At 45.7% G+C, this 144,179-nt stretch overlaps 1 protein-coding gene across 1 annotated transcript; it reads left to right on the plus strand.

The window, feature by feature from the left end:
- Positions 1-24,293: 24,293 nt before the first annotated feature.
- Positions 24,294-113,244, plus strand: Nol10 (nucleolar protein 10). The gene is made up of 21 exons (XM_057789265.1): positions 24,294-24,424; positions 26,450-26,495; positions 28,077-28,175; positions 31,673-31,750; positions 33,357-33,394; positions 34,110-34,246; positions 35,300-35,365; positions 36,963-37,023; positions 39,013-39,098; positions 44,270-44,348; positions 45,508-45,657; positions 52,909-52,975; positions 57,105-57,157; positions 84,376-84,502; positions 87,706-87,785; positions 87,969-88,067; positions 89,544-89,633; positions 97,428-97,604; positions 98,140-98,387; positions 108,468-108,570; positions 112,521-113,244. The coding sequence occupies exons 1-21, from the start codon at positions 24,359-24,361 to the stop codon at positions 112,638-112,640; spliced, it is 2,070 nt and encodes a 689-aa protein (XP_057645248.1). The 5' UTR covers positions 24,294-24,358; the 3' UTR covers positions 112,641-113,244.
- The last annotated feature ends 30,935 nt before the right edge of the window (positions 113,245-144,179 follow it).

Genomic DNA, 144,179 nt, shown 5'->3' on the forward strand with positions numbered 1-144,179 from the left:
TATATGTATGGAAGTTTATTCGCAGGCGTGTCTGCACCACCCGCATGCAGTGTCCTTGGGCTTAGGGACTACAGATGGTAGTTAACCACCATGAGGTGCTGGGAATTGAACCTGAGTCTTCTGGAAGAGTAACCAGTGCTCTACATCACAAAAGCTCCACACTGCGGGCCCATCTCTCCAGCCCTATTGTCAATTTTTATTTATTTATTTATTTATTTATTTAGGTTTTTCGAGACAGGGTTTCTCTGTGGCTTTGGAGCCTGTCCTGGAACTAGCTCTGTAGACCAGGCTGGTCTCGAACTCACAGAGATCTGCCTGCCTCTGCCTCCCAAGTGCTGGGATTAAAGGCGTGCGCCACCATCGCCCGGCTTCAGCCCTATTGTCAATTTCTTGTTCAACATCTACATTTACGATGGAGATAACTGCTGCTTTCCAAGGCAACTTGACTTTTTCTATGTAACCTTTCTTCTGCTTACAAAGACACTTTGGGGCTTATTATAAAGAATTTGGAAGTTGGACAAGGTAGTACCTGTCTATAATAGCATTAATAGCAAGGTTTACGCAACAGGGTAGCAAATTCCAGGTCCACCTGGGCTATGTAACCTGACCCTGTCTCCAAAAATGTTTAAAAAAAATAAAGAAGTTAAAAATACTCTATAGTCCTGTGTCTAAAAATCACCACTGCTGACATGTAGATTGTTAGTTTTAATACATATTCATATATACAAATGTAGAGTTTGTATGATTAAGTTTATATGTTGTGCATAAAGTCTAGCATCTTGCTATTGATTGTTCTCTCTCTCTCTCTGTGTGTGTGTGTGTGTGTGTGTGTGTGTAGAACAGGTGTTCACATGTATATGCAGGTATTCACAGAGGCCAGAGATCAACCTTTGATGTCATCTTCGGGTGCCACCCGTTCGGTTTCTGAGCATACTCATCCCTGATTCAGCTAGGCTGCCGGGTCAGGGAGCCCTCAGGATCCTTCCATCTCCAACTGCCCAGTGCTGAGGTTACAAAAGTGTGATACTGCAATAGACTTTTCTTTTTAAAATGTATGTTCTGGGAATTAAGCTCAGGTCCTCAGGCTTGCAAGACCGGCAGTTCACAGACTGAGCTATTGCATGAGCCTTGTTGATAGATTTTTTTAAAGACTTAAAAAATTACCATATGTATCTTCTCATGAAGGACAATCAGTGTCAGCAGCACTTATCATCAGAACTTGAGTCAGATTTCAAAGCAAATAAGGAAGACTTGTCAGAGAACTATATATATATATATATATATGGGTGTGTTTGTTTCAGGAGGTGAGTCTTGAGGCTTTGAGTTGTCAGAGAACTTATATATATGGGTGTGTTTGTTTCAGGGGATGAGTCTTGAGGCTTTGAGTTGTCAGAGAACTTATATATCTATCGGTGTATGTGGTGGGGAGGGTGCGAGTTTTGCCCAAGAGGCTCGACTTGGGATTTTCAAGGGCAAACACACCTATATCCATTAGTTTCCTTATCACTTTAACAGAGAAATAAGAAGCCAGCTAAGAGCCCTGGGTCTTGCTTCCTTGTTACACAAAGAGGTTAAAAGCATAGGCTTTCCGTTTTACAAGCAAAGTGCTTCTCTTCTGTGCCTGCCATGGCCCCTTTCCTCTCCCCTTCCCCATACATCCCCAGAGTGTCTGATCTCTACTACTAAAGCACTGAGAGTTCATGGCCCCGCTTTAACAACTTGCCCAGGATGCATGGGGATTCGTGGACACCGTGGCTTCCTACCTATTCCCAAGTCATTTCAATGTGTTCACAGAGTCGCCCACCTTGATCATCTCCAGGCTGCTATGAATTTGGATTTGGTGAGCTATTCCTGAAATGTTGGCAAGGATCATGCATTGAGCCAGCTAAAGTCTGTGCAAGATCAAACAGTCCCTTCAGGTTTGGGAACCAGAAGGACAAGGCTGGCCTATTTAGTCTGTTGTTCTCTGGCCACTCCCAGATGGCAGGCCTGGGGACTTCTTTATTTCCTCCTACAGACATGCATCTGAGATCTGAGGATGTACTTTACAAACACACAGAGACAGAACTGCGTCTTGGTGGGCTTGTGGGCTTTTCTGGGTTTTACTGAGAACCTAAGAGAGATTTTTCTTGTCCACTCTTTGGTGGGAGAAATGGGAATGGGACTGGCCCATAAGAGTGAATCTGGTTAAAAAAAAAAACAAAAAACAAAAAACAAAAAAAACCACTTAGGCGTCGGAACCAGACAATCGGATAAACTGCTCACCCACACTGCGGTTCAGATTTCCCACTTGAAAAAGGAGTTTGGCGACGCCCACATTTTCTGCCTCTCATGGGAACTGTAAGAGAGATGCACGTTTCTGACAAGAACACCTGAGTCACAGTCCCCTCACTGCCCACTCTTCTTATAAACCCAGCAGGGCCCCACGCTTCGTGTGACACACGGGTTGTGCCTGAAAAAGCACAAGGACTCAACTTCGGCCTAGAGCCGAAACCTCTTTCTGTTTTAGGAGAGGCATCGTATATCGGGGCCATTGTTGCTGTTATTTCATTTGTAGCTCCAGCTGGCTTTGAACTCACTACATTCACCAGGCTGCCTCCTGCCTCTGCCTCTCAGGTGCTACAATTAAAGGCATGGGCCACCATGCCTGGTGTCACTTCATCCTTTCCTCCAGGACTGGGGACTGAACTTGGGAACTCATTTTTGTTGGATATGGCTCTACCACTGAGCCATATCCCCAGGTTCAACATCACTTTTTGTTGGAGAGTCTTGTGACTTCTTTTCCCAATTGCCAATGGGCTCCCCCTGCTCGGATCCTCATCTAACACATTTCCCTCCCTCATGTTTGAGACATGCAAAAATAATTCAGCGTTTATAACTACAACAGAGCAGCGAAGGCGTGGTGACAGAATCATGAGCAACCCCAGCTCTCTAAGGTATGAACGCGGAACACTAGGTAGGAAGTGCTACCTGCATAAAAATGAAGTATAAATAATCAAGAAATGCCGTGATCCTCATTTCACAGATGAGGAAGCAGGCTCAAGGAGATTAAGGGCTCTCTCCGACCTGAGCACAGATGGCGGTTCACCTGGGACCTGACATTCATCTTTCAACCTCCAAGTTCCTGTTGTTCTACAAAAGCTAAAATATTCAGGGCGGTGGTGGCACACACCTTTAATCTCAGCACTTGGGAGACAGAGGCGGGTGGATCTCTGTGAGTTCAAGGCCAGCCTGGTCTACAAACTGAGTTCCAGGACAGCCAGGACTAAACAGAGAAACCGTCTTGAAAAACCACCTCTCTCTCTCTCTCTCTCTCTCTCTCTCTCTCTCTCTCTCTCTCTCTCTCTCTCTCTCTCTCTCTCTCTCTCTCTCTCTCTCTGAGGCCCTGTCCGAAGAACTACTTACTTGTTCCATCTGCAGTTATGTGCAGTTTTTACACACACTCGCTAATTCTCTTGACTTTATTAGACTTTGTTTGTTTGGTTTTTTGAGACAGGTTTCTCTATGTAACAGTCCTAGCTGGCCTGAAACTCACTTTTGTAGACTAGGCTGGCCTTGAACTCACTGAGATCCACCTGCCTCTGCCTCCCAAGTACAGAATTAAAGGCGTGCGCCACCAGCACCCGGGGACTTTAGTGGACTTTTGAAGTGGGTTCTCAAATGTGGATGATAATAAGCATCTATTATCAGTACTTTTGGTTTTGTTTTTCAAGATAGGGTTTTTCTGTGAACAGTCCTGACTGTCTTGGAACTCACAGAGACCCGCCTGACTCTGCCTCACGAGTACTGGGATTAAAGGCGTGTGCCACCATTGTCTGGCTAGTATTTGTATTTTTTAATTATTATTTTATGTTCATTGGTGTTTTGGCTGCATGTATGTCTGTGTAAGGGTGTCAGATCCCCTGGAACTGGAGTTACAGACAGGTTGAGCCACCATGTAGGTGCTAGGAATTGAACCTGGGTCCTATGAAAGAGCAGCCAGTGCTCTCAACTGCTGATCCCTCTCTCCAGCGCCTAGTACTTTTTAAAAAAGACTTTACTTATGTGTATATGTACATGTCTGGGTATGGGTATATATACATTAATGGAGATACCTGTGGAGGCCAAAAGAGGGCATCAGATCCCCTGAAGCTGCAATATCACGTGGTTGTAAAAAAACCAACATGGGTGCTGGAAACAACTCAGGGCATCTGCAAGAGCAGTGCATGCTTTGTTTGTCTGCTTTGAGACAGGGTCTCTCCATAGAGCCCCAGCTGTACTGGAAGTCAATATGTAGACCAGGCCGACCTCAAACTCAGAGATCTGCCTGCTTCTTGTTTCCCAAGCGCTGGGATCAAAGACATGTGTGTTACCACACCCCCACCTTTCCACCTTGGATCAGAATGCTATCTTAAGCATTGGGCCATCTCTCCAGACCCTGATCTTTATTCTAACAATCAGCTTGATTGGATTTGGATGCCTAGGACACTAGTAAATCGCACTACTAGGTGCTAAATATTCTTCCTGGCCAACAAATCTCCCCGCCAATGCAAATAATACCAATCAGACCAAATTAGAAGATGCCCAGGTTTAATGGCAACATTCCTGGGTGTCCCCCCCCACTGCCCCCCCCCGGAAAACACAGAAAGGGGACCAGAAAACCAAAAGATCACAGAAAACTGGGAGACCACATGTTCATTCTCTGGGATGGGAGGCAGTTTAAATAGCCTGTGGGAGTGGTCTTGACTTTCCCTGGGGAGGGGGTCACCATTTGGTGGGCTCTCTTGGAGGTGGAGTTTGGACTGAGGTAACTCCCAGGGGAGGGAGCTTAGAATGGAGTTTTCCACCCAATATTTCAAAAATGAATGCCAGGGGGCTGGGGTGAAGCCCCCAACTAAACATTCCAGACTCTTTGTATAAAGGGGTGTTAGGGAGCTGAGGTAATGCTTTTAATCAAACACTAGGTATCTATGGTGAAATGTCTAAAGACAAGTAGACCTAATGAATGGATTAATTTTGCATGGATTCACAATTCAATGGCATTGTTGGGATAAAAGTAGGAAGTGGTGCCTCGTTAGAGGATGTAGGCCCCTGCTTGGTGCTCCCTTGGGGGATATAATCCTGCTCAGGCCCCTTCCTGTCTCTCCCCTTTCTCTTAGCTGGCTGCCATGATGTGAGCAGTTCTGTTGCCACGCCTTCCCCATCATGATGAACTGAAGCCTCTGAAACTGTCGACCAAAGGAAAAAACAAAAACACAGAAAGAGACCCCTCCTCCCTCCACATTGTTCCCGGTACTCCAGTGACAGCCATGCAAACATAAGAAAATCAGTAGCCAGAGTCGGATGGTCGCTGTGACTAAACCTACCCATATGGTTCTTGAGCCTTTGGAACTGTTTGAAGTGGGGACTTGGAAATGGAGAAGTCCTGAAATACTGTAAGCATCTAAATGGCTGGTATCTCAGAAGACAGAAGCACAGATATAAAGGGAGCTCATGAAGGTTCATATGGAAATGATTGCTGCATCAGGAGCAGCTCAGAGCCCACTCCTGTTACATTCTAACAGAGATTTTAGCATCTGTGTCTAGAGGCTTTGTGGGGCTGAATTTTAAAGTACAGCCGCTGGGAATGTATCTCCGCCTAGCACATTGGAAACTTGGAGTTCAGTGTCTAGCGCTGTATAAAATAAGGGTGTGGTGTGGTGCAAGGCTATAACCTCAGCACGCAGAAGGCAGTCATTAGTTGAAGGTCATCTTTGCCTATAGAGTGAGTTTGAGACTTCTGGAAGCCAGAAGAGGGCTGGCTGTTACAGGCAGCTGTGAGCTACTGGACATGGGTGGGTGCTTACTAAAATCTCTCTCCAGTCCAAGAACAGAAAGGTCTTTAAAACTGCAGTATGAGGCTGGCAGGATAAAAGGCGCTCGCTGCCAAGCCTAAAAACTTGAGCAATTCTCAGGACCCACATGATGGAAGGAGAGAACTTATTGTCACATGATGTCCTCTGAGTTCCACACATGTACAGTGAGACATTCTCACCAATACACACACACACACGCACACGCGCGCGCGCACACACACACTCAAACTAAACAAATAAGTGTTTTTAAAAACTAGCAGTTTGACTAAAAAAAGGATGAAGTTATAGACAAGGGGGCATTGTTGTGAAAGAAACTAGGGCCTTTAAAAAAGAAATCAGTGAAGTTGCATTGAGACAAAAGGAAAAACACTTTGAGGGTACCTTTAGACCCCACCTACTGCAGGTTCATGGGTATGAAATAGAAGATTCTGAGCTGGGAGATTTGGGGGTGCTGCTCACACTGAGCTGCCTTTGGGAGCTTTTCCCAATGGTTAGCCATTCAGGGCTCAGAGGAAACTCTAGTGAGGTCCACTGGAATTCTGGCAGACAATTCTATCATCCGTATAATGCTTGTTTTGTAAACATGCAAAATTCATGAGTTATAAGGTCACAAAGACTTCTACCTCTATTTCAAAGGAAGGCCTGAAGGTCAGGCAGCATGTGACATTCAGGATCCTAAGAGCAGTTCCCAAGAGGACATGTGGATGTGAAGCCTAAGCTGAAATGGAGACTTGGAAATGCTGGGAATGCCAAGGACACAGGACAACCAGCCTATAAAACCACAGGAAATGAGTTGGTCCTGCTTGAAGGGAAGGTCATATGCACTGCAAGTGGCAAGACCACATGGCTGGAATCAGAAGTCACATCATGACAGCATGTGGCCTAGTAGGGCGAGACGTGGAGCTATACGAGTTAGCATTTGTTTTTCAAGTTTTGGTCTTTCTTTAATCAAAGCACTCTTCCTTTGTCCCCATTCTTCTTGTTTGGGATGGGAACATTTACATTGCCCTATTGTATGTTGGGAGTATGTAAATTTTGGGTTTTGTTTTGTTTCAGTTTGTTTGTTTTACAGGAGTTTATAGTCAATGTTGCCTTGAGTCTCAGAAGAGACATTGGACTTCATTTAGTTGGTTTTGTTGCTGCTTGTTTATCTATTTTATTTATGTGTTTGTAGGAATGTGGGCATTAGTGTACCATGTACGTGGAGGTGAGAGGACATCAAACTCTGGTTGTCAGGCTGGGTGGTGAGTGTATCGTGTATGGAGGTCAGAGACTCTCCTCCGTACCACGTGGGTTCTGGGGAACCAAACTCTGGTTGTCAGGCTGCGTGGCAAGTGCCTTTCTTGGCTGAGGCAGCCCCAGACTTGGGCTTTTGAGTAATGAAGGGAACTGTAAAGATTATGGGAATTCTTGGAGATGAACTGAAAATAGAGTTTGCCTTACGAGGCAGATATACAGCCTTGGGAGTGATCACAGTGGAGTGCTATAAAAAGTCACGCTTGGATGGCAGGCTGGCCAAAGGACGGTGATGGTTGATCTTATTGCCAACCTGAGAACCTTGAAGGGCACCCAGGAAATCAGTGAAACTGTCATGCTGTAGGTTTCTCTGCTCCATCTCTGAAACCATGAATCCAAACAAGTCCTCCCTGATTAAGTTGTCTCTGTTGGTTACTTCAGTCACAGAATGCAGAGGTAACCAGTAAGCTGTGCCCCGACATTTGACCAGGAACTAAAGGAAATGAAGTGAGCATTTCACACTCATTGATGAATGAAGGTGAACAGTTCACACTCGGCGATGAATGAAGGTGAGCTCTTAGCACACGCTACCTTGAGGAGCTCCATCCCTCACAGCTCCTTTGTCTCCTCTTTTTCTCATTTGTGTCTTTCTTTCTTTCCTCTCTTTCTTTCCTGGGTCGGCCCTGGTGTACACATAATGCATGCCTGTCATTCACCAATCAGGCCACTCACTCAGAAGGTTAACTAGACCCTGGAGGACCATAGTGAAGACAAGAGGTCCCTGGCTTCAAGGTTCTGAGGGAGAGGAAGCCATACTCTATCTCAAAGGCATCAATCAGAAAAAAAAAATTAAAAAAGAAAGAAAACCAAAGTGAGTGAAGTTAAGGACCATTTTTGTGGGCAATGATAAGTCAGGTCAGAGCTGCTGGAGCATTCCTGTTAAAGCTAAATATCACCTCTCTATTCTCAGCAAGTAGAGCTAAGAAATTACCTATTTTCTTATCGAGGTTTATGCTGGGGTTAAGTCCACTAAACCTCTCAGTGTTCAGAAGGATTGCTATAGTAGGCGAAACTGGCTAAGGATTTCTGAGGGTAAATAAATTAGCTCACGTAAGTCTTTTTATTACATTTCATTTATTCTTCCTATACTCTCTCCAGTGTTTTCTTGACGTTTCCCCTTCGCTGTTGCTCGCTATGCTCCCCATCCCACACGGCTCCAGTTTATATACCCACAAACAGCTAACAAGCATGCATTTCACAGAATCACAGAAACCGGGTGGACCTGGCAAGGAGGCATGCTGCTTCTGAGAGGGGGTGTGGCTGTGAAGCTCCCCAGCAGATACCAGGAGGATTAATTAAGAATCAATACAAAATTCTAATTTGTGCACTGATGACATTTTTAAAGTGTAACTAGTTGAGCTAGAAGTTTGTGATTAATAATTGTAGGAAAAAGCAGGAGTGCTGTTGCACTTTGTGAACACTTCCTATCCCTTTCCCGGTAGTTGGGAACCCAGCCTTGGTAACCATTATAACCCGGTTGGGGAAGAAGGCAAGGTGATTGATTTGCATTAGCGTCTAGTTGGCTGAATTAAAAGGAATCTCTTTGGAGACTTTGCTTCCAGCTCTAGCAGGGTGTCTGCCAGCACCCAGTTGAGAAGGAATTTCTTTCTCTGGGGCTGGTTTAGTGACTCAAGCCTTTTTCCTGTATCTCTAGGGGTAAAGGCATAAACAATTTCCTGGGCTATGTTCTATATTAAGTGAAACCAAGGTTAAAGGTAAATTCAGAATATTAATAGCTTGTTAGGTTAGAGCAAAAAGGGCAGGTAGATTACACCTTCCTGAGTCTGCTGCTAGAGAATTCAGGGCCAGCCAGACATACTGCCTCTCTGCTCAGTGCCTCCTGCTTGGGGCTCCTTTCTTGTCAATGAGTCCTGTCAATAAAGATAGTTGCAGAAGACTAGCTTTATGTAGATTTGAGTATGAGAACAAAGGTTTGGGTAAGTGAATGCTTTCACACCAGAGCTCCACGGTGTGCAAAAGGTATGCAGTTGACATCCAGGAAATGTCAGGTTTACAGAATGATTTATACACTGCTGGGGTATTCTGGGACGAATCCCACTACCGAAGGGAGAAATGCCACGATTTCACAAGATTTCCACAGAACTGACAGTGTTCCCGAAGCTCTGCAAGTCGGGTTCTCCATATGGAGTGTACATTCCCGTGGATTTGTCTCCTAGATCGTCAGCTGTACATTTAGTGTACAGTACTTGTTGGCTCGCACCATTTCTATCCTGTTCCCCACTCTCCAACCCACAGCTTTGTCTTTCTTTTCTCTTCTCTGTGTGCTGTGTGTGCATGATGCATGTATGTAGTACCTGTGAGTGTTACATATTCATGCAGAAAGCGGAACAGGACATTGGCCGTCTTTCTCTGCCATTCTCCAGATTATGGCCTTGATATGGTCTCTCACTGAACCAAAAGGTCACTGTGTCAGTGAGACTGGCTGGCCAGGGAGTTTTTGAGATCTGCCTATCTCCATTCCCCCAGGGTTGCCAGTATACATAGCCTTGCTTGGTTTCCCGCAAGGGTGCTGGGGATTCAAGTTCAAGTACTCATGTGTGCAGAGTAAGCACCCTTACCCACTGTTGGCCTCCCTCTCCACCTTGAGGCCACCACAGGATCACTAACCATCCCAGACCAAGTAGGACCCAAGTTCACCCTTCCTTTGTAGGTCTTCCCAAGCATGTTACCCTAATTTGCTTTGTTTCATGGCTTGGCAAACAGGCAGTCTTGGGGAAATACGCCCATCTGCTTGTCTCATACTGCTATCAGGCAAGCTGCCTGTGGCTAGGGGACCATAACTCTGTATTCACTCATCTTCTTTAAGCTTTTGATTTGGAATTATGTCCAGTCTTTGAAATAGTTCATAAATAAGTTACACAGAATTTCTCCTATCCATTCTATCCTCACCCTCCCATACCACTCTTCATGTATACTATGCCTCCATCTCCACCTGTTTGGTGGAAGCGTCACCCCAGCCCCTGACATTCATTTTGGAATGTCTGAGTGGAAAGTTCCATTTCAAGCCCCCTCCCCTGGGAGCTGCTTTAGTCTAAACTCCACCTCAGAGAAAGCCCACCAAACGGTAACCCCTCCCTAGAGAGGGTCAAGACCACTCCCACAGGCTATTTAAACTGCCCCCCAGAAAACAAACATGTGGTCTCTCTGGTTCTCCTTCCCCTCTGTGTTTTCCCAGAGGTTTTCCCAGGAGTGCTGGCATCCTTTAAACTTGGGCTTTTTCTAATTCGGTTTGATTTGGTCTGATGGATTACTGCATCGATGGAGAGGCTTATAGAGCCAAAAAAAACTTCGTATCTGGAGGTTGCACCAAGATGGTCTGTTTTTCCCACTGGCCCAGCGCTACATGTTGGAAACCGCTCTTCTGGCCCATGCTCTCCACCAGGCTAAGATTTGTCTTTGTCTGGGTGAGTTCTCCTTTTTCAAGTACATGCCCCTAGGGCCCTGGGCCCATTCATTTGTCAGGCAGTCTGTCTGTTGAAGCCCTGTCTGTGCCAGATTCCCAACCTGCTGGCAGTCCTCGCCACCGTCATGGGGTTCAGGTGGAAAGAGATGTCCTTCCACAAAATTCTCACACCCTTCTGTGTTTTGACTCAAGAGTCTTATCACAGTGGACACACTGTGGTAGGCTCTGAGACCTGAGACTTGACATAGACTTGCAAAAATGGGCACTTGCAATCAAGGCCTGACCTCCAAATGCCTTTGGGTTGCCTTTTATAAAAATCCTTTTAAATTGGGACTATCTAATACCTTAACATAAAACAAACAAGGCCCCATATGCCCATGGTTTCTGGATGCTGTGCTCCCACTCCCACTCCCCTTCCATGCTCCCCCTCCCCACTCTAGCTGTTTATTGTTTGTCTCCATTTCTGGCATTAATCTGGTCATGCTGGGACGCTCTACAACAAATCCATTTTGGACCTACCAAGGAGACATTCCACCTCCAAAATTCTTTAACTTACTAAAATATTCCTTTTAATCTTCTTACATTTATTAGCATTGGTAAACTATAACTAATTGGGTAAAATACATGTCTAAATTTAACATATATGTCAAATTTAAATATAACTAACGGGTAATGGTACCCAATTTTCAAGTGCCTTTACAGATCTGAGAGTGTGGCATTTAACCAAAGAGCTTCTAACACAGAGACATGCCAGCTCCTGCAGCATCCTATAGCTCCTCCAAGAAGATTCATGGCTATAAAAGACCTTCCACTTGGAGGCCTGTCTTTGGGTATGGTAAAGTCATTCACATAGCAAAAAGTGGCCTTCTACCTCATCAGCTTCCTGGACACTACACTGGGGGGTCAATCATCTCATCCTACCAAGACAGGTAGACTAAATCCTTCCCCCCACAGGAAAATCTTTGGATTTCTTGGACTCAGCAGCTAATGGCAAGTACTGCTTGTAAGGCTGGTGTTCTCCAAAGACTATAGAAAACTTAAGATTGCCTGTGTAGGCCGGGCGGTGGTGGCACACGCCTTTAATCCCAGCACTCGGGAGGCAGAGGCAGGCGGATCTCTGTGAGTTCGAGGCCAGCCTGGTCTACAAGAGCTAGTTCCAGGACAGGCTCCAAGAAACCACAGAGAAACCCTGTCTCGAAAAAAACCAAAAAAAAAAAAAAAAAAAAAAAAAAGATCCAGAGTTCCCAATTCCCTTTAACTGTCTTCTAAAATATTCCTGTTCCAGTTGTCTTACAGATAGATACCTGAAGGTTCCCGAAAAAGTTATATTGCTTTATCAAGACATCTGGTCTGGTAAAAACTAAGTCTCCAGAATCTATTTTAACCCCACCCATTTTCAAGCACATTTTACTGGTCACTCCTGCTGTCTAGGCCAAGACCAACTTAAAAAGGGCCCTCCAGACAATGCCAACACCTGCACCAACTCCCGGGACTTCACCATTGGTACCAACTCTCCTGGCTCAAAAGGACACCAACCAACTAAAATCTGGTTTTAAAGAGCATATCTGCTCTCATGTCTCACTTATTCACCCGTGCCTCACCTGTAGAACCAGGGCATTTCTCTGTCCCATTCTTTCTGACTAACCCCATTCATAGGGCCAACAATAACAATTATTTTTTTCTCCTACCAACCTTCTTTCTCATCTCCCTCAAGGAACAGATGCCTGAGGTCTCCAGGATGGCAGTAAACCAGTTGCCTCTCCAGCCACACCTCTCGCTGAGTGTGAGCCCACCAACTCCCAACTCTCCTCTCCCATGTCACCCCATGCCCGCAGGAAGTAGCCAGACTTGAACCTGCACCCCCTTTATTCAAGGAGTCTGGAGTGTTTGGTTGGAAGCATTACCTCAGTCCCTAACATCCTTTTCCAAAAAAGTCTGGAATGTTTGGTTGGAAGTGTCATCCCAGCCCCTGACATTCATTTTGGAATGTTTGAGTGGAAAGTTCCATTTTAAGCCCCCTGTCCCTGGGAGTTGCTTCAGTCCAAACTCCACCTCAGAGAAAGCCCACCAAATGGTGACCCCTCCCCAGAAAGGGTCAAGACCACTCCCACAGGCTATTTAAACTGCCCCCAGAGAATGAACATGTGGTCTCTCTGGTTCTCCTTCTCCCTCTCTGTGTTTTCCCGGAGGTCCTCCTGGGAGTGCTGGCATCCATTAAACCTGGGCTTCTTTTAATTCGATTTGATTTGGTCTGATTTGAATTATTGTGTTGGCGGAAAGGCTAATCAAGCTGAAAAAACTTTACACCACCCTCATTAGAGAACTTTGTTGATCAAATCTTTGAGAAAAACTAAGTCACAGTAGACCTTCCCCAGCCTCTTTCACTGTGATCACAAACTGAATTGTTAGAGTATAATAATAAAACTCTTACAGTAGGTATATAAATACAAATAAATATCTATGACTCTGAATTAAGACATGGTTTCAATATAACCACAAAATTCACAAAAGGAAAGAAAAAGAACTTCATCCAGAAGCCTTGAGAACTTGAGCTCCAATCTCCAGTACCCATTAGAAACCCAGGTGTGGCTGCATATCTGTAACCCCAGTGCTGGGGTGCACAGGAGAACTGTTCAGGGCTTGCTAATAGCTCCAGCTTCAGTGAGAGACCCCACCTCAAGGAAACAAGGTAGTCAGGGAGTGTAATGGGAACCATGGGGCCACTGATCTCTGTCTTATCTAGTTAGGTCACTACTATCCATGACACAAACCTGGTAACTGGTATGTGCTTGTTTAATGGATAAATTCTTGTCCCTATTTTGCTGAACTTTGTAATATTTAATAATTTAATAAATATATAATAAATCACTTAACAAATAAGTATTACTCATTGCCCTAATGATATATCCTTGATTTACTAATGGCTGATTGTGCTGACTGGTTTTATGTCAACTTGACACAAGCTAGAATTATCTGAAAGGAGGGAGCCTCAGTTGAGAAAATGCCTCTGTAAGATCTGGCTATAGGGCATTTTTCTCAATTAGTGATCAATGGGAAAGGACCCAGCCCATTGTGGGTGGTGCCATCCCTGGGCTGGTGGTTCTGGATTCTGTAAGAAAGCAGGGTGAGCAAGACATGGGGAGCAAGTCAGTAAGCAGCACCCCTCCATGGCCTCTGCATCAGCTCCTGCCTCCAGGTTCCTGCCCTGCTTGAGTTCTCATCCTTACCTCCTTCAATGATGAACAGAGAGGTGGAAGTTAAGCCAAATAAACCCTTTCCTCCCCAACTTGATTTTGGTCATGGCGTTTCATCACAGCAACAGAAACCCTGAGACATTGACAAACATTGCTAAAAGAAAGATTCTGGAAACACATTTCGATTAATAACCACAGAGGTCAAGAATGTCAGATTCTCCAAATACTTAACCCTGTTGGTCACAACACTGTGTGGCTAACATTTCTAGAGAGCAGCTGGACATCATGAAGGTGGCTGAAATAGAGCGAAGCCCAGGCAGTTTCCAGTTCCCTCCCTGCAGTCAGCTCTGATGGCCACAGCTCCTCCCAGTCCTGTTTCTGAATTGTACCTGTGCCCTGGTGTGTTGGCACAGTATCCCACATAGGACAGGCTCTCCAGAAAGTCACAAAACTGTGGGTTGCTCCACCTGGCCTGATAGGAGACATCCACTTGGCCAAGGTCCAATGGGAGGGAATCTATGGACAGAGGCCAAGAACCTTGGGTGGGGAGGAGGTGGCAGGTCCTGTCATCCTTGTCCTTCTATTCCACTGATGGGGAAGCCACACCTCCTTACCCCAGCACCTTGGGAGAACAACTTAGGCAGCTCTTTAAGGTGCTGAATACGGCTCTTCTTGCAAATGTCTATGTTCCTATGTGGCATCCGTGTGTGGACCATTTGTGTGGAGAGCAGAGGTCAATGTCAGGTGCCCTCCTCGATTACCCTTGAGGTAGTCTCTTGAAATCTGGAGCTGGCCAAGGCAGCTAGACTGACTGACTGGCTCTGAGGCCCCCCAGTGTTGGGATTACAGCCATGGGCTGCAGAGCGCAGCTTTTAAGATGCAGAGCAAGCACTTTATGGGCAGAGTCGTCTCCCCAGCTCTCTCACTATTTCCTTAGAAAAATTTCTAAGACCCCTTTCAGAATGGCTGGAATCACCTGCAATCATCTTCTCTCTGTTAATTCATTTAGCAGAGTGGCACCCTGGTGCATGGATGGGGTGCAGTGCAATGGACCACAACATCTCTGCCTTTAGCACACCATCATTTTTCAGGAGTAGCCTTCTGCAAGAAGGGAACTGTGATAATAGGGAATTTTGGATGGAGATATTAGAAACAAACCCACATAGGAGGCTGAGGTAGGAGAATTGTGTAGAGTTCACGACCAGCCAGAGGTACAAAGGAATATCTTGTTTCAAAAACAAACAAAAATCCCACAAAACAAAACAAAGAAAACAAATACCTTGAGTTTTTTTGTGAGATATAGAGAGTTAGAGATATAGCTCAGAGGCAGAATGCTCTTACCTAGCACGCGCGTGAAGTTCTAGGTTTGATTACAAGTTCAAGGGAATGGATGGAGGGAGAGAGGGAGGGAGGGAGGGAGGGAGAGAGGGAGGGAGGGCCACAGAACAGCAACAGCTGTCTTCTTCTCTGCTGGGTGTGGGTAGCTGGCTGTCGGGAGTACACCAACAGACAAAACAGACTTCTGTGACCTCAATGAGACAGAGCAAATTCTCCTGAGGAATAAAAGGTGTTTGCGATCAGGCTGGGCCTGACCTGTGTCTTTATCTACAAAGATATGCAGGGCATTTGGGGATGTTTTGTTCACTAGGCCTGTCTGGTTGCCTGTTTTCCAGTTATCCCTGTCTTTCCCCCACTCTGCTTCCTCACCCTCCTTCTTCCTAGGGTGCAGTACCAAGACCAGGGCTCCATGGACAACCTCCAGAGTAGGTCAGCTCCACTCTGTCTTTCACCTGCCTCTGCTTCCTGGTGAGGCCCTTGCCTGAGGCCCAGTAGGGAATGGTAGAGACAGCACATTCTGGCCCCTTCTCACCTCTTAACCAGACTACCAATGATCAATGATTTCATCCATGCCTGAACAGAAGCCCCTACTCCCCTCCCGCACCCCGTTCCCCCTAGGAAGGGATGAGAGAAAGCCACAACGTGTGTCTAAGAAGACAGGTGCTCAGGGAACTTACACAGAATAGTCACATGGCTGCCTGGTTCACTGGGGGCTGAAGTTAATAAACAATACTTTTTTTTTTTTTTTTTTTTTTGGATTTTTGAGACAGGGCTTCTCCGTAGCTTTTAGTTCCTGTCCTGGAACTAGCTCTTGTAGACCAGGCTGGCCTCGAACTCGCAGAGATCCGCCTGCCTCTGCCTCCCGAGTGCTGGGATTACAGGCATGTGCCACCACCGCCCGGCTTCAATACATGTTTTTTGAAAAAGATTGGTTAATGAATGAAATGTTTTCATCCAGTCACTCGCCCTGCTCAGTATAGACTCAACTATCTGACACTGATCAGTTGTTTTTCTCTGACCTAAGAAGGGGAGGCGGAGTGCTCCAAAGGACAACACCTGGCCCCCTGCATCTGAGCTGCCTTCTCCAAGGACCTTTTCCTCCTGTCCTTTCAGCTGCCCACTCCTGTGGTCACACCCTGTGCCTCGTCATCAGCTGAAACTGCCCCACCTCTGAAATCTGGAATTCCAGTATCCCACTCTCTCGTCACAACCTGCTGCTCCTCCCCTCACCTCTGACTTGCCTGCCTCTGCGCCTCCCCTTACTCTGCACACACACCTCTGCATTCTGTCACCTCCTGCTTGTCCCTTACAGCCAGGCCTGAGCCCTAGCTCACTCGACCACCCTGAGTACATGGATTCCAGGCACCCTTCAGCCACTGTCTCTTCAGCACAGATCCCATGCATCCACTCCTCTGCCAGTAACCCCACCTTGGTCCAGCAAGGGCCTCTTATTTAGTGCTCTCCTCCTGCATCACAGGCAAGCCAGAAATAGCCACATTGCTGGGCCAACAGGCTCCACTCTTGGCACAGGACCTTTCCCTAGCTGTCCCTTTCCTTCGGCTACTTGGCTATTCATGCAGTCAGCAAATACACAGTGCACACTTGCTTTGGGTCAGCACTGAGACTGTGGGAACAGTTATTGGCAACACAGGCCCTGGTCTTGGGACTACCTCTTGAAGGGAGAGTCGGTGAACAGATGCATGATCACCATCAAAGAGCAAAATTAAGGGATACAGTTCATTGGTTATCAGACACATAAGAAAAATTTAAAAGGAAAGAAGGCTCACAATTTTAGAGAGGTTTAGTTTATTTAGTGCAGAAGGCAGGGTGGCATGCCTGGGTGGTAGTGGTAGTCTGGGGTGAGGAGGTCTTAATTTTTTTTTTTACAATTATTTTTATTTATTCTTTCATGAGTCTGGGGTTTTGCCTGCATTGATGTCCGTGAAGCACGTGCATGTGCAGTACCTGAGAAGACCAGAAGACGGTGAAGGGTCCCCTGGAACTGGAGTCACAGATGGTTGTGGGCCATCATGTGGATGCTGGGAACCAAAAGTTGGGTCCTTTGCAAAATCAACAAGTGCTCTTAACCACGGAGTCATCTCTCCAGCCCCCAAGGTTTCTTAGTTGTTGAGGACCAGGAACTTAAAAGAGCTGATGAGAACCAGGAGAAGGTCCCACTCAGAGGCAAGTGCAACTCTTGAACCCCAGGCTGTAGTGGCCTACACCCGCCAGTCAATCCATACCCCTTAAAGGCTTCAACCAATGTCACAAGCTAGGGACTACATTCAAACCATGAGCCTGTCAGGGGAGAACATTTCTGATTTGAACATAACTATTTCTGGAACTCCTGACTTTTTAGCCTCTCTTCTGCTAAGTACTGGGATTACAAGTATGAAACATCATGCCAGGCTGAGACCCCAGATTTGATTTTATCATGGCAACCGCAGACCTCCTGCCATTGTGTGTTGTTTTGTTAATTGGCTTTTTTTTTTATGTGTATGAGTGTTCTGCCTACATGCATACATGCAAACTGCATGCCTGGTGCCCAAGGAGGCCAAAAGAAGATTCTGGAAACCCTGGAACTGGATTTAAGAACAATTGGAAGCCTCTATGTGGGTGCTGGGAACCTAATCTGGGTCCTCTGCAAGAGCAGCAAGTGCTCTTAACCATTAAACCCTTCTCTCTGGCCCTGTTTTGTTTGAAAGAGGTTCTCAGGTAAGCTGGGCTGGCCTTTAAAATGTTTTATGACATGATTTTGAATTCTTAATCTTCTTGACAGTTTCCTAAATGCTGATAATACAGACATGAATTATTATGTCAGGCCAAAGCCCTGGACTTGAACCCTAGCAATGCAATAAGCAAACAACAGAACAATGACTTCCTGTATTTAAAAATATTTAATTTAATATAATGATTACTGAATGTAAGTATATGTGATGTGTGCATGTACTATGTGCATGTAAGGTGGGGCATGCATGCCACTGTATGTACAAGTTAGAGACACATTTTGGACTCAGTTCTCTTTCTGCTTTTATGTCAGTTCTAGGGATTGAACCCAGGTTGTCAGTCTTGACAGCAAGTACCTTTACTCACTGAGCCCTCTCACTGACCCATTTTTTTTTTTATTTTAGCCAATCAGATATTTACGTACAAGTTATTGTGGGTTTACTTCTTACTTTTCCAATGATTACTCATGTAGAAGACATTTGCCTGTTTTTATTGGCCATAAATATATTGATGTTACTTTATTAGGTTATTTTATCTTTATTGAGTACCAGGAGTTCTGTTTGTTTTGATTTTATAAGTTCTATTTTTTTCTTTACAATCCTAGAGACTGAGCCCAAGATCTTATATACTAGACAAGTATTCTGCCACCAATAACAGCTATTTAATTTTTTTTTTTTAATATTGAGGCAGTATCTCCCAAGGTTACCTAGAATGGCCTTGAACTTGAGATATATATCAGATTGGCCTCAAACTTGCAATTCTCCTGTTCCAGTCTCCTAAGTAGTTAGGGTTACAGGTCTGTGTCATCAAAGCCTGCTTTTCTTTATTTTTTCATTTAAATTTTATTTATTTATTTACAATCCCCAACAGGGTTTCTCTCTGTATACTTGACTATCCTGGAACTCACTTGGTAGACTAGGCTGGCCTTGAACTCAGAGATCTGTCTGCCTCTGCCTCCTAAGTGCTGAGATTAAATCATCACCATGTCCAGCTTAATTTTATTTTTAATTTTTGTACACGTGTGTCTGTGTGGGAGAAATGTGTGCCTGAGATCAGTTGCCCTTGGAGGCCAGAAGAGGATGTCAGACCCTGGAGCTGGGGTTTCAGTTGTGAACTGTCATCTGCAGTTGCTGGGAGCAGAACGACAGCAAGAGCAAGCACTCCTTACCACTGAATCATCTCTCCAGCCTTCTTCCCTGGTGACCTACGTTAGCCATGGACTCGGTATCTTCCTGCCTCAGCCTTTCCAGGGCTAGGATCACAGGAGTATACCACAATGCCCAGCTAGGCATTTGGGCTTCACAAGGCCCAAATACTAGTCTTTTGTTAGACATGCATTTTGTAAATATTTTCTTCCAGTCGTGATACATCTTTTTTTTTCACTTTTTATTTATTATATGTATGGATCTGTGTGAATGTATGTGCATGTGCTTGTACAGGTGGACAGGCCTTTGAGAACACAGAGATCAGAAGACATTGGCTCCCCTGGAGTCAGATCACAGGTGCTTGCCAGATGCCTGGTTTGGTGTGCGGGCTAGGCTTCATGAGTGTGCCGCCAGTGCTCTTAACTGCGGTGTCATCTCTCCAGTCCCCATTCTTGAGATACCTTTATTCATTTTCTTAAACCTGCCTTTTAATGATCACTGCTATCATTGCTCTCTACAGCAGCAGTGATGGGAGAAGTGGTAACCCACGTGTAGACCCCCGTTACCATCTCTGCCTGACCAGATCATCCAGGAAATGAACCGTGTTACGTGTCTTTTGTCATAACCTGTTCACTAGGATTAGGCTTGTTAAGTTAAACATTCACAGCACCATGGTCCATTCACTCAGATCTGACCACCAGCGTTAAATAGTGACGGCGCACCAGGGCTATTCACATTACTGATAAACTGCCAACCTATGTTTACACTTGTTGAATGTTGACTCTGGGAGCAACGAGGCCCTTCCTTGTCTCCACCAAAACTCCCTGTTCTGGGTCAGGCTGGCCGCCTGACTCTGTAAGAGGGCATAAAAGAAAAACATAAACACCTAAGAGAATTAAAAATATTGCATCAGGTTGGAGAGGGCTCTGTGATTAAGGGCAAAAATTGCTCTTGCAGAGGCCCTGGGAATGATTCCTACCACCCATGTCAGGCAGCTTACAACTGCATGTAGCTCCAGTCCTGCAAGACTCAACACCTCGAGCCTTCATGGGCATTCACATGCACATAGCTACACAGTCGCAACCACAGCGAAAAAGAAATATTTAAAAAATATTTAAAAATAAAACTTTTAAAGAATTTGTATGGCTGAGAACAGCTAGAAGGTAAAGTATTTCCAACAGCTGTTCCTGCTGTTTATCTCATCTGCAGTGGGAAAAAGGTCCAGAGCACACCCACAGTGAGTTCAGTGGGAAACTCTAGCTGACTGTCTCAGCCTCCCTTGATTTCTGCTGGGTGTTTGCCAATGCAATGTGGGGGCTCCCCTGATAATGTGAGCTTGTTCTCCCAACTGGGCTGCTCCAGTCATCTCTGCCAGATGTTCTCAGTGCCCAGGTTGATGATGTTTTCTTGTTTATCTGCTGCTTCTGTCTGTTACTTGCTATTTGTTCTTTTACTTTTGCTTGCTTTATATGTGTTAAATTCATTCATTCAAACCCAAAGTATGGTTAATTACAGGCCATTTTCTGGACTGTGCAGAACAGTCCTGATCCTCTGTGGTTAGGCTCTGCAAGTTTTGAGAGTATGAACTCAATTCCATCATAAAGATGGGGGTTGGGAAAAGCACCATGTACAGCAATGCGGTAGTCAGACTATAGTCCACAAATGTAACTAACTGGCTTGTACTTGTTTTCAGTGAATATCTAACCACCTTTAGTCAAAGGATTGTTTTCAAACACATGACAAGTCGGGTGGTGGTGGCACACGCCTTTAATCCCAGCACTTGAGAGACAGACAGATCTCTGTGAGCTCAAGGCTAGCCTGGTCTACAGAGCTAGTTCCAGGGCAGGCTCCAAAGCTACAGAGAAACCCTGTCTCAAAAAACCAACCAAACAAAAAACAAAAAAATTTTCAGAAAAAGTGGGGAGACAGATTCGTGGGGGATCAGAGAACGATTTGCTTGAGTCAGGTTGCTCCTTCCACCTGGGGATCAAACTTTGGTTGTTAGGTTTAGCAGCGAGCACCTTTATCCTCTGAGCTATTTCCCTGGCTCTTAGTCAGAGGATTCTACAACTGAAAAGCTCAAGACTGGGTGGTGGCACATGCTTTTAATCCCAGTATTCAGGAGGCAGAAAGTGGTGGACATCTGTAAGTTCAAGGCCAGCCTGGTCTGAAAGACAGACACTCTGGAATTGGCGATTCATCATAGCATACATATTAATTTTCACAACAGGAGCTGCGGCACTGTTACAAGCCTTATTTTTTTCAAAGGAGGAACCAAAGGCAGGGGGTTAACTCTCGTTATTCAGCAGCACGTGGTAGAGCCAGCGGTGAAGTGCAAGCATTCTAGCTCAGAAGTCTGTGCTCTTAGCCTCAGAAGGAGACATGTAACACAGGCTCCTGTCTGAGTTCACTACCTGGGGACCGAGCGCCTTGGTAGACAAGATGCCGCAAGCACTGGCACAGTCATGCTCTGAATGCAGCTACTGCCTCAGCAGAAGGCCAAGGAGTGAAGTAGGGCAGACTAGGTGAGTGTGCAGAGACTTTGCCCACACTCAAGCAAAGCTGTGTTCTCCTGTGTATAGCTGCTGACTCTCGGATGTGCTGTTCTTGTTGGAGAGACAGTGGATGTGTCTGAAGTAGGAAATCATCTTCATGGAGCTGTGTGGTATTAACAACAAAGGCTTGACGTGTATACGACATTGAAGGACTCTGGGTTAGGATGACTTTTTTCTCTTCTTTTTATGTACGTGTGCTAGAGGGATCACACCCATATTCTTGAGCTTGCAGGCAAGCACTCTACCACTGACCTAAATACCCAGCAAGGAGTGCTATGTCCTGTTGTCTCTTCCCTCAAGTTCTTGTGCTGAAATCAGGCCTCTCAAGATGGTGGCATTAGGGGTAGGGTCCTGGGGTGTTTCCAGCAGGCTTTCTGCAGTGCGGCAAAACTCCTAGGAAAGCGTCTTGGAAAGGGCACAGGCTTACACTGGTTCATCTCTCCAGTGTGTCAGTCCACAGCTGGCAGCTCCATGGGCTTCAGGACAGTGCTGAGGCTAACCACCATGATAGCAGGAATATGTAGCCAGGGAGGATGTGTGCCTCAAGATGTCAGGAAGAGACAGAAAGAGAAAAAGAAAGTAGAGAAAGATGAAGAGGAGGAAGCGAGAGCCTCCAAAAGTATGCCCCCAGTGACCAATTTCTCCCAAGTAGGGAGAATTAAAAAAATAATCTTATAAAAATCTCTGAATTTATTTTGTGTGGGTGAACGTTGTGTCTGGAGGTCAGAGAAAACTTGCAGGAATCATCTCCCTCCTTCACCACACGGGTCCTGGGGGTCAATCTTAGGTTCACCTGGCTTGGTGCAAGGGCCTCAACTCTTAAGAGCCTATCCAGCCATCTATTGATCAAGGTGGAACAGTGATGACTCAGTCACCTCTCAATATCGCCATCAGCTGGGGATAAGAGGATTCAAAACATGAACAATTTAGGGAGTGTGATAATTCATTTCAAACATAGTGGGGGCTGACAGAGTTGAAGGTGTCTTTTTTTTTTTTTTTTTTTTTTTTTTTTTTTTTTTTTTTGGTTTTTGAGACAGGGTTTCTCTGTAGCTTTTTGGTTCCTGTCCTGGAACTAGCTCTTGTAGACCAGGCTGGCGCCTGCCTCTGCCTCCCAAGTGCTGGGATTAAAGGCGTGCGCCACCACCGCCCGGCTGAAGGTGTTCTTATAAAGTAGCTTTGTGGAAGCTCCCTGTCCTGTCTACCATGTGCCTTACTTAGGAGGTGAAGGAAGTCAGCTCCCTCCAGAGCCCGAGGGTATCTAGGTCTTGGACTTACTTCCCTTCCAAATCGTGAGAAATTTCTGTTGTTTATAAGCTACCCAGCCTGAGGTGTTTTGTTACAGCAGCCGGAGTGACCAACTGTTTCATTTGGTCACCAAGTATTTACTGAAAGGGTCCTGTAACCAACACTGGCTCAAGCAAGGGCCATAGAGAGTAGATGAGGGAGATGGCCAGAGAACTACAATCCTTGATGCTAATTACCAGAGGTTTGCTTCCAAATATCCAATAATTTAAGAATGGTAAGGTCCCTAGTGAACTGTCGAAACTGGGTGATATTGAGAGGGCCGGAGACATTAGTTAATATTTATATATTACTTTGCAGCGGTCTAAAGTAACAAACAGGTGGGAGAAAGGAAACACATTGTTAAATACATTAAAGGAGAGCCATTCCCAGGATAAATCAAGATTTTTAGGTTATTTTAAAATGACAGTTTTTGGAGTTGGAGAAATGGCTCAGAAGTTAAGAGCATCTACTGCTCTCCCAGAGGACCCAAGTTTTGGTTCCCAGCACCCTCACAACCACCTGTAACTTCAGCTCCATGGGACCCAATGCCTTTGGGTAGGCACCTGCACAATTTAAAATAAATGTGTTTCATTAACTTCAAAGGGACCACCGTCTCACAGAAACTACGGGGTCTAAAGAAAACAGCCAAGTTTAAAAAGAAAACAGCATTACTTTTGGTCTCAATATTCTCGACATTGGGGTGGGGTGTTTTAAATAACTGTGCATTTTGCTCGTAAAAATGGGCCGTCAGGGGGAAAAAAAAACACCCAAAATCTGTTGTTAACAGTATTTATATACAACATAGGAAAGTCCTGCGGCAGATCCGCTTTACCCAGAAAGAAAAAGCAGACGAGACTGTATAAACCCTCTCAAAGCCAATAGGTAATAGTGAGCCACGGCCTAAAGACAAAGATGAAAGCAACCCACCCTTCGCCGATGTGGACCTGAGGGACCTTGGAGAGCAGCAAAGGTTCTCAGGGAGAGCCAGGAGGATTTGGTGTCGTTTCACAGGGCTTTGGAGAAAGCATTACTTAACCTTTCTCTTTCCCAGATTCCACTTTTCATAACGTAAACGTTTAGAGGGAAGACAACACGGAGGAAGCCTGGAGAGGGTTCTCGCCAGCAGTCAGCCTCTTCGGAATTAAAGCCGTTCCAAGTCCTCAGATCTGGACCACAGAGGCAGCCCGTACTGAAGGAGCAACCTACGAACAACCTACAAACTCTCTATAAACGGTAAGCGCTGTTATTACTGCCACGTATTTGTCTCATACGCTACCAGGTTCAAGCTTACTTCCTCACCTCACGCTTTCTCATACAATTCCCTTTTCATTTTACTTTTTTCAGCTCTCAGAGCCACTGTAAATTTCTGCAGGCCTCTTCCGTTCTCCTTCCGCACCTCAGCCCTCTGCCGGAGTCCGAATGGGCGCGCACTTCCTGCGCCCGGAAGTGCGTCATCACCCTGCACCAGTACCCCCACGCTGCACCGGTGCGCCTGGGATTCGGATGCTGGAGTACCCGCGTTCTGTGACTGCTTGCCGGGTCCCTGGTGCTCCGCGCCACCATGCAGGTCTCGAGCCTTAACGAGGTGAAGATTTATAGCCTCAGCTGCGGCAAGTCCCTCCCTGAGGTGAGTCTTCATCTCCTCGTCACCGTCGCTGCCCCTCTCATTGCCCTAGTGATATATCTTTAATTTATCGACGACTGACTGTGCTGGCTGGTTTTACGTCGGCTTGACACAAGAGTTATCTGAAAGGAGGGAACCTCAGTTGAGAAAATGCCTCCATGAGATCCAGCTGTAGAGTATTTTTTTTTTTTAATTAATGAGTAACGGGAGAGGTCCCAGCTCACTGTGAATGGTGTCATCCCTGGGCTGGTAGTTCCGGATTCTATAAGGAGGCTGAGCAAGCCATGGGAAGCAAGCCAGTAAGCAGTACCCTTTTATAGCCTCTGCATCAGTTCCTACCTCTAGGTTTCTGCCTGTTTGAGTTTCTGTCCTGACTTCCGTGATGCACCGTGATGTGAACTGTAGCTGAAGGCCATGGTATTTTATCATACACAGGGACCATAAGACAGCACTTTTGTTCTTCTTGTGTTAGGTTCCTGTGAGAGCATGCTGACTGTTTAGAAACCATTCTCACATCCTTTAATAGAAACATCATTGCCTGAAATACAGTCAGAGTAATACCGTCAGAGAGTAGCAACTCTCTTACTGCAGAGAGAAGAAAACCTCTGGCCCATCCCCAGACATTTGAAAGTGTCATTCTGATGTACACAATGTCTCTTTTGAATACTTAAGGTCTTGAGAGGGGAGTCTGCATGAGTAGAGAGATTATTCTGCCCTGCCTAGTAAGAATAGTACATTGAACTGGGCTGTGGTGGTGCACACCTTTAATCCCAACACTTGGGAGGCAGAGGCAGGTGGATCTGTGAGTCTGAGGTCAGCCTGGTCCACAGACTGGTTCCAGGACAGCTAGGGTTGTTGCTCAGAGACACTCTGTCTTGGAAAACAAAAAGCAAAAACAGCAACAACAAAAAAAGAATAGTACATTGGTTTTGCCCTTTTAGAAATGATGGATATTTATTTTTTTCATTTCTTTGGGGCTTTTAACTTTGAATTTATTGACATTTTGAGCTGGACAGTTACTTGTTGCTAGTGTTGTCTTATAGGCTGTTTGCCAGCTTCCCTAGCCCATACCCACTAGATACCAGGATTACACCTACCAGGTGTGATGCCAGACAGAATCTTTAAGAATTACCATAAGCCCTCTAGGGAACAAAATTGCCCCAGTCGAGACCCATCCGCTCAGTGTCACTGTAATTGACAAGTGTTTCATCACTGCTGTTCATTCAACTTCTGCCTGCAGAGCAGAATCTGTGTTCAGTGAATGTGGAATGTGTCAGTTAAAAAATACCACTTCTTATCCAGAGTTGGCTATTAGGCCAGTTGTATATCTGTTCTTATTCTTTGTAAGAAATAGATTTTAGTTAGCAAAGGGACACATTTATAATCCTAGTATGTGGGAGGCTGAGACAGGAAGAGTGAGGGTTTGTGGGGTTTAATCTAGGGTAAAGAGGTACATAGTGTGACTATATGTCAACACAGAAGCGTATACACACACACAAAGGATGGCACTCCTCATTGAAACTGAAACCCATCATTGAGAACTTCTGCGTTCTCTTAGCTTAGATGGATTAATTTTATTCTTATTTTTTTTTTTTGCTTTGTAAAACAGCTATCCAAAAAATTTTGTTTAGAATATGTAAATGTATTTTTAAAAATCCAGAAGATATACTATCATGCAGTTAAGATTATAGAATAGCCCCACTTTCCATTTTATTGTTTCCTGTAAGTTTGCAGTTTTTTTTTTTTTTAACATTTTTACATTTTTATTTTTTATTTATTTATTTTTTTTTTTGGTTTTTCGAGACAGGGTTTCTCTGTGGTTTTGGAGCCTGTCCTGGAACTAGCTCTTGTAGACCAGGCTGGTCTCGAACTCACAGAGATCCGCCTGCCTCTGCCTCCCAAGTGCTGGGATTAAAGGCGTGCGCCACCACCGCCCGGCCAAGTTTGCAGTTTTTAAAATGAACTTTTGTTTTGCGAGCAGAAGACAATCCAGGTGTGTTTTAAAGCGCAGTGTCTGTTTTCTCCTAGTGGCTTTCTGACAGGAAGAAGAGAGCGCTGCAGAAGAAAGATGTGGGTGAGTATCCATGGTGCTCCTGCTGCCAGTGTCCCATGTGACAGTATCCATAGCTCTGGCTTTTCAGTGTGGGGTGTGGGAAGTGAGCTTTTGTCCTGCTGATGGTGTGGATCTTAATTTTACCTCCTTTTCAAGCTAACAAGTTAGCCTCTTTTGGCTTCATGGGTGGCATCAAGGCTCCAGGGTCAGAGACAGACTCATGGCATGGCACAGATGGCACACCCTCTGCATGCTTGTCCCAGCTGCCCTTCGAGTCCCTTGGGAGGGCTTCAGCATGGCTTGGATGAGGCGTGCACACTGCAGGTTTGTGTTTCAGGGAGGAGTCCTGAGGTCTGAGGTGCGAAGTCCACCATGGCTTTGCTAACAGGCAGTAAACAGGCCTGCCCTTCAGTGACCTCATCTGTCAAAATTCTCAGCTGCCAGGAACCCGGAAACATGGCTCAGGTACAAGTGGCCAGACGCTTGCAGGACTGCCGCACTAAGCAAGATGCGCAGGAACACACGAGCCTCAGGAGGACTGTCTTTCCCGACAGTTCCATAATTGCTTTGTTCCTAGTGGGCCAAAATCCTTTTTTTTTTTTTTAATTTAATTAGTATGCACTGTGTTTTGCCAGTGTATATTCTGTATGACAATGTCAGATTTCCTGGAACTGGAGTTACAGGCGGTTGTGAGCTGCCATGTGTGTGCTGAGAATTGAACCCAGGTTCTCTGAAAGAACAGCCAGTGCTCTTAACTGCTGAGCCATCTCTCCAGCCCCAGAAACTTTATCTGTTAGTTGAATCTCTCAGTTTTGCAATACAGAGACAGTAAACTTTTTTTTTAATGAACAAAAGGACTTCACATATAAAATGTCTGAATGTAAACAATGAGATTGAATTGTAACTTAACTGACTTTGATAAATTTATTTTCATTAAAGTTTTCCAGTTCAGGTGCCGTAGATGAGAGGAAACTTATCTTCCTTTTAACTGAGTCTTCTAAAAATTGAGCATGAGGAGCTTTCTGACTGTGAGATTGAGATCTTTTGGCAAGCTTCTTGGGAAAATAGCATTTATATAAAGTACCAAAGTCAGGTGGAAAATGAGATTTTTAACTCAGAAGAAATGCTGTTCGGAGCTCACAGATTCGGGTTTTATCTGATCCCCTTCCAGTGTGCTCATGTGTAACAAAATGGCTTCAGGGTATTTATGGGAAGAAACTGTTTTCGGGCCTGCTGTCCATGTGCCACTGGTTCCTGGGCCTGTGGTGAGGCAGCATATTGTGGTAGGAGCTCATGGTGCAAGGGATGGCTCACTAAACAGGAAGCAAGAGGAGACAGAATAAATGGGTGGCCTATAGTCTCACAGGGCTCCATGGCTCATAAGTTTTACCATCTCCCAATTAAGCCATGAGCCTAGGAACCAGACCCTGGTACCCTTGGGCATTTTGGGGGCATTTCAGATCCAAACTGTTAAAGAGGAAGGAGCTAAGAAGAAGCTGGGTGAGCTGTGATGGGGTTGTTCTCAGCCCTGGGAACCTTCGAGTTGTATACTCTCTTCTCCCCTGATGCCCGTGCTGAACTAGTTTCTTTCCCTCTCTGTAGATGTTCGTAGGAGAATTGAACTTATTCAGGATTTTGAAATGCCCACTGTGTGTACCACTATCAAGGTGTCAAAAGATGGACAGTACATCTTAGCGACGGGTAAGCATCTTTGTGGTTATGATTTGCATGTGCTCCATAGCAGGAAGTGCTCTAGTAGGAAGGTCACCCTCCATGTTTACCCATAATCACTTCAGACACACAGAAATGCTCAGGAGAGTTAAACGAGCACCTATTTACCTGAGCACTAGATTCTTCCGTGAACAGTTTGCTGTGTTTCTCTATCAATACGTATAGTTTTTTTTAATGACTTTTCAGAATAAGTCACAAATAGCAGCTTTTTAATTTTTATTTTAGTTTCTATTTTTTGGTTTTCGGGCTTGCTTTGTATCCTAGTCTGGCCTCAGACTCATAATCTCCCCTGATCACCTCCACTTTCAGTTGCTGAAATACAGGCATGTGCCTCCACCCCAGATTTTGCTCCACTCCACTTGAACAGCTTCATACATACCAAGCCAGTCCCTTTGTGCTGTATTAATGGCTGTCTCAGCACCCATGCTATCCACATCGCTAAGCTTCTGTTGTTTTCCATTTATTATTTCTATTTTTGGTGTGAGTGTTTTGCCTGTATGTGATTAAGTGTATTATACGCATGCCTTGTGCCCTGAAAGCCAGAAGAGGGCTTTGGAACCCAGGAACTGGAGTTACACACAGTTGTGAGCCATTATGTGGGTGCTGGAAACCAAACCCTGGTTCTTTGGAAGAGTAGCCCGTCTCTTAACTGTGAGCTATCTCTCCAGCCCTTTAGCCTCTGCTTTTATTTCGAGAAACTGGTAAGGAGGGTTAGGAAGATGTGAACTATTTGGGCACAGTTACTGAGGACTAGAAGGGGCTTAAACCTTGAATTCAGGTCTTGATCTTCAGATCCAGAGACACTAAATGGTGGTGTCCAGTGCTCAAGGGTGTAGATTAAGTGAAAGAGGGGTTTTTGTTTTGTTTTCTGTTTTGACAGGTTCTCACTCTGTACCCCTGGTGTCCTAGAACTGGCTGTGGAGATCCTCTAGTTTGTGCCTCCTAAGAGCTGGGATTAAAGGTGTGCACCACCACACCTGGCAGGGAGGTTTAATGCTAAATTATATTTCCTTTTATGAAATCATTCTCTACTCTGACAAGATTAATTGCTTTTTTACTTAGAATCTTTGGGTTTAGCTGGGCAGTGGTGGTGCACACCTTTAATCCTAACACTTGGGAGGCAGAGGCAGGCGGATCTCAGTGAGTTCGAGGCCAGCCTGATCTACAAAGTGAGTTCCAGGACAGCTAGGACTGTTACACAGAGAAACCCTGTCTTTTTTTTTTTTTTTTTAATTATTTATTATGTATACAGTATTCTGCCTGCATATATCCCTGCAGGCCAGAAGAGGGCACCAAATCTCACTGCAGATGGTTGTGAGCCACCATGTGGTTGCTGGGAATTGACCTCAGGACCTCTGGAAGAGCAGGCAAAGCTCTTAACCACTGAGCCATCTCTCCAGCCCCAACCCTGTCTTTAAAAAACAAACAAAAACAACAACAAAAAGAATCCTTGGATTTTACTTTTTATCTTCAAAAACACCATTTTCATCAAGAATTTGTGAACATTGATAGTGATCTCAGAACCGAAGTTTTGATTTTAATTGCTTTTATTTTAAATAACTATGCACACAGCTAGTGGCTGTCATGGCACAGCGTGGTTGGGTGCAGAGTCCTTAGCACCTCCTCCTTTGGCCCTTTAGACTCAGGGCACCACTTGCTGTCTGCTCTCTTCAATAGAGCTAGCACTTTCATCTTTGATTCTGCCACTGTCTCCATCTCTGTCACTGTCCTAGGACTTGTGACTAAAACAAGTTGGATAAAATTTGTCCTTGGAGATGTTTTAGTCTAGTTGGGGAAATCAACTTCCCCAGGAAGCCAGTCCAGGGGACATGTGAACTGTGGACCTGTCGCAGAACTAAGCCTCTTGGTTTCTTTTGGAAACATTCAGTTTAGAATCAGGCCAGATCCAAATTTGCTCCTCTCCTTGCCAGTGCTGGGAATCAAACCCAGTGCACTAGTGACTGAGCAATGTCCAGCTGCAGAGCTATCCTTAGTGTCGTCGTGAGACTTTCCTGAGACACAGGGATGAAAACGGTCGCAGAAGTGCTGATTTTATGCAACTTTGTGCTTTTTGCCACATTTTCTTTCTCCTGAGAGTCAAGATGATACAAGTAAACCTTGTAGACAATGCAGAAATATAAAGGGAAAACAAAGCCAAGCACAGTAGGAGCAAAGGCCCTGCATATATTAATAGTTTTTCCTAAGGCCCATCACACAAAAATCATTGTCCAACAGTGGACTCAAAAAAATTCTGCATGCTTTTCTGCTCTGGGAGGACTTGTTGTTGCTTTGGGAGGCAGATGTCTTCTCTGGCCTAGAGCTTATGTGCCTTTTGCCTCAGCTTCCTAACTTCTGGGATAATAGGCATGCATCACCATGCTCTGTATATTTCAGTGTTTTCTTTTTTTAATGAAATCTTAGGTTTTGATGCATGCTAGAAAAATGATTTCCTCTCTCCCCCACCCCGTAATATCATGTTTTGCTTTTAAAAATTGATCCTTGTTTTTCCTTATTGCAAATATGGGGTATTTGTCTGAAATACAAAGAGTATAGAAGGCTGTGACATAAGATGTGAGCATCCCCAAATTGTGCTTTAGAGGTAGTTGCTGTGTCTGTGCTTCCTCATCATTCCTGTGCTGCAGCCTTTAGCTGTGCAGAGTTGGGATCATATGCACTGTGTTGTAGCAGTCACCTCCGGGCCTGAGTGCACTTCTTTCTGTAACACATTTTAGGAGCCGCTTAGGCGGCTCAGCAAGTAAAGGTGCTTGCTGCCGAGTGTGACAACCTGAGTTTGACCCTGGAACCATGTGGTAGAAGGAGAGAACCAGCTCTCCAGCAGTCTTTGGGAACCTGCTCATCTTTACATGCTTCCTGTTTTCTGGTGTGGGTTGACCATTGTTTATTGATCTATCCACTGATGGATCAATGAGTTCTTTTGCTTTAAGACTCTGGCCATGTGTGACAGAAGTTGGGAGTGGACATTTTTCCCATTCCTGGTGTGCTCGTGGCTGGGTTTCTGTAGTTCTTGATTTGTGTAAGCTGACATATAGTTTTAGAGTGGTTCTCCATCACACACACAGACCTTCCAGGTATTGGAGATTATCAGGGAAGTTGTATCAGTTTGTTTATGGCTAATTTTAACTGTTTCACTGATACAAGCATTAAGATATTAAGCATCTTTTTCATCTGTTCTCATGGCAGCTGTTTGATTGTTACTGTTATTTTACTTTTGATTGTTTCTGTTACTCTTACTGGATTGTGAGTCTTCTTAGGCATTATACGTCACTCTCTGTGACTTGCTTGCTTTCCCTTTGTCATTCACTTTGGGATGCTTGTATGGTGCTGCTGTTAAAACCCTCCCTTTCTTTGATTTGATGATAACTGTCTTACCTCAGGACAGAAAAGACATGCAGCAGTTTCGTAGGGTGTGTTCTTAGGATTTCTATCAATTTAAATTTTTTTTATAGGAACTTATAAACCTCGGGTTCGGTGTTATGACACCTATCAGTTATCCTTGAAGTTTGAAAGGTGCTTGGATTCGGAAGGTAAGAGGCTAACTTTGAACTCATGGATAGCTTTTTGTATTTGTCAGTCACGCTGCTTTTTAGAATGGGAATGGGTTGTGTAGTGGGTTTTGGTTGCTGTGGATTAAATAGTTAAATATGTTGCTGCACTTACAGGCTGTAACCCACACTGGCTGGGCCCTTGGCTCTGAATAGGGCTACCCTCAGTAGGTCGGCCAGGTGGGCTGTTGAAGGCTCATCAAGAGTCTGCTTCACCAGGTGGTAGTAGCACACACCTTTACTCCTAGCACTTGGGAGGCAGAGGCAGGTGGATCTCTGTGAGTTCAAGGCCAGCCTGGTCTACAAGAGCTAGTTCCATGACAGGCTCCAAAGCTACAGAGAAATCCTGACTCGAAAAACCAAACCAACCAAACAAAAAAGTCTACTTCCAGACTCAGCTTATTGTGGCCGTGGGACTGGGTGGTGGGGTCTCCCTTCTCGCTGGATCTCAGCTGGGCTCCATTTCGTTTATAGAGGCTGCCAGCACTCTGCCCCAGCTGGAGACCTCTTTCACATCTTTCTTTTTAGTCTTCATTATTTTATCTCACGTGAATGGGTGTTTTACCTGCATAGGTATCTGTGCACCATGCATGTGCCTGATACCACAGGAAGCCGGAAGAGGGCATCTGATCCTCTTTGACTGGAGTTATAGATGGCTGTGAGCTGCATGTGGGTGCTGGGCCTTGGACCTGGCTTCTCTGGGAGAGCAAGTGCTCTTAACCACAAAGCCCTATCCCTGGCCCTGAGAGACCTCTTCTGTTAAGAGATTCATCTGATTAAACAAAACTTTCCCATTGTCATACCATATAACATGACCCCTGGGAGCAGTGTCTCAGTAACTGCAAGGCTCCATACCTACTCTCACCAGGGGGACACAGAAAGCACACTAAAATGACACAGTTAACTTTTATCAGTTAATCTAGTGTTAGGATCAAGGGGAAAGAAGTTAGTGGGATGCAGTGTTGTGTAGAAGGGCCAGCATAGTGTTCTAGTCGTCCCCCCCCCCTGCTTCTGAAGAACGGCAGGAACTTTGTGTGCCATTCATAGCTGTTTACTATTTTCGTCTGGAGGGTCAACTTTGTTTAGGCAAAAGCTACTTTTTCCTTCTTTTTATTTTGAAACAGGGTTTGCCTCTTTTTCCTTCTTTTTATTTTGAAACAGGGTTTCTTCCTGCAGCCATAGCTGGTTGGAAACTCCTTATGTAGAACAAACTGGCTTCAAACTCACAGAGATCTTCCTCCTCCCGAGGCACAAGCTAGCACATGACTCCCCAGCCTGGTGCCCTTTGTAAAGCAGCGCTCTAAAGGACCCTCTTCAGTTTCTGTTTGAAAGTCTTAAAAACTATTTAGGACGTCTCAGTAAGGCAGTGGTTAAAATTTTAAGGAGTCATAATTTGTAAATTCTCTTTAGTTCTATAAAAAAAAATCTAGTGGGACTTTTCTTGTTTTATGTAGAGGTAGGACATGCACAGTATTTGTGTACAGTTATTCACCAGGCAAAACCAATTAGAATCCTCACAAGAAGCCTGTGCTTTTGCTAGGACACTGGTCGATAATTGTGCTTTCTTTTTTCTATTGCTGCTTTTCAGTTGTCACCTTTGAGATTTTATCTGATGACTATTCGAAGGTATTTACTTTTTATTTTTATTTATATGTGTATGTGTGTTTGTGTGGATGTCCACCACATGTGTACAGTTGTGCTTGGATACCAGAAGAGGGCATCAGATCACCAGATGGTTGTGAGCTGCCGTGTGGGTGCTGGGATCTGAACTCGGGTCCTCTGCAAGAGCAGCAAGTGCTCATCACTGCTGAGCTGTCTCTCCAGACCTGGAACTCATTTTTCTAATAAATATTTCTTCTATCTTCCCAGTATTAAGTTAAAAATCACTGTGTAGTAATAGATAATTTATTATTCTATTGATTTTTGGCCAGGTGCATGCATGACATGTACTATCTTTTAAAACAGCATTGGGGGAGAGAGCCTTTGATTGACTAGTATCATTGGTTCTCAGCATTATAGGACCTCTCCTGTTTTCTAAGAAACTTGTAACAGTTGCCTTTTACCAGGTGTCTAATGGTCTCCATCTGTGGTTCTGATCATTGATACTGGCCTAGGCTTGTTTGCCAGGTTGCCGTCATCTTTAGTATTGATTGATTTACATTTAAACACCATGCAAACTTTATACACACTTCTGTAGTCTGCTAAATGAAAGTGTGTGTACATAGGTCTGTGTATTTGCATACAGAGTGTAAGCAGAGGGAGAGATGAAAGTTTTTCTTGTTTGGTAGTTTCAGTGATGTTGAAAGTTAAGCAGACTAGACTTTGATTGTTTTCTTTCCAGATCGTCTTCTTGCATAACGACAGATATATCGAGTTTCACTCACAGTCAGGTTTTTATTACAAAACCAGAATTCCCAAGTTCGGCAGAGACTTCTCTTACCACTACCCGTCCTGTGACTTGTACTTCGTTGGTGCAAGGTATCGATCAGTGTATTTTTCCCTTTTCACCTCTCACACAGCTAGCTTCACTAGATGATCTGTAGACAAATGTCCTTAATAGAGAAAGTGATGTGTCGTTAGCGTGGAAGGGACTCAATCTTAGAAAAAGGGATTAACAACAACAACAACAACAAAAATCTAGTAGTTTACCTAGTTGATACATAGTTTTTAGTGGGTGGTATTACTGTAATGTTTTATTTTATTTTATTATTTTAATTTATTTACTTATGTATACAGTGTTCTGTCTGCATGCATGCCTGCAGGCCAGAAGAAGGCACCAGATCTCATTACAGATGGTTGTGAGCCTCCATGTGGTTGCTGGGAATTGAACTCAGGACCTCTGGAAGAGCAACCAGTGCTTGTAGCTGTTGAGATCTCTCCAGCCCCACTATAATGTTTTAGTACCTGATATTTGCTTACTAAGATCTTTTTGAAAGACATGACTTTAAAATATGCATGTGTCGAGTGTTTAAGCTAGAACCCACACAAGTCTCACAGAGTAGCCCTGTTGCTGAGTTTACAAGACGCTGTTGTTTAGTTTTGGTTTTGTTCCTCAAGTTTTTCTTTACCCCCTGAGCTTCTAGTTCCTGCTTTAAGCTTGTTCAGTATTTTGTCATTAATGTCATATGTATTTAGGGAGCTGGGGACACGACTCAGTGAGTAAAGTTCTTTCTGTGCAAGCGTGGGGACCTGAGTTCAGATCCCCAGTGTAATATAAAAACCAGGCATGGCAGTGCTGCAGGCCAGTGACCCCAGTGCTGAGCTATGAGGGAGATCCCCGGGAGTGACAGATGGTTGTGAACGGTCTGAGGGGGTGCTAGGAACTAAACTTGGGTTCCTGCAAGAGTTTCAGTTCCTCACCTCCAAGACTTGGCAAATTCTTGAACAAAGTGAACATATTTAGAATAAGTTTTTTATCAGCTTTTCAGAGTGACGTGATGGCTTACGGGTGATAGATTCGCATGTGCTTCTGAAGCTTATGTTTACTCACAGAAATGCTTGTCGCTTACCGGGTCTCTTTGTTACTTGCAGCTCTGAAGTGTATAGATTAAATTTAGAACAAGGGCGTTACCTGAATCCTCTCCAGACAGATGCCGCGTGAGTACCTCAGCCCTACTGCTCTATTTATTTTGCCCAGGAGATGGAGCCAGAGGCTCTTGTTGTCATCAAGTGACCTAGTTGTGGTCCACCAGCATCCTGGGCCATCATTTAGTAGGATATCATTAACTATGCTCTTAATTGGAACTGAAGGTGTTGTTTGGTTTCTTTTTTCCCCTAACACCATCAGTCCATCTTCTGGACTTAGTATACACAAGGCCCTTGGTTCACCGCTAAGCAGATAAATAAATGAAGGACTCGGTTTTTTTGTTTTTTGTTATTGTGGTTGTTAACAAAAAGATTTGCTGAGAATATCAAATGATTCCTTAAAAGTTTTAAGTTCTCATACAAAAAGACTTAGAAATTAATCCCAGCACTCAGGAAGCAGAATTGGATGGATCTCTGAGTTCAGGGCCAGCCTGGTGTACATAGCAAGTTTCAGGCCAACCAGGGCTATATAGAGAGACCTTGTCTTAATATAAAAACAACAAAGCTTCTGACTGACTTTTAAAAACGCAGGGTATTATTTTTACCTGTAATATTAAGTTTTCTTAAATATAAAAGTTTTTGGTACTTTTCTTTTTTGAAATCAGCTTTCAATGACATCTGGTTCTGGCAGGGCCAGTTCTGTGTTCATGCACTGGGGTATGTGGCCTGCCCAGGGTCTGCAGCTGCCCTGGGATATGTGGCCTGCCCAGGGTCTGCAGCTGCCCTGGGATAGGTGGCCTGCCCAGGGTCTGCAGCTGCCCTGGGATAGGTAGCCTGCCCAGGGTCCTACAGCTGCCCTGGGATGGGTGGCCTGCCCAGGGTCCTGCAGCTGCCCTGGGATAGGTGGCCTGCCCAGGGTCCTGCAGCTGCCCTGGGATAGGTGGCCTGCCCAGGGTCCTGCAGCTAGGTAGGCATGGGAGCTGGACTCCTGCCCATCTGTACTTCCAGAACTCGAACTTTGCCTTGTCTCTGTGAGGTATCTGAGATGAGAACACAGAGTGGTAAAACTTCCAAGCTGGCAAGATGGTTTTGTTCTGCCCAGGCTTAAAATACTTTTAATTTAAAAAAATTGTAACTTCATAATACATTATTGCATAATAAAAAAGTTACCTGCTCTTCAGCTGCTTGCCTTCTTGTTCATAACCTCTGTTATTTATTACGTATCCTTTATACGCTGGGCACTGTTGAACATTTTGTTCTTTAATTTAATCCTCACAATAACCCATTGAGGTAGGTCAAAATTCACTTCAGTGAGTAAGAAAATGAGGCTTTGTTTGTACTCCCAGGTCTGGAGATTGCCATAGTGATGGCCTGTGTTCCTAAGAATGCAGCATTGCCTGGGAAGAAATAGAAGGGCCTTTCTTCTCATGGTGGAATAGTATTTCAGAGGGAGAACTTCCCCTGACTGGCATCCGGCAGGTAGTGTCACCCTGGGTATCAGGGCCTCAGGTGGCTTTGAGCCAAGCCCTTAATTGACCCATGCCTCTATGCATTTCATGTAGCTGAGAGCCTTGATCATGTCTGTCTGCAGCATTTGGTGAGCTACAGACGTCTTCCCTAACTAGATGCCCCCTAACACTTCTTTCCTGTGTTTGCTTTACTGTTTTAGGGAGAACAATGTTTGTGACATAAATGCAGTGCATGGCTTGTTCGCCACAGGAACAATAGAGGTTAGCACCTGTTGACTTCGTTTTTGTAAATGTGTTTTCACTTGTTTACAGTTCCATTTTTTTTCTTTAAAATGTTTAACATTTATTTGTGTGTGTGTGTGTGTGTGTGTGTATTTTGTGTGAACATGTGCATGCTTGCCGCAGTGCTTATGTAGAGATAGGAGGGCAACTTACTGGAGTTGATTTTCTTCTTCCATATGAGTCCTGGGGATTGAACTCGGGTTGTCAGGCTTGTCTGAGCCATTTTGTAAGGCCTACATTTCTGTTTTTATTCAAAAACCATTTTCTGTGACCTGGATCGATAGTTCAGTAGTTACAAGTGTGTATGACTCTTATAGAGGACCCGAATTTGGTTTCCACTTCCCAGGTAAGTCAATTCACAGCTGCCGTGTGACCCAAGCTCTTGGGGGAGTCTGACACCATCTTCTGGCCGCTTTTGGCACATGCATCCACAGACTCATGCCTGTACACAGATATACATATACATGCAATTAAAAATAGACACCCGCCTAGCATTGTGAGGCCTGGGTTTGGTCCTTAACAGTGCCTAAATCAGTGAGCCAATCAATTAATCAAGCCTCAGCATTTAATTTCTTAAAAAAAATTATACTTTTGGAAATGTTGAAAATAGCCAGGCAGTAGTGGCTTTTGCCTTTGTCACAGCGTTCAGTAGCAGAGGAAGGCGATCTCTCTGAGTTTGAGGCTGGCCTAGTATACATACTGAGTTCTAGGACAGCCAGGGCTAAAGAAATGTCAAGGGTTAAGAGCACTGATTGTTCTTCCAGAGGACCCGAGTTCAATTCCTACCACCCATATGGCAGCTCATACCTATCTGTGGCTTCAGTTTCAGGGGACCCGACACCCATAGCAAAAAATAAATAAACTAAAAAAAAAGAAAAGAAATGTTGAAAACATAGTTCAGGGTTTGCATTCTATATCCCCACTTTCTTATAAAAATGTTATATTTAAAAAATGTTTCCTGAGCCATTTGAAAATAAGTCATGGATATTATGACATTTCATGGCAAAATATTTAGAGTACAATTCGCTTTCCCTCCCGCCCCAAGATAGGGTTTCTCTGTAGCTTTGGAGCCTGTCCTGGAACTAGCTCTTGTAGACCAGGCTGGCCTCGAACTCACAAAGATCTACCTGCCTCTTCCTCCCGAGTGCTGGGAATAAAGGCGTGTACCACTACTGCCCAGCTTAAAGTATAATTCTTAAAAATAAGGAGGTTCCAGCACACTCATGTACATATAGGGAAAGCACCAATGCACATGGGGTTGGAGAGATGGCTCGGCGGTTAAGAACATTGCCTGTTCTTCCAAAGGTCCTGAGTTCAATTCCCAGCAACCACATTGTGGCTCACACTATCTGTAATGAGATCTGGCACCCTCTTCTGGTCTGCTGGCATACACACAGACAGAACATTATATACATAATAAATAAATATTAAAAAAAACCCAATGCACATAAAGTTAAATAAATTATTAAGTCCTCATCTCAAAATATCAAAAAATAAAATGTATAAAATAATATAGACTAAAGCAAAGACCTATCCTGTAGCCTTAGCTACTCAGGAGGCCGACACAGGAAGATCACTTGAGCCCAGGAAATGGAGGCTAACCTGGATAACAGTAAGGTCCTTATTCAAACAAAACCATGAAGACCTTTTTCATAAAACCACAATATCTTTATTATCACTAAGAAGTTTAACATTACTGTGACGATTGATATAAAATACAAATGTCTTTATTGCTCCTTTCCGTGGGAGCCAATCCAAGGCTCAAGTGTGTAGTTGGGACTTTTCATTGCTTGTTTCCTTAGTAATGAAGCAAATCCCCTCGTGGTGAAGTATGACAGTGCCAAGATTATAGACTAAAGAAGCTTTGGTTCTCCGTGAAATTAGTGGTAATAAACCTTTATTTTTGGTAAATGTTTGAAATTTTTCTAGTAGCAGCTTTTACTTAAAGTTGGTTTTTCCTTTGTTCAGGGTCGAGTGGAATGCTGGGATCCAAGAGTAAGAAAAAGAGTGGGCGTGTTAGACTGCGCATTAAGTAGCGTCACGGCGGACTCAGAGTGAGTAGTGGAGAACTGCAGTCTGTCAATCAGACTTCTGCTCTAAGTCAGCCTATCGGCATGTTATTAACTGCCAGAGGATGGAGCTCTTTGGGACTTGCCTCTGTAATTGGTATCTGTGAGTGCTGGGGCAAGCCGGGGAGATTGCCTCTTTCCAGCACCGCACAGAGCGGCACATTTAGTTGCTGCGGGATTTGTCAAGTCTGTTGTAAGAACTGACATTTCAGTTCTGCAGGCCCTGTGGTTTGGGTGGTACTGGCCCTTCAGTTAGCAGGCTGGAAAGTGTGCTTTGAATGCTCTCTGGTGCAGGGAAACGAGTGTGACGATGTTTTCCTTGTTCTCTTTGGTCTAATTCCTATACTTAAAACTTTAGAGAGTGGTACATACTTGGAGAGAGAAGCCTGCAGCCTAAGTAGTGGGTTGTATTAAATAGAGGAAGCATCTTTGGGGGTCCCCCACTTACCAGTGTGGCCGATTTCACAGGCGGCACCGCTGTCCCGGTGTTTGATGTGGATGTATGGCGGATTACCCTCAGGCAGATCCTTGCCCTGGGCTTATCTGCTGCAGTCAGTTCAGAAATGCTTTTCCATGAGCTCATGGTATTCACCATCCTCTGCTTCCCCAGTACATCCTCATGTACTTCAGAGAGAATTGGCACACCCTCTGCTGATACTCATGTGGGAGGGTGAAGTGTCTGATGGTCACAGTGTGGTGACACTAAGCACCCTTTAAATTACTGCAAAGTTTTCCCACCTTTAGGGAGGGAACTCGTCATTCCTTTGAAAAATTTGTTGGTATGGAACATCTTTGGTCTAAAAAAAATTATGAATGATTCAGTTAGCTGATGCAGCTCAGTGGGAGTGTGCAAGGATGTGGAGTGTGCAAGGCATCCATGGAGTGTGCAGTAAGGCTGCAGGTTCAGTTCTCAGTACTGCAGCAACAAACAATCCAGTGGAAAACAAACCAGGAAGGACAGAACTAGAAAGATATGTCTATAAGTCTACTCTGTGTTAATAAATAAATTTATTTGTGTATTTGTTTTAAACTATTACATTTAAAGTGACAGTGGAAGCAGTTAAAGTGGTTATCAGCGTCATTAATCATGATGTGGTGTGGGGAATACTGAGCAGTTTTAAGCCAGGAAGTTCATTCCCACATAGCCTAGACTAATGCAGAACTGCATGTTAAGGTTTGTTGTTGTTGAGGAGCAGGTGTGCATGCACTAGTGCAGGTTCCTGAGGAGGCCAGAGGAGGACTCTGCACCCCTAGAGCTTAAGTTGTAGGCATTGTGAGCTACCCAGTGTGTGTGATGGGAACTGAATTCCAGTCCTTCACAGAGCAGTTTGTATCCCCCCCACCCCCAGCCAGCTCTTCAGTTCCCTTATTATTTTAACCCATCAGCATAAACAAAAGAACTAGAAAAATTAGTATATTAGAAAGTAAGAAAGTCAGTTATGTTAAAGATATTTCCTCATTCTGAAGGAAGTAGAGAGGTTAATTTTCTCTCACCCATAGGCATTGGCTTGTCTTTGAATTACTGTTGAGTTGTGTGCTGTGTTCACCCTGTCGTAAGCATCACGTTCTGGGTTTGTTTTTTCTTCTTTTGTTTATCCATTTGTTTTGTTTTTATGAGACATAATCTTATTCTAGCCCTGCCTGGCCAAGAACCCTGTAGACCAGGCTGGTGTCAAATCACAGAGCTCACCTGCCTCTGCCTGCCCAGTGCTGGGATCACAGGTGTGTGTCTGATGACCTGAGTTCAGTCCTGGAACCCATGTAGGTGGAAGAGAACGCCACAGGGTTGTCCTATGACCTCCAGGTACACTCCTGAGTGTATTCACACAACTTTTTTTTTTTTTAATGTAAACAGATCTATAGGGATCACTGATAATATATCTTAAAGCTATTTATTTCAAATAGAAACGCAGTAACTCTAGGAGATGTGACCCTAGACAGTAAGGAAAATCATTTAACTTTGCTCTTAAGAAATAGGGGAGTATTTGTTTTTTGGGGTTTGTTTGTTTGTTTTTTGGTTTTTCAAGACAAGTTTTCTCTGTAGTCCAGGCTATCCTAGAATTCACTCTGTAGACTTGGCTGGCCTTGAACTAGGAGATTTGCCTGTCTCTGCCTCCCCAAGTGCTGGGATTAAAGGCATGGGCCACCATATCTGGCTGAAATATGGAAATACCTTTTAAAAATAAAATTGACCCCAGAGTAGTCAGGGCTGTTACACAGAGAAGCCTTTTCTCGGGAAAAAATAAAAATAAATAAAATTGGCTCACATTTTGTACTGAATTCTCTTGTCTTTTAAAGTTAAGGCGTTTTCAGCGGTTGTAGTTGAGTATATTTGCTTAAAGCAGTTATTTTGAAAATAATTACATTTAGCATAGCAAACAAAAGATGCTAAGCCATCTCCGAAACTGAAAGAATAGCAGTGGCCCGCCTGCCGTGCGGTAGAGTTCAGCCAACCAGTGCCTCCGGGAACGTTGAGGGTGTTTAGAGCTGGGTGATTATTCCCAGAACATCCAGAACTCGGATTTCTGGGTTAGCGCATACATATTCCCAAGGACTTTCTTACAGAAAATCTAGTGTACATGTGAGCATCTACCAGCCTGTGGATGGGATACTGTCTCCCTGGACTCAGTTTATGCTCCGCCCTAGCAGGTGCTCAGTGCTCTTCTTCCTTCCCCATTTTATTGTATTTATTTATTGATCTGCTTTTCATGGGTGGGGTACACCCATGCTGCTTCATGTATGTGGAGGTCAGAGGACAACTTTCTTAAGTCTTCTCTCTCTTCACCCGTGGGTCCAGTTGCCAGGCTTGGAAGCAAGTATCCATGGTTGACCCCACTGACCCATCCCTCTAGCTCACTTGTCCATAAGGGCTGTCCTCCCGGGTTTAAGGAAGTCTTCTGGCTAAGTTTCTAGTACACAGTAGACATACAACACCATACCCAGTTTATTTTTAGAGCTACCTAATTGCTACCTTGTTGCTTAGTAGATAGTGGTTTTATTTGTTTGGTTACTTTATATTTGCCAGAGACTTTGCTGAGTTCTTTCCATACAGAAAGGGATGTTTTTTGTTGGGTACTTTTATCTGATGTGTTTTGTAGAAGGCTCTCCATCGGTGGCATGTGCAGTGTTCAACTTTTGAGCATTGTGTCTCAGAGGCATGTTCACTTAGGGAAGGGCACATAAAACACCTGCAGATACTCCTTCCTACAGTTGTCAGGGAGGTTTGTTACGTCTTTGTGACCTTTTTGTAGAAAGGACAATGATCTTGTGTGTGTACAGTCATGGGAAAACATCCAGATAACGGTATACCAAAATGTTAAAAATGTTTTTTTTTTTTCCTGCTGATTAAGTTTCAAATGATCTTATTGTATTTTATCATTTTTATAAAGATTTATTCTTAATTATGTGTGTGTGTGTGTGTGTGTGTGTGTGTGTGTGTGTGTACCTGCATATGAAGACCAGAAGAGGGTGTTGGATCCTCTGAAACTGGAGTTATAGAACCTATTGTCTGGGTTCTGGGAAACTGAACCTTGGTCCTCTAGAAGAACAGCCAATGTTCTTAACCACTGAGCCGTCTCTCTAACCCCTGTGTTTTATTTTTTATGTTTTTTTTTTTTGGTTTTTCGAGACAGAGTTTCTCTGTACCTTTGGAGCCTGTCCTGGAACTAGCTTGTGTAGACCAGGCTGGCCTCGAACTCACAGAGATCCGCCTGCCTCTGCCTCTGCTGGGATTAAAGGCGAGCGCCACCACCGCCCAGCTTATTTTTTATGATTAGCTTTATGTTTATCCTACAAGCCTTGTAGCCTGTCTCTTCTGTTATTTAATAAACTCTAGAAGGTGAAGAAGCTTTAAAACACTGGACAGAGGGGTGGCTATCAGTCTTTTCCATGAGTGATTGATATCTCTCTGTCTGAGGAAGACAGACTCACCTGAAAACCAGGAAGAGCTAATATGACAGTTCCATAAGTTGGTTAGGAAGTAAATGTCCATAAGCCATTGATTTTGTTATTTATTAGCAATGCCCCAGTAGAAGGAGGCAGTAGACCAAGTTCTCATAACATTAACTGTGCAGCTACTCAAGGATTCACTCACTTGAAGAAAGTGATAAAATTGCACTATAAAATGAAGCTTGGTGAAATAGGAAAATACTTCCGTATGAAAAATTATTCTAAAGTTCATTTTGAATGATGGAATCTTTGTGGACCAGAGGCTTCCTTCTTTACCGCTGCTCAGGGCAACTTCAGGCTGGGGCTTTAGGTGGCAGGAGAGGATTGATGATGCTGTGGGTATCAGCCTGGGCTGGAATCGTGGCCAGCAACATGTGGCCCATGAGGACTGAAAGCAGAGCTGATGTGATTTCACTGTGTAGCCCTACATGAGTCCTGGGGTCACAGGCGTGTGTCACCACAGCAAGCTGGTATCTACATCTGACCTATTGTCTCTCGTTTTTCCCACCTCGATCTTTTGGTGCTAGTTTTCATTGCTGCTGTGTGAGAGTCATGGTCTATAATTGTAGCCATAACCTTTGTTCTAGCTTCAGTACTTTGGAGATCCTAGGATCTCCATTTAGGTATTAGTCTTTTATTTTAGATGAATAAAATTGATCTATTTCATGTTTTAAATATTCTTTAATTATGTGTATATGTGTATGTGCCCATGAGTGTGGGTGCCTGCAAAGAGCAAAGGTATCAGATCTGCTGGATCTAAAGTTATATAGGTGGTTGTGACATGGGTGCGGGGACTTGTACTTGGGCCCTCTGTAAAAGCAGTACATGTTCTAAACCACTAAGCCATCGCTTGCCTCAGTGAAAGTTGTTTTTACATGAGAAGTAAGCATACCCATGCCCCACGATAAGTTGTTTCCCTGAGTAAATACGGAATGTTTGGGGGCTGTGGGTTTGGCTCATTCAATAAAGTGCTTGTTTGCTGTACAAGATATGACTTAGTTCAGATCCCAGCATCCTTAAAAACCAGTCACAGCAGACTGTAGAGCAGGCTGGCCTCGAACTCACAGAGATCCACTTGTCTCTGCTGGAATTAAAGGCATACCCCCCCCCCACTGCTTGTCATATTTGAGGTGAAGATAAATGATGAGCCTGTTATTTAGTAAAAGGTTTGGTCACATAGGCACAGAGAACAAATATTTGTCTTTCAGGATAAACAGCTTGCCTACCATCTCTGCTTTGAAGTTTAATGGCGCCTTGACCATGGCAGTTGGAACCTCCACAGGACAGGTAAATATGTCCAAGGTGGAAATTTCACATGTAAGATAGTATTTTGGATATGTATTGGGAGACACATACTTGGGACAAGAAGTAAGGTTGTTCTCTTTGGCCAGAGTGGAGAGAGTGTTCCAGAATGCCAGAGCCTTCTAGTACCTGGGGATTGGTCTAGGTTCTTTGGAACTGGAGTTGAAGTGGAGTAGTCCTCAGGTGTGTGTGTGATTTTTCCAAGCTGTTTCTCTGTGTAACAGCCCTGATTGTCCTGGAACCTGCTTTGTAGACCCGTGCTGATATTAAAGGCGTGCATCACCCTGCAAACTCAAGGTATCTTTTCCCCACATAGTACTTAAACATCATCCTACAGTGTCCACAGGACTTGCCTTTGTCTTTCTAGTCTGTTTTACGCCTTTCCTTCGTAATAAACCCTTGTAAGTTGTCTGACCACAAAGAGATGGAGAGAAACTCTAATAAATTTACTGCCTCTCTTCCAGGGCGATGGGAGACCTGTCACCTGAGATTGTGAAACCCAGCTTTCTGGGCTCCCCTGCCTCTAACGATAGAAGTCAGGAGAGATTCTCCTGTCTCGGACCTGCCAGGCCCTTTCTTACTGAGGAATGCACTGGCTCCATTCTCTGTCACGTCACTGTGGCAGCAGCACCTGCTGTGGCATAGGCCATCAGACAGATTTGCTAATTAACAAGTGATACACTTAGTGTAGATCCATAATTATTACCTCAGCGTGCCTAAAAACTCCTGGGATTGAAGTCATAAAAATGTATTCTACAGGCTGACTTTCCTGTTAGGCTTTGAGTAATGTGTTTGTTGTGTTCATAGGTTATGAAATACATGACAGTCATTATTTCAAGTTTTATTTGTTTATTTTTGAGACCGTCTCCTGCAGCCCAGGTTGGCTTCAAACTCCATATGAAGCCAAGAATGACCTTGAGTCCCTGATTCTCTTTCCTCTCTCTCCCTGTCCTAGGTGCTGAGGTTACCAGCACGTGCTACCATGCCTGGTTTTTGCCATGCTGGGGAATGAACTGCAGGCTTCGTGCTTGTTAGGTCAGCGCTCTCTTAGCTGAGCCACCTCCCCAGCTCCCAGGGTTCCTACTTTTAAATGTATTGTTTTGGACATTGCTCCTTTGACTAAAATAACTGTTTTCTCTTTTAGGTATTGCTATATGATCTTCGCTCGGACAAGCCATTGCTAGTCAAGGATCACCAGTATGGACTGCCCATTAAGTCAGTTCATTTCCAGGATTCATTAGATTTGGTCTTGTCTGCGGACTCCAGAATTGTCAAGATGTGGAATAAGAACTCCGTACGTACTTTTTGTTGAAATTGTCCTCTGTTTTCCTTGCCTCTTCCCAGTGCTTCTTTTGTTTCCTTTGTGTTTGGAGGCTTGTGTGAGTCCTTGAGAAAGGGGTGCTGAGTGGTCATCTGGGAACCAGCAGGTCTGTCACTGTAGGACAGGGCACACTGTGTTTGAGTAAAGCTGGCATGAGCTTGTCCCCAGTTAAGGAACAACCTGATTGGCCAGCCCTGGCTAGTGTGATTTTCATTTATTTAAGTACATTTGTGCTGCCGTGTGCGTAAGCCAGCCACAGGACAGCTTGAGGGACTGAACTCAGGTCATCAGGCTTGGCCGCAAGGGTCTCCAGCCCCTCAGCTGTCCTGATGCCCCCAGCATACATTTTTGAGGGATGTTAGAGGGAGAAAATTCACTGTGAAGGAGACTCCACCCTGAAGATCCCTGTCTTTATTTAACTGTCGCCTGTGAGGGTGTGTGTGCTGCAGTGCATGTGGGGATCACAGGACAGCTGGGTGACAGCAAACATGTGATCTGCCGAGCCATCTCGCCAGCTCACTCACCACCCCAGCAGAATCCTCAGGGCTGACATTGCGTTTCCACGCCAGTGTCACTGCATGACCCAGGTTCACACCACCTCAGACAAGTAGAGTTAGAGATGGAACCTGTACAGTAGTTTCATGTCAGTCAGTCTGTCTTTGGTGGTGGTACTGGGATTGAGCCCAGGCCTTGTGTATGCTTGGCAAACGCTGTACCACTGAGTTACATCCTCACTGTTCTTTTAACTTTTTATTTCAAGAGAGGGTTTTGGTGAGTGAATAGTGTTTCCTTAATATTTGGATACTGGATGGTGGTGGTGCCACACCTTTAATCCCAGCATTAGGGAGGCAGAGGCAGGTGGATCTCTGAGTTGAGGCCAGCCTGGTCTACAGAGTGAGTTCCAGGGCAGTCAGGGCTACACAGAGAAACTCTGTCTCAAAAAAAAAAAAAGGAAAAGAAAGAAAAAAAATTGATGTTTCCCTTCAACTCCAAGTGTTAAAAAGTAACTGTTGTAGGAGCTGCAGGCTGTGTTCCTGCCGCCCCTGCTCCTGGTCGCCTAGCTAGCTTATGCCCCAAAATAACAACACACAAACTGTATTCTTTTAAACACTGCTTGGCCCATTATATCTAGCCTCTTCTCGGCTAACTCTCGCACCTGGACTAGCCCATTTCTAATTTTCCAAGGTGCGCTTACCGGGAAGATTCTAGCCTACGTCCATCCTGGGTCGGAGCTTCACCGCATCTGCCCCAGAGAGGAGAGCTATCGAGTCTGAGCTCACTTTCTCTTCCTCCCAGCATTCTGTTCTGTTTACTCCACCCATCTATGTTCTAACCTATGAGAGCCAAGCAGTTTCTTTATTTTTTAACCAATGACCTTTCTCCATCATTTCCCCTTTTTCTGTTTAAACAAAAAAAAAAAAAGGAAGGCTTTAACTTTAACATAGCAAAATTACATATAACAAAACAGTTATCAAGTAAAAATTACAATATTTACATCTATTTTATCTTTATCATAACTAAGGAAAACTATAACTATCTATATATTCTTTAACTCCATCAAAGACTCCAGAAGGATATAATATTACCTAAGCAAACAAGAAATAAGCAACTTTCAAACTCTAGAAATGACAGAGACACCTCGCTGCCTGGACAGTCACCCAAAGTTCCTCTGTAATGTTGGGGCATCCATCTTCGGCTTACAGGTCCATAGTATCCAGAGACATTTCCATGAAGCAGGAAATTTCAAAATCAGTTCAGTCACTATCTGCTGTGTCCTGCAGAATGTCTCGCAGACTCCTTCATGAATCAGGAACCCCGAAAGATCATCTCACCTTTAGGCAAGTTCAGTAGTCCTCTCTCTCTGCAGATTCTCTGTGTCCAGTTTATACAATAGTCCAGGCAAGAGCAGTTTCTTGCCCAAATGGCTATCAAACTCCATAAGGATCCTCTTCGATGCCCATCTTCTTCTTGAAGTAGATTGGTGCTGCCAGGAGCAGACATGTCTCATTGTCATGAAAAACCCTAAGTTATTAAAACATTAAATAGTATATTCCGTAGTCTTTGAAAGATATGAAGAATGCCGATCTAACTGAAATATATCTCTATATATCTAGAAAATTTAACGGACATGACTACAAACTCGACTGTTATTAATGATTATCCATTAACAACCTATATACATTACATTTTTAAATGAACTACACAATCACAATACCTTAATCAAGATCAGAAACACATATACATATAACAAAATTGACTTTAAATTTAAATCACTAAAGCAAAATCCATATCAATGCAAATTATTCATACCTATATCATATCCCCCTTTAAATGTAAAAGAACATTTATAAACAATATTTGGGAATATGGGCGCAGTTATTTCTCTCCAAACTGCTTCTTGCTGAATGGGGGCGCTGTTATTCAGGTCTTTTATGGGATAACCTGTCTGCTAGGTTCATCTCAGGCGGCAGTTGAGCAAAGTAATTTTTTGAAGGTGTTCACAGCAACCTTTCAGGAGGGCGTGGTCTATCATACCATATTGGGATAGAAACAATACAAGGGTCTCATCGTCTGTGAAAACAAAAGAAGAAACTCTTTTCCAAAGTATCATATCCTTAGATCCAAATTCTGAAGTCGAGGTATTTTCAAAATATCTATGTTGGATTAGTTCAGTAGCATTTATAAACAAATATCTTTTAGCATCTGTTGCTCCTTCCTCAGCATTCAAACAATTCAAACAGAGCATAATAGCATATAGTAAGATTCTCTGTGTATTTTCCAACTTCGTGCGCTTTATTTTAACCTCTATTTTATTTATTTTTACTTTTATTTTATATTCTCTGTATATATTTGTCCTGGAATAACTCTGTAGATCAGACTGTTCTTGAAATCTCAGAGATCCTTCTGTCTCTGCCTTCCAGGCATTGGGATTAAAGGCGTGTGCTACCACACCTTGAAGTCACAGAGGTCAATCTCCCTCTGCCTCCCAAGTGTTGGGATTAAAGGTGTGTACTACCACACCCAACTACTTTCTTCCTTTTTTTTTTTTTTTTACTTTTAAAAACTTTAACTTTTAGCCTGCATATATTTTTAACACACTGTAAATCATTTAGAAGTTTTCTTTGTTTTTGATGCTCCACTCTCTTTACTGTATCTCTCTCTGTTTTTCTGACCACGAGTCTTTAATTTACCAAGCAATATAGGTAGGATTAAAGCTGTGGCTTTGGCGGCTGGATCCAGCCCATTCCCTAGCTTTCTGCCATTCCAGCCTTGTGGCTGAAGTACCGGCCAGAGGCCTGTTCATCACCACAGCTCTACAATGTTTCAAGGTCCTTGCCAGCAAGCAAGCTGCAACAGTATTAAGCAACACTCAAAAGCTCCTTAGTCAGGACTGCCTGCTTAAAAGTCAGGGTTTGCCCTGGCCGGATGGCCCACAAAGCCGATGGCCCACAAAGCCGGCATTTTAAAACAGCACAACTTTTTTCCTGCTACGGCTGAAAACAAACAAGCATGCAGTCAGCTTTTATCAATACCATTTAAGTGTTTCGTGGCAGGACCTCTTAAGAGAGCTACAAGTTTTTGCAGCTAAAGCTGAGTCAGGAAGCCTCTCTTAGATGAGAGCGCTTGCTTGCCTCAAGCAAGCAGAGCAGACCCAAGAAATTGCTGCTACCAAGAAAACATGCTTTACTCTATTCTTTCCCAAGCTTTCTCAGGCTTTCTGTGGACTCAGTTGTTCACACGTTGGGGGCCATTCTGTTGTAGGAGCTGCGGGCTGTGTTCCTGCCGCCCCAGCTCCTGGTCACCTGGCTAGCTTATGCCCCAAAATAACAACACACAAACTGTATTCTTTTAAACACTGCTTGGCCCATTATATCTAGCCTCTTCTCGGCTAACTCTCGCACCTGGACTAGCCCATTTCTAATTTTCCAAGGTGCGCTTACCGGGAAGATTCTAGCCTACGTCCATCCTGGGTCGGAGCTTCACCGCATCTGCCCCAGAGAGGAGAGCTATCGAGTCTGAGCTCACTTTCTCTTCCTCCCAGCATTCTGTTCTGTTTACTCCACCCATCTATGTTCTAACCTATGAGAGCCAAGCAGTTTCTTTATTTTTTAACCAATGACCTTTCTTCATCAATTAACAACAGTTTGCATTGCTGATTTTAATCTACCTTCTTTTTTTAAACTACTTATTTAAAAGTTTTTTGTTGTTTTAAGGGCAGGGTCTTATTAGCTCAAGATAGCATCAAATTTGCTGTGGGTGACCTTTAACTATTGATCCGCTGCTGAGCCTCCAGAGTACATGATTGTAGGAGCCTCCCACCGTACTAGGCTTGTTATTTTGTTTTTTAAAACTTAAGTGTTAGCTGAGTGTGATGGCTCATGCCTGTCATCTCGATGCTTAGGAGGTAAGGTAGGAAAATCAAAGCCAGTCTGGGCTAGAGTGAGACTTTGTCTTAAAACCTGAGAGGACTGAAGGTAATTCCATTCCATCAATAAAACAAATCAGATACAGCAATTGTTCCCCTGTTATAGTCTCTCTCTCTCTCTCTCTCTCTTGGTTTTTTGAGACAGGGTTTCTCTGTAGCTTTGGAGCCTGTCTTAGAACTCGCTCTGTAGACCAGACTGGCCTCAAACTCACAGAGATTCGCCTGCCTCTGCCTCCTGAGTGCTGGGATTAAATGCATGTGGCACCGCTGCCCGGCTCTTTCTAAAAATTAAAACAATATATTAAAGTTTTATACATGTGTCTGCATGTATATCTGTGTTTCTGTCATGTTCAGGTGCCCCCTTGGAGCAAGAAATAGAGGTGTTTGTTAGCTGCCTAACCAGGGTTGTGGACAGAACTCAGGGCCTTTGGAAGAGCAGAAAGTACTCAACCGCTGAACTCTCTCCAGCCCTTGATTTTTTTTTTTTTTTTTTTTTTTTTTAGTATATACACTAATTCTATAGGCTTAAAAGTGTTCATTTAAAAACACTCCTGAGATGGCACTGGGCAGGAGGCCCATGCCCTCCGCACTTACTGCTTAGAGCAGCTACTGGGTCCAATGGGCACCTGCTGTGCTTGGGCAGAGGGCTACAGGCAGCTCAGTCACAGTCCCGTCACCTGTCACTCTGGCTTTTGTAGCCATTACTTTACTTTTTGTTTGTTTGTTTGTTTGTTTGTTTTTTAAATTTTGCATTTTGTAGCTAGAGAAATGACTAAGCCGTTAAAAGCACCAGCTGCTCTCCCGGAGGACCCAGGTTCAATTCCCAGCACCTACAAGTCAGCTCCCAGCTGTTTATGACTCCAGTCCCAGAGGCTCCAGTGGCCTCTTCTGGACTTCCCAGGCACTGCATACACAGGCCACACAGTCCTACATTCAGGCCAACACACATAAAATGAAACTAAGTTCTCAAGATCTTATTTTAAGTTTTGCAGATTTGTCTCCAGAAATGTGGTGACCTTACTTTCTGTATTCTTCTGTCTCTGTCTTGGTGTTCACAGCCGTTCTTGAGATAATCCGTTCCTGTGACTGTAACTTAAGAGAGGAGAACCACCTTACGGCGTTTCTGAATTATTGGAAATATTATCCTGACGCTTGCAGGGGCATTGACTATGTTTTCTGCTTTGTAGACTTTGAGTTTGGAGGGTTCGAGGGGTCTTGGGGGATTTGGTATATCTTAGACAAATAATTTTTCTGACAATCCTAACTAATGAAAAACTTTAACTAGGTGGGTGTGCTCGCATATAATCTCAACACTTAAGAGGCTGACAGAGTCCGGAGGACCAAGAATTTGAGACTGAGTTGGAGTATGCAGTGAGACCCTGGACCAAATAATAATATTAATAATAATAATAACAATAATAACAATAATAATATTTAAACTCTTGCTGGTTACATTTAATTGTATAAGTGCATATATTTTTATTTAGATATATTCTCACTATGTAGATAAGGCTTGCCTGGGACTCACTGTGTAGCTCAGACCAGCCTCAAACTCACTGTCCTACCTCCACTTTCCGAATGCAGAGATTATACTGCTGCCGCTTTTGTCTGAAAACTCCCAAGATACTGTAAAGAAGGCATTCCCTTGACCTGGCTCCCATCCCGCCTAAGCTAGTGACCTGTTCAGTTTGAATATGTCCTTCCAGACCCCTTCCTGCTACATTCCTGTGCTCCAGGGTCCTGTGACCCATGGATCTCTTTGTCTCTGGTTCTGTGTGCCCCATGTGTCTGCTGCGCAACACCATCAAGTTCTGTTCTCTTCCTCCTTTCCTTGCCCTCTCCTTCCTGCTTCAGTGCGAGATAGCTGGGTGAGCACTTGGCTACTGTTTTTCATGAACCATGAAATCACCATCCTGCCTGGGCTTCAGCTCCACCTACTTCTGCCCTGGCAGTACCACATCCTGCTGTCGGTCTTCTGGTTATGACTTATGGTTGCAAGAGCTGGCAGAACTTGTCAGCATCCCCACTTGAAGACCTCACATTGTAATTATGGCAATCGATTTTTTTTTTTCTTAAGACTAAACACTTCCTCTTGACTAACATTACCCTGCTCTGCATGACCTGCTTTCCTTGTTTATCCTTCTTGTCTTTCTCCATGCCTACCTCTTTCTGGGCCTTTTTTCTTCTATCAATTTTTAATAGTATAGCAGACTGCTCCCCACCTTTAAAGTAGGATGTGTTAGCCTTCACAGTGTAGTGACTGATACTTTGTATTCACAAGGCTCCCTGTGGTTTTTCATTGCCTTTTGGGCTTTGGTGATGCTATCGCACAGTTCAGTTTTAACTCTGTCTTCTGCTGTGCACCCGCATCTCCAATACTGGGAGTTTTCTGTTTTGTTTGAACAGATCAACTTTCTGCCACAATTTCATTTCTAAGAGGAGAATATTTGATATGTTGATAAGACAAGTAAGATTTGGGCGGGGGAAGAGGGTTTGAGCAGGGTTTCTCTGTGTAACAGCCCAACAGCCCTAGCTGTCCTGGAACTAGCTCTTGAAGACCAGGCTGACCTTGAATTCACAGAGATCCACCTGCCTCTGCCTTCTGAGTTCTGGGATTAAAGGCTTGCACCACCAGTGCCCGGCTGACAAATACGATTTTAAAGTATAAATTCTTTCAATTAAGTTATTTCTTTTATTGTAGCACTAGGAGGATTGTGGTCTCCATTTTTTTTTTTATGTGCCTTTCTAAAAAGCTGTCTTTGATGATCTTAGTAATCCAGATTTGCTTACTGTTTTAGGGAAAAATATTTACTTCACTGGAGCCAGAACATGACCTTAATGACGTTTGCCTCTATCCCAACTCAGGTAGGTGCTCACATTCCTGTGCTGGAGTTTCAAACTGCATTTACTTCATAAAATAACATTTGGCCTGGTCAGGACAGTGCCTGGGTTTTTCAGGCACTTGGAAGAAGGCAGAGCAGGAAGCAGTGTGGGTGACTCAGGAAAGGGCACTCTCATGACTCAGTGCTCAGCCCGCCCGGCTATTAGTAGAAACTAGCAACAGACTGCATGCAGGCGGCAGGTGAAGTGCTATTTTGGTGTATTCTTTATGGGATTAGTAATAGCATGTGGAAATTGAGGTTAGGGATATAGAGGAGGCTGCAGTCACCAGGTAGTACAGATGGTTAAAGAGTTTTTGAGATATACTGCATCATGTACTGTTCAGCAAATTATATGATAGGTTTCAAAATTCAGCAACACATTCGAGTCAGATCCTGACGGGGATCTGAGAGAATGAGAACCCTCCCCATCTCAAGCCATGTCCCCTAAGGACAGGCACATGCAATTCTGCTGACGAGACAGACAACCTAGCCTGAAGTGCCTCGTCATGCACATGGAGATAGTCCCGTGCCAGTGTGTTAGAAGGAGTCATGAGCCAGAGCCGCCGAAGGTGGTCAGAGAAGGCTTGCAGGACGTGTGTAGAGGGCAGTCATTGAGTGGGATTAAAGCGGCTCTGTTGTTGAGGTGATTGACTGAGAAGACAACGTCAGAGCAGTAACAGGGAGGCTGAAGTGAACAGACAGCAGGCCGCAGGTGGTGGCGGCCCAGGAGTGACCTGAGCACCTGGGCTTTGTCTGTCACCAGATGGCCCACACAGATGAAGGTGGGCTAGCTTGGAACTGCAGTACCTAGGAAAGTAGTGTTCTGCGTTGAAGTAGTGAGCATATGTGTGCTTCTGACGTCTAAGTACTAAGCAGTGACATGAGAGGCATAGTGTCTGTTTGTACAGGCCAGCACCCCGAGCCTCCTGTGCACCATAGTGTAACTGATGCAGCAGGCCCTGCACTGACCACAAGTCAGCACCCAAGACATCTGTGTATAATAGCATGTATGATCTCCAGGTAGGCAGGTGTGCTGAGAGAATGTTTGTAGGTAAATTCAGGTTGATGATTGAAGAAGTGGAAGTAAACTTGGCCTCCAGACGTAGTTCTAGGATAGCATGGCTACAGAGAATCCCGTCTTCTGAAAAACCAAAGCAGGTTCTGCGCATCAGCCCTCATTCCAGCAGGTCATCCATATGGGGTGATAGCGTTGGTTCGGTGTGTTCAGGAATCTCCTTTGCCATTTGTGGTTTGGATGAAGAACGGCTTTTTCTGTCAGATGACTTACAAGAGGCAGTTAGGTATACAACAGCCAGGCCAGTAATTGTTTCACAAGACCACGGTACAGTCATGTGCTGGCCTTGGCCCACTGGCATGGGCTCCTCACTATGCTCAGAGACTCTGTTCTGCACTGGCTTTACCATACTTGCTCTCCCTTCCCTTCTGAGCTGTGGTCGTCATCACTAGGTACTTACTCATAGTTTAGACAAGCTAAACCCCTTTTAGTATGTTCACATCCTCACTCTTGGCTAACCATGGCACTTGTTTAGTAATGTTTTTCTATTCTGTGCAAGGCAGCTTGGAATATTGAGAAATGACTTTGCCTCCCTGGCTCATTTCCTGGCCCGTATCTGACTACTCAGGCAGCCCTTTGCACAGCTCCCATGCATTGACCAGCCCTTCTGCACAGGTCAGGGCACTGTCAGACAGCACAACTCTGGGACCCAGTGTGTATAGCTTGCTGACGAAGAAAGCATGTAAACATGATGCACGTCTGAGACCCACCCCAGCCTGTAAACGCATGATTAGAGGTTCAGAGCCATTGGTAGAAAGAGATAGTGGGCTTTGGACTTGAGAAAGACCTGCCTCAGACTTTGCTATGCCATCACGCCCCTCAGCTTTCTCACCTGCCATACAAAGCTCCAGGAGACCTCCTGGACTATGGAAAATGCCAGGTTGCTCTGCATCTCCCTCATCATCCTCCAACAGAGCATGACATGGCAAACAGCCATGGGGCGTTTGCACATGAAGTCTCACAGTGAACTTACTGCTCCCTGTGTCAGTGAGAAGCTGATGGGGCAGATGTGTTCCTGCTGCTCTTCTTCCCAGATTGTCTGCCCTGAACCATTCAGAGTGGGACTAAAGCTATGTGTTTCAGTGCAGAGCTTTTCAAATGTGGTTGACCAGCTGGCTAGTCAGCCTGCCTGCCTGCCTGCCTGCCTGCCTGCCTGCCTGCCTGCCTGCCTGCCTGCCTGCCTGCCTGCCTTCCCGCCCTTCCTTTTTTCTGTGCTTTTAACCTTCAGACCACTTGCAGATTGGTACTTTTGTACAGTACAATACAAATAATTACTAGCAAAATGGTCACACACGGGGATAACACTGCCGCAGTTTTGTTTTGTCCTTTTTCCACACTGCCGTGTTAAGCTGCCTCCAGGCTTTTAGGTTCCTTTCATTTTCTGTACTTTTATCTCCAGCCTGGTAGCAGGTTGCAGATGGCCCAGGGAACTTACCTTGAATAGCACTGCTGTAGAGCACTGTCTCTAGATTTATGTCTTGGACCTTGCTGAGCCTTTTCCCTGAAGTACATCCAGATGAGTTCTGACTTGTGCATGTGCTCAGGGTGGGGGGTGGGGGTGTGCACACGCACACTGTATCAGATCTCTGAGAGTGTCTTAGACTGCAGATGCTGTTATCTTTTCTCTCTCTGAACAGTTTCATTTCTTTTGGAAATGATAAACAGCAGCATTTTGAGAAATTAAGTGGAAACATTGTCCCTAATTCCAGTATCCTCAGAACTGTTACTGCTCCTTAGCGAAAGTGGCTGCATTAGTCCTATGTCCTGTTTGAAGAGGTCCTCCTTCTGCACTTGGAGTCACTGCTGCTGTCTAGTTTGACATTGTGTTAGAAACAGAAAGCGGGCTGAGGAAAGCGAGTCGGTAGCTACATGTGTATGCCAGGATTTTCATATTCTTGATGGTATTTAGACTATTTAATGGTTTATTTGATAATGTAAGAAGTCTTTTCATTTTGTCTGTTTTGAGTGGAGTTTTCATGTTCCACTTTACATGGGCTGATGATGTTTATTTTAAAGAGTACCATGCTCACTGAGATCATATGTGAGCTTATCCAGAAACATACATGATTATCTTGTAGAGGTTTGGGTAGATGCTGTCTGAATTCATGTGTAGACATGAGAGGTGTGGCAGTAGTACATCTTGTCACCTTGGAGGTGCTGCAGAAAACCTGAGGGTACTTGCTGGGAACTGAAACATTTCATACCTGATGTGAAGTAGCCAAATACCTACAAATGTTGGATCTCTGATTTCTTGGGGTTATAGGGAACAACAGGGCTGCCCTCCAGCCTGGTTTTGCTTTCTCACAATGGGGATGCCATGGAGACTAAATTAACTTCTCTAGTGGTTCATTTTTTACAAAATTCCCTGAGACGATTGTAACACTCTGACATATGTGTCTTAAGAAAATATTTTCTGTGTGTTTTGCCTGAATGTATGTATGTATACCACATGTGTGCTTGGTGCCTAGAGTGGTCAGAAGAGGGCATCAGATCCTCTGGAACTGCAGTTACAGATAGAACCACCGTGTGTGTGCTGGGAACTGAGCCTGGCTCTCTGCAAGAGCAACAAGTGCTTTTAGCCACTGAGGCACCTCTCCTGCCTTGACACGTCTTTTGGGACATGGGTCTTTGGGGGGTAGTTCTACATAATGCTCCCTTAGTCATTTTGATCTGTAGTTGGCTGTGAAATTTAATGCAGAAATTCTGATGCTGAGATTTTTTGCTTCCTTGAGTCCTGACTCCAGGAAGGGAGTCTTTTTCTCCATTATTATTCTCTGGGCATCTTATGCATGAAGCTGGAAATGTTCTGGATCTTGTGTAGAGCTGAGTGCCTCTCTGGAGCCTGCTCATGGCCTTTGCTCATGAAATTCACAGACAGGGAGTTCACAGATAGGAAGTTGGCTGTCCTACCACTGAGGTCCCTTGCCCTGAAAAGCAGCTTGCAAGTACTGGCAATACAAACCTTTCGAAATGTAAAACATGTAGAAAAGGATACTTCCTGTCATGTGTTTAACTTTCTCACTGTGTTTGTTTTTAGGAATGCTTCTTACTGCCAATGAGTCCCCCAAGATGGGCATCTACTACATTCCGGTAAGAGCAGAGTTTGTGTGTGAACTGGTTGTGTTGACAGCCTTTGGGCTCTGTGTGGCTGTGCTGTACTGCGGACTCACTGTAGATGAGTAAATGTCTCAGCATGCTGCAGTGTGGATTGTTTTGTGCTGTCTTAGCGCAGGCTGGAAAAAACTAGTAGTCTCAGCTTTGTTGTTTGTTTGGCTGTGAAGTGTTTCAGAATCTAGAATATTGATTCATCTATTGATTAATTGGAGGTCTAAATCAAAACTAAGAGTCTAGTTCTCGTTACCTCGCTTTTACAAATAAGTTGCACATGAGAGAGGCCATCTTAGATGATCAGGATTATCAGTGATGACATATAGGTTTAAAATCTGTTATTATATTGTCATCCTGAAAGCATTGTTCTTCTGTACCAGGAGTTTCCATAGTTTACCTTTTAGTCTATAGAAGGAGAGAGCTGGAATATGTCTTTAGGAAGGCAGTTTTCGTGTAGAGCTGACATTAGCTAGTCTGGGATGTGGGGGAGAAGTGGGAGACAGGTCTTGCAGATGGGAGGACTTGAGAGCAGTGGGCCACCAGTCATGGGAAGTCTCCCTTGGAGTAGCTCGGCTGTGTGTGGGTAGGTTTTCCCAGTCCGCCTGCTGCTGAGCAGCTGTCTTGGAAAACTGATGCCGCAGCAGTCCGTAGTGTTTGTTCTGAGTGATAGTGAAGTGAGGCTGTTCAAGCAGGAAGCTGCTGCTCTTCCTGCCTTGTCATCTGCTCCTCTCCCCTAGCCTCCCAGCCTCCCGTGTTTCCATTGTCTAATGGGTAGTCATTGGCTGCATCAGCCGCGTGTCAGGCACCATGCTGGATGCTGGCAGCATCACAGTACAGTCTATCAGCATGGCTCCATCCTCAGAGTTAAAACAGGAAGAAAGGGGGTTTCAGGTCTGGCCATGAGTGATAGGAGCAAGACTCTGAGAGTGCTCGGGAAGAGAGACCTTTTCCCCAGTGTGGGCTAGGTGCCTGAGGGAAACTCAGAGAACTACCCAGAGTGACTTCAGGGAGCCTGGAGGTTGATTCTGTGGACTGGATGGAGCTACTGCGTGGGAGTAGCGTTCAGCAGCAGAAGATGCCTATGGAGAGCTCAGGAGAGAAACTCATGGGGGAGAACAAGCCCCAGACTAGGAAAGGTCTGTAAGTGTGTGCGCAAGAGGCACAGGGAGCCTGGCACACCTCGAGCAACAAAGTGGCAGAGCCAAGGCTAACCTTTGGAAGGGTTTTGGTTACAACAAAGAGTTTAAGCTTGAAGCAGCTAGAACAGACTGTGGCAGTCCCACGAGGGAAGGCAGGGCTGGGCTGTCATTTTCAGCACTGGGACTTCGATGGGTCTTGGGACAGTTTGAGAAAGAAGCAACTCTGGCTTGGAATCCATGTCCACCTGTGGAGGTGTGGGTGGATCATAAGAAACTGCCCCTTGGTTCTACCTTCGCAGGCCTTTGGGTAACACTGCCTGGTGAGGAGAGTAACTCAGCTTGTTCCCACCTGCATGTTAGGGGCTTGTCTTCCTCCTCTAAGGAGTGCTTCCTGGTGTTGCAGTGAGTGGGACAAAACAAGAGCCTGGGTGCCCTGTGGTATAGAGAAGGCAGGTGTGGATTGGAAGACAGACTTGTATAAGTTTAGATGTGGGATGTGAGGGAGAAGAAAGAAATAAGTGTGGCCCAGGCTCTGCCAGGGCCAACGCACAACGCTGACATCATTACCATCGCGGAAGAGGTGTGGGACTGTTAAACACGTCCCCTTTGATGCTTATACATTGTGAAGGGGCCTTTTGCAGAAATGGCACAAATGTTTTAATTTCACAAATAATGTATCCATCTTCTTTGTTTGTTTGTTTGTTTGTTTGTTTGAGACAGGGTTTCTCTGTGTAGCCCTGACTGTCCTGGAACTTGCTTTGTAGACCAGGCTGGTCTTGAACTCACAGAGATCCACCTGCCTCTGCGATTAAAGGTGTGCACCACCAGCACCCGACCCTTTATCCATGTTCTTATTCTCAGTGTTGTACAAAGTATGAGGAAAGAAAACCATGTATTCTGCCCCTGTAGAATCATAGTTGCCATTAATATTTGGAAACATTATCTTTTCTGTTATGTTGGCAAATATTTTTTTTCCTTTTTAGTTTCTCTTATTTTTCGTGACTGGGTCTCGTAAAGCCTGGGTTGACCAGGAATCTGCTGTGTAGTCAAGGATAACCTAGAGCTCTCCTGATCTTGGCTTTGTTGCCTTTAGGTTATGAGATAACATATGTGCTCTACCATGAGTGGTGATACGGCATTTTATAGGTAAATTATATCCGATTTTATAGCATTAACCCTTGATATATTAATGCCAAAATAATAAATCAACTAAAGCTAGCTTTCACAGGCAATGGGTTCAATACCTAACACTGGAGAAAAAGAAATCCCCTAAAGCGGACAGGGACAGTGGGCACACCTGTGACTCTAGAGTTCAGGATCAGAGGCAGGAGGATAGCCTGGGCTACATAGCAGTCATTTCCACTGTATTTCTTCTCTTCTTTTTGAGATGGGATTTCACAGTGTTGTGCAGGCTGGCACAGAATTTGAGCTTTGTAGCCTAGGCTGCCTCAAGCTCTTGGTCCTCCTGCCTTCTTTGTATCTAGGATTACAATGTGTGCTGCTTGGTTTGGCCTCTGTGTAGTATTTTGTTGCCCGGGGATGGGGGGCTGTTTTAGAATTGAGGAGTTCCCTTCCCTAATCACATGCAGTTCTTCGGTTCTGTTTTGTGGCAGCTTGCTCCCTTCCTGTCCTTCCCTGCGTCGGGCATCACACCAGGGCCTTGCACATCATGTTGCCCAAGCACTCCCCCCCCAACAAAGCTTCACCCCAGCCGACAATGGGGATTGCTTTTTTGTTCCAAGTAATGGGGACTTTGGCGTTCAAGAGCAAGAGGGGCTGATGGTAACTGAACAATGAGAAGCTGCTGTCTTGACTTGCAGGCCTGTATCACAAGGCCCCGATCTCAGCTCGGTAGCTGAGATTTGACAGGCAGCTGTGAACTGGGTCCAAAGCTCAGGTGCCTGTACATGTGAGACCAGTGTGCACAGAGGTCTTGCTAGGCTGAGCACTGAGCTGCAGCTTGTCCTCCGCTCTCCTTCCTGCACCCCTGTCTGCCCTGCCACTCTTGTACCAAGCTGTATTCCTCAGCACCATTTGTCTTTGCTTGGCACATGCTTTTTTTCCTGCTCCTTCAAAGCAAAGAGCGAGCCCCAGGACTGAAAGCTTGCCATTTACTGGAAGATTAATATCAAACTTAAGAGCTGCGTTTGGCTCGAAGGCTCATTTGAGGCCTTTAGAACCAGAGAAGTGTATGTTCAGCCCGCGGCTGGTGCCAAGTGTAGGAGGTCTGACCTGTGATTTGTAGGAACATCCTATAAATCACTACAGCCGTCCCCACATCCCTGCAGGCTGCTGCAGAGGAGGAGCCTGGTGTTCTCTCTGCATGTTTGCTTCTGCCCTTCTAGCTGATACCATCTTTCCTGAATTCTTGGACTCTCTGGAGATTAACACAGTTCCTGACTTTAGCTCCCCGCACCCTGACCTATGCTGATTCTTGAAGACCAAATGGGTTTCCTGTCATCTTCCCCCTTTCCCAGTCCTTTCCGTTGTTCTCCCTCAGGAGTTCTGCTGTGCCTGTTTCCTCCTCTGCAGAGTGGCCCAGGTTCAGGTTAGTTTTGCATAGTGAACGCCTTTGGCCAGCTCCTAGTGTTCTGTGACGCACACCTCAGCTCAGCCCTGAGGTTAGCACTGCAGTGGGATGTCTCTGACTTCCAAGGCTCTGTGTGCAGCAGACTCCAGTAGTTGCCGACTTGGCAGTCTCTGGGCAACCAGAAGTCCCTGGGTCCTGCATGTTCCATACTGGATGTGCATGCATAGCAGAGGAAAATGTATTGCTTGTTTTGAAAGCTATTTGATTTAGGAAAAAAAAATAGCCAGGCAGTGGTGGTGCACACATTTAATCCCAGCACTCTGTGAGTTCGAGGCCAGCCTGGTCCACAGAGTGAGTTTCAGGACAGGCTCCAAAGCTGCAGAGTAACCCTGTCAACAAAAGAAAAAAAGAAAGAAAAAAAGAAAGAAAGAAAGAAAGAAAGACAAAAATAACTCAGTTCAGTAAAAGTACATGTTTCTAGTTTTGTTTGAAACATAAATTTAAGCTGCTATAAAGATTATATGAAATGCCTAACCTACTTTTCAATCCTGGCAGTTATTTCAAAAAAATTTATAAGAAAAATCCTGTGTTTTTGATTGCTTATCAAATCAGCAAATTATACTGACTAAATATTTTAACATTTACTATTTAATTGAAAAATTGGAAGGCATTTTTTAAAAATGCCTAGTCCCTACACATAAGGCAGAGTTAAAGCATGGTGGAAGGGGTAGGTGTACTAGGGAGATGGCTCTGTGGGCATATGCTTGCTGTGCAAGTATGGGGACCAAACTTAGGACCTTTAGCATCTATATAAGGGTCAGGTGCAGTGCTGTGCACCAGTAATCTTAGTGCTGGGGTGCAGAGACAGGCAACTTCCAAAGGCTTGCTGGCCAGCCGGTCCAGCCAGAAACCCATGCTCCAGATTCAGTGAGAGTCTCTAAAAAAAGCAATAGACAAGTGTGAGAGACAAGTGTGTACCTGGCATTGCCCTCTGTCCTTTATATACCTGTGCACTTACACGCACATACTCATGCACATACGCACGCACATGCGCTTATACATACAATCACTAATAGTAGTATATAACTCATTTAAAAACAAAACTAAACCAGAGACTATTGTCTAACCGGCACTAGCGCTTCTGTTTTAAGGCCTGAGGTTTGAACTTCTCTATGATCACAGCACAAACCTGGGTCCATATTGTAAATGTCATGGCTTTGGTCCACAGTGCCCGTATACAACAGCAGTGGGGTGAGGGTGGCCAGCAGTCTAGGCTCTGCTCTTCCTGGACAGCCAAGTGTACAGATAGTCAAGTTTCCTTTCTCTCTGACGTGCGTGTGACATGCACATCAGTCTTTATTCGTGGTGACCATGTCTCCAAGTAGCTTTATATAGTGTGTGGAACATGGTATTCCCGTGGGGCCATGTCGTTCTCTGCTGGCTCCATCTCCCGTTGATGTATGCCAGTGCCTGGGCCTTGGCTCTCTTCCTCCCTCTCAAGGCTAGGCGCACTGGGCTCAGAGCCTGCCTTTGGTCTGTATTCGCTCCTGGCAACCCAGCGCCCTGGGTCTTTATGACCAGCCAGCAGACTCCTCTCCAGCCTTCTCTGTGTCTGACATGTTATCCCGTCTCCTGAGTGCTTCCACGTGGATATCTCCACTGTGTACCACATGTGCATGCAGAGCCTCAGCAGCAGCCCTTCGCCTGTGTTTGGCTCCCACAATCTTTCCTGGAGAATTCATCTTGGCCTCTTAACCCATGTCCCACGTTCATCCGGTCTCACTGTGTCGTCTAGGCTGGCTGCTAACTTTGAGTTGTCCTTACCTCAGCCTCCAGTATTCTAGGATTACGTGTGTACACTCCCATAGCTGGCTTTGCAAGCTGTTTTCCATGCAACAACTAGATTAACTTTAGCAGTAAAAATACAAGTGAAACAAGTATAAATCAGTCCTGTACTCTGCTTTAAACTGGTCCAGTAGGCGATCCGTTTGCTCAGAATAATGTTCATAATGCCTCACATAGTTTACAGTGTTCTGTATGACAGACAGAAAAAAAATGCTAGAGACCAGATTCTCTGTCTCATCTCCCTGTGCTCAGAGTAGATCTTGGTAAAACATTTCTTTTTTTTTTTTTTTTTTTTTTTTTTTTTTGGTTTTTCGAGACAGGGTTTCTCTGTGGCTTTGGAGCCTGTCCTGGAACTAGCTCTGTAGACCAGGCTGGTCTTGAACTCACAGAGATCCGCCTGCCTCTGCCTCCCAAGTGCTGGGATTAAAGGCGTGTGCCACCATCGCCCAGCTTTGGTAAAACATTTCTACTTACAGGAATCACCAAATGGTCAGACCAGATTGCCAGCCAAGCCAGCCATATATAAACCAAAATCCAAACATGAAGTTGTTAGAGGGGAAATTTTTTTCTGGGCAGGCAGCTTCTGGTAAGCTGGTTAGGTTTTGTGGGCTTGACTCTAGCTGAAGTGACCCAGAAAGAGGGAACCTTGATTGAGGAATTCATTGCCTTTATCAGGTCGGCCCGTAGGCAAGGCTATGGACATTTTCTTAATTAATTACTGGTGTGGGAGAGTCCAACCCACGGTGGGCAGTGTTCTCCCCGGGGAGCTGCTCCTGGGTGGTATAAGAAAGCAGGCATGGAAGCACACACCTTAATCCTAGTACTTGGGAAGCAGAAGCAGGCAGATGGGTTTCTATGAATTCAAAACCAATCTTGTTTCCATAGTGAGTTCTAAGTTAGCCAGTGCTGCAGAGTGAGACCCTGTCTCAGAAAGAAAGGGAGGGAAAGATAGGGGAGTGTGTGGGTGGGTGGGTGGGGGGGATAGCTGAGCAAGCCACATTTCTCCATGGTTCCTGCCCCTGCTTCCTGATTTCCCTCAATGTTGAACTGTGGTTAAGACATGTAAGGCAAATAAACCGTTTTCTCCCTGAGTTGCTTACAGTCATGGTGTTCGTCACAGCAAAACAAGGCAAACTGGGACACCTGGGGACTGCACATAAGGCCTTGTACGTGCTGGGTAAACGTTCTACTGTTATATCCCAAGCAGTCTGAACAGAGAAATGAAATTTGGAACAAGGAACTTAGTACTGCTGCTTCCTTGGAGTCACCTGTGGGAGCCAAGGTGCACGGAGCCAGGACTAGCTAGCCTGAGTGAGGTGCATTTTAGGAGACGTTTGCCCATGTTTGTCTGTAGAGTGTCTCCGAGAGACCTTCAGAATTGTTCAGGCATAACTTTTCAAAAGTCTGTGAGGCTGACCCTTGGGCAGACAGAACCAAAAAAGTACCTGGAAATTTTAACAACCCACTAATTAAGCTAAGGAACAGGTATATTTCACAATCAGATCCTAGGAGAAGTCTGGGAAGGTAGGAGTTCACATGGATCGAGTTACACTGAGTGAAAATGTGCAGGCACGAAAGAAGCACAGTTGTGGAGGGCTGACTGGCCACCAGACAACCCAGTCGTTTTGCGTTGCTTCTGGCTGGCTGCCTGTGTCCTAACACACCAGAATCCAGTCTTCTTGATTGCTGTACTCTAGACCAGGGATCTAGTGAGCACCAGCTATCCGAAGCTTTTGAAAACAAGGCCGTATTACAAAGCAGTGTGTCCAGCATTCTCACTGAACACAGCTGAGTGGCTGTGGCATGGACCTTGTGGCCTGCGAGCCCTCACATGGCCCGCTATGCCTACTTACCTATTTCTCTGTGTTTCCTTCCCCCACCACATAAAACATAAGTTGAAGGGAAATTGTTTCTTTTCCTCAGCACCCAAAGCAATTTTGTCTCACTGTGAATCTTCTGTGTTTAAAATCCATGAGCAAATACCTTTGAGAAGTCTGACCAGATGTTGGGAGCTCTAGACAGTGACTGCATATTTTGACAAGGATGATTTGCAGTACTTTAGCTGTCTTTAGATTGACATTTTGCATTAGTTTTCTTCTGCTATTGTTACCGAAGTACAGAAGCTGACCCTAGCTGGGTGGTGGTGACACGTGCCTTTAATCCCAGCACTCAGAAGGCAGAGGCAAGTGGATCTCTGTGAGTTCAAGGCCAGCCTGGACTACAAGAGCTAGTTCCAGCTAGGAATGTTACACATAGAAGCCCTACCTCAAAAAACCCAAAAGATAGATAGATAGATAGATAGATAGATAGATAGATAGATAGATAGATAGATAGATAGATAGATAGATAATAGATAGATCAAAAGATAGATAGATAGATAGATAGATAGACAGACAGACAGAGAGACAGACCCATCTTATAAAGAATCTTAAAGGAATCACAAACCTCACCTTTTATACATGAAAATCAATCAGCTCTTCTTTAAATCTCTAGAGTTCAGACCCACTCATCAGTAGTTTCTTATCTCAGGAGTTTGAGGGTAGGAATGGGTATAAGGAATTAATCATCACCTTTGGTCATCTACCATTCCTGGCAAGAAAGGCATTTCAGCTAATGATAACTGGACTGCGTTGTTCTTGTTTCCGACCTTAAAGAGTTCCTCACTGAACTCTGTGCCTTTCTAAAACTTCAGATTGTCTTCTTGGGTTTCTCACCTCAAAGCTATTTAACAAAAACATCTTAATCTAAGTTATTTTCAAAGCTTTGTTTCAACTATGATGCTCTCTGAAACCTGTGAACACCTCTCCCAACATTAAGGTTAAAAGAATTTAAGCTAGCTGGGATACTGGAACTTAATTGTTTTTCTTAATCATTAACCTAAGTCACAGTCTATGTGGCTTCTCAATAGAAACTCACGTATTCTAGCTGTGTGACACTTGTTTTATTTTTAAATCATCAAAAACTGACATTATTTTTTTAAAAATATTTATTTATTTATTATGTATACAATATTCTGTCTGTGTGTATGCTAGCAGGCCAGAAGAGGGCACCAGACCTCATTACAGATGGTTGTGAGCCACCGTATGGTTGCTGGGAATTGAACTCGGGACCTTTGGAAGAGCAGGCAATGCTCTTAACCCCTGAGCCATCTCTCCAGCCCAACTGACATTATTTTTATGTACTAGATAGTACAGCTTACAAAGAAATCATTTTCATAATAATCCACAGGTAAAAGTACCTCCAATAGAGCAGGCTATTTGCATGAGGTAAACACACTACATTACAGGCAGTGGGGATGTCTGCACATCCAGTCACACCATGACAGATACCAGAGAAGGATGGCAGCAGCAAACACGTGAAGGCACAGTAGAACCGAAAGACATTCTGGGGTCTGAGCTCTCAGGGCCTTTCCTATCTGAGATTCGCCCATCAGAGATTTGCCTCCTTGTGGGATGAAACCTGGTCTTCAATTGCTACCTGCTGATCCTCTGACATAGCCACCAGCACTTTTCCAAGGAAACCGAAAGCCAAGGCTATGCAACTTCTGCTGTCTGTAAGGACATGCAGCTTTTGCTATCTATGAGGATATGTATAGCATTTGCTGTTTTTTATTGGAAGTTTCTACAAAAGTTGCTTTGTGTGCAGGGCACAGTTGCCATTATGATCCATGTGCAAAGACTCTACATACATAGTGTGTGTGGATCTGTGCTATTTCCTGGAGTGGCTGAACGTGTTGTTCAGTCTCCTTCCTAAGCTCTGGGGTCCAGTCTGCATGATGGGCCCTGTAGATTCAAATCAGCTCACTGCCAGCAACACTGAGTTATTGTGAGTACTAACTTGCTATTCTAGAGAGCTCCCCAAATGAGCTATCTATTGGCACATCAGTATGTACTAAAACTGCTGTTACCGTATTAGTGTGCATGTAAATTGTGGCAGTGATTGATGATATTTTCCTATAAAAGGCTCATTGAACCAGAGGACCGTTGGACATGGTAACAGAAGTAATTTTGTTAGAATTTGCTATTTTATAGGACTAGTAGCAACATAGTCCCTTAGTTTGGGGAAGTAGTGCCATAGGCAAAAACACTATCCCCCAGGGACTCTGCCAGCAAGCAGAGGATGTACAAGACAGAACACAAGTAGACAAGTAGCTGCTGAGGTGCTCCCCCACTACAGGTGGTCGAGTGGGCTTTGAAGGGAGGAGGAAGCTTTTGAAGCCCAGAACAGAGAGCAGGAAGGAATCTTTGAGGTTGCCCAAGCCAGCTTCTTGATTTATAGCTGAGGCACCGGGTTGTTTGTTCAAGGTCAGAAAACGTTTGTTAGCAGCGCTGGACTAGGGATGCTTTCCTAACTCTGTATCACGCGGATTTTAGAGTTAGGTAGAGCTGAGTGAGTGCTGGCCAAGCCAGAGTCACTTTCCTTTCTAAGCCATGTCTGGTCAGGGTGAGAGTGGGGAGCCAGAGCATGGAGCGCATCTTTTGAGCTCTTTCAGTTAGGGCTTGTCCTTTGCCGCTCCCTGGACACCTGTCTTCCACTAACCTTGATCTGGGAGAGCATTTTTTCAGTGGCGAGTATTCGTATGATCCCCATTCCTTTCCCTCCTGTATCCAGGATAGTTAGTACTAGAGACCATCATTGTTGGGAGTGTGGAGAAAACAGACGTGCCATTATTTCTGTTATGTTCTGTGGTTGAGATGAACACAGCGCAAGATGACATCATGATGGAGTGCCCCTGGTCACTTCAGATAACTGGATTTTGGACATGACTCATTGCTGGACACAAGCCACCTGCTTATACAGTACTGCTTCAAGAGGGAATGCTCCAGAAGGCTTTTAAAGTTGCTTGTGAAAAAAAAAGTTGCTTGTGTGTAGTATTGGGGATGGAACCTAGGCTCTTACACACGCTAAGAAGCCTATTACTGCTGAGCCGCAGCACCAGCCCTTTTTTTGTGTGTGTTTTATTTTGAGATATGTTCCTGCTAAGTGTCTAGGCTAACTATGAATTTTATCTATAGTCCAGGCTGAGCTTAATCTCAAGATCCCCCTGCCTCAGTAAGCCAAGTGGCTGGCGCCGTAGGTCTGTGCTTCCAGGACCAGCTTGTTCTCTATGAGGCAGGGTTCCCATGCTGGCTAGCTCTGAATCCTGCTGCCACCTTCCACATGTTGTGGCTGCATGTGCTGCCACATTACCCGTGACATTTTGTTCCCCACTGTCTGTGTTAGAGCTTACATTTTTAAGATTTATTTTTGTGTGTACATTTGGGATTTGCCTGTGTGTATGTCTGTGCAGGTGTCAGATCCCTGGAGCTGGAATTACAGACAGTGTGAACTGCTGTGAGGGTGCTGGGAATTGGACCCAGGTCCTTTGGAAGAGCAGCTCTTAACCATTGAGCCATCTTTCCAGCTCCTAAGTTTAAACCAATGAAATTAAAGATAAGAAATATTAAATATAATGGCTGGACTAAACGGGGGGGGGGGGATTTAAAGATCCAGTGAGAAAGTTCAGAATGGGCAAGGCAGACCTCAGCAACCACATCTGTGCAGAACAGCAGAGGGCTTTGGTCAACTGTTGAAGTCCAAGAGCCTTAGAGACTCCCTGTGTGCGCAGGATGTATGACAAGATGGGGCAGTGATGGGTTCTCCTGAGTTCCCTGGTATTCACATGTTTCTGGTAGTTGTGATGTGGGGCAGACTCAGAAGGAAGTTTAGGAGTACAATCCATCTCATAAAACATGTTTTCAAAATGTAAGGAGAGTGAGTTCTTAAAGGCAGTGTGAGTGAGGTGAGGAGGACACCAGCGTACTGGACTGGGGAAATCTTCCGTCACTGACTGTGCTTGAAGAGCTCAGACCATGAGAGGGACACGTCTGAGCTACCAGAGCAAAGAGAAGGCAAGTTTAAATGAAAAGACATGGTTCCCTTCATTTGAGTTAGAGTTTGTCTGGAGAGATGGATAGTTTTCAGAAGTCTTGCTGTATAGTAAATAAGGGGACATCTGCTGAATTTTAGCCTCCAAGGAAGGCAGAAAGGTGGAGCTAGGTCCAGGGGAAGGTTTGGAACAATGAGGGAGCTCCTGGGCACTAAGCAGCTCTGCTAGGCTAGGGAGAGTTGGAGTCTAAGTGCTAAACGCTTCCATTAACTTTCCTAACTAGCAAAAGCGGGGTGTGTGTGGGGGGGTGTTCTTGCACTTTTCCTAACTCACCCAAGTCCATAGCTTTTCCTCGTGAGTGAACTTGACCTGTGTGTGAGCTTGCAGTCCAAGGCTGTGCTCTTGTTGGGTGCTGTTGTCCATTTATGTTTATAGCTGAAGTGAGGGGTAGCACTTGGTGTAGGTGGCAGTGTGTGCTCTGTCTTCAACTTTACACAGAGGAAACGGGAGCTTCCTGTTCTAATCTAAACACTCAGGCAGTAACAGTTTCTGTGACATTTTTCTTAGCAGAGGAAACCCTCTCCACTTCCCATCACAATTATTGGGCCACAAAAATAGCAGACATTCCTAATGTGTGAAGATCAGGAAGTAATTTTCTGAGCATCCTGCCACATTTTCAGACATTCACTTCAGTTCTCATTGGGTTAAAAATATTGGGTTAAAAAAATTTACAAGTGGAAATATTTGATACACTTATGGCATATATTAATGTATCAGGTGATTCTTGTTTTTGCTTAAGTGGGCACATTTCAGGCCGTTCATTCTTCCATGAATGACCTCCTGTCTGACTGCAGTTTGAATCTGACATCCAAGGCCTTGCCTACAAGCTCCGTTCTTCCTTCCATCTAGGGGCTTTCCAGGCTGATCTCCCTACAGTCCTTTGGCAGTAAACCTTGTATACCAGTTTCCTGAGAGTGAGGTCACTTTGATGGCAGAGGTGGAGTTCAGCGTTTGCACAGGGATTGGCTTCACCTTCTGAGAATGTCGGGCTGAATGTGTGTGTGTTGTCTTCAGTTAATGTGCCCAGTAGCTGTGTTTTCTTAAAAATAGAAGACAGAGGGCTAGTGACACAGCTGAATGATAGAGAAATTTGGGCATACACGGGAAAAAGTAAGGGAGCTGTGAGAGTCTACTGTCTGTCCTCCCGTCAGTGGCCCAGTCCCAGCAAATCTTCTGACATTCATCTCCATGAGAGAGCAGCTTTGTGTGGCTTTGCTTTTTTATTTATTTGTTTATTAATTAATTAATTATTAAGACAGGGTCTTGCTGTGTAGGCTGGCTGACCTTGAATTCCTTGTCCACTTGCTTTGTTTTGAGATAATCTCAGTTGTGTTTCCTAGGCTGACTTCCAACTCCATTTCTGAAGCAATCCTCCTGTCTCGGCTAAATATAATATTACCCTCTTACAGAACTAAGGTGCACACACCTTTATACTCAGCTTGATATATTGCTGCCCTCTTATTGAACTGAATGGTATTTTTGATGGAAAGGTCAGCATGTCTGTCCTTATTTCTTGTATATCTGTCCATGAGTATATGTCCTCATTCATCTGGTCATCACTAGATTTGGACCAGTTTCTAGCTCACAGAAGCGTGAGAATGGCATCATCCTCTTCTCTGCCTTCCTATCAGTATTCTGTGTCATCTGTACATCTCTCTCACTTGCCGAAGCTGCCCTTGACTCCATCATCAGCCAGTGTCCACAACTTGCATTAGTTGGTTACCCGAGGTAGATTTTCACAAATGGATGGTGTCATTGGTTACCATGAACGATGATGTCCTATGAAAAGCCCGTGTACTCCATCTGTTCCTCCCTTTCTCAGTCTTGCTGGCCCCCCAGGAGCCAATGACCTCTTAATTGTATTCATAATGTAGCCCTTTTTTCTGGAATATGCGGCAACCATCTACCACATAGTTGTTCCACATTGTCTTTTCCCATAGTGACTTCATAGCTTCTCAGCTTATTTCTGTTCACTATGACAAACCTGTGTGGATATGAACAGTCCGTTACACCTGCTGATTAGGGAATAATTGCCTGTTGCTGTGACAGAAAGGCTAGTCACATGTGTCCATAGTGAGGGACAGGGAGGGAGCCGCTGGTGCTCAGCTCTCTCTCCTCAGCCTCACTGTGGGATGCACCGCCAGTGTTCAAGTGGGTCTTTCTCAGTACATGTGCGTGCACATGCACATGTGTGTGCATACACACACATACACAAATGTTCAGGTGGGTCTTTCTCAGTATACACAAAAAGCACACCTGTGCACACACACATTGTGTCTGTGCTGATGAAGCCTCCCCCTCCTTCCCTTTCTCCTTCCCCAGTGCCCTCTCCAATTCTCCTTTCTCATCCTTCTTCTATTTCCTCTCCTATTCTGAGTATAAGATTTCATTGTGAGATTATCAGGTTGTTGGTTGATTGGTTGGTTGGTTGCCATTTCACCCTGGCTTTATTTGGAGAACATGGAAGCCTTTTGCTAGGTTTTAAATGTCTTCTTCAGGCTTTCCTGGTCACTGTGCATGTCCCCCTGGAGATAATGAGTAACTATTAAGGGGACAAAAGATTGACCTTCCCAGTATAACACTGTGAGAAAGTGTTGTAGAATTTTTAATAGTTTTATTCATAGCTTTGTCTTCTAAGGTTTCCTTCCCTGGATGTTTTTGTATATTATATCTCGTACCCTTGGTTTACAGACTTCAGGATTGATTTGGAAAGCACAGAGAATGTGCCGAAAACTTATTAGCATATCCTTTGTTGGCAAGGAAGTCAGGTAGAACGGAAGCACTGGAGTGCTGACAGCCAAGGACAACGTACTAAACCATCTGTGATTCTTGGCAGACTAAAACCCCAAGCCAAGATCTTGGGGGAGAGCTCACTTCCAGGTGCATGATCAAAGAGATAACTCCATTTTCCAGTGGGAAAGTTGGCTTAGTGCCTCTCATGCCCATGGGTGTGTGAGGTTAGTCTGAGCAGTTAGGAAGGAAAGTGTAAGAGGAAAAGGCTGTGAGGAGGGGGACGTCGTTCCTGTCTTGTTACTGCAGGCTCTGGGTGTGAACTCTAGGAAGCTCTGGAATTCAAATGCAATATGATATAAAAATCTGTTGTGGTTTGCAGCCGAGGTACAAGGCCAGGCTCCTCAGGAAAAAGTGGATGGGGGAACCTTTAACTGTCTGTCCTTCTCATTCAATTAACAGTGGACTTTGAAGAATGAGGCTCTGTTAACATGGCCCTCTTCCTCCTTGTTTGGTTTTTCGGTCAATATTGAAGGAAAATGGAAGCCGAGGAGTTCTTCATGCTATTTAGTACACCATTCATGGGGCTGGAAACATGGCACACAATTAAACGCCATACTGCTCTTGCAGAGGACCCACATTTGGTTCCCAGCACCATGTAGGGCAGCTCACAGCCACCTGTAACTCCAGCTTCAGGGGCTCTGATGCTTCTTTCTAGCCTCCATAATACTGCACTCATGTGTGTGAACCCATTTGTAGACACATACACACACATAATTAATTTTTTAAAACTGTATGCCATTTTTTTTAATGCAAAGCAGAAAGAGATGTAATACTTTTCATTTTTACTTCATGGGCTATGTTTGAATCTCTCTTATTTTTGAGACAAAGTTTCTCTTTAGCCCTTGGTGTTCTAGAACTCTATGTAGACCAGGCTGGTCGCAGACTCACAGAGTTCTTCTTACCTCAGCCTCCAAGGCCATGCCTGGCTCTAAATATGTCTAATTTTAAATATCGGAGACAGATGATTTGATGAAGGCATTTCATATTTTTTTAATAGGATATTTATTCACATAAACTAAGGGATCGCTCGAGTGTCATTGTGCTTCCCTATTTTCTAGTTTAGCAAGAGCGTCTGTTCCTTGCTGAGCTCATGCTCTGATTGCTGTTTGGTTCCAGGTTCTTAGCGCTCTGTTAGAACAGCCTTCAATGGATGATTTTTAACAGCTTCCTTGACAGAAGTCTGAGCCTTCAAGCAGTGTTAAATTTTAAAATGCAAAGGGGTGGGCTGATTCTGTGTCTTTCTGGCGAGCTAGGAAGCAGTGTTTCTCTAGGCAGTCTTCTCGGAGATGGGGTGGGAACCTTGAATGTACTTGGGTCTTTCTGGCCTCTCTGTGGCTCAGCTTTGCCAGGAAGGACTGCTAGAAATTGACCCTAGAACCAACCCATTGTCTCCCACCCAGTTTAGTCCCAAAACTTGAAAATATAGGAAAAGACTTAAAGATTGATATAACTGTTAAGTCCTATGAAGCCAAACACTTAGGGCAGAAGGTGTTTCAGTACTCTTGGCACACACTTCCGGGGATTCCTGCCAGAAATTTTTAACTGGGTCTAACTACAAGGGGCAGTCAGCATAATCTAATTATGCGGAACATTCTTAAGGATGGGGACCTGGATAGGCCTGTAGATGGAGACTGGTGTTCATTTCCCAGCTGCCCAGATCTGAATAATCACACAGAAACTATATTAATTACAACACTGTTTGGCCAATAGCTGCCTGGACAGTCACCCAAAGTTCTTTTGTAACACTGGGGCATCCATCTTCAGCCTCTAGGCCTGTAATATCTGGCAGACTTTTCAATAAAGCATGAAATTTGAAGATCTGTTCTTCCTTGTACTGGCAAAGTTTGTTACTTGGCTTTATTCTGTGTCCTGCAGAATGTCTGGCAGTTTCTTTTGTGAAGCAGGAACCCTGAAGGACCATCCTATCTTTTGGAATGTTCAGCAGTCCCTTTTCTGAACTTCTATGGGTCCTGCATGCCCAGTTTATATAGCATACTGTCAAGCAGTCCAGGCAAGAACAGTTTCTTGCCCAAATGGCTAGCCTTGTCACATTGAAGGCAAATTCCATAATGAATTTCTTCAGTGGCCATCAACCTCTCTGAAGTAATTGCTGCTACAAGAAGTAGACGTGTCTCAGTTGAGAAAAGTCTAAGTTCTTAAAACATTTTAAATGCCATATTCCACAGGTCTTTGAAAGGTTTGAAGAATACCTATTCATCTGAAATACATCTTTGTACATCTAGAAAACCTAACTAGCATAAAAGTTTGCTTATTACAGATGACTATTAATCTGTATTTCTTAACTATACATTACATTTTCAAATGAGGTGTATAAACAATACTTTAAACAAGAGTAGAAATATATATATTTGGTAACAAAATTGACCTTAAATTTGTCAGTAGACCAAGATCCATATTAATGTAAAGTATTCATTTCTATATCATATTAATCATCTATAATCAATCTCTTTTGGATGAAAACAAAACATTTATAAACAATCATTTTGGGAATTTGGGCGTTGTTTTCTCCAACCTGCTTTCTGCTGTTTGTTGGGCAAAGTATTTTTACGGTTCACGTAGACCTTTGGGGAAGGGGTCTTGTTCCATCAAACCACATTAGCCTGAAAGGAATCCTCAGGTTCTCATCTTCTGTGGAAACAAAAGCAGAACCTCTTTTCCAAAGTAATATTTCCTTAGACTCAAATTTTGAAGTCAAGATACCTTTAAAATATATATGTTGATTTATCTTAGCAGCTCCCAGAATCAAATGTCTCTCTGCAGTCAAAAAGTTCAAAGAAAACACAATATTTATAATCCAGACTGTGTATTTTCATCTTTACGTGGCTTTTTTCTCTATTTTTTTATATTTATTATCTTTACTCTTTTAACCTGACTGTCTGTACTCTTTCTTCTTTCTCTCCTAAGGCCATGTACATGTATCTAACACTGTGCCCATTCAGAGGTCTTTTTCATCTGAATCTGTCTTACTGTGTTATTGTGTATCTGTAATCATTTTCTGACCAGGAGAGCTTTTTTTTTTTTTTTTAAATTTCAACACTGTTTGGTCAGTAGCTTAGGTGTATTGTTTTTTTTTTTTTTTTTTTTTTTTTTGGTTTTTCGAGACAGGGTTTCTCTGTGGTTTTGGAGCCTGTCCTGGAACTAGCTCTTGTAGACCAGGCTGGTCTCGAACTCACAGAGATCCGCCTGCCTCTGCCTCCCGAGTGCTGGGATTAAAGGCGTGCGCCACCACCGCCCGGCTCTTAGGTGTATTGTTAACTAGCTCTTACATCTTAATTTCTATTAATTTGTGTATCACCACAAGGCTGTGGCTTACTGATAAGGTTCCCATACCTTTCTCCTTCTGTAGCTATATGACGTCTGCCTTCTTTCTCCTTCTATCTTTGCTTAGATTTCCTTCTTTGCTCTATTCTGCCCTGCCATAGGCCAAAGCAGCTTCTTTATTAACCAATGGTAATAAAACATATTCACAGCATACACAGGCGCTCTGGCCGAAGCCCTAGAGATGTCCCCATCTGAAAGGCAGGAATGGCAGAGGAGAATCCTCTAGTTAAGTGCACCATACAATCCTTCAATAGATTTTTAAAAACAACAACTTTGGCCAGGCAGTGGTGGCGCACGCCTTTAATCCCAGCACTTGGGAGGCAGAGGCAGGCGGATCTCTGTGAGTTTGAGACCAGCCTGGTCTACAAGAGCTAGTTCCAGGACAGGCTCCAAAACCACAGAGAAACCCTGTCTTGAAAAACCAAAAAAAAAAAAAAAAAATCTAGTGTTTGCTTTTTAAAGGGTATAATCTAGTGGCTTCTGTATATTCAGAATACTGCAGTGGTCACCACCATCTAACTTGAGAGTATTTCACACCAAAAGGAAGCCTCCCTCTCTGTCTCTCTTCTCTCCCTCCTCCGCAGTCTCCTTCCGTCACTAGAGAGCCGTTTCTGAACATTTCATGTAAATGGTTGGTTTGGTTTTTACCTGTTTTCAGGGCCCATCTTTGCTATGGTGTGTTACTTCCTGCCAAGTGATAGATTTAGTTCGTTCTGTGTGTATAATGCTCCCCTCCCCCATTTGTTAGTCGCTGAGTATCTTTATGACTTCACGCAGGAAGCTCTTTCTATTCTCCCATCTCTGGCACATGATGTGTCCCCTCAGCCCCATGTCTTGTCATTTGTTGTTGTTGAAAACTAGAAACTTTAAAGAGAATGTGGAGATTGTGGACCTTCGCTCACCCCACCGAGTTTGTTGTTGCTTGTTTGGTAAGGCTCCTGGGCTAACTATAAAGTCTGCTTTCCTTGTTATATGGAGCTCCAGAAGTCTCTGTTTGCCTTGCTTAATTGTCAGTTAATGATTGAACAGAGATTTCTTTAAATGCCTGGAACCAGCAAGTCTCCCAGCCTCTATCAGAGTGATCTTGTAAATGCAAGTCAGATCATGTCAGTCCTGTGCCAAGGCCTCTGATGGCTTCTGTCTCGCTCAGAAAAGTAAGGCTTGCAGTGACCTGCAAGATGACCCCTTTTGGCTGTACCTGGCACGTCTTTTTGCTGACCTCACACAGGACAGGGAGTTGCCAGATGTGCTCTGCAGTCTCTCTGTTTGGGTCTCTGTTCAGTCACTTCAGTTAGGGATGGCCTGCCCACCTCCTCTTCATCACATGTCTCCGCCCATTTCCCCCTCAGTGCCTGTTCACAGTGTAACAATTTCCTCATCTACAGTTCTCTTAATGGAGTTTAGGCTGGGGGGGGGGTTCTGCTTAGCTTTACTCTAGCTTTACTCTCTTTCTCTATGTTGTTGGAAGTGGTTTTCTTTTCTTTCTTTTTTTCGAGACAGGGATTCTCTGTAGCTTTGGAGGCTGTCCTGGAACTAGCTCTTGTAGACCAGGCTGGCCTCGAACTCACAGAGATCCTCCTGCCTCTGCCTCCCGAGTGCTGGGATTAAAGGCGTCACTCAGCGGAAGTTGTTTTCACTTGATGGTCTTGGCCATCTTTAACAATCCATTCTTGTGTAAGAATGAGGCAATGGAGTGTTGCCTATAGATCCTGTGTGAGAGTGAGGCTGTGGCTGTTCCTGGGGATCCCGTGTGAGAGTGAGGCCATCCATGGCTGTTCCTGGGGATCCTGTGTGAAAGCAAGGCCATCTGTGGCTGCACCTGGGGATCCTGTGTGAGAGTGAGGGCATCTGTGGCTGCACCTGGGGATCCTGTGTGAGAGTGAGGCCATCTGTGGATGTTCCTGGGGATCCCATGTGAAAGCGAGGCCAGCCGTGGCTGTTCCTGGGAATCCCATGTGAGAGTGAGGCCATCCGTGGATGTTCCTGGGGATCCCATATGAGAGCGAGGCCAGCTGTGGCTGTTCCTGGGGATCCTGTGTGAAAGCGAGGCCATCCGTGGATGTTCCTGGGGGTCCCTTGTGAGAACGAGGCCAGCTGTGGCTGCACCTGGGGATCCCGTGTGAGCATGAGGCCATCCATGGCTGTTCCTGGGGATCCTCTGAGAGTGAGGCTGTGACTGCACTTGGGGTTCCTGTGTGAGCGTGAGGCAGTGGGATGCTGCCTGGGGAAGCCCCATGCGACTTGTCTTTTTCCCCTGGAAGTTTTCCTCTTGACTTTTTGAACCAGTTTCCAGATACCAAGACCTAGGACCTTCTGGGCCCTTTGGCTTTCTCCAGAGAATACCTCCTAGGTTCTTCCCGAAGTAGAAGCACAGCCATGCATGCTTGGCCTCTGGCATTCAAGGGACTAGGAAGGGCCCTGACATCTAGACCAGCTGTCATTTCAGCTCCACAGCTTGAGTCACTTCCCCCTTTGTTCCATACAGCCCCATAGCCATGTGCTGCAGCTCGGGGTTCTCTTCCAGAGTTATGTCCTCTGGTGTCCTTAGGTGTTTACTAGCTCCTGCACCCACTTCCTTGTGTCCTAGATGCACCAAGGGACTGTACCTGCCCCTTCTCACTGCCGCCCGCCTCTGCATGCTCTTGCCGACCACATGTATTCTCAACACAACAAGGCTTGGGGTTGGAGCAGCCTTACTCACTGAAAGCTCCTTGTAGTTCTTATATTGATGTTAATTTTGTATTTAACTGTTTGCCAGGGATGTCGTCTCCCCTGGCTCTTGAATGCAGACATGCTGCCTCATGCTCATTTGTACTTTCAGAGCCTTGCGTAGACTAGGTCTCCCTTGACCATTGGACGGGGAGAAAGCACCCTGTTTACAGGTCTGTTTGTTTCACTTGGCCTTATTTTTCTTATTGGTTTCAGTGTCTAAACTACATACTACATTTCTAAACCAAATCAAGATTAAATTACAGATCATTTTTCTCCTTTCCCAAAGTACGCCTTGCAGTGAGGGTAGTCCAGGTCTGTGATTCTAGCACCTGAGGGGCAAAGGTAGGATGATTAGTAGTTCAAGGTCATCTTCTTGTACACTATGAGTTGAGGCCAGCCTAAGCTAAACTTGTTCCCAAGAAATAAAACAAGTGTTAAGCCCTGAGGTTAAATCATAGTGAAGTTAACCTGAGTCTTAGGAACAGGGGACAAAAGGCTACAGCAGAGTAGTGCACCTTTGAGTGGCTCACAGTTGCTCAGGCTAATGCATGTAAACTTGGATGTGCAGTTAGGTAGCTCATTATGCTGCAAACACAATTACATGCTCAAAGACAGCCCCTCCCTTTGGCTCACCCAGTCTGTGATGCTCATTAAGCCTCAGCTGTGAGAATTGAAAACACATACGGGACAGTGGTCATGCAGCTAACATGGAGTAAGCTGTAGGAGGAAATTTTCTTATGAGTTTGTCCTAGAGTTGAACATCATAATTTACAAAAATCTATTCTCTCCCTAAAGAATCATACTATAAAGCATAAAAATTATCATGAATAAAAATAGTCCATAATATTTGCATTATAGCTTAACTAAGTTTAGTATATATTTACTACATGGACCTGTATTTAGTATGTATATTTTTATTTTAGTACAGTGTCTTCATCTCTTTCTTACCTGTAATTTTTATATATAAAAAAGAACTTTTCTTTTTTATAACCAACCTGACTCCTTAGAGCGCAAGCTTGACCTAGATTGACAATGATGAGGTTCTTTATTTTATCTTTATTTTGTCCCAAATAAGTGGTATGAATATATGTGACTCTTCTGTAGACATTCTCAATGAGTTTAATAATGGGCCACTAACCCAGAATCCATTGAGATTTCATATAACCTATGGTATATTTGCTGTATTATTATTTTTTAAGATGCCAAAAATTCTGGGCTGTAATTCTGGCTCCAGTTGTTTGCAATAAAGATGCACGGCTTCACAGTGAGAATAGCAGCTTCCTATCTGTACCTAAGTTTAAGCCCCACTGAGTCTGACTTTACCCCTTAAAGTCACCAGTGCTGGTGGTGATTGTAGCTCTAATCTCAGAATTTGTATTTCTGTCTGTTTTTAGAATATCCTGAAAACAGTTAAAATAACTGAGTAGTTAACTCATATGACTGCCGAGTGATAAACTTATTCTGTAGTCCAACTTGGCCTGCTGGGAGTCAGCAAACATAGTTTTTTATTTTTATTTACTTTGTCCATATTTATGTTTGTGGCTACTGAGATCTGGAGGTCAGAGGACAACTTTTTCCACCATGTGGGTACCAAGGATGGAACTCAGGCATCAGGCTAGGCAGCCTTTGCCCACCAAGCATCTCATCCCTCAGCATCTATGTTGTGGGGGCTGCGGGCTGCGTTCCTGCCGCCCCCAGCTCCTGGTCGCCTGGCTAGCTTATGCCCCGAAATAACAACACACAAACTGTATTCTTTTAAACACTGCTTGGCCCATTATATCTAGCCTCTTCTCGGCTAACTCTCGCACCTGGACTAGCCCATTTCTAATAATGTGTGTAGCACCCCAAGGTGCGCTTACTGGGAAGATTTTAACCTACGTCCATCCTGGGTCGGAGCTTCATCGCATCTGCCCCAGAGAGGAGAGCTATTGAGTCTGAGCTCACTTCCTCTTCCTACCAGCATTCTGTTCTGTTTACTCCACCCACCTATGTTCTAACCTATGAGGGCCAAGCAGTTTATTTTTTAACCAATGGCCTTCCTCCATCACATCTAGAATGTGTTAAGTGCATTCTCTGCCACTGAACTGCAGCTCCTAGCCCAGAAAACATGACATGGTTGATGGAATGATAATGTCCATTGATTGTTTTTTTAAAAAAAGTAAGTTTTCCTCACGTTGTAAAACCAAAACTTTGTAAATCAATATATCTCTAAGGATTAGCTGACATGTAATGTTATGCCTTGAAAGACAGCAAGGGACTTTGATATGTTAATATGCAGTCATTGTAAGCACAGCAGAGACGCGACCATGGTTTTTGCAACTTAATGGTAGGCCTATAAAAAAGTGCTGGCTTGGATAAGCATGCAGTTACTTTGAGTAGGCTCCTCTTCCTACGGTGACTGTGAGGTTTTCTCTGAAAAGGAAGTGGGACATGTGCTTAATAAAGTCACCACTAGGTTTAAGTTTGGTTTTCGTGGGAATATTTTCTACTATAGAATGTAATGTCCACGAGTCTGATTGTAGAGATTGTTTATCATAAGTAGACCTGTTTCCTGAGAGACAGATTAATACAGCTCCATGAAAATCCAGGTATTTAATCAAAAGAAAGGTCACAGACATGACAAGGGTCTGTAAGAAGGCTCGGTAAGTAAAGGGTGCCTGCCACTAAGCCTCACAACCTAACCTTGATCCCTGGAGCACTCATGTTGATAAAAAGGACCATTATCTGCTGATTGTCCTCTGCCCTCCATATGACATCTTGCCCCCCCCACGCACACTAATTAAATAAATGTAATGATAATTTTTTTAAAAGAAGAATGGAAAACTAAATTTAGAGCTGGTCTGACCATCCCAAAGAGAAGTTGGAGCTTGAAATCCATTCTTTCCTTGGTTCGTCAGGTCCGACTCTATAGCTGTAGTTCTCTCCCCTGCAGTCAGTGAGCTACAGATTGGAAATACTTGCAAAAACATGGTCTCCCTCTTGAGTATATACAGACGTGGTGCTGTGTGACAAAATTTTTCCTGGGGATACACAGCACACACGTTTACCTACCCCAGAGAGAGAACCTGTGACAGACCAAAGTCCGGCTTGGAGGACCATGAGTTTTACTTGGGTTATTTACAGGAATACGGGTGAGGAGTTATTTACAGGAGCAGAAATTCCTCAAAAGACAACTGCATCACCAAAGCCTACCCAGCACAGGTGTCAGCTCAGTGAGCTGGGAACTCAGAGCACTGCAGAGGCCGCCAGCAGCTCACCAGGTTGGAGAGCGTCCTTCCCAGGTGCCTCTCTTGAGCTGAACCTCTTCAGGCAGCACGGCTGCTTTCTGCTGCTTCCTTGTATGAGAGAGACTCTCAGCTTCTGTTGTTTACTCTGACAGGTAGGAGCTTAGTGAATCCAAGCAGTTTCAGGAACTTTCTGGGAGCGATTTTTTTTTTTTTTTTTTTTTTTTTTTTTTTTTTTTTGGTTTTTCGAGACAGGGTTTCTCTGTGGTTTTGGAGCCTGTCCTGGAACTAGCTCTTGTAGACCAGGCTGGTCTCGAACTCACAGAGATCCGCCTGCCTCTGCCTCCCGAGTGCTGGGATTAAAGGCGTGTGCCACCACCGCCCGGCTGTCTGGGAGCGATTTTGAGTTGTAGTGCGTCTCTTCAGAACGGACTGTTTCAGTCTTGGAGGAAACTGTTATATAACATTTGGGTTGGTCTGTTTGTTTAATTTGGGGGCTTTGAGGGTCACTTTGCCCTAAGGAATATAATATAATAATTATTTACATAGCCCTTATTATTTGTTTACTTTTTTGGTTTTTCAAGATCGGGTTTTCTGTGTAATCCTGGCTATCCTGAAACTTGCTTTGTAGACCAGGCTGGCCTCGAACTCACAGAGATCCACCTGCCTCTGCCTCCCAAGCACTGGGATTAAAGGTGTACATCACCACTGCCCGGCTGCACTTATATCATATTAGCTTTTAAAATGAGGGTTTTTTATGTGTGTATGTGTGTGTTCCTGCATGAGTTTGTGTACCACATCTGTGTAGGAACCTGAGAAGGCTAGAAGGTGTGGGGGGGGAGGGGCAATAGGTTCTCTGGAATTGGAGTTACAGGCATTGTGAGCCATCTGATGGAACTCAACCTAGATCCTCTGCAGTAGCGATAAACACTCTCCAGCCCCACCCTATACCAAAATTTAAAAAAATATATTAAAATATTATACCGGGCATGGTGGCACATGCCTTTAATCCCAGCACTTGTGAGGCAGAAGCACGTGAACCTCTTGAGTTCAAGACCAGCCTGGTCTACAGGGTGAATTCTAGGACAGCCAAGGCTACACAGAGAAACCCTATCTTGAAAAACAAAAAACAATTTAAAGTATTACTTTCATAAATAATCTACAGATGGACTTTCACAGTGATGGGGACTGAGCACATCTGCTCAGCAGATCTTTACTGTGATTTAAAACATATTGGAGGACACTTCCAATTTACAGGCATAAGCAGGCTGCTTCATCAGCACCTGCATGGTTTGATGTAGGCAGGAGACTTGGAACTGGTCTCCTGATGGCCAGGAGTCTCTTGCACCACAGTCAAAATAGATCTGACGTTCATCGAAAAATGATCTTATATCTGACAGTTTTATAAGACCCATAAATGTTTTCATCTGAATAAGAAAAAGAGACCATTTGGAAATAGTTTTGCCAGACATTTTCAATTGTAGAGCCTGCATGTGTACAACCTGTACACGCTTTGTCCCATACCTGCCGAGCACCTGCAGCTTGGGAGACTGGCCTAGGTACTAAAGAATTCAGTGTTAAGAAAACCAACGAGGGGCTCATGTCTCTGTGGTTTGGGCCTCGGGACCTTATGTTATAGAATAGCGACAGTGGAGCTCTTCTCTCCTGTCCAAAAGAAGAAAGGCCTGCTGGGAACACTTTGCTCCTTCGGGTTCGCAGCTCAGCTCTGCCAGGACCTGTGAGCAGCTAACTCGTCACTGGGTTTATTTCAGCTGAGATTCCTGCAGATGCCTTTGGACTTGGTACATTGCTGTATGTGCCTAGGGTGTGTGCACTTACGTGTACACTATCTATATCTTTACTCTGGGTGTAAAGTTTAAACTTCAGAGGGATCATGGCCAAAAAGCACTCTGTATGTTGTGATGTTGAGTATAGGTGTCTATTGATTTCAAGCTACTGCCCCACAATTACTTTAAACCACAGCAGTTCCTTTAAGAGAGTCCTTTGCGCCGGGTGGTGGTGACGCACGCCTTTAATCCCAGCACTCGGGAGGCAGAGGCAGGTGGATCTCTGGGAGTTCGAGACCAGCCTGGTCTACAAGAGCTAGTTCCAGGGCAGGCTCCAAAACCACAGAGAAACCCTGTCTCGAAAAACCAAAAAAAAAGAGAGAGAGAGAGAGAGTCCTTTGTGAATTTTTAAAAATGTGTTGCATTTCTTGAAGGTTTATGTGTGTTTGGAATCAGACTATTTCACTTATGATTTAAAATAATATAAGTTTGTAGTGGTGGGAAACTGGTCTGTACGGTTCCTCTGTGCTCCTTAAGACTTGGTTTTCATGTTCTTTGCCCCATGGTCTCTATGATAGTGTATTGGGCCTCCCCTCCACGTGCCACCTTTAATTGAAGAGGGTGTTAACAAGAGCTGTTCTCCTTTGTTTTGCCTCTTCCTCCTACCATCCCAAAAAGCTAAAACCTGATTTCATAGCTTCCATTATGATTCTGGTTTCTCCCCTGTATAATTATGCTGAAGTAAATAGGTGTCAGGGAAGTTCCACGGTGCTGACCCTGGGTCCTGGGTTCACTTGTCTGTAGTATCCCCAGGGAATGAGCACATTTCCCGTGAACTAAGCACTGATCTCAATGGGTGTGGCCTGGTGCAGGGAGAGATACTGTCAACACTAAAAAACTACCCAGCAATCACAGTGTTGTAGGAAGGAGTGGGATCATGTTGTATTAGCTTGCCATAAGCTCTGCCTGTGCTCCTAGCCTTTCCCTGGGCTGCCTAATGGTTATTTACTTTAGGTCAGGCCTGACAGAGTCCGGGTATGAAAATAAAAGTGTAGGTACTAATTATATACAGTATTTTTGGTGTACTAAGGTTTATTTTAGACTGGCTAGGACCATGCTTGTTTTTTTAATGAGAACATTTAAAATCTCTTACACTCTCAACCGTTGTTGAAAATATAATACATTGCTATTGGTATAGTCTAGAATTCAATTTTGTATGTGTTTATATATGGGGAGGGGTGAATACCCACGTGTGTGCATATGTGTAAAGGTCAGAGGTCAACCTCAGATATAAATCCTCAAGCGCCATCCTTTTTTTTTTTTTGACTATTAGACTCCACTAGTGAGCCCCAAGGGTCTGTCTTTCTCCATTTCCCCAGTGCAGGGCTTGCAAGCACGTGCTATGTGCCTGAGTTTTGGGGTTTGTTTTTGATCATGGGTTCTGAGGATCAAACTGAGATCCTCATTGTTCGGTTGGCTAAGTACTTTAATGATATTTAAATAGGCCACATAAAATTAGGATAGAATTATCAAGTAGTGAAAAATCTTGAAAGTGGGTAATGCTTACTTTAGACTTTTGTTTGTTGTGGTCGACAAGCTTTTGTAAAATCCTGGTGCTAAATATGTGTTATAGAGGTCCAGCACTCTTCAGTGAGTCACATGATGGGTAAAGGAAGAAACTATCTGAATTGCTTGTCTGTATTTTTATAGTTTAATGTAACAGTGTAATCTTTCCAGCCTAAATTCTCCCACTTTGTTTACTCTTTTCCCACTATATTCTCTGCCATGTTTACATATATTGTGGCTCTCTTTATTCTGAAGGAAACAAACGCAGCTATGATTAAAGAACGCTGGCTCTAAGGTGTTGTGGTTGACAGTACCTTCAATAACTCCCCCCAGGTTCTGGGTCCTGCACCCAGGTGGTGTTCATTCCTGGACAACTTGACAGAAGAGTTAGAAGAGAATCCAGAGAGCACAGTGTATGATGACTACAAATTCGTCACCAAGAAAGACCTTGAAAATTTAGGTAAAATGTGCTAAAAATTATTTTTGAAATTGTCTTATTTCCACTTTTAGGAGTTTTAAACATTAGAATTGATTGAGCCATTTTTATCTGATTTTCCAAATGTCCCATTTCTGCCAAATTAGATGTCAAAAATGTTCTAAATGATCAAATTTATAATCTCTTTTTTTTTTAATTTTTTTTTCAAATTTATAATCTCTACTCAGAAAAAGGCTTAGGGAATATCAGCTGGCTGACACTCCCTGTGCCGTCACTGGGAGCGGCTTTCTTTCAGCACACTGATGACCTGTCCAGAGAGTGGGTGCTCCCCGGGTCTCTGTGAGCGGAACGTGGCCTCGAGAATGTGAGAAATGGAAGCACAGTAACTCAGGTCTCGCAGACTGTACACAGGTGGTTCTTGGGTCTCTTTTAAATCTATTCATGAAGAACCTAATCCAAGGCTTAGAGGGTTCGAGCCTTCCAATAGAAAAGACTCTTCATGCAGACTGAATATTCCAACCGAAATCTGAAGTGCTCCAGAGGTCAGAACTTTCTGAGCACTGACTTGACACTCCAGTGTTTTAGGCTTTTGAGCCTAGATTTTTAAATTAGGAACTCAAAGCTTTCCGTGACTATAGTGACCACCTTACTTAATCAGTTTGCAAAGAGATCTATTTTGGATCAAGATAAGTTTAGATTTTGCAGTCTGACTGGGCACATTCACTGGGTAGAGCCATAGTAAGATCAGTCGCTAAAGAGCAAGACTCTTAATTCCCCAAAGGCCTTCCACACGACATCGTTAGCAAATATATCTATACTTGGGTAATTAATCAGACCACATACTCTGAGGAAAATTTAACATACTTAAGTTGTGGGTTTTTACATGTCATTATGGATCTCTGTTAAGGCTCCAATGCAAAAATCCATCCTTATAATTTCATTAATATATTGACCTCTAGGAAGTATTTTCTGATTAACTCTTATAGTTACAATAAAAGAGCACCCTAATTAATTTTGCCTTTTGTCATCGTTGTTGTTCCAAAATGCATACTACTTTAAACTGCTACATGGTTTTTCCCCAGTCTGATTTTCAGGTCGAGTTATGGAAGTCAGAGTCACGTGTTGTTCAGAATGATAGTGATAGCAAATGCCTGTAGTCTCCCTGGAGAGACGGGGGCAGGAAGATTTCAAATTCCAACCCTGCCAGGGATACTCAGTGAGACCTTATCTCTGAATAAAAATAAAATGCTGCCTAGAGTTGTATCTCAGCAGTACAGAGCTTGCCTAGCATGCACAGGGCTCCTCTTGGTTCAGTCTTTAGCACCACCAAAACAGAAAAGAAAGGAAGTCACTTGATAGTCTACCAAGCTGTATTTCATGCATCACACATGGTTTCTTTTGAAAATAAACCGTGTCATAACATCCATGGTTTTGTTTTTTGTGTGTTCTCTCTGTCTCTCTCTCTCTCTGTCTCTCTCTCTCTCTGTCTCTCTCTCTCTGTCTCTCTCTCTCTGTCTCTCTCTCTGTCTCTCTCTCTCTCTCTCACACTCACATACACACACCTAGAATTTGTACCTAAATAATTTCTAGGGAATGAAGAAATGGCTCAGCAGTTATGAACACATACTGCTCTTGCAGAGGACCCGAGTTGGGTTCCCATACTCACATCAGGCAGCTTATACCCACATGTCACTCAAGCTCCAGAGGATCCAACATCCTCTTCTGGATTATACAAGCACCTGCGCTCACACATGTACAGACACATATAAACATAACTAAAGATGTTTTGAACAGAACTAATTTCTTTGACATAGCAGAGTTCCTATGTGTTTCCTTAATGTGTTCCTGTTCTAAATTTCTTGTTGCGTTCACACATGGTGTGTTTCTGTAGCATGCATGTTGAGGACAGAGGACAGCTGTGTAGAGTTGGTTTTGTCCTACCTTTACGTGGGTTCCAGGGATCGAACTCGGGTCATCAGGTTTGCATGGCAGTTGCTTTACCTCATCCTCTCTCTTACCAGCCCCTGTATTCCCATCCTAAGTGTAATCTGCGTAAGAGAAGGTTCCCGAACACCAACTGATAATGAACTCCTTAGTCTATGCTGAAACTTTGTGTGAATAATGTAGACCTTTGAGCAGAGTCTATCTGTAGCCTAGGCTGGCCTCAAAGCCTTCCCCTCCCTGTGGTTGCCTCCCCAGTGCTGAGATTGTATTGTAGTCCCGTATTCTGTAGTCCATGCCTGGTGGTGCTAGAGATGTTTGTGATTGAATTCAGTCTTGTGCGTGCTAGACACATGCTCCTCCAGACCTATACTCCCAGCCCAGTAACATGGGTCTTAATGTCATACATACATGTATTAAGTTTGTCAGCTGTTTGTGTTTGGGAAGACCAGGCCTTGACAGTGCCCTTTGTTTCTAGAAATGTTGACAATACCGCTTTAGGTCTGCTTCCCTGTTCCTACTTAACAGTGTGTGTGTGTGTGTGTGTGTGTGTGTGTGTGTGTGTGTGTGTGTGTGGCAACCTACTGTAGATTCCCAACATACTGCTTTAAAATCAAGCTGGGTTAGCCCTGCAGGTGGCACCTGCCTCTAGTCCTAGCATTCAGGAGGAAGAGGCAGGTAGAACTCTGAGTTGTAGGACATTCAGGTCTACATAGAGAGTTACGGTATAGCCAGTGCTACATAGAGAGACCCTGTTTCGGTAAATAAATGAACAAATTATTTCAAAACCCAAGAAGCACTATTATAAGGAACTTTCTTTACCATAGTCGTAGTTCATTAAGCCTTTCCCATTAGTTTTACACTTAAGACATTTAAGACAATGAGGATGGCATTAGTACAGTTATTTAATACAGTTTTAGTTCTTAAATATTTTACTCTAAAGGGAAACTGTATTATAATTAAATTGTGTTTAAGAAAAACTTAAGGTTTAATGACTCAGTAGTTAAGAGCACACTGACTGCTCTTCCAGGTTCAAGTCTCAGCACCCACATGACTGCTCACAACTTTCTGTAACTCCAGTCTCAGGGGATCCAACACCCACCTCTGGTCTCTGTAGGTCCTGCATCCACATGGTGCATAGACATACACCCGTCTGTACACATAAAATAAATAGTGTTTTGCACCCATACACATAAAATAAAAAGAAAGGTTATAAAGAAAGGAAGAAAAACTTACATTTCACTGACAACTTCATAAAGTTCTTCCCTCTTCTGGTGAACTTGCAGGGCTCACACATCTCATTGGATCCCCTTTTCTCCGGGCTTATATGCATGGATTTTTCATGGATATCAGACTCTACCACAAGGTAAATATGGGCTCTGGGTATTTCAGGTGATGCTAAACCATCTATAGCTGCTTCTGCCTTATTTAAGCCTTCATAAAGCATACTTCTGCTCTGTGAGGGATCCACTTTCTTTGGTACAGTAGTTGTGGGACATAAATGCTACTCTATTAATTCTCTTTAATTTCATTCTTTTGTTCTGAAAAGGTAAAATTGATGGTAAATCCATTTGCTTATGAAGAATATAGGAAAGATAAAATTCGGCAGAAGATAGAAGAAACACGCGCACAGAGAGTACAATTAAAGGTAAAAATTCTGCTCAGCATTGAGCTTGCCAGAGGAAAATCGTTGAGAAGTCTGCCATCATGTCCATGGTTCTCCATCTTTTAGTTCACATCTTTTGCTTTCTTGGTGTACTTTGTTATGAGGGAAGGTGGTCAAGTGTTTGGGGAATAACATGTACATGATCTTAACCAAAGGCTAAGACACTAGGCAGTGATCTACAGCAACTGTTCTCAATGCACTAAGAACACCTGATGATGTTGCCAGAGATTTTCAGTTTGACAGACGTTAGAAATCCATTTGTCTCTGTTTCCTGGTGTGCTTGGTTCTCAGGTTCTCTGCATCCTGGGATGTCCAATACAGAGTCAGGAAACCAGCAGCATCTATTGTATTGATGAGAAGGATTTAGAATATACATAACTTTGTCCACCAGACATTAGAGCCCCAGAAAGGCAGAAACACTGAGGTCGGGGTAAGAGAGGTGCTAACTGCGGGAAGCACCTACCACTTTGGGTCTAGGCATTAAGAAAGATGTGGTCTAGTGAGGAGGACCCAGACTCCTAAGAAGGGGCTACAGGGTGGTTTCTACCTCTGCTGCTGGGACTACCTGCTGTTCCCATGGCAAAGAACTGCTATTGGGTGGTTCCAGCCAGACCATGTGCAGACAGGGAGGAGCTTCCAGTCTGCCTGTTCCTGCTTTCCTGGCTCTTTGGCATCCCGTCCATTGACTCAAATCACTTAGTGATAAAATGCTTACAACTGAACATTGGTTTAAAATATTCATACACTCACTCTCAGTAACAAAATACTTGTTCCATTATCCACAGTTGTTCAGAATTTATAATAGCAGAGAGAGATTACGAGTGTGTGTGTGTTTTAGCAGAGGAGGCGTGTACCTGCCAGAGTTGTATTTTACTTAGTACATTAAATGGAACGTGATGTGGAAGAGGACAGTGGGTAGCTCATTGCTTATCTGAGAGTCCTCAAGCTCCCATCTAGAATTTTCATTAAGAATTCAACCTTTACAGCACTTGGGAGGTAGAGGCAGGCTCTATGAGTTCGAGGCCAGCCTGGTCTACAGGAGCTGGTTCCAGGATAGGCTTCAAAGCTATAGAAAAACCCTGTCTCGAAAAAAACAAAACAAAAACAAAAAAAAAAGAGAATTCAACCTTTAGGGAGCAAGGAGCAATGCAGTGAACTTTTCAGAGGTTCCCACAACTGCGACAGAGGGCAGGGCAGGTGTCTGCGATTCCAAGGGACCCAGACTCCATGGCTAGCTTCCCAATGAGTTGGAGAGAGCACGCTCCCAGTAGCAGGCCGCTCACGGTTCTGTGCCATTTGGCCCACCTGCTGCTATTCCTTCCGTCACTCTTTCCTACTGTGGGATGATAAAGTAAGAAATAAGAGTGAGCCATCCATCGTTAGCTCACACACTCACAGAACTGCTAGTATTTAGTGCTGCATGTGTTTATCTCAGTGCATCTGTTCCCTCTTTACCAGAAACTGCCCAAAGTTAATAAAGAACTGGCACTTAAATTAATTGAAGAGGAGGAGGAGAAACAGAAGTCTACACTGAAAAAGAAAGTAAAGGTAAGATGTCCTAAGGCAGAGAAAGCATGAGTACGTTGCTTTGTATTTAATGGGTAATAATGTATATCTTTTTATTGTTGGGGTTCCCCTACCCTTGCTTTTGAGAGAAAATGTGCTTAGCGTGGAAAGTTTGGAAAATGGGGGTAGCGGGTGTCAAGTTGAAAGCTGCACCCTGTGATCTTAGTATTGGGAAGATTTCCTCAGTCCTTTTAAAGTTGCATGCCTTATTATCAGGAGTACCATGTATGCTGAAATCTTACCCTGGTTCTAGAAGATAGCAATGCTAGTTTCCCACATTGTTGAAAGTTCTCTGTATTTTAAATGGCTACATATTCTGTGTTCTAATTTACTTAATCTTTTGTTTCTAAATAGCTATTGCTTGTTTCTATTCTGATTGGGGTTTTGCTGTTGTCTCTGGGCCCTCAGTGGGGGGCCTCTGACCCGGTGTGGGCAGTGCTGGACACCCCAGCAGAAGTGCTGTATCAGCGTCACTCTCTGAACCCAGCACTCTTGGAAACTGATGGAGGAGTTAATTTCATTGGTTAAATAAAGAAACTGCCTTAGCCCTTTAATAGGACAAAAAATTAGGTAGGCGGAGTAGACAGAACAAAATGCTGGGAGAAAGAAACTGAGTCAGGCAGTCGCCATGATTCTCCCACTCCAGACAGACGCAGGTTAAGATCTTTCCTGGTAAGCCAGCTCGTGGTGCTACACAGAATATTAGAAATGGGTTAGATCAATATGTAAGAGCTAGCCAATAAGAGGCTGGAACTAATGGGCCAGGCAGTGTTTAAAAGAATACAGTTTCCGTGTAATTATTTCGTATAAAGCTAGCCGTGCGGGCGGCCAGGTGCCGAAAACACAGCCCTGCCGCTCATATTACAACAGGAAACACCAACCCTGTGTCCATGCATATTGTGGCCGGGGCGCCCCTCACTGGGCGCCGCTTCACTATCATGTTGGGGAGCAGGCACACGTGACTTCTTTAAGGTGACATCTTTCGGATGTACACCCCATGATGGCCTGGGCAGTTTCGCAGGGGCTCTAAAATGAGCGTGCAAATTTGAACCTCGTGATCTACATGGTTTTGTAGGATTTTCTGGGTCAAGAGTTTTTTAATTCTAGACAAAAGTGCTTTTTGTTTTTGACTTGGCATTATGGGAGGTCATGTGCTGCTACCTGCCTGCCTTTTCTGGGGTGATAGTAGACAGGGACCAGCCAGAAAAATCATAAAAGTAAGCACAGCCTTAATATTGTGCCAAGGTGGGGAGGTGTGCCTCTTTTTCCAAATTTCTAAGACTCTGGGTTCCTCCCTAGTCCTAGTTCCTCTCGTGCCCCCCCCACCCCCAGAAGGCATGCAGGACCTGGATGGTGGAGTAAAGGACCTGACCGTGTGGCTGTGGGCAGAGCTTTGGGGGCTTCCTAGGGGCTTTCTGTCTGGTTACTTATTCTTTGTCTCTGCTCTCCAACTAGGCAGCTGAATGTAAGCTACAGGTGCATGAGCCCCACTGTGCTCTCTGGTTTTTCTGCCTTCCTCAGAACCCAGGCTCTTCTTCGCAATTGTCTTGTGCACTGGTTGTGACTTAGATGTCCCCTCATCTTCACTGTTACCTGTACCATGTAAGGACAGGTAGGGACATCTCAGTGCTGTGGTTCTGTGGGAGTTCACACGCACTGTACCATTCTGCTGCCTTCTCTCCCTCAGCCTCCCCCAACAGCCTCTCCTCCTGGTCTAGTGCATCTTTAGGTAAATTATTTAAATCTTAGGAGCTCTTTTAAGGTAAAATACATAGATGGTTTCATGTTTCCGTTTCCATTACATGAATAATCAACCAATACTGAACAATGACTTAAGCTTACTCAAATTTACATCTTTGTGCTGTAGCTGTACACCTCCCTAATGTACACCAGTGTGTGTGACCATGTGTGTAACAGGGAGGAAATGTGTGGTTTCCGGCTCTGCTGGTATTCTCTCCCCGAGTGTCACATTGATCTTGTTGGCCAAGCCTGAGGACAATTAGCCTATGACCTTTTCAGTTCCACAATGTCATTTACAAGCCATGTGGAGTGGTCATTGTACTTTCCTGACCTGAAGCTCCTAGAAGAGAGTGAAACTAATTTAGATTGTAGATTGGGATATACTTTGTGCTCAGAGCCCTCGTCACAATGGTGTTATGGGGTACTTGGACTAAATTCAATTTTGCTGTTTTAAACATCATGGTATACAGCAGAGCCTGTGATGATAAAAATGCAGAAGTCTGCTCATCCCCCTGGGAGACAGTGTGGAGGACAGGGTCTTTGTGTGTGTGTTAATGCACTGAACTTTCTTGCATTCCTCAGGCTCAGTCCACACTGTTTTTTAGACAATGTCTCACTGGTGCCTGGGGCTCGTTGATTAGACTTTTCTCAGTTGCATCTAAATTCCTAACCAGTGGCAGTGTCCCTTTTCCTCTCCCAGCTCTGCTTGGTGCCTCCCTTCCCTCTGTCTGCTACATTTTCATCTTTTCCTCCCTGTTAATTAGCGACTCTGTGAAGTGAGTTTAGCCTTGGGATGTAAGCGAGAGTGGCCACACCGTATGCCTCTGGGCTGTGTAAGCTGGTGACCATGAGGCCCATCTCTGAAAGGATTGACAGAAGCACATGATGGCCCCTGGTCCTGAGCCTGGCTCATATTCACATAGGAGTGGGAGTTTGTGGAAGTTCACACTTCATGCTACCACAGTGGAGTAATTTGAGAGGTCACTGAAATTTGAATCCTGTTGTTGGGGACCCAGTGTTGTTTAACTTAATCTGCAGGCTCCCTATGAGTAGATGTTTTGGAAGTCACTTCTACATAGGTCTTTTCCCTGTGTTCCCTCAGCGTTGACTCTTGCTCACACCTCTCCTGTGCTTCACAACCAGGACAGCATGTGTGCTCTTCAGACGCTATCTTAGGGTCTCATATTGGGCTTGTACTACTTGTGCTGATTCAGAGAGGGTGAAACTTAGGAAAAGGTGACCTTCTTCTGTCACCTGCACTGTCTCCTCCTGGCTCCTTATAGCTGGTCCTGTCTCTAAAGCTGCGTCACTGACCACCAAACTCTGCTAAGAAGGGAGCTCTGCTAGTAAAATGGGCCCAGATTTACTTTCTATTGACTCAAATCAGGCTCCATGGTCGGTGTTCAGTCTTATTATTGAAATGCAGGCATAATATATGGTCTAAAAATCTTTCCTTAGACACAAAGATTTAATTTGTCATCTAATGGTTTTAGATTCAAACCAGATTGCTCACAAATTAAGAGAAGAATTCCTACTCCCCCCCCACTCCCCAATCCCCCCACCCCCGTCAGTAGAGCATGCTTGGAAGAGTTACAGGTTACTGAGCACCATTAGTCTCCTGTGAGTGGGACTCTCCAGCACCTTCAGAGCACCGCTGCCTCCTGACAGAAAGTGACCTCTGTCCTGGCTGTTCCCAGTTCCTGCTCCCACTGATAGTGTAATCGGGTCTAGTAAGCTGTTTACCCTATAGTCAGTCGATGCTGAGCGGGAAGCTGCTGGAACTTAGAACTTGCTGGTGTAATTATGATTACCTTTCAACAAACACAAAATTGAGCTTCCCAAATGCACAGGCAGCTTTGAGACATATAGGCCCGTGCCCCTTTGACTTTTAAGAGTCCAAGTGAGTAGGGCCATTTTTCCCACAGCATCATCTTCTACATACCAACTTCCCTCTACAGCTGCAGTCTGTGTGAGTGCGTTGTTCCTGGGTTCTGTGCTTGAGAGAGGCTGTGTGCGGGGCACCACAGGAGGGGTGTCTTAGCCCCGGGACTCAGTAAGCACCCTTAAGGCTCTTGGAACAAAATATAATTATGTGCAAACATACTGGGTTATATCAGATAGTTTTAATATTAGAATTTTATCACTTAAAGTTTGTCTAGTTGTCAATTACAATGTTTGTGTTTCTCTTAAATTACAGTAATATGAACACTTAAAATTAGATGTTGCTGTAGGGCCTGTGGGAGGGTTGTCCATCAGACCTCGTCTTCTCCTCCTGCCTTGTTTGTGCTTCTCTGGGGCTCCCACAGAAATACTTCCGCCTTTGTAGCTCATTATTTTGGTACAGAATTCTCCTGATGTTGCCTTTCATGCTGGCTCTTGACTTTTTCCTTCCCACTGAAGCTGGCAGTAACTTCGGTTAAGTCAGAATTGGGCATTCACAGTGTTGAAACTATGTAAATGCTGTTTGTAGCCGAGTCACTTCTCATGACTTTGATTTTCCCCGGAGTTAGGAATCGTTCTGTGTAGCACAAGTCTGGACCTTGTGGCAAGAGTCTTTGTGGATCAGATGTGTCTGTGCGTTCCTTAACACTTGCTTCTAAGACTTTGGGCTTGTGACCTTCAAATCTTGGGGTCCCTGTGCTGTTTCATGTCCTCCTCTATGCTGGACAAAGAATTGGAAGAACCCTGGGTTTCTGAAGGAATGCAATTTCCACCTAAATGCTTCCCGGTCTCCAGATGAGAGCCCAGTAAGGACTCATGAGCGTAAATACAAAATGCAGGTTCTTCAGCAGCCTCCCACTCATTGGCCTATGCTCTCCTAGCCATTGCCTAGAGGGGTTACCCCTGAGACGGGGAGGGGCCATATCCTAGCAATGCGCTCATGGCCAACATGCCTCACTGGATGCACTTCCAGCTTGTAGTCTGGCCCAGATAGATTGCTGTCTGCTTGCTGAGTCACTCAGCCGAGAAACTTAGGTCTTTAGTGTTGGGGAAATTCTCTTGGTGGGGGAGGGGGGAATTGTTATTTTCTGCCATGGTCTTGGTTATTGTTCATAGTTGGGGTGGGGAACTAGAGAGCTGCAGGAAAATACAGAGGTAGGGACAAGCTGAGGTGTTTGGTAGGAGACTCACATCAGCAGCTCTGCTGCTGCTGGAAGGGAAGGGAGGCCCTGGTGTCACCTGCAGGCTGGAAGAGCAGCCACCTCCACCTGGCATGCTGCCTCATTTCCTCTCCTGTTCCCACACTCTTCCCTCTCTCACAGTGCTGCCCATCTCACTAGACCCTGCCACCTTCTCTGGGCTAGAGCTGGGGCTAAAGAGCCAGTGTTCTGAGTATGTTTCTATATTGGGACAAGGTAATAGCAAGTGTCTGCTCAGATCCACAAATGTGGTTCTCTGAACTGAACACCGCTTTCATATGTATTCCACCAAATACTAACGCAGTGTTGAGTGTGAGTGAGTGTGTGTGTGAGTGTGTGTGTGTGCATGTGTGAGGTGTGTAAGCACATGTTTCTGTCGTATTCTTTTTTTTTCTTTTAAGTCAGATGTGAAAACAAGCATTTAGACAAGCAAAAATACCCAAGGGAAATATAGCTGGGCAAAGGGGTTTTTATTTTATAATCATTCATCTAAAGTACATTTGTCTTTAGGCAGAATAATTTATTTGTTGTAAATTAAGGGGGAAAATCTTTAAAATACCAGCAACATGTACTATTTAACAGTCTGTTATTTTAAATATAATAACTGGTAAATACAGCAAGGTATTAAATTTTTTCCTTTTTTTTAACCTAAAGTTGGGCACATAACTATTGACCTGAAATATTGGTAAATCACCAGTACCACCTTTCCCATATTTACAGGTGACTCTAAAATTTACCTGGTGTCCCCTCCTGTCTCCTGTGTCCTTTTGTGAGTTATTGCTCCCAAGATACCTAATGGTATCATTAAGAATGTGGATGATACCTATGCCATACTCAGTCTTTAATGAACATATTTCTTGCCCTTTGTGCTGGTCCACACCATTTATCCTGATGCCCTAATGATGGCTCCAAACTCGTCCTTCTCAGTGGTCTACCCACTCAGGCTTGACAGCTAAGAGCTGTTTCCAGCCCCTTGTTTAATTCTTAGTTCATCTCATCCAACTACCTTTCAGTTCTGTAGAAATATATCTCACATCCTTCATACATCTGCACACCCTTCATACATCTGCACGTCCTTCATACATCTGCACGTCCTTCATACACCTCCACGTCCTTCATACACCTCCACGTCCTTCATACATCTGCACGTCCTTCATACACCTCCACGTCCTTCATACACCTCCACGTCCTTCATACATCTGCACGTCCTTCATACACCTCCACGTCCTTCATACACCTCCACGTCCTTCATACATCTGCACGTCCTTCATACACCTCCACGTCCTTCATACACCTCCACGTCCTTCATACATCTGCACGTCCTTCATACATCTGCATGTCCTTCATACATCTGCACGTCCTTCATACGCCTCCACGTCCTTCATACATCTGCACGTCCTTCATACACCTCCACGTCCTTCATCTGCACATCCTTCATACATCTGCACGTCCTTCATACATCTCCACGTCCTTCATACATCTGCACACCCTTCATACATATCCACGTTCTTCATACATCTCCACGTCCTTCATTCATCTCCACGTCTTTCATACAACTCCACGTCCTTCATACATCTCCACGTCCTTCATACATCTGCGCATCCTTCATACAGCTGCACATCCTTCTTATATCTGCACGTTCTTCATACATCTTTATATCCTTCATCACCTTTGAACATCCTTCTTACATCTGAGCATCCTTCATACATCCGCATGCTTTTTCTATGGTGCCTTGTAGCAAACACATTGTGGTTTTTTTCTCCCCTTTGAAGTTGGGTTCAGGAACTGGAGCTTTTCTTTCCTTGATCTATTTTAGAAATGATGTTTACTCAAGGAAGACTTTTAAACTTAGTGTCTCTTGGAATTTTAGTTAATAGCTTATCAATTCAGAGTTTTGTATAAGTAATAAATGGGTCATACTCCCCCATGTCTTGTGATTTGCCGTGTTTTTATGTAGCTCTGCCACACAAATGCAGCATTCAGAACAGAGGTAGAGCATCAGACGGTAAAATAAAGTCTGTTCTGTCAAGCGAGAGCCATCACAGGCAAGCTGGCCTGTCCTAGCTCTGTCCTAGGCTGTCACTCTGATTTATAATCATCCCTCCAGCTTCCAGGCCATGAGTGTAAGAATACCATCATATGTGACATGAGCACAGCCTGCCATCTGTGTTGTGTATTTATTGTACATGTTAGGAAGCTTGCTATTTAAAATGCTACAAATAAAAAGGAATTTAATGTCAGCTCTGAGCTATGCAAATGAACCTGAACAGACAAAGCTTTATTATGTAGTGATATTTCTGTGTCCTGTAAGACTAAGTCATGGTCCAAAGAGGGAAACATTAACTTTTCCTTAGACTGCTTGGAAGTGTCTCAGCTTCCAGGTAACAGGCGAAGTCAATGAACTGCTATGCCAGCTCCCCCTGCACATCCACACTGACAACTCAAACTCCTTCTGTGTGGACCATGAGATTGGGAAGCTTCCTTATTTTAGTTTAATATGGTAGCTGTGCTTTAAAAACCATATCCTTATGTATTTCCTTGAGAAATGTTGGGTTGTTTGTGTTTGCTTTGTACTAGAAATATCAACTGAAGAATCTTCTTCCCTCTATAGTAAGCATAAAATTAGCTGAAAAGGTTCATTCTTTGATCACTCTGTGTAATGCCCAGGAATTATCAATCAAGTGCTAAGTATATCAATAGAATTTGTTTCATTGGTGGGAAGTAAAACCTAGAATCAATTAGGAAGTTCTGGAAACCAGTTCTAAAGAAAATCTGGACATTTGATGATGTTAGTAGTCTCATGTGGCTGGTTGGTTTATAATGGAGAAGTGTGTACAGCTGCTTTCTGATGAGTTTACTCAGGCACCCACTTAACCTGGTCCTGTTTCTCCTGCAGAGCCTCCCGAATATCCTCACAGACGACCGATTTAAAGTTATGTTTGAGAACCCCGACTTCCAGGTGGATGAAGAGAGTGAGGAGTTCCGGCTTCTCAACCCGCTTGTCTCGAGGATCAGTGAGAAGAGGAAGAAGCAGCTGAGGATGTTGGAGCAGCAAGAGCTTCAAGCTAAGAACGTAAAGCACGCCTGTCACTTAGCTGGGGTGGCTTCTTGTTGTGTGCCTGTCTTAGAGACCGTTAGTTCCGCCCTGTACATGCTGCTGTGTCACATAGGACACCTGGGCTGCAAGTCTACATCGACTACAAGACTACAATCACCCATACCTCGCCTTCTCTCCTGACCCCCTTCCCCTGTTAGTCCCTTTGTTCACTGACAGGTGCACTCTACTCTCATGTCGTCATATGAACTTACATGATTCTCTGTTTACACAAAATCTAAGAACCTCACATGACATTTCACAAAGACAGATATTGTATGTTAACTGTTTCTTTAACCTGCAGTTTTCTGTGAATTACAAAGCCTTTGATTGTACATAAGAGGTAATTAGTTGTGTACTAATTGCTTGACATTCACCCTGGAGTCTGTCTTATTAATTAAAGGCATTTCTTCTGATGTGCTGTGAGCAGCTGCCATGGACTCTAATGGGCCGCTGCCTCTGATGAGCCGTGTTTGGCTGTGGGAAGAGCTCTTCATGCTGTTTTTAATTTCAGGAAGAGGAGGAAGAGCCGGAAGGAAGGCCGAGCGATGCAGAAAGTTCGGAGAGTTCAGATGATGAAAAGGCCTGGGTAGAGGAAGTCAGGAAGCAGCGCAGACTCCTACAGCAGGAGGAGAGAGTGAAGCGGCAGGAGCAGCTGAGGGAAGACCAGCAGACAGTGCTGAAGCCCCAGTTCTATGAGATCAAAGCGGGAGAGGAGTTCAGAAGCTTCAGGGAGTCTGCCACCAAGCAGAAGCTGATGAAGTGAGTACTGCCGTGGAGTACCAGCCGTGCTCCCCTCCTTGTGCACCACCCCAGAGATGGCACCTGTCCTCTCTAGGGGGTGGGTACCAGAGGACAGTGTGGGGAGCCTGCACCCCAACCCTGGCAAGAAACTCACTGGTAAAGCCACTGGGGGAGCCTGCACCCCAACCCTGGCAAGAAACTCACTGGTAAAGCCACTGGGCCCTATCTGCCTGTTAAACCACTTTTTGGAGTTTTCATATATTACATATGTAAGAACACTTTTAACCTTCAAATACCACACTCTTAATCCCCGTGTTTTCCACTGGGCTCCCCAACCTATAGTCAGTTGCCTTGTTCCATGCCCTGGAGGTCAGACAGTAGCAGCAGAGGCTACTTAACAAAAAGTAATGTCTTATTAGTTTGCTTTGAGACAGTTTTGTAATGAAGCCCAGGATGGCCTCAAACTTGCCATTCTCCTGTCTCCACTTGCTTTTGAGTCCTGGAATGATAGGCTAACAGAAATTTGTTTTGTTGTTTGTTTTGTTTTGTTTTGTTTTTTGACAATTCCTCTGTGTAGCATTGGCTGTCCTGGAACTCTCTGTAAACCAAGCTGACCTCAAATCCACAGATCCAGCTGCCTCCCAAGTGCTGGGATTAAGGGCATGCACCACCACCATCCGGCCAGAAATTATTTTTAGCACCTTGATCAAGGGCTGGGGGATTCCTCATTGGTAAAGTATTCACTGTTCCAATGTGAGGGTCTGAATTTGATTCCCAGTTCCCACACAAAAGAGTGCCTGGGAACAGACTGATCCCTGGGGCTTGGCCAGTCAGTCTACCCGTATCTGCACACCTAAGTTCAGTAAGAGATCATGTCTCATAAAGATAAAGTGGAAGCCAGGTATAATGGTGCACACCTTTAATTCCTATTGGGATTAAAGGAGGCAGAAGCAGGAGGGTTACAAATTCAAGGCTAACCTGGGCTCATAGTAAGTTCCAGGATAGCCAAGTCTATATGGAGAGACCTTGTCTCAAATAATTTATTAATTAATCTTAAAAAGTAAAGTGGAGAGTGATTGAAGGTACTCACCTTTAGCTACCATTCTCTGCATAACATGTACATACATGTATGTGTGCATTTACATACACATATAGGCAAATATACCTAACACATGTAAGGGTCTTGGTCATGTTTACCCTATCTCAGTTATCTGATTATTGGAAATTTACTCAGAAATTTGCTAGAACTTTTAAGCCCTTTGCAACTGAATGGAAAGATGCAGAGACAGAGAGGTGACTGCCAGAGCTTGTGCGAGAGAGGATGGGAGTTTGTGTTCAGTGGGTTCAGAGTTTCAGTGTGGGAAAATGCTGTTGCTTGTCAAGGCTGTGCAACAATGGGAATATGCTTGATGCTTCCAGGCTGTCTACCTTAAATGGCTTAGATGGTTTTATGGCACAAATATTGACCATAATGTAAAAATATCAACCCTCAGAAAGTTGTGTTGTTTTGGACTATTTTCACTTGTCAAGTAGCAAGTGATGATTCTTCTGTTTGAGGCTCTGTAAGCAAAGCACTGTAGCATGAATAATAAAAACCCAGAGACAGATATTGGGGTTCAAGCTGTAAGACCAGAGAAGCAAAGCAGCCAAGCTGCTAGAGAACTCTTCTTTTTCTGAAATCTCAGACTGTAAAGAGAGCGAGTTCCTGTCTCATCCTGCTTTATATTCCTCTCTGTTACTGGGATTAAAGGCATGCACCACCACCACCCAGCCTCTATGGCTAACTCATGTGGCTGCTGGGATTGCAGGTGTGTGCCGCCACTGCCTGGCTGTATGACTGACTAGTGTGACTAGCTTTCCACTCTGATCTTCAGGCCTTTATTTATTAAAACACAAAGCATCACTGTAGAGCATTGAGATAACGGTTGGGCACTCTAAGTGGTCTTTGAGGTGTCCTGAGGAAAGAGCTGGGATATCCTTGGGAGCAGCTATGAGGCCAAAGAGGAGCCAGGGTAGTCAGGTAGAGCCAGCACCATGTCCCATCCCTTGAGGTTCCCTAGCACCCAGTGCTGCTTCTGGGGTTCAGGCATGCCTTTCTCATTTTCATGCATCAACCGCTCATGTAACACATGCCTGGAACTGCAAATGGTGAGTGGCTCCTAACACTTAGAATCTAGAAGCACATGTGTCTTGTTCTAATTAGTCAAAGGTGTGTTATGGAATAAAGAAGCTAGTGATACTACACATGCCTGTGCAAGCAAGTGTGCATGTGCACACACACATACATCATAGAGTTTTGTTTTGAGGGACTGCTGTTTGTTTGGTTTGGTGTTTTAGAGACAGTGTCTCACTCTACAGAGAGCCCAAGCTGACTTGGGTTCTCTTCCATAGCCCAGGCTAGACTACATTTTCGGTTACTTATAAGTGGAATTGCAGTCATATTGCTGTTCTCTGCTTAGCCTTTGAGAAGTGCTGAGCCACTTTGCAGGGCCGGTGCATCCTAACTTGGTTTGTCCAGGTGTCACTCTTAGGCCTTGTGTTGGGACAGACTGTGCGTGGAAGCTTCTGCAGGCTGCATGTGCATGTCTTTGTTAGATTTTCCGATGTGTTTGTCTTCTTCACATGCTCTCAGCTGGACCAGAACAGGCCCAGGGCTGACTGTCAGTTACCCCTTCAGAGAATACTCAAAAAAACTCATTTCCCTGATAACCACTGTTAGGAAACCAGAGTGGTTTTTTTCAGGGAAACCATTGGAATTAGACCACACTTGAGGGTGGAGGTGTGACTAAGCTCACTGACATATCTTCCTGTGGGCTGGAACTGGATATTAATGTAAAAAACAAACAGGATAAAAATTTATATTTAGGGGCTGAAGAGATGGCTCAGAGCATGTAACATGTTGTTTTTGCAGTAGATGGGGCCCAGTTCCCAGCACCAACATGGTAGTTCAGAACCATCTGAAATGCCAGTTCCAGGAATCTGATGCTGTCTTCTGACCACTACGGAACCAGGCCTGCACGTGGTTTGATGTATGTGAAACAATCAAACACATAAAACACATTTCTTTAATTTTTAAAGGATTTTTTTAAGTTCTTATTTAGTGGAGCTGGAGAAATGGCTTTGTGATTGAGAGCGCTTGCTTCTTTCAGAGGACCTGAGTTCGTTTCCAGCACTGACATCAGAGGCTCACAACCACGTGTAACTCCAGCTCTGGGAAATCTGAGTCCCTCTTCCGGCCCCTCTGGATATCCCCACACAGAGCACACACTCATGAAGATTACACACATCATTTTTTTTTTTTTTAATTTAAGAATGGGGCTGGAGAGATGGCTCAGAGGTTAAGAGCTCTGATTGTTCTTCCAGAGGTCCCAAGTTCAATTCCAAGCAACCACATGGTGGCTCACAACCATCTATAACAAGATTTGGTGCCCTCTTCTGATGTGTGGGCATACATGCCAGAACACTGTCTACATAATAAATAAATAAATCTAAAAAAAAAAAAAAAAAGAAGAAACAGTAGATCTGGTGAGGTGGTTCTGTGGTAAAGACACTTGCTGACGACATGAATTTGATCCCACATCTCACATAGTGGAACAAAAAAACTGGCTACTATAAGTTGTTTGGCTATCACATATGCTCCCTCTCTGCACACAAAATAAGTGAAGTATAGTGAACTAATTTTTTAAAGATAAATAAGCAATAGCTGAATAAACCCTCTGTAGTAAAACACTTAGTGAGTTAAACATTCACTTTGAAAAGAACTGGGGGAGTTACCTTTCTTCCGTAAGCCTGAAAAGTCCTGCTACTTAGGGAACTAATCCAGTAGAGTGTGCTAGCATTGGCAAAGGCCGCTTGTTGAATGCTAGTCTTGACTGGATTATTGTAGCAAATCCTGACCTTGCAGATCTTAATAATATTTAAGCATTGAGCCATTATCCTTCAGAGAGCTGAAGTGACTCCTTATGTTTACTGTGTGAGTCACCACAAGGCAGTCAGAATGGGATGTGTCCTATTTAACTATTCACTTGGACTCACCCAGCTTGAAAATCATTGTGACAGAAAGTAAATGCAGTCAGTAGTAAGCAGGGTTTAGATAAATGCATGTGTCTATCAACACAGATTTTCATGCCTTGCATGTTGCTAAATGTATTTGTGACTTATTCACCCACTTATCAAGTTCCCCACCCACCATTCATTCATCAAACATCCGAGGAGTGCCTGGTGTGAGCTAAGACCCTCCTAGACCCTGAGGACAGGAAGGAAGGACACGAAGGACACATGCCTGTGTTGCTCTTATCCTAGCAGATATCCTCTGAGTCAGAGAGGTGTGGGAGAGGGACAGAAGAAAGAGAGGGCTTAATTTAGGGAAAATTCAAGAAAGTCTTTGTGAGAGTCATGTTGGAACTGGTCTTTTGAAAGCTGAGCACTCAGTGGGGTAGGGGCAGGTCCCGCCAGGTCCATGGAAAGCCATAGAGCACTGTCCAGCTGAGATTAATAGCAAATCTGTCGCAGTCTCTCCCTCAATAACATGAACACTTGTATAATAACAATACTGCACGTTTGTGGTAGAGTCAAATCACAGACGTGTAGGAGTCCCTATCTAGAAACCCACAGCACAATACCTCAGCTCTAGAACAGTGGTGTGGGAGAGTCTGGACTCCAGAGGAACCACTCAGTCAGTCAGATCTCAGGAGAAATTGAGCCTAAGCTGCAAGGCAAGAGGAGCTGACCGACTCAGAGCCATGTTATTACCTAAAAGACGATTGACGGTGGGCGAGATGGACACCAACCACAGCACTGGCAACTGACTTGACTCCAAAAGCAGAATGGAACAGTCGAGGGTGCCATTGAAGTGGCCAGCATGTTGCATGTTCCCTGTGAAGTGGTGCAGATGTAACACTCCAAGTGTGGAGCTGGGTTCTCAGCATATGAACTCTACAGAGTCTGTCCTCTTGGTGGCGTTCAGTGGGCAGATGGAGACTTTCTGGGTCTGGATGGACTGAGTAATGCTGAGCAGGTCAGAAACATATTTTAAACAGGCTAGTTGATCCAAGAGTTCTGGCAGTAAAAGGTGTCACAGTCAGTAGATGGGGACAGTCTTTTAGGCTTGAGGGGGTGTATGTTACAGGCAGGGAAACTCAACCTCAGGAAGTGGGTAATAGCAGTGAGAGAAGAGAGCTGGTTGACAGTGGGTTTAGTAAGGAAGCAGGTAGCAGTGGGGCAGGGCCAAGTCAAGATACTAGCTCACAAGGGCAGGTGTGCATGCCTCCTCAGCTGAGAGAGTAGAAAGATGTGAACCGTGCTTGCTGGCCTCAGTGGGGTATAGGAACATAGGCTCTCTTGGGTGTATGGGGCAGTGGAGACCTGCAGGACATGACATGGAGGAACAGAAGCCAAATGGAGTCCTTAGGTAAATGCTGGGTGTGCCGTACTCTTCTGGTCTATCGTGTAAAAGTGTTTATCTTTGAATTGGAACTCTTGGGTAGGTTCTGGGAATTTACAGATTTCTAAAGTAGTTCCTGCCTTTGAGGACCTCGTCGGCAATAGGTAGTTCAGTAGATCTTAGTGAGTCTTGTCATGGTGGCCTCACTGTCCCTCTGTGGCCAGCTTCCCCCACTGACAGTGAAGGAGAGTTGACTACAAATGGAACATTTAGAGTATCAAATTCTTTTCTTTTTCTCAGAAAAAGAAATTCCTGTGTGCTGGAATTCTTCCAGACATGTTCTACAAGATCCAGCTTTAGAAATCTAATTTTAACATTAGTTCCATACTTTAAGGACAGCGTGAAAGCACATGTCATACATGAGCATGAACTGCAACCCAAAGAGTGCGCCTACCAGCTGGCACACAGCCTACTTCCGTGTGCTTATGAAGCAGCTTCCTCCTTCATGCACAGGTCACAGCAGTCACCCTCCTTCATGCACAGGTCACGTCACTCACCCTCCTTCATGCACAGGTCACGTCACTCACCCTCCTTCATGCACAGGTCACGTCACTCACCCTCCTTCATGCACAGGTCACGTCACTCACCCTCCTTCATGCACAGGTCACGTCACTCACCCTCCTTCATGCACAGGTCACGTCAGTCATCCTCCTTCATGCACAGGTCACAGCAGTCACCCTCCTTCACGCACAGGTCACGTCACTCACCCTCCTTCACGCACAGGTCACGTCACTCACCCTCCTTCATGCACAGGTCACGTCACTCACCCTCCTTCATGCACAGGTCACGTCACTCACCCTCCTTCATGCACAGGTCACGTCGTCAGTCATATTGCTTGGCTGGTTCTTTTAACAGTTAATCTTGGAGATTTTGCTTGTATCATAAGTCTACCTTGTGGCTGCATAGTAGTCTTTAGGATGGGTGTGTGGCTGTTTATGTAGCCTTTCCTCTTGGTGTGTGTCTTTAGGTTGTCCGCACCTTTCCGGTTTTCATGGCTATGAATATACTCATGCACAGGCATTTCTTCAGAATGTCTCAGTGGCACATGCTGGATCAAAAGCTGTTTGTGATACAGACACTGACAAGCTGTCCTCAGCAGAGTGGCTGCTTCCCCATATCAGCTGCAACCGTTGCGTGTGCTGAGAGGTGAGGCGTCACATTTTTGGCTGCTCGAATTGATTCCCTCCTTGGAGTCTTCGAAGCGCCGTTTGCAAGCTAGAAATATCTAGAGTTTATAGCCTTTTTGGAAAGGCAGAGATTTTTCAGTTATTTAATAGATTGACTTTTTATAGTGCATTTTGTGTGTTTGTATGAATTTATATGCACGTGTATGTGCAGATACCTGTGGGAGCTACAAGGTCCCCTGGAACTAGAGTTTTAGGTAGCTGTGAGCTGCCGATGTGGGTGCTGGGAATCAGACTCGGTTCCTCTGCAAGAACAGAAAATGCTCATAACTACTGAGCCCCCAAAGTTAGTTATTTAGGAATACCTAAAATTAAAATTTTAAAATACTAAAGTACTCTATATGTTTGGCTTCCATTTGCCGTGTAACTGCATTCTGTGCGTGTGCGGAGGAACACTCCTCCCCATTCTGTGTGTGCGCGGAGGAACACTCCTCCCCATTCTGTGCATGTGCGGAGGAACACTCCTCTCCATTCTGTGCGTGTGTGGAGGAACACTCCTCTCCATTCTGTGCGTGTGCGGAGGAACACTCCTCTCCATTGCCTTCTGCTCTTTGGCTTGCCAGCCCTGCAGAGGGACTTTTAAAAACCCGGTCGAGGAGTGATTTTTAATTAAATGTTGCTAATTAAAGAAATTATAAAGCATATGTGTGTATTTTAAACCTCAAAGAAGTAAGTCATTCTCCTTTCCTGGGGCAACTAATAAATAATCTCATTTGATTTTTTTCCCTTGTAGTTTATGCCCATTTTTCTTTTTTAATATTAAGGTATCCTTACTAATCATTTAGGCTCTTCCCTGAGAGGCCTCTGTGTGCTTCCCTGGGTGGCTGGGTAGTTGGGCTTCCCATCTTAACTCCTTGTCTTCTTTTAGCAGTCATCGTGGTTTTTCTTAACTTGTCCTGCTTACATTTTTTTGTGAAGTACACAATTGTACCAAATAGCAAGTGTCGTGTATCATCACCACCCCCACCCACACACACCCCAGACCTGAAACCCGGGGTGGGGAGAGACAAGGAGGGCCTGAGGTCAAAAAGGAAGTCAGTCCCTCCTCTACATCCTGTCCCAGGTGTTCTGCAGCTGTGTCTGTCCTTCATAGTCTCTGACCCGTCACACTCCAGCAGCAGACACTGACCTGCTGGGTGGCAGCCATGCTCAGCAAGCTGACGTTCAAAGGGAGGGAAGTCAAACTTGCTTTAATGTAGAAGTCTGCAACCATCCCCAGCTGTCTCTGATCTTCTGCCATGGCTCGTCCTAAAACTCAGCTTGCCTCTCCAAGCAGCCTAGACAGAACAAGTTTTTACAGGCACAGGAGAGAACATTGGGAGAAAAGCAGTTATCTGCCCTAGCATGGAGGAAGTTGGGGCATTCTTAAAAGAGTAGTAATTTCCCACAATTGACTTGAAGAGTCTTTTTACTTCCCAAATTAAGGTGTTCTGTGGCCCACTTTGTCTCTGTGGCTCCACAGTTGTTGGGAGTTCCTGGTGGCTTTGAAGCTCACCATGAGGAGCTGTAAAGAGAGCAGCTGTGAGCGGACTGAGGAGCCTGCCCAGGTGGACAGCATGCCACACTGCAGGCAGCTTGCACCTCACCTGAGTTACTTAAAAAATTGAACTAGATTTTCATTTCTTCAAGTCTGTCCTGGAGAAGCGTGTCACTGAGAACACTTGATGAACATGTCTCCTGCAGAGGTGTGCGTGTAAGTGTGGTCAGACACACACCTGAAACGCAGAACCCTCCCCTGGAACTCCAGCTTTAGACTGGATCCACATACGGCCTGGGGCAAGTCATTTAGCATCTACCTCCCTTTTGCCATCTATAAAGGATAAACACTTGTGTCTCAGGATTGTTGAAAGGATTAATTAGTTAGTCTGTAGAGAGCTTTGAAGATGAAGAGTGCTTTAAAAGTGCTTCTGAATAGCACTATCGCCTAGGAAAGAGCGCCATTCTCTGTTAACCACTTAGGCCTCAGACGGTAACGCCAGGGCGCTTAGCCCCTTACCCCAGTTATGAAGTGAGAGCAGTTTCTCATGGCGTGGACATCAGACGTCGGCTTCAAAGTCTCACAGGAACCTCACCATGTAGCAGCTCCCTCAGGAGCAGGGTTCCCATCCGAAATCAGCCACAGAGCTCATCCAGGGTAGAGAGGGCGGCTCACAGTCACCTTTTCTTTTTGTCGAGTTTTCGGTATCGACTTTAACTTAGAGGTCCGTGGGTGGGGGTCCTCGAGTAGGGAAGTTTTGTCTTGTGCCCTAGCTTGTTTTGAGGAGGAGGAAACAGAGTACAAAGGAAACTGTTTTCTTCCCTTCTGGTTCCCTCTTCTGTGCTGTGCTCTCCTGCTCTCCTCAGAGGGGTGAGTGTCTGCTGAAGCAGTCAGTGAACTGCACGGCATGTGTCTGGGTTTACTTCAGCTTTCTTCCTCTAAAACAAGTTTGGGGGTTTATGATAGAACATTCCAGTAGTTTGCAGGTAAGTTTTACATATCATTGCTGCTGCAGAATTTGAGTGTAATATTGGTCCTGGAGAGTGGGACATGGTGGTGCATGCCTGTAACCCCAAAACTAGGGAGACTGAGGCCAGATTGCTTAGAGTTCAAGGCTAGCTTGGACTGTCAAATAAAAGTCTCAGTATGGGTGCACACACACACTCACACCAGCACTGGAGATCACATGAAGGATTTTTAGAAGAAGATTTAGAAGAAAATTAATTACAGATCAGCCAATGGTTATAGAGATTCCAATTGTAAAAAGAGACTAGAACAGTTTAGAAAACCCGATCAAGAAGTGAATTGAGATTTAACTCTGGAATAAAATATATCAAAACCTTAAGATCCTAGCTGACGTTCTCAGTGAAAAGAAATCAGGTAGACTTTATCCCAAGTATTTCAGGACAGCCAGGGCTGTTAAATGGAGAAATCCTGTCTCGAAAAACCAAAAAAAGGAATTTCCCCGACGTGCCAATTGTTTCTGTTCCTAGACAGTATGAACAGGTGGATTTGTGTTCAAGTTGTCCATGTGAAAGATAGGGACTGCTTGAAGCTGAGGGAAGAGCAGCAGGTGTGTTACAGCAACCCTCTGTGACTGAGAACTGTTTGTAGGCAGTGACCAAGGGCCACATGTCCACCCACCCCGCTGGTTTACAGTGATTTAGAATCACCATCACTGCAGACCATCACAGGACACCGTGCGCCAGAAACATCGCTCCTGTTTCAGAAATATAATCCATACGTGCAGCCGTGGAGCTCTAGCCCTTGAGTAGCGGATTAACGGGTGTTTCTGCCGTTCGATGCTTTAGAGTGTGCTTATGGAGGGTGACAGTCTGAGGGCGGCCCACTCCTCTGGGCTCTGCCAGGCAGTGTTCCTGTTTACCATGTGCACAGAAGACTTTTCTTCACGCCATCAGTCCTGATTCACCCTTGTTCCAAGTAGTAAATCAAAGCATGTTAGTTAACGTGCCGTTCTTTTCACTCTCCTACAGCAAAACTCTTGAAGATCGCTTGAAACTCGAAGCAAAACATGGGACGTTGAATGTATCCGACACCACTGTTGGCAGCAAGCAGCTGACGTTTACACTCAAGAGGGTACGTTGTTTCCTGATGTTATTTTTTAATTCACACAGGAAAGTCGTGGGTATGTGTCTGGCTTCGGGACCACATTCCCAAGCTTCTCCCACTGAGGAAGACCTGTTCCCTACCCCAGTGATTTCCTGTAGCCCTAGGAGGAGTGGCTGGGAGTTTAGTGCTGTGAGCAAAGGGGAGCCTCACGCTGGAGGGTCCTGCTGTGACCTGCTGTTCTCTGGGTCTTTGTGGCCCCCGGCTGAGGAAGGGGATGAACACACCCAGTACTTACCTGGAAAGGACTAGGAAATGACCAGCTGTGGTGCCTCAGGTGATCCCTTCGGGCTCGCCCAAATACAGCCATTTCCCTGGGGACTTTCTCAGCCAGTGGCAATGTGTTACCAGTTGTCTTGAAGATTTGTTCTTAAACGAGGTGTCGTGATGATGCCTCTTGCACGTTGTGGGAGGGCTAAGTCGCTTCAGTATCTACCATCAGCTAATTAGAGAAACAACACGGTCTCTTTCTAGACTAAGTCATTGTCTCATTCCCAGTCTGTCCCCTCAACAAAGTCGCCCAGTAGAAAGGGTGACTGCAAGGGCAACCACAGCACCACCCGTGGCTCCTTTGCTGACCCGGCGTGCCACTCACATGCCGTAAAATTACATGCCCTGTTTTTTTGTTAAGTGTGCACTGTCAAAGGAGAAGCTGCTTCACAGGAGCACGCTCTAGCAGTGCGTTTTTGCAGCTTCCTGAAACTGTCAGTCTGTAGTTTACCAGACTGTTAAAGCTAAAACTACTTGATATGTTAGTTTTTTCTAAAACCAAATGAGCAGTTTGATTTGTGTTAACAAGGCTTATTGCTAGCTTGTCGTCTCTACTCTGTACATGTTAACAAGGCTTATTGTAGCTTATCATCTGTTCTATAAGCGGCAACTGTGTCTCTCCTCTGCCAGCAGGATCCGCTCTAGACACAGACCTGCAGTTTCTTTGTGGCTTTGTGCTGCTGATTGCAGGGCAGCGCTGCCCTTGTTCCTTCCCCATAGCCATGCGTAGCCCTGAGCCAGGGGGAGACAAGAAGCACCCCTGAGCCCACAAGCGGGGTTATCTGGTTAATTCTTTGAGTGAAGTTGGAAAACACAGACAGAAAAGGGCATGCACACTCATGCTATTCCCTCACTGTCTTTTCTTTCCATTTTCATGTTTTGGTAGTGTTTTTGGTGCTTAGTGTTGGTCCTCCAGGTGCATGCACATGCTAGACCACACTACAGCAGAACTGCATCCCCAGTGCTTTCTAGGATGTTCGCTAACCATCTCAGTCTAACCTGGCATCTCAGAGTGGGGGAAGATAGCCTCGTTGGAGAATGCTTGGTCCAGAGGCCCTGGCCATAGGCAGTGAGAGGATACAGTATTTCCCACCCCACCCCACCTGACACCACACCATACCACACCACACCACACTGAATTTTTAAATCAGTAGATACCATGTTGAATGTCACTTCGTAAATTTGCAGTAAAATGAAAAGATGAAAAGATACCCTAAAAATTGCTTGAAGTGACCTCAGAATCAAATGGATGCTTTGAGACTATTTGGGAGAATATACTTCATCAATTAGTGTTTGATTTGTGTGTTTTATTACTTGATTGGCATGCTCTTAATTATTAAGTATATCAGTGTTATATATTTAGAGAATCTGTATTTGTTTATAGAAGTTTCTTTCTATTCTGTTTATTATATGTGATACACTAAAGCAAAATCATGGAGTTGTCCAGTACGTCCAGACGCTTTCTGCAATGTCAGTAGAATTCACAAGGAGGCTGTGTGCACTAGCGTTCTGTGTGTGTTCTCGCACCTTCTCCGTGAGGCTCTGAGCTACAGCAGGGTAGTCAGGGCAGGAACTAGGAGACAGGAAAAGCTGACTTGGAAAAGAGCTAATTGCTCTATAAAGCCTGATGAGTGGGTGACACAGTGGCACGGTCTCTGGCGCAGCCTTGGGGAAGGAGGCTAATGATAGACCTCTGTGTGCGGGGAGCTTTGTCTGCAGACAATAGCGGCCTCTGCCCAGCTCCTCCTGCTGAGCTGTAACAGCAGGCCAACACTTCCAGAGAGACTCCAGAGGGCCCTTCCCTCACAGCTCCCAGCGTCCTGCCCTTCTGGACTCACCATATCATTTTCCAACAGTATCTAAAGAAATGAATTTTATAAGCCAGGCATGGTAGTGCATGTCTGTAACCCTAGTCCAGGCACCTGGGGCCTGAGGCAAGAAGATGAGTCTGAGGCTAGTGCAGGCTCCGTAGACACTGTCTCAGACTAGGAACGCGTTTTAGGGAGACTTGTTAATACATAACTGCAAAATGTTCTCCCCCTCTTCTGCCCCCGCCTCCAAATTCTTACCAGAACAAACCCAGAGCCTTGTTCGTCATAATCAAATAGCTGTGTCAACTCTGCTAGGGTCTCGATGTTGCAGTTTGGTCTGCAGGGCAAGTGCAGCCCCCAGGTTCTAAAGTCTCCCTGCGGTTGGTTGGTTCTTTCTGCCAAGGATATGGGCAGGGTAAATGACACACAGAATTAGCCCAAAGTAAGTGCTCCGGGAGGAGGAAGAGGTGTCTACACCTGTGGCAAGGCATCTAATCCGTGTTTTAGGAAGCAGAGGCCCATGCTGACATACACTTTTTATATATTTGTGTGTGTTTGTGTGCATGCACCATGTCATGCATGTTGAGGTCAGAGGGCAACATGTATAATCAGTTCTTTCCTCCCCCACGTGGGTCAAGGGGATCGAACTCAGGTCTTCAGGCTTGGTGGCAAGCACCTTTACCTACTGAACCACCTCTGCCACCTGATGTACTGTTTTTATTTTTAAAAAATGCATGCCAGCCATGACCAGAGGAGTGAACCAGGAGGATGTGGTTGCCTCACCATTTCCCACTCCCACTCAGTGAGGAAGGGAGCCTCAGGTAGAGCACTGGGCGGCTTCCCCGTTAAACTGGAGAGAATTCTGGGTGTGGCTTACTCTGAGAATGAACAGGAGATACTGATTTTCAAAAACAGACCTGGCGTGATGTTCAGAGACCCAGACAGAGAGCTCTGAGGATGTGGAAATGGCTCTCTCTGGTATTATCAGTTGTTCACCTTCCCTCACCTTCCCACACCCACTGTTTAAACTCAAGAGGGAAACACTGATTATGAAAGTTCCCAGTGCAGCAGGCGCTGGGGTCTGTGAGACCAGGCCTTGCCCTGTGCAGCCACTCTGCAGCCTCCCTACACCACTCCCTGCAGCACTGATCCGCTCCTCTGTCCAGCTGACCTGCTGCTGGGAGTAGGGGTGCTGCTGGGGAGCAAGTGTGCCTAGGAGCAATCCTACCTCTCAAGTAGGCAAATGAAGGTAAAGAACTCATGTGCAAACCATCCCCTCGTGGGCCCAGTGTGTCCTGAGCTGTGAACCTGGAGCCATCTGCCAAGTCTGGCAAGGGTTAAAAAGAGCAAGTCTGTTCTTTGCAGAGAGGGCTGGATTAATCTGTGCTCTCTCCCCAGCACTCACCCAAAAGCTTTGGAGCTAGTCCTAAGAAGTGAGTTAGTCAGGTTTGTGTCGTAACACATTTTGATAAAATAGGATTTTTCTGTTTGATTTTAAGTCTGTGTGAATGAAGTCACAGTTCTGCTGTGCAAGCTGAATGAGCTTGGGTTCTCTGGCCTTATAGAGCATCCAGCGGTCTCCTACTGTGTGTTTGGGCTGGTATATGGGTGTTTCTCCTCTTGCCCACAGATTCAGAATGTCTCCTTTTGACAGTGGAAATTGGGCTTTGTCCGTCCACTACCCCCAGCAGCCAGCACTTGGTGCTGAGCTGCACAGCATTGGTCCCAGGGCTCCATGCAGCTCTTTGCTACATCCCAAAGGTTTCCAGGTGACCGCTAGCCTTTTCTCTTTTCTTTTCTTTTCTTTTCTTTTCTTCTACGCACCCCACTTTCTTTTAGTCCGAACAGCAAAAGAAGCAACAGGAGGCAGAGAAACTACATCGCCAGGAGAGGAAAAAGCTGCGGAGGTCTGCTGGTCACCTGCACTCCAGACCCAGAAGAGGCCGACCCTTTCACTGACCAGGGAAGTCTGCCTGTGTGCAGCTAGGACATCACACACAGACGAGGGAACGCGGCAGTTAAACCTCCATGCAGATGAACGTGCCTGGTGATGATGGTCTGACCTGGCCTGAGCGGTTCCGGGTGCTGGGTGCTTTTTCTAAAGCAGGCATCATTTCTAATATTGGAAAGGTCTACATGAAATGAAAAGTTTCTCTGATAAAAACAAGAGGTTATTATTTTTACCATTACAATTATCTTGTAGGAAAGTCTTTTTTGTTTGGGTTTGGGTTTGGTTTTGGTTTTTTGAGACAGGGTTTCTCTCTATAGCTCTAGCTGTTCTGGAACTTGTTCTGTAGACCAGGCTGGCCTCAAACTCACAGAGATCCGCCTGCTGGTGTATCCTGAGTGCACCACCACTGCCCAGCTAGAATGTCCTTGTCCACAGTGTCTTCCCCTCCTCAGGACTGAGTCACACAGAACTCCCATTCCTATTTACGTGGTGTCGTCTGGTTGACCCTGTTCGTGTCCATGAGTTTATGTTGGCAGGTTTCCTTGCTGGCTTTTGTATTCCTCTGGTATACTTTTAAAGCTATTTTTATATCAAGAGTATAAATTAATGATAATAAATAATACATTGATGCTACTGGGCTGTTTGTTCTAACTTGTCACCAAACCCTGTAGTCATTTCCTAATGAGGTACTGCTTGAGACAAGCAAATGCTTAAAAAGGAGATACTTTCATTTGGACGACTTCCTTGAGGAGGGCTGGGGGAAATTTAAAAATTCACTTCAGCTTCCATAGTTTGGAGTTTCTTGTGTGTACAAGTGAACTGGGAACTGTACCTGTGTCAGGTCTACACAGTGGGACACATTAGTTAGCATAGTCTGATGGTGCCATGGAAAGGTCCTGGCCTCAGAACACCCCACCCTGTTGTAAGGAGGCCACTTGTTTGTTTCCCGGTTGCCCAGACCCCAGAAATAATCACACAGAAACTATATTATTTGCAATACTGTTTGGCCAATAGCTTAAACATATTTCTGACTAACTCTTACATATTAATTTAACCCATCTCCATTAATCTGTGCATCACCATGAGCTCATGCCCTACCAGCAAAGTTTTGGCATGTCTGTCTCTGGCAGCGGCTCCATGGCTTCTCCTGACTCCACCTTCTTCCTCCCAGCATTCAGTTTGGTTTTCCCCACCCAGCTCTATTCTACCCTATCAGGCCAAGCCAGTTTTCTTTATTCATTAATGGTAATCACAGCATACAGAGGGGATACCCACACAACCATCCCATCAGTGTTGTAGACGAGATCACATTGTGATCAGTGTGGCCCCTTGTCTCTTCAGCCTGTGAACTTACTGACTGGTGGTGCTTGAATCCACCCTGCCCCCCACCACACCCCTTCCTGCCTTCCTGTTTACTCCTTAAGCAGACCTCTTCCTTCCCTGCCTTGAAGTTTGTTGGGCATGCTGTGCACCCCACTCTGCCATTTTTCTGTGTTTATAGTTGCTTTGGTACAGCGTCACCAAAGTACTCAGTATGGACAACTTAGAAGAAGGTTCATCTTGGCTCTTGCTTTCTGGGGGTGGCAGCATGTGTGGAGGCTGTGGACAGCACTGCAGGCCAGGAAATGGACTCCAGGCCAGGTCATGGCCTAAGAACCTGGGACTGTTCTGCCAGCTAGTCCCCACCTCCAAAAGCACCCATTCTCTAAGATAGCACCGCTGTCTGGAGGGTCAGGGGCCTTGAGGAGGACATTTCAGATTCAAACCCCAGCCTACTTGTTGGTCACAGCCCAAGGACACGGCTTTGACCCTCCCAGCCCTGCCAGCACGCGTTTCCTTGAGCTTAGGAGCGGGTGTAAGAAGCGCAGCTCCAAAGCCGGCTCCAGGGCATGGGGACGGGCACAGGGTTCCGGAGTGACAGCTCCTCTACTGCTCCAGACCCCAGTCACAGCTCCGACACCCTAGACCCGTTACTGCTCCAGACCCCAGTCACAGCTCCGACACCCTAGACCCGTTACTGCTCCAGACCCCAGTCACAGCTCCGACACCCTAGACCCGTTACTGCTCCAGACCCCAGTCACAGCTCCGATACCCTAGACCCGTTACTGCTCCAGACCCCAGTCACAGCTCCGACACCCTAGACCCGTTACTGCTCCAGACCCCAGTCACAGCTCCGACACCCTAGACCCGTTACTGCTCCAGATCCCAGTCACAGCTCCGATACCCTAGACCTGTTACTGCTCCAGATCCTAGTCACAGCTCTGATACCCTAGACCCGTTACTGCTCCAGATCCCAATCACAGCTCCGATACCCTAGACCCGTGTCTAGATCTGTTGTTTCAAGTTGTCTCCATGTAGTCTTTGGAGAGAAGGAGGCGTGCTCAGAGCCGCGTGATAGACCAGGAGGCCATACTGACATGGCAGCTTGAGGAGAGTGCAGGCCCAGGCCCAGAGACTAAGAAGGGCATCTAGGAAGGCTAGTTCAGATCATCCTGCTCTTCTCAGAGTTCCCGGGGCTCACTTCTCATTCCTAACAAGCCAAGTCCCTGAAGGACCCTTGTTTGCGGTACCCACACTGACCTTCCTCTTTTTAAGGCGTTCCAGGCATTCCCTCAGCTCAGAAGCCCGGCCAGGCCTCTCGGGTTACTTTCTCCTTGGCTGCTCAATTCTTCCCTGTTTAAATTGTCACCCCCCAAAGCCAAGATGACAGATGATACTCCATATACAATACATTTTTAAAACCTTCCTGTGGGGCCACAGAGGCACCCAGTGGGTAGAAGCACCAGCTGGATTCCTCTGCGCATGCGTGCATGAACACACACACACACACACACTAATAACCAATTAAAACCTTACTATGGAAAATGTCAAGTACATACATGAATGAACCAGCCTGTCCCAGCTGGTGACTTCCACCTCCTTTCTGCTTTGAGGCAACAGATAACAGCAGGCATGCACCTGTTCACCATGAACGTTCTAGGAGGTTTACTTGTCCAATGTTGGCTCCTGTTCCAACATTGGAAGATGTTTTATCAGTATGCTTTAGGCTGTATATCTAATCTCTCAAACAATGTTAAGATGTTATAGGGTACCCACCAGAGAAGACCACTCCGATAGAGTCTGTAGCCAATTGAAAGTCTTTATTCCAGCCATACACAGGTATTCAGGACCCAAGGATAACACCAAACCTTTAGGGTAAGGATTTGTTTTTTGTTTGTTTTTGTTTTTTTAAAGGCAAAACCACATCCTGGTATCTTGCTTAGCAGCTGCAGAGGAAAGCTTTATACAAACAAGCAGCTTAGCGGAAGTTACTACGAGCACCCAGAGAGGGAGGTCTGCCCGGAGGCAGTGTTACCGAGGTTTAGCTGGGCATCTTGACCTTAGGTTCTCAGAACAGAACTGGGTTATTTCCCATGGGATTCTCCCTCAAGGAGATCACATTCTAGTTATACCTGGAGTGGCTTCAGCAAGAATACCAGATGGGGGACCCCTGCACTGCCCTGCCCTGCCCTGTTACGAACGATTGCGTTGAATGAGAACGGAAGATTAAACAGCATATGTCATGTCAGAAGTTACACTCTGTGCCTGAGGAACTTCCCGCTGAGCTGTCTCAGAGGGGGTAGGACGCTAAAAAGATTATTCCAGAAAGATGAGAGGAAGACTGGGGGAAAGGAAACTGGAAATAACCCTTGTCAGTAAGCCCTGGGAGAACTGGAATACAAAGGAACAGAAAATGCATTTTCTTTCAGGTGAGAGTGTGGCAGTGGGTTGGTGCCCTGGCCGGTGAGACACCACAGTAGACGAAGGTGCTTACTTGCATGCCTGGCAACTTCAAGTTCAGTTTCTGAAACCCACGTGATAGGAGAGAGTTGACTCACACAAGATGTCCACCGTACACGTGTGCACACACACCCAAATAAATAATAAAGAAAATCTTGAAAGGAGAAAGCATGACATTAGAGAAATCGGTTCACGGTGGCTGTAAAGAGATGGCGTGCTGGCCAGTTTAATGTCAACTAGCCACAAACTAGAGTCATCTTCGAAGCGGGAACCTCAGTTGAGAAGGTGCCACCACCACAGTTAGTGAGGGGCTTCCTAGAGGCATGACAGCCTCAAGTGGGAGTAGCAGGAAGGCAGAGGCCTGCTATGCTCCTGGGCTTGCTCACGCGCGCGCGCACACACACACAGTACAGAAGAGGAAGTTGCTATTCTCTGACAGGCCTTGCTCCCAGCCCAACCCCAATGAGACTTGGCAGCCGTCAGATGGGAATGCGTCCAGCTATATTCTTCAGTTGCCTTGCACTTCTCTTAGTAGAGGACAGTGATGAATCCCAGGCTCGGGGTTAGAGGGGTTTTCAAGTCCAGCTGATCAGAACCCCTACTCAGTTGGATTTCCCTGTCTGCACCTCTTCCCCCTCCTCCTATGCTCGCACCGGTTTCTACTCACACCGGCTGACCCCAGGCCCACAGCCTTCTCTTCCCCTAGCCCCTCCTGAGTTCTGCAGCATGAGTGTAACCTTGGAAGCTCTCCTCCCCAGACCCCACTCCTGCCTCTGTACCCTCACCCCCAGTGGCCACCATCCCTCTATTGGAGCCCCATCGTGGCCCTCCAGTCTTGCCAAGCATTGCCAGATCAATGGTTGCCTCTTTCTGAGAATTTTCCTTCTAGTCTGGCTGGGCCTGCCCAGCCCCTGCAGTTCCCTTTCACACGGCGCACAGGCTCTGGGCTTCACTCCTCTCCTTATATGGTGTCTGGTGTCTCTTCTTAATGTTCTAGAACCATCTGCCAGACTCGTGGTGGCTTCTGGTCCCTCAAGTTCATAGTACTCAAAGTAAAGCGCAGTGTCCCACAGCACCGTTCCTCTCCTCTTCACCATTGCCATGTGGATTCCTTGGCTGTCCTCACAAGTGACTAAACAAGCCCTGCTCTTACGCAGCTTCTGTTGTCGTGGGATGACAGAAGAGTTGCAAGGATACAGGCTGAATACTCTGGAGTAAGGCTGAGTGACATCCAAGTAGGCCCTAGAGCTTATACTCCCTGCGGAGTGGTGTGGGGCTGACCTGGGGACCCCAGAGCCACAGCAGAGACTTAAAGGTGAGCCCTGCCATGGTGCTCAGGGAGGATGGAGCGGAGCGTTCGCCACTGTGACTGGCACAGAGGGGATCCAAGCTAGGATGGTTTCAGCTTTATGTCCCCTGGGACGTCAGGATGAGAGATGCTCTGTATTCTTAGGTCATGTCACCCCTCCCGGATGAGTGTGTCCCCTGCAACTCTTCCCATTCTCCTATGGCCACTGCCCCTGCTCCCCCTTTTCCCTGTGCACCCCACTGTTTGATTGAAAGTGAGCCCCCAGCCCTCTAACACCCCTATATTCAAAGAGTTTGGAATGTAATATTGAGTTGGAAGTGTCACCCCAGCCCCTCCCCCTGGGAGTTGCCTTGGGCCGGACTCCACCTCCCGGAAAGCCCACCAAATGCTGACCCCTCCCCAGGGAGGGTCAGGACCACTCCCACAGGCTATTTAGGCTAGCACCGGAAAAGGAACACATGTTTTCGGGTTTTGCAGGTGCTTCCTCGCTGTCTTCCCCCTGCCATGCTCCCCCATTTATTAAACATGGACATTTTTAATTTGGTCTAATCTGGTTTAATTGGAGTTGTTTTGCGCCGGCGGAGAGGCTCTTCTTAAGACTTTTCCTAACACCCATCAGTGTTTGTACACAGAAGGCAGAGTCAGGGATCCTCAGAACAGGCTGTGAGAAACTGTAATCCTTTAATGATGGAGGCTTACCAATGCCAGCATGGAGTCTGTTAGTGAAGACAACAGAGGAAACAAGGGGAGACTCCAGTCTGGTCCGGACTTGCTCACAGCTGAGCTGCCAGTTAGTGGCACAGCCACTTAACCTGCTGTTCCTTGGTGAGTGCATCTGTAAAATGGGTTTAATAGTATCTGTCCCCTGAAGACTTCAGAGACTTTGTGAAGCTTAATGAGTGAGGGCCATTAAAGCCCTCAAAAGAAAGGTGGAGCTAAATACAAAGCACTATTGTAATTACCCTGCAGGTCCTCCAAGCCAGGTCGGATCTTGTTTTAAGAGGGTTACCATGACAATGGATTTGTTTTAAAATCTTGAGTTTCAAAGGCAAAGCTGTAAGTCCCCAATAAGGAGTGAAATTTATCTTGCTGGGTTTTGTCATGGGGGGGGGGGGACGGAGCCTCACAGCCACTTACCAGCTGCCATGTCATGATGCCCACTGTTGCTGTTGAGGGTGACCTCTGTGCTCTGAGTGGCAAGGACCACAGTACCCCTCCTAGCACCTAGTGAGTCTCTTTTTGAGATAGGGTTTCTCTGTGTTGCTCTCTGACTGCCCTGGAACTTGCTCTGTAGACCAGGCTGGCCTCGAACCCCCCAGAGATCCATGTGCCTCTGCCTCTCAAGTGCTGGGATTAAAGGCGTGCGCCACCACCTGTCCTGGTGAGTCTTAATGAACACTGTTCAAGTAGTAAGGTCACAGCACCCAGCGCTCAACAGGCTCAGGGTGGTTGCTGGCTGCATGGAGGAGACACTAGAAACAGAATTTGCTAGGAAGTCATTCCATGAAATTCTGAGAGGCTCAAGGTCTGCAGATTGCAAGCCAGGGATTCAGGGCAGCTAGTAATGGAAGTCCACTGGTCACACACAGTTCCCAGAACTGTGAAGAGCTGGGGTTTCAGACCGCTCTGCCTGCAGAAAGGGCAGAGCTGGAGGACACTCAGCCACACCCTGCCGTCCCACTCCGGCCTTCCATGGGTTGGGTGAGGTCAGCACTCCTGGTCAGTGTGTGGACAGGACCCAGTCATGCTCACAGAGACTTCCTGTCACCCTGACACGTGCCATGCTCTGGTAGTGTCAGGCCTGGAACTGAATGGTTTACACACTCATCCAGTGTCAGTCAGGTAGGAAGTGAGGTCATTTACCTGCTTATTGGCCTGAGGCAAAGTTCTTTCCTGCCTGGACCTTCATCTCCCACAAAGGATGGGGTTAGTAACAGAACCTACCTCAGGAGTCCTGTTCAGCAACAGAGTGATCCCTCAAGGCATCAACAGCAGGCCAGCCTGCGTTCCACAGGAGGTTCAGAGCCTTGTAAAGCCCATTTCTCCACAAACCAAGATCCACAGGAACCTTGATGGCTCTTATAGAGTCATCTCTGCCTTTAGTGACTTTACCACCCTGGGTCATTTGAGACCAGGTATGTTCTCCTGCCTTCTCCAATACTGCAGCAGCATCCCGCACCGTGGTACTATGGTGACAGAGACTGGGGTGGAGGGAGGCTGAACTGAGGTGGTTGGCCCTGCAGACTCCACTGTTGGAATTAGTGGAATGTGTTAGTATGCAAGGTGGAGGCTAGAGGTGTGTCTCAGCCCTGACGTCACATAATACGGAAGATGTCATTGAAAAAAACTCACACAGTGGCAGCTGGTGTGAGATTGGTGGACAGCGCTTACATTGGGAACCCTTCAGCTACCAAGGGAGGCAGGTAAGAGTCCTCCCAACTCGCCCGCACCAGTTTTAGAAGACCAAGTCTGAAAATAGCTCCACAAATCTCAGAGTCATTTATATTCTCTGAGCATCAGCTCCCTCAAATCAAACACAAAACGCCTAGTGGTGGTGGTGCATGCCTTTAATCCCAGCACTCAGGAGGCAGAGGCAGGCAGATCTCTGTGAGTTTGAGGCCAGCCTGGTCTACAGAGCAAGTTTCAGGACAGGCTCCAAAACTACAGAGAAACCCTGTCTCGAAAAACAAAAACAACAACAAAATTAGTTTAAAAAAAATCAAACACGAAGTGACAGTCCCTGGTGTGGGAGGTTCTTCTGTCTATGTGTTGCTTTCATTAGTTAATAGATAAAGAAAACTGCCTTGGCCTGATATGGTAGAACTTAGGTAGGCAGGAAAAGACTAAACTGAATGCTGGGATAAAGAAGGACAGAGTCAGAGAGACACCATGGATTCGCCAGAGTCAGACATGCCAAATCTTTGCTGGTAAGCCACTGCCATGTGGTGATATACAGATTAATAGAAATGGGTTAAATTAAGATGTAAGAGTTAGTCAATAAGAAGCTAGAGCTAATGGCCTAAGCAGTGACTTAAATAATATGGTTTCTGTGTGATTATTTCGGTTCTGGGCGGCTGGGATGGACAAGCAGCTCCTTGCAACAAGTCCCCACACCACAGGACACCTGGCCTGTTGCCTGCCTGTCCTGGGAAGCCTTTCTCCAGGCCCTGTGCTGAGCCAGGCGAGAGCTTCAAACAGTGAGTCCTCCCTCTTCTGAGGCTGTACTCACAGGCACATGGACCTAGTGGAGCCCAGCTACCGGCTTCCAGTTACTAGTGCTTTCGCATTGTCTGGATACATCAGCGAAGAAGGTTTGAGAACCAACTTTATGACTCGGAGATCAATACCAATTTTTAAAAGATTAAGAAGGATGACAGGATCTCCCTCTTAATTAGTGAAGTCAGGGTCAGAGATAAACAAGGGCCAGTGTGTTCATTCCCACTTGGGGCTTTCTTACCTTGTGGCTACAAAATGTGCTCAGTGTACATGAACTTAATAGGGTAGTACAGATCCCTCCCAAACATCAAAAGCCAGAGCTGTAATCACAAGCCAGCCTGGAGCATTGACCACAAACAGCACTTTCTGCAGAGTACTCTCCACAAGCGGAGCACTCACTATAAGCAGAGTACTTCACAAGCAGAGCACTCACCACAAGCAGAGCACTCTCCACAGGCAGAGCACTCACTATAAGTAGAGCATTCCACAAGCAAAGCACTCCACAAGCAGAGCACTCACTATAAGCAGAGCACTTCACAGGCAGGGCACTCCACAGGTGGAGCACTCTCCACAGGCAGAACACTCATTATAAGCAGAGCACTCCACAAGCAGAGCACTCCCTATAAGCAGAGCACAGGCAGAGCACTCACCACAAGCAGAGCACTCTCCACAGGCAGAGCACTCACTATAAGCAGAGCACATCACAGGCAGAGCACTCTAAGCAGAGCACGCACCACAGGCAGGTATGCTGCTCTGCCGTCAAGAAGGACCCGGAGGCTGTTCGCCCTTGGCTATGGAGCTGTGCAGACTACAGTGGAGCTTAGAGCTCATGCATGTGGAACTTGGTCACATCTCATTGGAAGCAGGGAGGGGGCCCCAGTGTGCCTGTGCCTACAATACTCCTAGGGACACAGGTCTTCCCAGTGCACCTTGGGAAGGTGTTAAGTGTCACAAACTGTCATAGATCCAGAAACTCGGGCTTTACAAGTAAAGTAGAGAGACAATGGAGTAGACCAAACTGGGGCCTGGTTGACTAAGTGGTGGGCTTGATACTGCCTGGCAGTCTATAAGGTGACTGTGCCCCCCCCCCAAAAAAAAGGAAAGGGAGGGAGGGAAGGAGAGAGGGAAAGAGAAAGAGAAAAAGGAAAAGAAAGAAAAGAAAAAACACGAAAGGAAAAAAACCTCGAATTCCAATGGAAAACTAAGAAGTAACTGGCTGATAAGTGTCAGAACCGGGATTTGAAAGCAAGGAGGCTAGTTGGCAAGTCCTCAGGGACTGGACAGAACATGGCAGTGAAGTCCCTTGTGTGGCTAGAGCCCACCTGGAAGGCGTGCTTTATAGAGAAGTGACTGAGCACAGAACCCTAGGGTTCCTTAACAGCATCTGTGGAAGAGAAGAAGCAGAGGCTAAAGCAGGAGCCCGAGAGGGGCATGGGGTGGGCTTTCACTGGGGAGGATGTGGGGGAGCCTCCTTTATGGGGCACCAGCTCGGTAAGTCTCCAGCCTGCCGTAGATTGCTCAAGCCCTGTGAGCTCACAGAGCAAGACATTCTTGGAAGACTCACTGAAGATATTGCTGCTGAAAAAGAATGATTTCCCCCTCGGGGGTTGGCCTTGCAAGTGGGGTCATTGCCTTTAATGTAGCCAAGCAGAGCTCCAGGTGAAGAGGCCAGGAAAGGAGCCAGGGCTCTGTGCAGAGACCGCTGTGGTTACCCCATCTCCCCCGCGCACACAGGCTGGGAGTTCTCAGGGCCATGTTCAAATCCTAGGAGACCACCCCAGAGTAGCGCCCATCTCCCTCTTTAGCTCCTCTCTTAGCAGGCCTGGCTCTTGACTGAACCTTCACTTAGCCGCTGCCAGCCCTGGCAGCTTCCAGAAAGGACACTCTGTTACTTGGCTCCTGGCCAAGTGATAGGTATTAGTGAGCACGGTGATAATAGGCAAGGCCATGAGCAGAACATGTCTCCTCCCTGGGGAGCTAAGGGTCCTGAAAAGACCAAAGGGAAAGGCCATCAGCCCTCCTGAGGGAGGTGAGTGTTCCCAACTGTGTTAACAAGGTTTCCGTTTCCAGTCCCAGTAACCATTGTGATCCCATTGACAACCTTGCCACTGCCCACCCTGTGCCCTCAGCCGCATAGCGCCTAAGACCGTGAGGAGCAGGGTTGATGCTTGGGTTCGCATTTAACTGAAGGGAGCAGAGGTACCCGCTGGATGTGTCAGAGGATAGTGAGATGCCCATCTGGATGTCGTCCTCATCCCTTCGGGTTGGGTCCTGGTGGTGGTGGTGGCAAGGCGGGGGTGGGTGGGTAGGTGTGACATCTGCAGCCTCGGAACTGCTGAAAGAGCAAGGAGGCAAAATGGTGCCTTGAGAAGACTCCGCAGGGGCTAGAGCAGAGGCTGAGCCTGTTGCTCGTGTTGTAAGCCTGCTGCCTGCTGTGCTACAGGGCACTTGTGGGGTCAGATGGGGGAGGGGGAGACGACCCATGGGACCAGACCTGTGAGTTTCTGGGCACCTGGGAGAAGAGCCAAGGCTGAAGCCCAAGCCAGCACAAACAGGATCCCCTGGGGGTCTCAGTTTCATTGGGAGCAGGTGGAGTGAGCATCCTATGGAGACTGGGTGGCCCTCTCTATTCTGGTGCTTTTTTTTTTTAGCTCAGGTCAACTCCAGAAAGCATTCTAGGAGACCCCAGGCTTCCTACCAGCTGCAGCCTTTTCCTGTGGAAGCCCGGGAGGCCCTAGGCCCCAGAGCTGGAGCATGGCCGGCTCCTCCCGGATATGTTTGCAGAAGTGCTCAGAAGTGCTCGCCAGCACGCCCCGCCCCGGTTGGAAACGTCTTAAGATAGGAAACACAGTTGTCCCTGATGCGTGTCTAGGTGTCAGGAGGCCGCGAAGCAAAATCATTTCCTCCAAGGCTGCCAAGTTTGGGGGTCCTGCCCTGCCTGTGTACATCCGGCAACAATGACTCAACTTGAATTTCCCTGCCGACTCTTCAGTGGTTTCCATGCAGGAGGCCAGTACCCGAAGGAGCCCCGTCTGCAAGCGCAGCAGGGAGTCAGGCAGCATGGCCAGCCTCCTGCTATTCCACTGCCATAGCTTCGGAGCCTGGTCGGCAGGCCCAGCTCAGCAACTTCACCCCGTTAACTGTAACGCATCCCTGGCCAAAGCACCTTGAGAGAGGAAGGGTTGGTTCTGACTCACAGTTCGGGGCTGTAGTCCACTGTGGTGGAAAAGGCATGGCTGCAGAGGCCTGGGGCCCCTGGACACGTTGCATTTGCAGTCAGACTGAGCAAGGTGGATGAGGCTGCATCTCAGTTCTCTGCCCTTTTCATGCAGTCCAGGGCCACAGCCTACGGAATGAACGGTGTTGCTCGCAGTTAAAGTGTGTCTTCCTGTCTCAGTTAATCTAGAAACTCTCTCGGTTTGTCTCCTAGGTGACTCTAGATCTGTCAAGTTGTCAAGTTAGCCACTGCTTGGGCACATGCCAAGTGACCTTTCAACTGTCTCTAAAAAGATTTTTGACTTTGTATGCGTCGATGCAGGTGCGTGTGCCATGGGTGCAGGTGCCTGTGGAGGCTAGAAGAGGGTGCCCGTGAGCTGGAGTTCCATGCAGTCGTGAGCTGCCTCATATAGGCAATGAGAGCTGCACTTGGGTCCTCTTGAAGCACAGCCTCTCTTAACCACAAAGCCATGTCTCCAGCCCTCATTTTAACCGTTTTTAAGCCCACAGTTCAGTGGCACTGAGTATACGCACACTGCTGTGTGGCATCCCCACCGTCCTCCTCCAGAGCTTTGACATCTGCCTAGATGACACCCTGGACCCCTTGACTGCTGCAGCTGCCGGCGACCTTTGTTCTACTTGCCGACTGTGAAGCTGCCTCATCTCATGGGATCATCCAGTTTTGACCTTTTGACCATGTCGTGTTCAGGGTTGATCCCTGTGGTAGCATGGTGGCATGTCATTCCTTCCTGTGGCTGAGTAATAGCCCTGTTGGATGCACGCACACCACCGTCTGCCCATCTGTTCCTCTGTTACTGGGGACATTTGGCTCACTCCCTCCTTCTGGTTAGCATGCATTGTGCAACTGTGAACACGGTTCAACCTTGGGAGGAGTTACAAAGGTTTTTCCCATCATTATAAAGAAAGAGTTATTTAGTATGTACATCTGTATGTGTGTCAGAAGAAACCTTGCTGGAGTTGATTCTCTCTCTCTCTGTGTCTCTCTCTGTGTGTGTCTGTCTCTCTCTGTCTCTCTATCTCTCTTGTATGGGTCCTGAGGAACAAAGTCAAGTTTTCAGACTTGACTGCAGGCACCTGTTATGGAATATTCCTTTAACTATGTAAAGATGTGTTACATTTGTTTATGCTGCATTTGTTTAACCATTAAAGATGTGTTGCTTTGCCTGCCTATGGCATCTGATTGGTCTAATAAAAAGCTGAGCAGCCAATAGCTAGGCAGTATAGGGGAGGGTGGGACTGGTAGGAGGAGGAATCTAGGCTCAAGAGGAGAGAACCAGGGAGAACGAACGCCTGGGGCCAGCCATACAGACACAGGATAGGCAGAAGACGTACAGAATGGAAGAAAGGTAAAAAGCCCTAATGCAAAATGTAGATGAAGAGAAATAGGTTGAATTGTTACAAGAGCCAGTGGTACAAGCATAAATAAGGCCAAGCATTCATAACTAATAAGTCTCTGTCATGATTTGGGGTCTGAAGGTCCAAAAAGGCCTGCTACATCACCCACTGAGGCATCTCATAGGCCCCTCCCTGTGGCCTTTCAACATCTTTCTCAGTGCCTAAATCCCACCAGAAGAAGAAACCACCATCCAAGTCCTTTGCCTGTCTTTAATTGGGTCATAATTGTATTATTGTTGCCTTATGGAAGGTATTTACGTACTCCAGACACTGTCCCCTGTTCTGGTATTTTATTTGTACCTGTAAATGCATTGATAGCTGCAACAGGAAGTCAGGTTTGTGGAGAATGGACCTGAAGGCCTCCTAACCACTTCCTGCTTCCAGTGTTACTAGAGGGAGTCTCTAGGGTACCCACGATCAGTGTCCAGGTTCTTTGTATTTCAAGCAAACAGTCCAAGAAGAACAGAGTGGAAAGTGCACAGAAGTGAGCACAGAAGCATAGAATTCAGCCCACAGAATGGAAATTTACTCAAACGAACACGCGACTCGGGAGCCCCAGTGTAGGATCCAGAGTGTAAGATACAGCACAAGAGAGACCTTAGTGGGTCCCATGGTAGGTGAGGAAATGGGCGGGAAACAGAATACACCACGCAGAGAGAACTTGGGTATGGAGTTAATTGGGAGGGTAAGGGGGAAGAGAGAAAGACAGTGACAGAGAGGGGGGAGAGGAGAGATGAGAGGGGAGAGAAAAAGACAGACACCTGCCTCTTCAGAAGAATGACAGGAAGAGAGAGACTGGGAGTGGGCAGAGCTTCTCTTAAACGGGCCTTTGCACCTGCACAAGCAACCAAAAGCCCCTGGGTTGGCTAAGGTATTGTATGGGTTCATCCTGCCAGGTGACAGGGACAGCCAGCATAATCCTAACACAGAGGATCTTATTACATAGGAAAGAGAGGTAGTCCCTAAAAGGTAGAACCTTCTTTGGATGTTGTAGGTGATGGTTTTATTTGCTGGAGAGGGGTGTATAATCACTGGGGTGGGTTAGGGCAGTCTGAATGATAGGCGGTTTGCAGGGAGTCTGGGAGTTAACATTTTGTTTTATATTGTATTTCGAGGCAGGGTTTCTCTGTGTAGCTCTGACTGTCCTGGAACTTGCTCTGTAGACCAGACTGGCCTCAAACTCAGAGATCCATCCACCTGCCTCTGCCTCCCCAAGTGCTGGTGGTCCTGGGTTCTGTAAGAAAGCAGGCTGAGCAGCACCCTCCAGGGCCTCCTCATGAGTTCTGCCTCCAGGTTCCTGCCCTGCTTGAGTTTTCTATCCTGACTTCCTTTGATGATGAACAGTGAGGTGGAAGTGCAAACTGAATAAACCCTTCCCTCCTCATGTTGCTTTGGCCATGGTGTTTCATCACCACAATGGTAACCTAAACTAAATGGTACCTTTGGAGACAGATGGACTGGAGCCTGCTTCTTCCCAGCTCCTATATGGACTCAGAAGTGTGTCCAAAGGTGATGTCCCCCAAGGCCAGAAGGTCCTTGAGCAATCTAACTCAGGCGCCCCTGACATCACCCCAGAGGGTTGCTAGCAGGATTTCTCTGGTAACCCCAGCTAGACTTGGCTCCTAGAAAAGGGTCACTAGGAATGCAACGTTCTTTCTTTCAGCCTGGCCTCTGGATGGCCCCCTCTCGGCACAGCAGGCTGCCCCTGACCTATTCCCACAGACAAGTACAGAGACTACCAGGCCTTTCAGATTTCAGGGTTAAAACTGCAAAGATAAGCACGGTGAGGAGACTTGTCCTGGGAATGGGCACCAATCTGGCATCAGGAGTAGCTGTCTCTCGTGGAAGACAGGACACTATATTGAGTCCATTGTAAATTCTGTGACTGGGGCCTCCGCTCTGTGCCTCGCAAACCAATGTGATGAATGAATGTCTATGAGGGGATAGCCTGTTGTCTTAGGAGACCTGCTTCAGGCTGGCAGAGGATGCGTCCATCCCGTACCCGTGTGTGTGTATATATTAACGTGTACCCAGTAAACCTTCACTGGTCTGGACTAACCGGCCATTTTCGAGGTTGTGGAAATAAATAACAGATTGTTAAATCCTGACACAGTGGTGTGTCCAGAATATCCCAAGCACATATGGAACCCCTCCAGTAGTCCTTGAGGCGGAAGCAGACAGCTACTTGATTCCGCATGGGTGGGAGTCCACAGTCTACTTGTCCAGGCTGGCGGCAGTTAGGTCAGGAGGGGGCTGGTGACATGGCCAAGGGTGACCACTCACATTCGACTCTGCCCGATGCTGTCAGGTGTGGTGTAACATCTAACTGTCTGGAACTTCTCTCATCCCACAGAAGGAATAGCTGGGCAAAGAAATGGAGCTGGGCATGGATGTGGCAGAGTCCGTGTGCTTAGGTAGAGGAGAGATGGCTTATCCATTCTCCCTCTTTCTCTTCTGAGATCTGGACCAAAAGTGTGTTGGCCTAGTTTGAGCAGTGAAGACAAGAGCATTTCTGTAGAACAGTGGTTCTCAACCTGTGGGTCATGACTCATTTGGAATCAAACAACACTTTCCAGGGGCTGCCTAAGACCATCAAATACTTCTATTATTTACAGATATTTTGCCTAAGAAAACAGATTGTCCTTATGTCTATGTGTTGCTTTTATCGATTAATGAATAAAGAAACTGTTCTGGCCTATGATAGGGCAAAAGAACAGAGCTAGGTAGGGAAAACTAAAGTGAATGCTGGGAGAGAGGAAGCAGAGTCAGAGAGACACCATGTAGCTCTACCGGAGACAGACGCCAGAACTTTAGCCAGTAAGCCACAGCCATGTGGCCATACACAGATTAATAGAAATGGGTTGAATTAATATGTAAGTGTTAGCCAATAAGAAGCTAGAGCTAATGGGTTAAGCAGTGATTTAATTAATACAGTTTCTGTGTGATTATTTTGGGGCCAAGAACCAACAAGCAGTCCCCATCTTCCAACACATTACAATTCATAACAATAGCAAAATTACAATTATGAAGTAGCAATGTCACCACAACCATGAGGACCTGTATTAAAGGGTCACAACATTTGGAAGGCTAAGAAACACAGCTGTCGGATGTAGCAGAACCCAGAGACGAAAGGAATCTGGGTCTTCAAGTACCTTTCTAGAGGACGACTTCTTAAACTTTCCCCATCCATGATATCTCTCCCCCTTTTCCCCTTCCTCCTCTCTCTTCCAGTAAATTTAATTTAATTAATAAGGTAGGAGGAGTGAAGCCGAGCCAGTGGTGGTAGCAGTGGCGGTGCTACCTCAGGAAAGGCAGAGGACCGCTAGTTCTCCAGAGCCCAAGGGAGTTCCAGGACAGCCAGGGCTACACGGAGAAACCTTGGCTCAAAAGAAGAAAAAAGAAAAGGAGGAGAGGGATACCATGATGAGACCGTGTGTCTTAGTTAGGGTTTCTACTGCTGTGAAAAGACACCATGACCATGGCAACTCTTACAAAGAAATCATTTAATCGGGGTGTCGTGCTTACAGTTTTAGAGGTTCAGTCCATGCTGCCCCCTACAGACAGACGTGCTGCTGGAGCTGAGAGTGCTACATCTTAACCAGAATGCAATGGGAAGTCTACTGCTGTCACACTGAGGGAAACTTGAGCAAAAGAGACCTCAGAACCTGACACATATTCTCCAACAAGGCCACACCTCCTAATAGTGCCACTCCTTTTGGGGGCCATTTTCTTTCAAACTACCCCAGCCTGTCTTAAAAAAGAAAAACAGGAGCTGGAGAGAGATGGCTCAGAAGTTTAGAGCACTCGCTGCTCTTCTAAATGCCCTGGATTCAGTTCCCAGTGCCCAGATGGCAACTCAGAACCACCTGTAGTCTCAGTTCTGGGAGGTCCGACGCCCTCTTCGTACCCCCACAGGCACCAGGCACACATGTGGTGCATGTACATACATGCAGGCAAAACTTTCACAAAAAAGTCTTCAAAACAACAAGAACATCAAAAAAGGCTAGCTGTCCTGATGACCTGCTCTCCGTGTTTGTCCTGATTGTTCGAGAACAAGTGAAAGTTTTCATTTTAAACTCCTTTTCAAACTGCCGAATGGTGATGTCATCTGACTTCGCATCAGGGAACACCTTTCACAGTCCCCCGTGTCACTCACTGTTCCTAAGCTTTCCTTGTCACAACACAGTCGTAAATAATCAGCCCAGGAGTCTGTGTTTTCAACTTGATCAGCAAAAAATACCTTTGCTGAAGAATTAACAAGTTCCTTCAACCAGGATCCTCCTTACGGTTTGTGACTCCAGCAGGCTTCCTGTGGCACAATGGAAGCTTTCTGAGGGCTCACTCGGCGTTTGCCCAAGTTAAGATTTTAGTAGGTAGGCGAGTTTCTTGTTCAAGTCAAGAACAATGTTGGCAGAATCGCTGTCTATAAACTCTGGTCCAGGCACACTGGCAGATTCCACCTCATCGTCTTCAAAGATCTCAGGGCATCCTTGGTCTGGTGGTGAGCGGCTGGGGCATCTGAAGGAGGCTTTGTACAGTGGTGTCATCTTTGAGGTGACGCACCTCCCGGAATGACACTTGCAAGTATGTCCAGCTTGCAGGCTCCAACACCAGGCTCCTCTTTGTCCAGTTGGGTCTGGGTGTCTTAGTCCTCTGTGACAGCATGGGAAAGGACGATGCGCACCTCCGCGGTGCCCCAAGACAGCACGGGAAGGGACGGTGCGCACCTCCGCGGTGCTCTTGGACTAGTGCTTCTGGCTTCCTCCTGGGCCAGAGCTGAGTGGAATGTCTCCTCCACACAGTGTGCCTGGGGCTGGAGGCTCAGGCTGCCAGCTTCCAACTGCAAATGTAGGCAAGACTTGGCTGCAGAAGATGAGGCCAAGACAACCTGCTGAGACTCGGCTCTCCCAACCTGATACAATTTTGACATGGACCTTGAGTAAATAAGTATAGAAACTGAGGCATACAAATCAAATGTTTATTGACAATAAACCATAACGTTATTGAAAAACAACTCAGAATACATGCAGTTTTGCTATGTATTAGCAAGGAAGGTACATTCACATACTAATGATGGATGTGCTTAGTTGCTTTTGCATAAAGAATTAAATCTTGGCTGGACTCTAGGATATAGTCATTATTTTTCAGAATTGATCAGTGTTTGTATTTTATAATCATCAATGCTGATAATGCTGCTTTGCTAAATATTATGCTAAATATTAGTGTAAAATGGAAAAAGTATATCCAGGGCTATCCCAGAAGCTGTTAGAAATTCTGACCTTATCTGAAGCCAGATTCATTTAAGGCAGTGGTTCTCAACCTTTGGGTCACAACCTTGAGGATCGTCTATCATATATGCTGCATATCAGATATTTATATTATGACTCATAACAGTAGTAAAATTACAGTTATGAAATAGCAACAAAGTAATGTTATGGTTGAGGTCACCACAACCTGAGAGCTGTATTAATGGGCCGCAGCATCAGGAAGGTTGAGAACCACCGATTTAAGGTTTTGTTTTTTTTTAAATGAAACTCAAATCCATAGCTCAAACAGGAACTCTGAAAGTGTAGCCTTCTAACACTGCACGTTCTGATTGGTAGCCCGATTTGCCTGATTTGATACTCGCGTGCTCAGGAGTGATGGTGGAAAAATATTTCAGGTCTTTGCTTTTCATAATTGAACTGTTGTTTCTGGAAGAGCGAGAGAGAGTCTGTGATGATAAAAAAAAAAAAAAAAAAAACACTGCAAATCCTAGCACGGAAGAGCCTCGAAGCTGAACGGAGGTGTCTCGGCAGCACAGGCTGGTGTCGTGTTGTATGACATCATACACCACACGAACTGCATGCTGGGTGTTCTCAACCAAGACTGCAGTGAGGTCACATGGTACAACGCGGAAGAGCTGGCTGAAACGTGTCGGGTTTGCTACACATTTGAGTTCGGTTTGGGGGACTACACATCCAGAGACCCTTTATCATTGCCAAAGTTTTCACAACGCTCCCTGTCCACTTTCATGACCCCATGAGACGCCTCACAGCGAAGTTGGGTCCTGACTCGGAGCCATCCCACATCTCCGTCTGTTTTCTTCCTGGTTGTTTTGTGAGGGAAACTGGCTCTTTCTTCAGGCAATTGGGACTGCTGGTTCCTCCTGCTGCTCAGCTTCTCAACTCAAAAAGATGTGAAGCCAACCTCGGAGTGTGGTCCCTAGGCTCCTCTCCGTGCCCCTGTGCAGGATATCGGAGGGTAACTTCCCACTACAGCCAGCTGGTGGTATGTCTAGAGGAAGCTCGCCTTTCCTCATGGGCTCTGGTTGTGGTAAGTCCTACATGGGGATGGCTTGGTGACACGGCTCTTGCTCTGACCATGGTGTCATTTGTCACTTTAGGTGGACACAGAGGACACAGAGGACACTGAGAAGTCTCCCCACAAATTTGGCTCATCAGGGAGTCCCCAGAGGGCCACAAGCACAGGAACTGGCGGCACAAGGTTCTTCCCTAAGGTTCCAATGCATAATGTCCCTAAGAGCTGGGGTGCTGAGGTACTTCTGCAGGTCGCTACCATGACATGAGATCACACATGTTTTCCTGAGAACAGGGAACACAGGCAGGCCCTTATAATGTGGGTGAAGTTGCTTGCCACCAAGCCTGGCAACCTGAGTTAACACTACATCCCGATTACTTTATGGGATCCCCACATATGAACTAGGTGCTGAATTGTGTCCCATCTCCCTGATCCCTGAAAAATCAGGTCTCCTAGGATCTCCAAATATAACCTTACATAGAAATTGGATCTTTACAGGAACACTCCGGTCAAGATTCTGTGTTTAAAGTGAGCTACGCATGTGACCGGTGTCCCGAAGGAAGTGAAATTTGGGAACACACACATGGGAAGATACTGTAGATATGGTAGCAGAAACAGAACAAGAAACTCATAAGCTGAGTGGCCATGTCAAGCACGCCGGCAAAGCACCTATGTTGAGAGAGACCTGGGGCAGACCTTTGTTCCCGGACTGAGAAAGTGACAGCCCTGCCATTCCAGGGCACCATAAGCTTGTGTCCAAGCCATCTGTGGGTAATGATTCACTACAGCAGCGACAATGAGCCAACCTTCTGGAGACCTAGTCACAGCACTTGGCCTCACTCAAAGGGACCGTGGGTCCCAGAAGGGAAGTTTCTACACTGCCCACACCCATACAGGTTCCAGCGGCATTTATTTTCCTCCTCAATCCCTCGAGGGCAGTAAAAGGACAGAGTCTGTGAAGCTGAAGTTCTGCCCTGTAAATCAGGCTGAAAAAGAATGTTCTAGAGAAAGGAAATCCAAATCCCCCTCCTACCTCCTGACCAGCAAAGAAGGGAGGCTGTGGGTGTTCAGATGGCATCTGAGGAGCTTGCTTACCAGTGCTTGAAGAGGGCTATCCCAGGGGACTCAGGCCTCCTGATTTGCAGACGTGTCCTGCCGCTTGCCCTGCTCCTCTCTCAGGGCCTAGAGGATGCGCTGCCTTTGGCATTCACGCAAGCGACGTGGGATTATTGCTTCCTTGATGGCGAGGGTTAGGTTTCCTTCCTGTGACCAGCATCCCTGACCTAGCAGCTCCCTCCCTGGAAAAAAAAGCTGCAGACACGTGTATCCTGGCCATCTGGGGCTGAGAGTATTTCCTCTTGATTGTTTAAAAGATAGTTCATGGATAAATATGGAAAAAGCCAGCAGAGCCTGGGCAGGTCACCTGAAGGTGTAGCCCACTAGAGTCCAGCTGCCCTGCCATGGCCATTGCAGGCCCCAGCTCCCCATGCCTGGGGCCACCTCATAGCAGTGATGCTAGGGTTTCCACCTCCTACCTTTGCAGCAGTAGAGCCCCGAGAGCTATGGGGTCTGGTAAGACAAAGAGGGGATTGACATTCGGGGTGCAGGGCTCCCCACTGCTGCAGCAGTGTTTGCTTTTGTGAGTGCCTAGGGCTTTGATTGAGGGATGAAGAATAGACAGGGTCAGAGTGAGAAAACTGCAGATGGGGCTCCCCGTGGAGAAACAGCCCATGACTCCCAGTGTTTAAAAGCAGTGACCAGTCCCTTAGTCCTTAGTTGTTCTTCATGGTGGCACCAGCCAGCCTTCCTGCTGCCCCACTCCAGCACACACACCCCCTCCAGCCTCCCCTTCTGTAAGGCTTCCTGCCCCTCACCATGCAGAAGGAGCTATGTTTCAAGGCCTCACAACTGCACACACCTTGGGGACCGCAAAGACTCATTTGTCACTGGTCACCATCTCTCCCCTGCTGGACTTAGGGTGAGGTGACACTGGAAAGAGAACTCCCTCCTCGGTCCCCGCTTCCTCCCTGTCCGACACAAAGCGGGCTGTGTCTCCTTACCAGGAGACGAGTGCTAAAAGCTTGCTGGAGCTCAAGCTGAAGACCTAAGAAGGCCAGGGCCTGCAGGTGACCAGCGCCTATACACAGGTGTGGGGACAACGGCCTGCGAGGGTCACGGTGTCGGAACTCCACGGACTGCTCCCAAGTGTTCCCGTGTGTCCTGGAGTGTGCGTGTGCTACTTCACAAAGCTTCCTCCCCGTCCTCTTCCCTTCTAGCACATCCTGAGCGAGGGAATACTGCCCCCACCTCTCTGTTGTGTGCAAAGAGACCCGAGCCAAAGTGAGGCACGTCGTGTCTGGAAGCTCATGTTCCTTACGAAGTGGACATCCAGCTGGGTTTCATGCCTCTCCCAACAACCCAGTCCTAATCTCTCTCTCTCTCTCTCTCTCTCTCTCTCTCTCTCTCTCTCTCTCTCTCTCTCTCTCTCTCTCTGTGTGTGTGTGTGTGTGTGTGTGTTTTGAGACAGGCTTTCTCTGTGTAGCCCTGGCTGTCCTGGAACTCACTCTGTTTTGTTTGTTTGTTTGTTTGTTTGTTTTAAAACAGGATTTCTCTGTAGCTTTGGAGCCTGTCCTGGAACTAGATCTTGTAGACCAGACTGGCCTCGAATTCACAGAGATCCGCCTGCCTCTGTCTCCCAACTGCTGGGATTAAAGGTGTGTGCTACCACTGCCTTTGGAACTCACTCTGTAGACCAGGCTGGCCTCAAACCTGGAGATCCGTCTGCCTCTGCCTCCTAAGAGCTGGATTAACGGCATGTGCCACCACTGCCCAGCCAGTCCTAATCTCTGGAATGTGAAATGACATTACTCGGAAATTTTCTGCCTGGAGCCTGGCAGACCCAACCCACTAGTGTATAGGTAGTGCCTGCGCTATCCGCAACTGGTTTTCCTTGGAGACACAAAGCCTTGCATTGTCTTCCTTTCACTCCTTGTAGCATACAGCATACAGTAAGCGCTTTGGTTTGATTGGATGTGTGCTTTTAAAACCTGCAGGATGGCACAGCTTGAATGACTTCTTGCCATCTCCAACCGTCCTTCCTTTTTCCTTCTGAAAATTGCTGTGTGACAGTTCCTGGCAGGCTCCCTTTGAGGGACACAGAGCTCATTTTGACCTAGCACCTGCGCTCACACTAAAGCTCAAATGACCTCACTTCTTAGATCTAATCTCCGGGATGGGAAGCCCCGGGGGCTGCTGTATGGAGTGCTAGCTAAGCAGCAAAAGATGGCAAAAGATCGTGAGTGAGGCTGCACGTCATGCTGGAGAGGGAGAAAGAAAGGCTTCCTGGAAGGAAGGGCTAAGGTCAGACAGAAGCACGGCCTACAGCGGTGTGGACCTCCACACATGGGATGGCCACAGCATTCGGTCCTGCTACCCACTGAAAGCTGAGGGATGACACTGACCCTTGTCCTTACGCTGACAGGAATAAACAGGACACTATCTATGGGGCCATAGGGTCACTTTTCTTTGGGTCTAGAGGTGAGATAACTGGAGGCTGTTTTTCTCCTCCAGCTAGAATCTCATCCTGGCTGGGGCTCCTTCTTCCGATTCTGGCTCAAGGTGGGGGAAGTTGGGGTGCTTTAGATTTTTCTATGTACACATCAGCATTGTTCATATTTTTTAAAAGTTTATTTGCACCAGGTGATGGTGGCACATACCTTTAATTCCAGCACTCAGAGGCAAAGGCAGGCAGATTTCTGTGGGTTTGAGGCCAGCCTGGTCTACAATGTGAATTCCAGAGCAGCCAGGACTGTTAAACAGAGAACCCTGTCTCGAAAAACCAAAACAAACAAAAAGTTTATTTGCTTATTTTTTATTCTTGCCAGTTAAAAAGCATCATTTGAAGTAGACTTTACAGTAACAAGTAAAATACAACTCCTGGACCATCCGCTGTCTCCTGGACCCCATCAACTCCTGGACCATCCGCTGCCTCCTGGACCCCATCAACTCCTGGACCATCCGCTCTCTCCTGGACCCCATGCAACCCCTGGGCCATCCGCTGTCTCCTGGACCATCCGCTGCCTCCTGGACCCCATCAACTCCTCGACCATCCGCTGTCTCCTGGACCCCATGCAACCCCTGGGCCATCCGCTGTCTCCTGGACCATCCACTGTCTCCTGGACCATCCGCTGTCTCCTGGACCCCATCAACTTCTGGACCATCCACTGTCTCCTGGACCATCCGCTGTCTCCTGGACCATCCGCTGTCTCCTGGACCATCCGCTGTCTCCTGGACCATCCGCTGTCTCCTGGACCCCATCAACTCCTGGACCATTCACTTTCTCCTGGACCATCCGCTGTCTCCTGGACCATCCGCTGTCTCCTGGACCATCCGCTGTCTCCTGGACCATTCACTGTCTCCTGGACCATCCGCTGTCTCCTGGACCCCATCAACTCCTCGACCATCCGCTGTCTCCTGGACCCCATGCAACCCCTGGGCCATCCACTGTCTCCTGGACCATCCACTGTCTCGTGGACCATCCGCTGTCTCCTGGACCATCCACTGTCTCCTGGACCATCCACTGTCTCCTGGACCCCATCAACTCCTGGGCCATCCGCTGTCTCCTGGACCATCCACTGTCTCCTGGACCATCCGCTGTCTCCTGGACCCCATCAACTTCTGGACCATCTGCTGTCTCCTGGACCATCCGCTGTCTCCTGGACCATCCACTGTCTCCTGGGCCCCATCAACTCTTGGACCATCCACTGTCTCCTGGACCCCATCAACTCCTGGACCATCCACTGTCTCCTGGACCCCATGCAACCCCTGGGCCATCCACTGTCTTCCCTGAGAACAGGACCTGGCAACTATGTAGCTCCTCAGATAAAATGAACCTCTTCAAAGACATATAAGTGCCGGGCGGTGGTGGCGCACGCCTTTAATCCCAGCACTTGGGAGGCAGAGGCAGGCGGATCTCTGTGAGTTCGAGACCAGCCTGGTCTACAAGAGCTAGTTCCAGGACAGGCTCCAAAACCACAGAGAAACCCTGTCTCGATAAAACAAACAAACAAACAAAAAAAAAAGACATATAAGCAACAATATTAGTCAGCTCTCTGAATCTTACTCAGTTCAGCTCAGTTCGGTCAAGTTGACACATAGAATTAGCCGTTATCCTAACCCAAGATGGTCTAACAACTAAATATTGTATATGATTCTTCCAACTTGGTCTCTATCAACTGCCCAAATGGCCACTGAATGGCCCAGAAGGACTTTGAATTCATGCCCATTAGTCCACCAATCTGAACCATCTGTAATAGCCCTGGATGGCTGAATGGGCTGGCAGGCACTGTGCGTGCCTCAAAATTGATGAGGGTGTTAAAACAAAGGTCATTCCTATTCTGACACTGCACGTTTCCTTATCAGCCACTTGCTGTGTGCAAGGCCTCTTGGTGAGCTCAACAGAGGTCTGAAAACAGTGACACCAAGGTTTTCTCCCAGAAGCTGACACGTGACTAGGAAGCAGGGGCTTGGAAGCATGTGGCAGGGACGTCATATGGAGACCCCAGGAGACAGGCAAAGGCCCTCCAGGGACACAGTTATCACAGGGGGCATACTTCCTGCAAGAAACTTGGGTTGAGCTGAGCTGTGACCCATAAGTAGGACATGCTTGAGAAGGTGAAGAACCTTCCAGAAGGGAGAAATGGAATAAACAAAGTCAGAGACAGGCATATTGGGGGAAGGGGGGAGATGACAACGGAGCAGCCTGGCCAGAGTAGCCACGGTTGTAGCAGGGTCTGGAGGGAGATATTTGGGACACAAAAAGAAATAGAATTTAGCCTTTTAAAAGATGGAGATTCAAACACGCACCAGGGCTTCCTTCTGAGGTGTATTAGGCAAGGTACAATAGGAGACACAGAAGGACAAACAGGTGTCTGAGGTCCCTAGAGTGGCCAGATACTTAGAGCCAGGGTGCTAAGTAGCAGCCATCAGTGGCTGGTAGTAGGGGGAATGAGGAGTTGGTATTGAGTAAGTATAGAGTGTGAGATCAGGATAAGAAAGTTCTGGAAGCGGATGTTGACCCTGGCTGCATAACAACACGAATATATGTAGTACTTGTGAACCGCGCACTCATACACAGTGTGGGGCTTGGTGATATTGGCAGCGATCTTAGCACTCAGGAGGTTGGGACAGAGGGGCCATGAGTTTGAGGTCAGCCTAGGCTACATAGCTACTGTTTCATCTGCCACAGCTCTGAGGGCAGGGCTCAACAGAAAACGTCCTTGGTGCCATGTTGTCTTGGGGTTTCTGTTGCTGTGAAGAGACACCATGACCAAGGCAACTCTTCTAAAGGAAAACATCTAATTGTGGTGGCTTCCACTGGGGGCTGTCAGTCTAGGGAGACACCTGCTTTGGTTAAGGAGCTAAATGTCTGCTTCTAAGTTACTGACTTATTTCAGATTTGGTTTGGATGATCTTCATAACTGAGAAACACCCAGCCAAGGTACAGACCCGTGAAGGAGTCAGTTGTCCACTAGTTTGGACTTTGGCTTAAGTTCACCAGTTGTTTCCTTTAAAACCTTGACTAATTAACTTCCCAGCATCTCCATTATCAGTCTTTTGCTTTTGCAAATTAACCAGAGATGTTTGCACTTTCTCACTCTCTCTCTCTTTCCCCCCACTTTCTTTCTTTCTTTCTTTCTTTCTTTCTTTCTTTCTTTCTTTCTTTCTTTCTTTCTTTCTTCCTTCCTTCCTTCCTTCCTTCCTTCCTTCCTTCCTTCCTTCCTTCCTTTCTTTCTTTCTTTCTTTCTTTCTTTCTTTCTTTCTTTTTTTTTTTGGTTTTTCAAGACAGGGTTTCTCTGTGGTTTTGGAGCCTATCCTGGAACTAGCTCTTGTAGACCAGGCTGGTCTCAAACTCACAGAGATCCGCCTGCCTCTGCCTCCCGAGTGCTGGGATTAAGGGCGTGCGCCACCACTGCCCCCCCTCCCCCACTTTCTTAGACAAGGTTTCACTACGTAGAACAGACTGGCCTTGAACTCACAGAAGTCCACCTGCCTCTGCCTTCCCTGCCCCCTAAGTACTGAGATTTAGGATGTGACCAGTGCTCCCCGCTGCCCCACTGTGTGTTTTTGTTTTGAGATAGAGTCTCTTTATACCCTGACTGTCCTGGAACTCACTCTGTAGACCATGCTGGCCTCAAATTCACAGAGATTTGTCTGCCCCTACTTCTCAAATGCCGGGAATAAAGGCATGCACCACCATGGTCAGCTTTAGTTTTTATATTTTTAATAATTGTGTTGAAAACCCACCTGCTCTCTTCATTGGAAGCTTCTAAGTTAGAGAATTATGCTTCCCAGCTAGTTGTTGTCAGGTGGAAAGATGTGATCTCTCTCTCTCTCTTTCTCTCTTCTTTTTTTTTTTTTTTTTTTTTTTTCTGAGACAGGGTTGCTCTGTGTAACAGTCCTGGCTGTCCTGGAACTCGCTTTGTAGACCAAGCTAGACTCAAATTGATTTTTTTTCTTACTGGACACGGATTGTTAATTTCTTACACAGCATTGTAATGTTTCAAACTGCTCAGTTACACAAATGCAGCATTGCTTTCCCCTGCTTTTAAACTTTATGGTGCTAGAGATTGAACCCAGGGCTGAGCTGTCTCCTTAGCCCACTGATTGCTTTCTTAGGATGAACCACCAGTTTTCCCTGAAGGTTTCCCTGTGTGCCTGCGAGGGTGTGTGTGTGTGTGTGTATGTGTACATGTGTGTGCCCATGTGTATGCATGCCCATGTGTGTGCATATGTGGTGTACATGTGTATGTCTGCATGCCCATGTGTGTATGTTTGTGTATGTGCCTGTGTGTACATGTGTATATGTGTGCGTGTGCATGCCCATGTATATATGTGTGAGCAAGTGTGTGTATGAGTATGTATATGTGTGTGTGTTTTTAAAATCTAGAGTACTACCCACCACCCACAGCAACTGACATCAGAGGACAGGTCAGTGAGTCCACAGGTTAATCTTTGGTTTGCTTGTTCTAAGCTCACTGAATCTTTTTAATGTTCTGTCCCCTGATCATCTCTGAATTTTTGGAACAAAATATTTTATTCCCTCTTTCCCTCATTTCAAACCATTGGAAAAATCCATGTCTGCGTAAATTCCTGTGTTTATAATGGGAGAGCCCCATGGAATATGTTCCCTCCCTTCCCCCTGCCAGGGACAAGGCCATGAATTCCTATCCTATCTCTGTAACTGGATCCTGACTTTTTTTTTCTTTTTAAATTCCAGGTTAAATGCCACTTCAACGGCTCCAAGTATTTCAATAACATGTTGTTTTTCCCTGGAGAGGTCAGTTACAGTTGAGAAAATACTTCCTACCCTGTCCATCCTCGGTAGCTAGAAACAAAAGCAAATCTTGTTGGCCCCAATTGCAGTACCCAGAGTGTTATTCCAGCACACGACATGTTCCCACTGAATAACCCGATACTGTGATTGTCACCTTTGCAGTGGTGGGCTGCTATTGCTTCTTTTCAAAGACAGGATCTCATGTATCCCAGACTGACAACACAACTTGCTATATAGACAGGGATGACCTTGATCCTCTTGTCTCCTGAGTTTTGAGATTATAAGTATATGCTCCCATGATCAGGCTTATGTGGTGCTAGGACCAAACTCAGGGTTTTGTGCATACTAGGCAAATATTCTACCAACTGAAGTACGCCCCTAGCCCTCAATAGTAGCTTGTTAATTTTTTAATTAATTAAATTTGAATGTATCTCATGTATGTGTGTTCATTCGTGCATGCATGGTTCTATAAAAACGCAGGCTGAGTAAGCCATAGGGAGCAAGCCAATAAGCAACACCCTTCATGGCTTCTGTATCAGCTCCTGCCTCCAGGTTTCTGCCCTGACTTCCTTTCCTGACTTCCTTCAATGATAGACTATAACGTGTAGGTGTAAGTCAAATAAAGTCTTTTCGCTCTAGCTTGCTTCTGGGCCATGGTGTTTCATTGCAGCAATAGTTGCCGTAGCCTTAGCCGCTAGACCGTCTCCCCAGCCTCGGCTGTGTTCTGTGAGCATGCCCAGCAGCGTTTGAGCTTTCTTACAACCTGTTATTTAGTCCATATTCAATACTTGCCTGATGTTATTACCTCCTAGACATCTTCTACTAAAGCAAAACAAAGCTGAAAACAACCCAAATGCATTTCTCAAGAACATTTGCTCAGTCTTCAAGAGTTTGCGAAGAGCTGGGCTGCACGGTACTTCAAGCAGGAGCAGCTGTGCTAAGGTTCCTCTTGAGTTCAGGATGTCCCATCCTCAAACGTGCAGCCAACAGAAGCGGCTCCACAGGCGGGGAGCTGGCATCCAGGGCATGGCCACCTCTTTAGCAGGGCAGGAGGCTCTTCAGCAGCTAAGAAGCCACATTTGACTTAGTGACTGACATCTGGTTCACTCTGCAGTTTCTGTGGCTCACTGCCCAGTCCACCTGTTTGGCTGAGTGGACTTTGCTCCCCCCAACAGTCAATCTCAACACCACCTTGATGTCAGGCAACTTACTCAGTCTTGACACTGTCTGCCTGGAATTAGCCCCAGACTTCAAAATGTAAAGGCCTCACGCCCACGAAGATGGCTCTCTCAGGTCACTTGAGAGCCACACATGGGGTCACCAGAGCACAACTCTCCTGCTGGGTGTAGGGGTTGCAGTCCCCACCCCTCGGCTGCGGTAGATCACTCACTGGAGCTCTTAGCTGTCAGGGAAGCGCTCTGCCTTCTGTAACAGAGGATGCCAGAGGACCACCACATGAGGAGACTCATCAGCAAGATCAGAGCGGTCCCCAGAGGTGGGAGGGACATCTTTCCTGGCTCATGAATGTGTTAGGTAACTTGAAAGCATCCCAACTCTTCCTTTAAATTTTTTAAACCGAGGTTTAATTACATAAGCATGACTGATTAAAACCATGGCCATTAAGAATTAACCTAGCTGGGCGGTGGTTGGCACACCTTTAATCCCAGCACTCAACACCCAGAGAGGCAGAGGAAGGTGAAACTCTGAGTTCGAAGCCAGCCTGGTCTACAAAGTGAGTTCCAGGACAGCCAAAGCTACATAAAGAGAAACTTCATTTCAAAAAAAAAAAAAAAAAAACAGCCTGGCAGTGGTGGCACACACCTTTAATCCCAGCACTTGGGAGGCAGAGGCAGGCGGATCCCTGTGAGTTCAAGGCCAGCCTGGTCTACTAGAGCTAATTCCTGGACAGGCTCCAAAGCCAGAGAAACCCTGTCTCGAAAAACAAACAAAAAAAAACCAAAACCAACCAACCAAACAAACAAAAAAACCAAAACAAACAAATAAACAAAAAAGAGTTAAGTCAATTCCTAATCTCACTCATGGACTGGGGTGGGGCTGAGGTTCCAGTACTTTCTGATGACCAGTACCACTCTGAAGTGGTCTAGGTGCCCCTATACACCCTGATTCATATGATGAGGGGACACTCTTGTCACTAGGAGATTCCAAATGTCTTAGAAACCATGTCTCAGAAACTGGGGGTGAAAATATTTTAAAAAGCTAGTTTTATATAATGTGTATGTGTGTTTTGTCTGCATGTATGTCTGTGCACTGCATGCGTGCCTGGTGCCAAAGGAGGCCAGAGAAGGTGTCAGATATCTGGAACTAGAGTTACAGATAGTTGTGAGCTATCGTGTGCCTGTTGGTCACTGAACCTGGGACCTGTGGAAGAGCAGCAGGTGCCCTTAACTGCTGAGTCAAGTCTCCAGCCTACCACGAACCCCACCATAACACCTCCACCACCTCCACCACAACCACCATCACCTCCACCACCATCCACCCCCACCACCTCCACCCCTCCCACCTCCTCCACCCCCACCACCTCCACCACCATCCACCATCCACCCCCCCACCTCCTCCACCCCCACCACCTCCACCACCATCCACCATCCACCCCCCCACCTCCTCCACCACCATCACCTCCACCATCCACCACCATCCACCATCCACCCCCACCACCTCCACCCCCCACCTCCTCCACCACCATCACCTCCACCATCCACCACCATCCACCATCCACCCCCACCACCTCCACCCCCCACCTCCTCCACCACCATCACCTCCACCATCCACCACCATCCACCATCCACCCCCACCACCTCCACCCCCCCCACCTCCTCCACCACCATCACCTCCTCCACCTCCTCCACCACTCCCACCACCACCTCCTCCACCATCACCTCCACCACCATCCACCCCCACCACCATCACCTCCACTACCACTACCCCTACCTCTACCCCCCCACCACCACTCAAATATTTCTTAAACTGCACCTATTGCTCACTTGGGCTCAGATACTGGGATTAATCTCTATTGGGGACCACCCCAATAGTTTGGCTTGCCATTTAATCATTCTTAGTAGCCACTAAGCCACATGCCCAGATTAGGTTTGTTTTCATATTTGTGGGGGGCACTCATGCCACAAAGCACAAGTGGAGGATGCTAAGCTTTTGATGCCAACATTTTATCCCCTGCGTCATCTCATTGGAACCTGTTAAATTGTTTTAAAGTCACTTTTCTATTTTTAGAAGCATTTTACATGGTGTGTGTGTGTGTATGTGTGTGTGTGTAGATGCCCATATGCACCAGGATCCATGCTATGGCACCCTTGTGGAGGACAGAGGACAACTTGTAGGGAGTTGGCTCTTTGTTTTGGCCATGTGGGTCCTGAGGACTGAATTCAGGTCATCAAACTTGGCAATGGGCACCTTTACCCAGTGAACCAACTCTCTGGCCAGGCCCAACCATTTCTCTATTTTTAGTTACTTTAATTAAAATTAGGTAATCTGATCTCCACAGTGAATCCTATTCATAGGATACATATGATGAAATATGTCTCATGACGATACAAAGGGACAGGTGTGGGTGGGTGTCTGAGTCGTCTGCGTGCAGTGTTAGCTTAACCTATGGCCAAGAGGTTACTGGTGATAATCCATTTGATAAACGTTTGTAAATCTTACTCTATTTAGAAACTGAATCATGGGGGATCCTTGAGGGTTGGTGACTCATGGGTCTACCCTCCCATGAACGTGGTCTAGATGAAATCACAAGGTTGGATGACAGCATCCTTGCCCTTGAGAAGGCTACAGTTCAGTCACCAAGGGGCAAACCCAAAATTCCATCACAGGATACAAATAGAGTTGGGGGTTGGAGGAGCTGAGGGAAGGGAAGTGGCTTTGAGTCTGTTTTGAGTCACTGGGAAAAGGGTCAAAGATAAACTTCCCGGAGAACAGAGGATGTGGCGCCTGTTGCTAAAC

This window comes from Chionomys nivalis, chromosome 1 (assembly GCF_950005125.1).
Source record: "Chionomys nivalis chromosome 1, mChiNiv1.1, whole genome shotgun sequence".
NCBI classification, from domain to species: domain Eukaryota; kingdom Metazoa; phylum Chordata; class Mammalia; order Rodentia; family Cricetidae; genus Chionomys; species Chionomys nivalis.

Bases quoted from the DNA above. Each gene is read 5' to 3' on its own strand.
- Nol10 (XM_057789265.1), top strand. From the start codon at position 24,359: ATGCAGGTCTCGAGCCTTAACGAGGTGAAGATTTATAGCCTCAGCTGC. The intron at 84,503-87,705 runs GTAAAATGTGCT...GTGAACTTGCAG, and splicing joins GAAAGACCTTGAAAATTTAG to GGCTCACACATCTCATTGGA. The intron at 108,571-112,520 runs GTACGTTGTTTC...ACTTTCTTTTAG, and splicing joins TGACGTTTACACTCAAGAGG to TCCGAACAGCAAAAGAAGCA.